The following is a 121,896-nucleotide window of genomic DNA, read 5'->3' on the forward strand; positions in this document are numbered from 1 at the left end:
CTTACCTTCCCCTCAAATGAATAATTGTTTCAATATTAAATATTAATACTAATTAATATTAAAACAACACACCATGCCATGCTGGCAAATTTCAAGAAATGCTCATACTTAGCTGAAAAGCTCAGGTTGATTAGCCACGGAAGAAACTTTCACTACCTGACAGATAGCCTAATCCAAGAGTACTTTGCCAAAATAAGATTCTTTATTGCTTTGCAAATCCCACCAGAGCAACATGAAAGCATTCAACAACAGAAGTTGCTGGGAACACTCAGCAGGTCAGGCAGCATCTGTGGAGAAAAGTCAACATCAAGAGTCAATGTTTCGGGTCCACGACCCTTCATCAGAACTGGGGCATGTTAGAGGGAGAGGCTTTTAAGGAAAAACAGAGAGTGGGGAGGCAGGGCAAGGAAGACGAAGGAGAAAATGGGGTAGAGGACAGGGGATGATAGATTATAGATGTGTTAATGATGCAAAACAAAGGGGGAATTGCAATTGTTCCTGATCATGTGATCCAAATATTTAAAAAGAAAACTTTAAAAAGGCAGAATGGAATTAATAGATAGATCTTTCAGAGAGCCAGCAAGGGCTGAAAGTCCTAGTATACCATTTCTATTACTATCTAACATTAAAAAAAAGTAACACGATCCCATCCTGTTTTTGTCCCGGACCTCTGTGTAATGATAAGGCGCTGCTAAACTATGCACAATTACAAGTAGCTAATTTGTGATAATGCACTGTAAGATTTATTGAAATAGATTCAACTTAGCCTTACAAATGCTTAACAGTGGGATAACACAGCTGTGCTTTGGGTTTATAAGTTGCGTTATATTCAAAGGAAGTTAAAGTGAACACATCAGTCATGGAACCACTTCAGTCTTAAGAACAATGTAAAAGCCATTCAACCATTAATATTACATAAAGTATGTATTATACAAAACGGCACCTGAATGCGTGTGACCCAGATATTTCAGAGTTTCCACAAATGATGATTAAACCATACTTCGTACAATTGTCCAGCATTTATTAGTATGCCCTCTAGAAAACAAGAGGGAAAAAAATTCCAATTGAATACTTTAAATACAGCTGATAGACTCTTACCCAAGAGGAAAGCCAAGCTGTGGTTCAGTTTATAAATCCAAATAAAGGAAGAAAGGAGATGAATTCTAGCAATTTTCCCACACGGGGTCAGATCGAGTTCTTCACCTAGACAGTAGCTATTTCATAAAACTATTCCAGGGAGGATTTCTTTAAATGTGTCATAAATCACTTCAGCTCAAAGAAAAATGTAGCCTCTCTGCAAATATTAATGCTTCAGATATAGGTATACACACACATGCACACACACACACAAACATAAGTGTGGAAGGCATTGAAGCTTTCTTGCACACAATGTGAATGAGGCCAATATGCAGAATATCTCATAGACATTCAAGTATGGTAATCAACAACTGGAACAGGTAGTTAGGAAAGGTGGTAGAGGCCAGGACACTGGATTGATTTAAAAAGCAGTTTCATGCTCCGATGGGAAGATGGTAGGGCGGGACAAAGAAGCCTTCTTCATCCAAACCACTCTTGTGATCTTGTGATGTGTTATATGCTCATTTAGAAAGAGGAAATATATGCTCATAGGGTCAAGTCTTCATAAAAAAACAATTTGACAAAGGTTTGGAAACAGACGACTGACTTGCAATGAAATGTGCCATCAGATTTATTTCTATGAGACATCTCTGTGACAAAGGCAACTCTGGGCTTTTCTCCCACCCAGGCAAAATAAAAGGTTTAATACTTTTTTCATAAGATGGTGTACAATAATGTTGCAGTAGCAAACAAAGACAAACTCAAAAGCAGATTATATTTTGTGGCGCATATCCTACAGATCTGAACTCCTGCTGAAATCAAATATGACGCACAGAAAAATATTCTCAAGAGCTTTAAAACCACAAGCACCCACAAAGATCATCGATGACTAATATACTTAAGTGCTGTCCGTTAGCACTTAATGGTGTGCAACTCGCCCAATGACCTAATTCTACCATTGGTGTCATGGCTCCTGCGATAGGGATGAAGCTATCAGAAGGGATCTCATTGCTACATGTTGTCCAGTAACTCCTAATTAAGAGTCTATGTGTGTCAATATGTTGGTCGAGGGCACATAAAATTAGACCCAAAGGAGGAGATGCAGAGTCTTGTGAGCTGACAGAGGAAGCAAAAATGGGTTGAGGAAATTGGAAAAGGATCACAAGTACAGTACAAGTCAAAGAAATGAATGATATGACAGCGATTTGGAAGTAGCAGCATTCAGAGACAGGGAAGGGTGTTGTGTTTCTGGATGTTCTTATGTTGACAAGGCTTTTGATACTGGAAAACTCACTGAAGGAAGTAAAAACAAATCAAGGGGGTTCTTTATATGTGACGGAGAACTGATTTCCTTCATTTCCCCACTAGTCGTGGCTAGATGAACTCACCGACTGAATCGATTGGATTGACCATTGGCAAAAATGGCCATACCATAATCGAATCCTCTAGATATAGATTTAGAAAGAAGGTAGAAAGCATGGATCTTGAAAGAATCCCAAGCAATGTTTGCACATGGACAGCCAGAGTATTTCATGAAATTCCCCAAGGAAGTACTGCAGTGGGTTGAGGAAAACAAATGACAGAGTGTTTCACACCCTGAGGCCTATGCTGCTGCTCAAGAGACACCTGTGATATCAGACAGTCACAGAGAGAAGATGGTGATTGGAAGTTTCCTTCCTGAGGCTGTCAAACAGGAGCAAATAACATGGGTACTCCAAACCAAATGGCCTCCATCTCTGATGAATATTCTATGCAGTGGCTCAAGACTTAGTGGTGGCAATGAAGGCAGGAGATACGAAAGAACATGGGAGGATTCCAGCAAATTCAACAAAAGAATAGAGAGCTTGAGTGGTACAATTTCCATCGTAACAAGTTATACGATTAAACATTTTCTGTGCTGAGAATATTCCATCCATAGTTCAAAGACAAAGTATGTCACAGAAGGAAAAAAATATAGTTTGAGGAGTTTCAGATTTCAGTTTGTTGCATTCAAAGATCTGAGATTTGGAAATCAAAGCCAAAATCTTCATGTTAAAGCTGTACTTTGAAAGTCAAAATGATAGTACTTATTATCAGCCGTGCTCCTCAATACAGGTAACATTGTTCTGTAAAGTTATGCAAAGCATTTTGATTTATATTAAGGAACATGGCTAATGGCCAACCACTGTTCTGAACTCTAACCCTACAAAGTGCCCAACCTTGATGTAGTTACCCCACAAGACTGCTGCTGATCCAGTTTCTGCAATCACTGGGTTCAGCCACTTCCTTCCCTCAGTTTTCATTAGATTGCTGGGAGCAGGTTGGACCACTCAACACTAGACATAAGAGTTGTCTTAAATAGTAACATGTTCCCATTGACAAATGCAATTTGCAATATTTTACAACATTTTTTGCAAATATTTTGGAATTTTTTTAAACAAACAAAAAATACAAGCCTCACGTGTTACAGTAATTTCTATATTCATAAAATTGCAATTGCAATACTCACTTTTTCCAAGGCAGCCTCTAAGCTTTTTACACCTATTTAAAGATTTGAGCTCCATTTGTCTTGTGCATAATTCCAGATTGCTTTCATTTGCTTGGCCTTTCTTTAATAGCTTGTATTATAGTTAGGAGGAATCATTTGTTTCCCTTGATAACTACTTGTGTAACTGTATCAAGGCTCCAGGTGGGAGATATTAGCCAAATTACCTGTTAGCAAAGCAATTTTGTCCCATTATCTTATAAAGTGAGACATATTTGGGCTGCTTAGTGCGTGTCCTAATATCTTCCACCTGGAACCAATTTATTGATACACAAAAACAATTAAGAGGAAGGGTTTTGTCTACATCATTAATCTCTCCATTAAGAGAAAAGGGAAGTAGAACAAAAACTGAACAGAGCATTTAAGATCAGTTACAAACACACAAGAGGGAGCAAAGGTTCAATTTTGATGTGGAAAAGATGAGTAAGCACTATTTACTGATAGGTAAACAGAGGCATTTGGCATAAGGAAACTTGACTAATGCCTGGGAATCAAGCCGGGGTCCTCTAGTTTGCAATAGTAAGTCTAAAGCGAAACAAAACATTCCAGTAGTTAATACATTTCACGAAAAGGTCAATATCAATTCCTTGCTCAAGTCAAGGAAAAAAAATACACAGTCGTGGAGGATCACAGGATTGTGAGCACAGGGGATGTGCTGAATTGATGGAGATACCTTCAGATGAGACATTAAACCCATATGCCAGTTCAGCTGAAGGTTAAATATCCATGGCATTATTCGAAAAGAGAAGGGAGTTTCTCCCAATGTTCTGGTCAACAAATCCCCCAATAAAATTGGTCATGCACCTCATTGACTGTTTGTGGGACATTGCTGTGCACAAATTAGCTGCCATGTTTGCTTATGAAATTACAGTCACTCTACTTTACAGTATATCCTGTGAAGCACTTTGAGACATCCTCCTGACTTGAAAGGCTCTGTATCAAATGCAAGAATTATTATTATTAGTTGGCAATTTACTCAGCAAAATATTGACGACTGTGTGGTGCAGGACTGTTTCCTTAAACCTGCTTGGAGTGGGTGTGAGGGCGGTAACTCAATTAAAAATATATAAATATTTCAGGTAGCCCCTTTATCATCCTTGAATTTTTATTAGGATAAAATTCTCCGTGTTATTGCTGTTTCATCTATTTGCTACATCATTCCAGCCCTGGAGTGCACATTATTCTGACAATCTGCAAAACAACCCACAGAAATAATAATCCTAAAATTTGCATAGCTATATGTATGTCAGATGTATAGTTCCTAATGCCCACAAATCGTATTCAAATAATATGGCACAGTTGTCAATATTTCAGTTCATGCAAATTCCTGATAAAAAAAAACATTTAACCACTGCTGGTACCCTATTTAAAAAAAANTAGGCTACGTTTTAGCCACAGCCTTGCTCAGAATTCATACATTCTAAACAGCGGCAGCACTTGCTGCGTTTTTTTTACACCACATTTTTCTGCTCCTTTCTTGTGAGCTTTAGCTCTTGCTAGAAAAAGCTTCCACCTCGCCTCTGAGTTCAAAAGTTGTGGGTTCAAGTCTCACATTGGGACTTGAGCTCATTGTCTTGACTGACATTTCAGTGCAGTCCTGAGGCAATGTTGTATTTTTGGAGGGCGACATCTTCCGATGACACATCAAGCTGAGGCCCTGCCTGGCTGTTAAAGATTAGAGATCCCATGAAACTATTCGAAAAAGAGATTCTGCCTGTGTCTCAGTCAACACTCCTCCTGATTAGTTGGTTGTTTTCCTCATGGCACTTTGCTATGTACAAAAGCCTGCTGCATTTGACTTACTATACTTGAGTGTAATAGCCTGTGAAACGCTATGAGGTTGTTTCGATGCGATAAGATGCTATAAAAATAGACATTCATTCTCTCATCTGAAGACCTCCCAGACTAGTAATAATAATAATCCTTGCATTTGGCAGAGTGCTTTCAACGTCTTCAAGACATCTCAAAACACTTCACAGAATTTACTGTAAAGTGAATTGACCGCATATTTGTGGGTGAAACGTGGCAGCCAATTGTGCACAGCAGTGTCCCACAAACAGACATGGATTGAAGTGACCAATTGTATTATTGCTTTTTTTCCTTGAGGGATTATTATCAGGTGTGTGGAGTAAGGAAACTTGCCCAACGTTTCACCCTGCCGGGAATCAAACCCCGGTCTCTCGCTTGCGAGGCAAGTGCTCTAACCACTGAGCTACAGAACTCCTTGGCTAGTTAACACCTTGTTCTAGCCAGCAGTGGTGGTCAGATACGATAGAAGCAGGAATCCTGACTGATTTCTCTTAATCTAGGCAAAGCGAATGAAACCAATTTCAGGGGCTGCATTGTTCTGTAAAGGGAGTTGGTGCTTTGGGATGACAATTGGCTCTCAAAGCTTTTCCAGTGTCTTTGCAATGATACACAGAGATTATTGTGGGAATCTCCCCACAAAGGAGAGCAGAGCTGGCACTCCCAAGGCGTATGTCGAAAATAAAAAATAAGTAAAAACATTTCATACCCCAATAATTCCATCACCAATACTGTGTTCATGTTTTGCTCTTGTACGACTGATACTTGATTGATGTTTCTTTCTGTGAGTACCTTGAGGAGAGTCTGGATGGTCCAATGCTCACTTATATTGGACATCAGAGTTACCAATATCAGTCAGCTTAAAGTTGAACAATCTGCTTAGGAGCACCTATTTCTGTGCAGAGTCTGCTTCCCTTCTCCCTCCCCACCACAGACGCTTTCATAACATAAAATGACACGGGTATCATGGAGGTGTGGTTTGTACATGACTTGAGGTCTGCTATGATCAAACATGTCCATAATTCAACACATTATAAAATGTCTTATGGCAGCCATGAAGTTCCAAATCTGTGACAGCTGAACTGCTCGAGCATAGGGATAGGTAATAGGTTAAGAACATTCATAGCAATTAAATGGAGAAAAGAGTAAGTAATGTAATGGAAGCAATAACGTCAGCAATGGGGTTCCGTTTCCCCCATTAAAAAGGGCAGAACAAGCACTACACTTTCTCTATCTGCCTGTTGTTCTGGAAACTGTCAGCTTCCAAGGCTGATGTCCCTCCTTTAGTCTCCCCAATGTGCTGAACAGCAATGCCTAACAAGGCTTTCATGTCATGTAGAACTTGACATATTTCATCCAGCTCGCCATTTAAAGTTCCTCAGATGCTCTCGAACACATCTCTCCATTGTGCTCAGTTGGTTATGTCTTGTTTCTCAATTCCATCAGGTGGAGGATTCTTGTAATCTGGAGCTTGCCAGACATTGCGCGCATATATTCTTTCACCTTTTAATTCTCTCAATGATTCCCTTTCCTGAAAGCAGCAACTCATGCTTGGGTGTGGTTCTGCAGTGGAACATCTGTCTGTAAAAAGGATGCTACACAATATAGAGGTATTGCCTAATGAAGGCACGTGGTCAACACTTCACTTCGGGGCTGCTTGCTGTGCGCAAACTGGCTGCACACACAATACAGTAAGACATGTGAAGCCCTTTATATAATACAAAACTACATTTGTGAGGCACAATATCAAATACAAATATTACCACTATGATTACTACTAATAATTGTCATAAGCAGAATAAACGTACCTTGTTTGTGCTTGAACTTTTAGCTGAGTCTATTATCTGAACCAAACTCGGTTCTGAGATTGCACCTTAACAAGGATCCACAGCCAGCAGCATATGCAACAGGGTCCAATTTGGGGATTGAGTCAACAACCCATGTGCAAAAGTTGCGGGTTGGATTATTTATGTGCAAACAAATACAGGTTCTCTTAAATATAACAACCAATGTAAAGGGTCCCATAATTACCAAGCGTTCTTTTTATCAGTTGTTGGTGACGGCACCTTTACACGTGGTTAATCCAAACCGAAAATTAGACCCTGGCACCTTATCAAGTGGCACCTCTTTACGTGTGTGCCCAGAAAGTGATTGGGCAACGAATGCAGATGAATTATTTAACCATCTGGGTTAATGCAGCAAAGCCTGTTTCAGGTCACTGGCACCCACGTAGTTCACTGGAGAGTAATGAGGAGCAGGATCACAGTTATCAGAATCCAACCTGCTTGTTTAGCCTCATCGTAGAACAAAGTTTGTGCTTTGTATGTACACCCAGACTAATTTATATACACAGACATAACTTCACATGTTCTTTGCCAGTGAATGGCCTTATTATTAAGAAGAGGTACATTTAGGTTCAGTGTCCACCATTTTATAATTATGTTTCTTGCACTCTTAAAATTAGTCTTCCAGAGTGTTTCAATAATATTCCTTTTTAGAATATAATTTTATACTATAGCATTTACAATCTATCTAGGTCATCACTGAGTTCCAATGTGCCGAATGTATTCCATTCAATCCGACTGTACAAACTGCACGATTCCAAACAAAAAAATTCCTATCATCTGGTTAGCTAATGCTCTGCATATTATATGTGTCACCACCTTTTCCCTGAGAAGCCAGAACATTTTAAAAATGGAATAAGTGCCTGTGAAAACTATAATTTCTTTTCATTACAGCTTCTCTGCTGTGCAGAGTAACTTTCTGAATCAATGATTAAATGGGCTGTGATGCAAAGACTTGTAAATTTGGATGTTTCTAATTTGGAATTTGAATGAAATCTTCCCCCAACATAATCCTGATCCAAGCATGTAATGCATTCGAAGACTGGCATTGTGTTGATCAGGACTTAGCTGTGTTATCACAGTGGGTAAGGATTGGGATAAGAGAGCTAACCAGAATGATTGTTCCTCCTTCTACGTGACTGTTCCTTACTCATTTTTACAGGATTATAATGTGATTAACACAGAGGTTTGTTCTCGGGGGAACTGGGGAGTTACAATGCAGGAGGCACATAAGGAGTTGGCCTCCTGGCTGTTAACAGGAATGTTGTCAGAACAAAATCGGGAAAGAGACAAAATAAGTGCTGGCTGCATTATGCCGTGTTCTTAAGCTTGTTTGGGAATAACACACTGAATTCAGTCTAGCAGCAGCCTTCTACCAGTAGCTTCCTTGCCTCAGTGAATCTTGGAGCCAGGTTGGTGGATCAATTGGATACAAACCATACATTATTTTTAAAAATCCTTCATCTTCTTGCAGATAATATTACGGTATTTTTATCAGCATTGATTTTTTTCTTTAAAAAAGGGTTATGTTGCAGCACATTGTCTGGAACGCAGTATTCTGGAAGGCCTTACAGCGTCAGTGCTTAAAATATAATGTTTCATATCCCCAATCCAGTCATGAAACCAGCAGCTACCATGCAAGGTTATACTTCTGCTAATAATCTAAATCTAGTGCATTGTTCTCACTTAATTGAATGAGATAAACATGCACATTTCCCCCCACAGAAATAGTAGCCTTACCAGTGACACCAAAGCAGGCTTTGTGCATTAGAAATCCTCTAATTTGGCAAGAAGTTCACAGAGGGGATATAATAGCAGAAACCACTGTCGATGCAGACAAGCACCTGAATAGTTTTAGGTACTTTTTTTATATAAAAAAAGGCTACACGGACCATCAAAAGAAAAACTGTCTCTTTAACAGCAGGGTTTCAGGTATGAATTTTTCACAAAAAAACTTTAATATCGTTTCAGGGCATGTTTCTGAAGTAGCTTCGCCACTAAAATGTCATACTTAGGTAGCGTATTAGTAGTGATTGACCCACATCTTCCTTGTCAAATCTGTCGCTGAGGCTCTGTCACACAGCAGAATTTTAACTTGTGTCTTATTCCTTATGCATGCTCATGAAATCCCTTGGGTCTTTTAGATTTACTCAGCAGCAGCCTGCACATCTTCCCGTTTCCTCTGTCGAAGGCATACCTGTCCGTGTTGTGCTACTGCTTGGAGTATGCATGACTGATGGTCCCTATGATTCTGTCCCACATGGCTTCATCCAGCTGTGCAATTACCTCTAAGTCTTGACTGCATAAAATTCAGTTACAAGACTCCAGTAAATATCTTTATTGAAAGCGACAGTGTCCCTTCCTGTCGGCTGCAATGAAACTTAAAAAAAGACCACCCCTTCGGAAGCCCTGCCAGCAGTCATTTGGGCATTACATTAGTGGTCCATTAATTCATTCCAAGAGCCTAAGGTTCATGCAGTCATCTTTAGCATCACACGGTTTCAACACTTATTCCAAAAATAATTTTTGCCTCTTGTATGGTTTGAGAATAATAAACTTGGAATGTGTTACATTAGGGGCATGGATATGCCAGTCATTCTTTTGGAATAAACTGAAACCAATTTCTACAAGACTTGCTGTTTGGATATAACTCCAGACCTATGCAGCCCTTTCCATTTGGTCATTGCCATTTTACTCTTTGTTGGAGGTAAGGTACCTGTTTCCCACTGTGCTTTAAACATGAAAGACGCTATACAAATGTAATCTTGTGGTTGTTGTTGAAGAGTTGGTCTGACTGCAACCATCATAACCACCTGTAGCACAAATGGCTGAGTGGAACCATTCTGCCTGTAGCTGGAGCTTTTATTTGACTGAGCCAGTACACTACCAACATCAGTGCATGGCTTGAAACAAGGAATCTGCTTAGGTCTCAACTGGAGCACATTTCAGCTTTCAATATGCAATGTCAATGCTATTCACTCTACATTATCTTCCAACACAGCAGCATTATTCCATAGAAATGTAAGCACTGAATACAGCCATGTAGCCCATTGTTTCTGTGCTGGCTCTTTTAAAAGAGGAATCCCTTCAATCCCTTTCAATTGCCTTTTCCCCCTACTAACCTTTATAGTTTACTCCTTTATTCCTGATCCACAACCAGCAATATCCACCAGACATCCATTTCACATGTTACTGAGTCCTCAGAAATGCTGGTCAGCACAACTCTTCCTGCAGACTCTTGATTGACCCATATCTTACTTGACCGCTGGCATCTGTGAGGGCGATTTCACACTTGCTGGTCTCATCATACACCTAAATATTTGGCAGATGCACCATGGAGATTTATTCTTCAAAGTATCTGATCAATACCTAACAGAAGCTTGGGTCATCTAATTTCCGAGTCTACTACAGCAGCATCAGCCAAGCGCAGTTGAATCATTATCTCTTCTTAACAGAAGAGACCTTTTGGGTATCTCCAACACCAAGTATAGTCAGAAAGCGTTTCCTCGCACAGTGACTTGTGAGGCTGCACTGAGCCAAAACATAGAGATGCAGATTCAATCCGGATGTTTAAAAGGGAGATAATAATAATAATCATAATAATAATAATCCTCGCATTTGATATAGTGCATCATCATATCATTAAGACGTCTCAAAGCTCTTCACAGAATATATTGTGAAGACATATCTGTTCTGGCATCCCTTTCCCCATTACAGATTTTAGGTTGCTTTGAATTACTTTGATTCAGATAGAATTGTGCTTATTTGCCATAAAATCATTGCGTAGATCTGGGGTTACAGTGATTTTTTTAATTCTGAGTCAGTTAATTCTTTAAATGTCTTTTTCAATATAGCTGTGGTTATTAAAAGACTGAACTTGTAAAATAATCCCATAGGGTTAGTTCTTTCATTTTATAACACTGTTTGATTTTGCTTAAGGACTATAGCTTCTTTAACTGTAGAGATAATTAAATTAATGCAAAGGTCTTATCTTTCAGACTACGTACGTTACACACACTCACTGGCAAGATCTGACACACTTTCTGCCACAGGAGCCTTTGTGTAAATGACAACTGAGGTTTCTGGTTTCTAGAATAGCCTGGGGCCATTCTATTAGGATAGCAGTGATGACTATTTTAATATAAATGCATCTCCACAATTACCTAAATTACGGTTGAGTATTCATCAGAATTAATGTATTTTAACTAGACTCTTAAAACTTCTCTAAGTGGCTAACCTTCTAAAGGCCAAGATTGCACACACTGACTCATCCAATCCAATGACCTCTTTGTGCTTATCGTCTCCATAAAGTTACATTTCTAATTGTAATTTCCTCAACTCTGGTGATAATAAAACCGGAAAGTGTGGGAGAACAGCCAGATTACTCTGTGTTCAGAAAATAATCCAGGCATTTGGGTTCGGAGCAAGTAACTTGGCTTTTTGAAAGCTATTCTGGTTTGATGAGGTTTCTAACTTACACATTATATCATAACAGTTATTTGGATACGGGTCAGTTAATGCAGGAGCAAAATGATTATCATCTCCGTGCAATAATTTCCAGCAACCAAAGTAGTATGTCCCACCAGTGATCTTAATAATAATAATAATCCTTGCGTTTGATGTAGCACCTTATCACGTCGTTGAGACGTCTCAAAGCACTACACAGAATAAACCGTACAGTAGATTGACTGTTTATTTTCTTGGAGCGTCTTAGAGGTCCAAGCCTGCTTCTGGTTCCCATTTCCCAGAAGATATTGGCATGAAGCAGATAAACGTAGCTAACCTAATGTTCAGGCTGCTGCATGCCTTCATGATAGCTGAGAGGCGAGTGGTAGAGGATGCTAGAGGATGATTACACAATTGGAATGAAGAACACTTAAAAAAAGGCTGCTTTTTAAGATAAACACCTAAATAAATTTTAATGTCAGATTTGCATTCATAACATTGGCCTTTTCTCTCCTCCTCTGCTAAAGGTGTCATTTCACATTGGGCATGTATAGTTCTATATCTTCCTCAGGTGACAATTCTTCAGCCTGACAGGGAAGATCCATTTGCTATACAACCAGTAGGGTGTTGAGTTGGAGCATGCACCCAGTGGGAGAAATTCCACAGGATGTTGAACTCAGTCTTAACTTTGACATCTGTTTTGCGTGACACCAAAGAGAGCTTTGAGAAAAAAAAACCTAAAAATTAATGTTGGCTTGAAGAATTTGTCAAATTCTGGACACTCTGAAATGCTTTATGAATAGAGTGAATTTAGAGCCGGTTAAAAAAAAAATCCGCTCATGCCCATGTACATACACTTCCCAGCAAGGGTTCAGTATATAATCATCAGGAAGTGGGAATCCTGACTATTTCTCTCTCAAGCCAATGGGGCAATTTCGAGTCCAAATTCTTAATCGTCCAGCGCCTTGGGACATCCTCCCACTGTGAAAGACACTATACAAATGTGCATTACCATAAATGTGCATTACCATTACAATACCCTCGCTACCAGTACAGAAGGACAAACGTTTTCAATACTAATGAGTATTATGTTAATTATCAGAATTACATAATTTTCAAAGGGTTAATATTTGGAATATAGATCAGCAACTTTAGGGTCTAAAGTGTTTTGCTCCCTGTCATTGAAGGATTTTTTGCTAAGCAGGTATGAAGTGTATATGAGCATTGTCCTCATATTAACAGCCCGATTAATGATATCCAGTGGGATAATTTGCACAGAAAGATTGGATCAATGTCATTTAGATTCAAGATGTTGAGAATCAAGTTTTAACAGTGAATCCATTAACTGCCAGCATTTAAACAGCACACTATTTGGTTAGAGATTTGTTTTCAATTAAATAAAACAATGTAAAGTTTGATAATATTGTAAGATGATTCCAGGTCAATACTGTTTAAGTCTGAATATTGTAAGTTCCAATTCAAATGTCAGCCAAGAAATACTCATTCAGATCTTGGGTTTCCGATAAATTATAACTTATGCATGCTGAAGGTACAGCCAGTAGCCGAATTAACGACTTTGTTAAAGCCTAGACTTTGTTAAGGTGTGGCCAGAAAAGACCATCTTATTCTGTTTAGCTGAAATTTTAGATTAGGAACCCGTGAACAGAGGAACCAAAGTCACTTGTACTTTATGCTCATATGCAGTAGGCAAACGTCTCTTGCTTCTTGTTTCTCTCATCTCTGGAATGCTGATAATAGTGGGTGTTGAATCTCTTGCAGTTGTGTTGCAGCTGTAATCTTGTATCGTAGCAGTCTGTTCTTCTCTTTTGTTTTGTTCCGATGTTGCTAGAATTGCTGGAACCTGGAACAGTTCGAGGCCAAGTGGTTTGAGTCACAGAACCTCGGGTAGAAGTTCTGCCTTGCTGAGAAGAGCAGAAAACATAGCCTCTCTCTCTCACTGACTCAAACCAACCACTTGGGAAGACCAATTTGGACTGAACAAAGTATAGTTTAGCTCTACCTCTTTTACCATTGTCCTTTTTTTTAAACAACAAGATGTCAATGCAAATCTGCAGGTTCTCACCCTTCTCGGTGTTTAAACAGGCTGGGACCGTCCTTGAGTACACATGGGTTTATTCTGATTGGAACAATGCAGGACCATTACATCAATAATCAACAAGAGAGCTGCAGCTGTGATAAACACACTTCCTTCTGCTGAACCAATTTAACTCTTCAAGGCACATCATACTGACTTGTTCCCATAACATTTTCTCTCGAGTTATACCAACTATCCTGTAATATGCATCACGCTTGGAAATAAATTGTACAATCCAGCTCAATTTAAATAGGCTTATAGTTCTACAAGTCATTATGATTCTATTCAACAAGCATAAGCATTCCTAACTGAACTAAACCAATATTTCAAACAATAATCTTTTTCTGATCACAGCAGCGCCAGTGATTTTTAATGTTTAAAAGAGAACCCCAGGCAACAGCAACAGCAGATTTCAATCATATTGATTAAAAAGTTGTCTTGGAGCTGATGTGCCAGGAAGTTTACTTGCCGCCCCAGGATCTATGAGGGAATCTGTGAAATTCATGAGATTCCCCAGACGTTCTAGCAAATGGGAGATGTCTGAGTAAATGATCCAACATGCAAAAGTAAGAGACTGCAACACTTCTGTGCACGCTTCCGTGCAGCCTGTAGGGAAACTAAAAAATATAGGTCACTAATAAGTTGCCTTAAAGGTCAGCTGGTAAGGATGAGGCTTGTTTTATGCATAAGTGTGAGCACGAGGACAAATGCAGGATAACATTTTTTTTCTCTTGCTAATTTTTCTCCTTCCATTTCCTCTCCGCTTGCCATTTAGCATCTATTTTACTTGTGCTGGGGAGTGGTTCCTATGTGCAAATCATTTTATAGCCCTCGACAGGGAGAAGGGCTGAAGGACCCAATGGCATCCAGTTGAAGTTAGGGCTGCCAGTACTCATTCTTCCACTTCAGGTGTAGAGTGGGTAAGGCTCCCTCTACTACCCAACAAGTGTGCCTTAAATGCAGTCTCAAAAGCCCACCGCCATCTGAAACGCTTCCCTTTCCCATCAACTACCCTGAGCCCTCTATGAGTAAAAATGCTCATGTTAGCTCAATTACCCTTACATTATTGGGTAGTGCATTCACCCTGTCAGTGAACTGCGTGTACAACACCTGATTTCGTTTAACACTGTATTTTTAACGCTGTAATTACAACATGAATTCAAACTAAGTTTCCAATGTGAAAGGATTGTGCCTAACTCCCATGATACCCAGGCCCACGTATTAAATGTGATTGGCTTCTGCTATAGTTGCTTTGTATTATACTGTGTTAGTGAGCCAAAACAATCACCCAAAGGAACAAGCAGGCTGGGGATAATTCTTTGCCACCTACCAGTATTTTATGTATCTTTAATCCTATTTTATGCATGATAAAAAATGTACAAATAATGCTATCATCCGTAAAGTCCTTTCCTGACAAAATAAAATCACATTGGGCCATTGCAAATTGTGGAGTATAATGATTTATAAGAGATGAGAGAAATAAAAAATCTACGAAATATTATGGTGGAAGTACTTTGTATTGTTCCAATGCAACCATGCAAAGAAAAAAAAGCACTTAACAGACATGTTACGGTTCATTCTGTAACCGCCCAACATCAGGCTGCTGTTTCATGTAATTTTTAATGCTCGTGGGATTGACAGCAATCCACCCATTCTCTCAGCTTCATCCACCTTGTGTAAAGAGGGAACCACAGGAAGAATTAATGTTTGCAAATCCACAAGAAATCCTGGGGTAAATATTTCTCAACTTCATAGAAGTCCTGTAAATTATGTACCGGAATTCAACAACAGCTGCTTGAATTTATATTGCACCCTTCACACACAGTAATGTCTCAGAGCACTTCACAGAAACAGGGATGGATTTTGAGCAGCAAAAATGCGCAAGAATTAGGTAAATGTAGTCATAATCAAAGTTGTAAGTTTTTTAATAGCTTTTTAAAACATATAGGAGGGCAAAGTTGTAGAGTTTTATTCTATTTGCCTTGGGGTAAGGAACATACATTCAGATTGTTTCCCAAGATATTCAGTTGAGACCGTGATATGATCTGTTGCACATGTCCTTGATGGGCCAAATGGTTGTCACTCTTTCCATTGTCATCTTAATTTGCCATCTAACCTGTCTAACTAAACCAAGGGAAACAACATACAGTAAACTACTGATATCAACAACAACGACAAATTGTATAGTGCCTTTCACATCGGGAGGACATCCCAAGGCGTTAGACAGTCAATGTTTCGGACCCGAGCTGGGGGTCAGGATTAGGGAAGGTGGAGAGTAAGGAGAGCAGGAAGGTGATCAAAAGCATAGTTGAAGGGGAGGATCTTGAGATGGGTCTTGAAGGAGGCAAGGGAGGTCAAGGTGGAGGGACTGTGGGATCGAGTTCCAGAGGGTGGGGGCAAAGTGGCTGAAGGTCCGCCCGCCAATGGTGGGGCGGGCGAGATGGGGGACGTGAAGCAGGCAGGAGCCCACTGAGCAGAGGGAGCGGGCAGGTTGGTAGGGAGTTAGGAGGTCGCAGAGATAGGGGGGAGCGAGGCTATGGAGGGCTTTGAAGGTGAGGACCAGGATCTTGAACCGTATCCTCTGTATGATGGGAAGCCAGTGGGCAAGAATGGGGGTGATAGGGTCACAGAGCCTGGTGCGGGAGAGGACACAGGCTGCAGAGTTCTGGATGATCTGCAGCCTATGGAGGGAGGAGTTGGGGAGGCCGACAAGCAAGGAAAATGGGTGCAATGATGAGTTATCCAGAGTGGCGAGTTAGGCATATGTATAAATACATAGATAAATGGGGCTGGGATATTGACAGCATGATGACCTAAGTGGTAGCGACAAGTTATCACAGGGTTGAGTTACGAGGAATTTACTGTAATGGCAATAGGACCCTATTGGTCCAATTGACATTATAGCTTTCAGTGACGCTGGTTTGCTACTTGATAAGAATCTATCAATTTGTTGAGTGTTCAACAATGGACGAGTGAATTGCCATGCAGACAAGCAGAGCAAAAAACAAAATAAAGAAGTTCAAATCGATTCCTCCCAGAAACGGTGACATTTCATTAACATTTGCATTACTTAACATCTGTGTGTTAGAGTCCAATTTTCTCTCTGATTTCTCTCCCTTACCTGAAGGTAGTGACTCAAGCCTTCAGTAAGGATTAAGCTTCTGTCATCTATTTAATTTCCTAATGAAAAGGGCAAGAGGCTGACATACTCCCAGGGTTTTGCAAATCCCACTTTTGAATCAGTCGGCTGAAAGATGTACAAGAGCTCAGGGGGGAGGGGAGGATTGACACATACCTTGCATCTTATTCAACGCAGGTCAATTAATTTACCTAGAAGACTCGCCCCCTTTAAGACAGTGAATTGGCTCATGCTTGCTTTACTGATCACATTACATGTATTCGGGATGCACAAGGGTCTTTTTGACTGAATGCGGGGATTCATTCTTTATTGCTTGTGAAAACTGACAGGAGGAACACACGATAAGAGTAATGTCTGAACACAAGAAATCAGTCTCCGTTAACAGCAGTCTGACTAGAAGCAGGGTGAAGAAACCTTATTTAAGTATCCTGAAGGGTTAAAAGAAGGAAAACGCAGGATTGTGAGCTCCAGTAGGCGCTGATAATAAAAGTATACTTAAACTGAACAGCACACACCATCACAGAAAGCCGAAATTTCCCAAGTGGCAGGGGAAAGCAAGACAAAATCAAGACTTGTCTCGCTTTCATTCCCACCTTCTCCCAGGAGAAAGTCAGCAATATGGAAAACTTGTTAAGTTCCCAGTTTGGGTGATGCTATACATTTTTTTTTAATTCTCACTTGCTTCCATAAGAATATTTTTCGGAAATGCACGGACCCTGCATTCTTGATGCTGCACAATTTAATGTCTTGCCAATGATGTGTTCTTACATCAAAATGTATAACTTAGAGATGACAATCCACCTGAAGTGCACAGCACTGCAGATGCTAAAAGGCAGTTGCTAACACAATTGTGGGATTCTGTTGGTGTTAGAGACTTCGAGAGCAAACCGCAGACGGCAGGCAGTTTACGTAAATCATCAGAATCCTGAGATTATGTTTGCTGCCCATAACTCACTCCTGACCAACTGTTATTTCGAATAATATTTGGTACCTCTATTATTTTGTCAGTTACAGTTGCAGGCAATTACCATGCTGTGAATTCCATTGAGGATGTAAGACAGTTGGAGTCATGTGACAGATGAGAGGGTAGAGCAGCAGTTGTGATTAATATCCTCAGGTATGTCACATCACAGAAAGAGCTAGCGATATGGGAATGTTTTTGCTACTCTGTTCCTGAAAGATAACACAGGCTCTGTCTGCGTATTATGTAGTGAATAACCTCAGGGTCTTAAGCAAATGGGGACGTGTGGTGCAGGGGTTAGAACACTGTCCTTCCACCTTTGGGACCCTGGGTTTTCAAACTGTTGCACTAAATCTCCTCTCTCTCTGCTGGCAGCAAGGGTCGTGGGGGAAATCAGTTCGGACAGCTTCAACCTAGTTGTTAGTGGCATGAATCCACAGTGCAGAAATGCCCATAATTCAGTACACACTTGAATTAAACTGGCAGTCTCTCTCAGTCCACAAGGATGACTTGTATGAAACAGAGATGCTATTGGTTTGGGCCGGGGGGTGGGGGTAGGGCGCGAGGCAACTTATGAGTTTAGGAATGAGCCACACTCAGTATTTAAGGTAGCTTCTCTCTGCACATTGTGTGTGCTTTATGTTTCAGAACAAGAAAGAAACCAGCGCACAGCCCTTTTCAACTCAAAGGGTAAGAGAAATGTAGCATAAAGCCACTCGAGCAAACAATAAAAAATGGGATCAGGAGATAACCGGATGCATTTCAGGAAAGAGAGAGAGGGATCGAGAGGGAGAAAGAGGGATTCAGTGAGCGAGGGATTGAGAAAAATGGACAGGAGGCAGGTTGATGGGTTGAGATCAAAATCATTCCAAAAAAAAATGTACATTCAAAAATTGACCTGGGAGTGCTTGACATTGTCACTCAGTGCATAAAGTGAAACACTATCCTGCTTCCCAGCATTGACACCCTGCTTTTTGATTAATGCAGTTATAACAACAGGTTTTCACAAGAATGAAATGAGGAGGGTGAGTTGCTTTCTCACAGTCCCTGGAGCAGATTTATCATTGACAGAAACATGAAAGAGTCCAATCTACCATCCTCTTGGCCAGGAAATAATAAAGTTGCACGCGAAGGGGGCAAACAATAAGGAAGCCAATCTAAAATGGGTAGATGGGTGGCTGGAGGGGGCAACTGTTTTGTTGGCCTCCATTGCTTGAATTTTAAAACCCCTTCAAGTGGGCTTTAAATGCCCCAGAATTGCCCAAGGTACGATTGTACGATTGCCATTTGTGCTGAGAAATCTGATCTCATCCAGAATAGCAGTGGAGGTATTGCAAATGTCTTCAGTGTGTGGCCCTGTGCCAGGGAGGGAAGTAATGAGCCAGGATTCCTGATCTTTATAAAGTATTTATTTAGTGACGACAATGATAACAACAGTTTGCATTTATATAGCGCCCTTCACGCGAGATAGCATCCCACAGGACTTCACAGTGGCAGAGTCTGACGCCGAACCAGGGGGAGAGGGAGTGGGGAGGTGACTGTAAGCACGATCAAAAAGGAAAGTCTTTAAGTGGAATTTGAAGGGGGGGGAGTAACAGCAGCAATAACAAAATGACATTTGTAAAGCGCCTTTCACGTCGGGAGGCCGTCCCAAGGCGCTGGACAGACAGAGTTACGGACCCGAGCTGGGGGTTGGGGTCGGGGAGAGTGGAGAGTAAGCGGCCAAGGGGGAGACTTGATTGCAGAGAAAGGGAATAATAATAAAAACAAATAAATAATAATAATAACTTGCGTTTATATAGAACCCTTCACGCAGGGTTAGTCCTGGAGCACTTGATTAGCACAAATAATAGCAACGTACCACTGCATTGCATTGCAGCAAAATCATTGTGATTTTAATTATCCTGTGATTTCGCAGTGAGATGGAAATCATTACTTTTAACGCTAATTAGGCTAGGAAATTAGAGCAGTAAACTTTTATCAGGAAGAAGTGGTGAATTTAAAAAAAAAAGCCTGTACCATTACTCTTCCACATCCCAATTTCTGGCACCGATTTATTGGGTTCCTGGGCCAGCTACCCAATTAAAATGAATCGTTCGGACTACTTGCTGTCAGTCTCCAGCCTGCTCTGCCCTCTCTTATTCTCACTGCTCTCGTGCTCCATCGTCATTCTCATCATTTCACTTTTTCTCTCGCTCAGCTCCTGATGTGAAGATGCGGAAGGTCCTGCTCACTGCACTTTGAATGAAGCAGCGACAGTAGAGAGTGTCAAACAATTTACAGGAGCCACCTTGGCCCTGTTAAACCCAGGGTAATTATAAACACCAACCGGAGGATAAATCAAAAGGAAGCAAATGCCTGTAGAATGTACGGATTTTTTAAAAATCTTGGACATGGAGATGAAGCAGAATACTGATTACGATACTGTTGAGTTGTGGAATGTAAAGCATTAATGATAAGGCCAGTGTACGTCACTCGCACCTGTGGTGCTTGTGAGCTGCTCAGCCCACACAATCTGATGCTTTACTTTCCACCGCTCACTGCTTCCTGACATGTGCCTTCTATATTGTGATATTTATTTTAAAACCTTTATCCTATATCCTTTTAGGGACTCGCTTCCAGCTACCCACACTGTGACCCATCAGTAGTCATCAAGGCATCTTTCAGTCACCCACAGATTTTCAGGAGGATGGTTTTTAAGGAGTTTATGATAGAAGAGGATTTCTTTTTACCTTTTCTGACCTTTTTGTTTTATCACAGTCTGTGAACTGTAGATCTAACAATGCTTTGGTGATTGAAGGCTTTGTTTATCTAACATGGCTTCAGTGCTCATCTGTGTCAGCTTCAAGTCTTTGCCAGTGGCCTTGCTTTCCTGGTCCCCTGGTCCCAGCCATCCATCCCAGTTCTCTTCTGACTATGAATAAACAACCTTCTAAGCCCCTGACGTGTGGGTGCAGGATACATCCAAAGCTTTGAAGGCGAAAATCGAATGTATTATGATTTATCTTTGAACCCTATTACCTTCCTATTATTCTGTTATTGGTTTCTTCTTGATAGATTTTTTTTATGACCATCTACAATTTCATTACGAGTGTGTAAGCCTCAGAATCCATTCTCCTAGGTCGAAAATGTAACCGTGTAAGATCCTCCAAGTGTTTAAGCCTACACAAGACACATTTTACGCGCACCAACTGCATGTCAAAAAGTAGTCTTGATAGTAAATAGTATAAAGCACTTCTGAGATATGTCAACACAACAGGCGGTTAAAAAAAAAGCAAGTTCTTTTTTTATGTTCATGTTGCAGTTAAGAAATTATCTAATATTTTGCACTTAGTCCCTATAAAACAAGACACTTGGATTTTTATGGCGATTTAAGCAGAAATAAAATGAATGCTGGCTGGCAATTATGTTAAGTAAATGGACCAAAGATTAAAAACATTATGTGTTCAGGGTTATTCTGTCTGTAGTGGATTTCCGGGAATAACCTGCATCATAAAAGTCTCTTACAAAGGTGACTTCAACACTGTTCTCTGCTCACTACAATGAAAACACTCTCTTGGATATTTTCATTGCAGTTAGTGTGTTATGTCTACAAATAGCCACTCACAGAAACTTTCTGAAGGACTTTGAGATGTTCTTTAATATTAATATATTAAAATGCAACGATTATTATTATGGAAAGGCATTCTATAGTTGAGAACAATAAGGATGCAAAGTTTCATCCGAGTTGCTCATTTGTTCTGACTCAACAAGATGTGCACTTTTCAGTGTAAGAATCACCAAGATGATAGATATCGGCATCGAGATCTGCCTTTTCATCGAATGATTTAAACAAATTACAACAATTATAAGTGAAACAATGGAAACTCTGTCCCATTATAAAGGCAATAAATCATCAGGGATGTGCCTTTTGGGACTCAAGTGATTATTTAACAGTTTTAGTAAAATATTAATAAACACTCAAGGGTATATTTGAAACCAATGAAAAAAGCACTGCAGAAGCCCTTAGGTGCAGGATACAAGTTTGGAAAGCAAGTAGCCCAATAACCACTAACGGACATGTCCAGAGAAAACAGAACAGGCTGTTATTATGAATCCTGTATACAAACCCAACCTCACTATTAAATTCTGGCTCTGTTTGAGAAAAAAAATGAACAAATTGAAGAGAGCTCCAGAGACGGAAGTCACTGAAACTCAAACCATTCCTCATCTTGAATGAGGAACGTCCACACTCCCCATGGGGCGTTGCCTACAATGCTCTGTGAGCAGACTTCTTTGCTGGAGAGAGGAAAAAAAAGTCAGCAGACATTAAATTGCAGGTGACCACAAGTGGCCATCCTTATGCTAACTCCTTAAATAGGAAATTCAGTACCCAATCCAGACAAAAGACCAATTGAGTTTGTGTTATGAAATGTGCTAGAGTTATTGAATTCAGGTCAGTCTCTGATGCCCAGCAGCAGGTTAGTCCAACAATAACTTTAGAAATACTCTCATTTGCACTTTTAAACCCTCAACACCAACAAATAGTCTCACCTTGTGAAAATTCACTCGCTCACAGCCTCGGTCTTGGTTTCTCAGCGCGTACTTTTCAGTTTCATTGGATTCAACTCTTAAGCCATCAGGTGTGAAGGGGCTTGCTTTGGTTAAACCTTGTGCATTAACCTTGTGCATTGTTATATATGTAAAACTTTTTTTTAAAACAAACATGGAAAGTACAGAACAGATGTCAATGTCAATGTGAAATGTAGACTTACCTGATGCAAAGCTGAGGCACAGACATGCCCTAATTTCCCTGTGGCTTGTCATTAGGACTCATTCTTTCCTTTCTTTCGTAAGTATTTGTGTGTGTGTCTTGCTTGCCTTAGGCATCATTTTTACTGTTTGAAAGAAAAGTAATTTTGGATGAGTTATTTATTTTTATATTACACACAGGAGGGGGGGTGAAATTTACATATTTCTTGATATGTTCCTTGTGATATCACAAAGAGAATGTTATCAAACATAAGAACTATCATCCACACATAGACTAAATATTTAGACATCTGGATTATTTTTNGTTCATTTCTATTGCTAACAAATGATTCAAGTTCCGAAATTGCACTATACATCAAACAACACATAACACCTGCATAAAAGATCCAGCTCATTCACAACTCTGCCGTCCGCACACTTACCCGGACCAAACTCCATACCCACATCTCACCAGTTGGCTCCCCATCACCGAACGGATCGACTTCAAGATCCTCACACTTGTGTTCAAATCTTGTCCCTCGCGCCCTCCGCTCCACCATTGGAGGTCGTGCTTTCAGCCACTATGCCATGAAACTCTGAAACATTCTCCCTCAATCCCTCCACTTTGCCCCCCCGTCCCTTTTTTCAAGTCCTGCCCGAAAACCTTCCTCTTCGACTGTGCTTACGGAAACCACCCCACCCCCCCATCCAGTTCGGAGTCAGGCTCCACCACTCTTAAGCGCTCTGAGACGCTACCCTGCGTGGAGGGCGCTATAGAAGTGCAAGTTGTTGGTGCTGTATTTCAGTGGTGACAATATTTTAAGCAACTTCCTCTCATGCCAAATTCTTAAACAAGTTTCAATTATTCAATCGTTGAGACAATATCAGTTTCTTAAAGGTTACTGTTATATTAATAAAAATAAATCTGAATTTTTTTATTGCTATTGTTTGGTAATATAGTCACCAGTCAGCTTGATTCCACAGTGAACCCATCAAGAACAATATTGCCATAGAAAGATTCAGCTGCTCTGTACCATAGGCCACAAAGCTGTACTCCTGCCATGTTAAGGCCTCACAGAATAAAGAAAGCACACTGGGGAACATCATTCGCTGATGTCTAACAATAGCAATATTTTTCACTATGAGCCTTGCCATAACTTGCCGAATCATTTGACACTTAGCATAAAGATACACAATGAAATTAATTCCATTTAGGTTTTTAAAGGTGCTGTTGGATGAGTTAGATAATGCCTTGCTGACATTGTGAGGCATATTTTACAGAACTGTCTGGCAACTAGACACAACTGTGCATGAGCCAACTAGTGAATATGCTGTCATTTCAAAGCTGTCCCTGTCTATGATCACAAGAAAATGGTATCGGCACCTACCGGTGGCTTGCACAGAAAAGAATTACCTTCCCACCCTTGTGGCAGGCCGGACTAGTTTTCTCAAGGTGAAAGTGGCATCAGTGAGTTACGGTAAAATACAAACACGAATACGATGAATGTGCATTATTCACTTCTCTGTCCCATAAAATATCCTGTGCTCCATAACATAACCTTTATGTAAATGTCAGTGTAACTCCCTTATGGTGCAACAACATTAACACGCTCGTAATCCTGCCTTGTACAATGCTGATCAATGCTGTCTTGTAGACACCGTGGTGTCATAACATTGTCCCTTTCAACCCGTTGCCTTACTAAAGAAGCACAGAAGAAATGAGACTCTTTCGAGTTTTCTCATTGTGGCGCTACTAGTTTTTATGTCGTTTTACTTCTAGGTAAAGCGACATAAAATATCCATCGCCACTTTAAGGATGTGCCCCAACATCCCTGTTTTAGTCATTTGATTTATTTGCAACAGTGTCATTCGAAGACCAGCACATATTTTCACAGACTCCATGGTCATGATTTTGCAGCAGAGCACAGTTTTATAATTCTAATCCCTGCGTTTTGTCCAGCCAGCAGTTTGTAATGCTTCCTGATGACCAGCATCTTAATCACCTTTGATGCCATGGACTAAACACCCAAAGCAGAACTTCAGCATTTCCATTGCTAGCCGATGCCTTCAGGTGTTTCCATGTGGCTGTCGATTTGGGAAGCCAGGTTTTTGACTGTGACCTGCATGATGCTCTTACAACACTCGCCTTGCAAGCGAGACACCTGGGTTCAATTCCAGGCAGGGCGAAACCTTGGGCAAGTTTCCTTACTCCACACACCTAATAATAATCCCTCCAAAACAAAAACAATAATAAATTGGTCATTTTCAATCCACGACTGTTTGTGGGACGCTGCTGTGCGCAATTAGCTGCCACGTTTCACCCACAAATATACGGTCAATTCACTTTACAGTCTATTCTGTGAAGCGCTTTGAGACGTCGAGAAGACGTAAAAAGCGCTATATCAAATGCAAGGATTATTATTATTATTACAACGAATGATGGGGGGATAAGAAAGTGTATCACGCCCCAAACTTCATAATGCAGAAAGTGTCAAGTATGCAGACTGTAAGATGAAAGCATTTGACCCACAAAATATACGGTCTATTCACTGTATAATATATTGCGTGAAGCACTTTGGGACATGTTCACAATGTGATAAGGCGCTATATCAAATGCAAGGATTATTATTATGCAATGAACATTTACACTTCCAGGTCGACACATCATTGTGAGTTTTTGGTAAATCAAGCATCTTGGAAGCTGATGTTAAAAACAAAGGCAACATTGTGTGAATTGTAATGACATGTACATTAGACAAAGGCACTTCAGGAGTTGTCCTTGTCTCAAAACCAGTGATTTGCCGAAAGCTGTCTGTGTGGGGAAGCTTTGCTGACCTGTACTTGGACATTTGTTTCTTTGCAGATTGCGAAAGAGCGGATGGAAAGCACACTATGAAGAAACGGTATCAGTTTGGCTCAGTTTGTTGTGACCTCGCCTCTGAGTCAAACTGCTGCATGTTCAAGTCCCATATTGAGGCTTTGATCCCCCCAGTCTGGACTGATGCTCCACCTCAGTAAGTGGTCGGGGGACCTGCATTGTTGTAGGTGTTGTCCTTCAGATGAAACACAAAACTGAGGTTGCATCTACCGCTCTGGGGGATGTTAAAGATCCCATTGACAGTATTTCAAAATAGAAGGGACTTTCTCGAAGTGTCCTTTACTTCATCGCTGTTTGTAGGACCTTGCTATGTGCAAATTGGAAGCTGATGTTAAAAACAAAGGCAACATTGTGTGAATTGTAATGACATGTACATTAGACAAAGGCACTTCAGGAGTTGTCCTTGTCTCAAAACCAGTGATTTGCCGAAAGCTGTCTGTGTGGGGAAGCTTTGCTGACCTGTACTTGGACATTTGTTTCTTTGCAGATTGCGAAAGAGCGGATGGAAAGCACACTATGAAGAAACGGTATCAGTTTGGCTCAGTTTGTTGTGTTTGTTGTGAAAGTTTGCTTACCTTTCCCAGACACTTCACTTGACAGCAGTTACCTATGAAGCGCATTGAGATACGTGATATGACAAGAACTACATCAAATGTACGGGGTTTTTTTTTGTTCTAAGAGGGCATTGGTAGCATGGGAGAGGATGTAAGGTTGGTGGAACACAGAATTTCACTGGTTGCTAGAAGTGGTCTGAGCCTTGAGTTTGCCGTACTTCCGTATAAATATCAAGGTAAAATTCAACCCCCCGAGGAGCATCTTGTCTGCTCCAGTTTGAGAGCATAAACTGTGCTTTGGAGGTCAACTATCAGACAATTGGGGCCTGACATGTGTAGTATCACAATGCATAACACAATGCAGATAGTTGAGGCTTTTCTTAACAATTCAATTACTTTATGTGTGAAAAGGTAACATGAAGCCCACGGCAACTATGTGATGTGGACCCTGGCCTCGATCGGACTCGGTGCATCAGGTCTGTTTAAACCTTTTTCTATGTTGCTGAATCGATGTCAAATTCAAACACCCTGAAAGCATTTCCAGTCAAACCCTTGAAACTTGGGATTCCTGACCATTTTGGGTTGGTTCCTGTGTAAAAGACGAAACCTGCATCACAACCAAGAAAAAAACAGTCACTGCACTTGATGTGGATTACTCTAAAGCATTTTGAGAATTTTCAAGGTTGATGCGAGCTATAAAAGCGCAAGTTCTTTCTTTTTCTTTCATTCAGTGGGCTCCCCAGCACACTTGCAAACACAGCCATGCCCTGGGCAGGTGGATGCAATGTTGGTAACTGGATTTGACTCTGTGCAGCCAGGTGAAACAGACCATACACACTGGATGCTCTGAACACCACCGTGCATGAGCAGGCAATGGCAACTACCTGTACATGCACAGAGGCTCGCCTGTGGAACTAGAACCACAGACCAACAAAGCTTGACAATACCAAAGACAGCTGCACTTTTTAATACTACCTCATTTGCGTTGCACCAGGATCCAACATAGTGGGATTAAATAACCTTGCATGTCTCCTTTGCATGAGTGGATATCTTTACCTGGAAGCCAGCATCGAAAACACAGTAAACAACATTTAAGACAATAGCAAGCATAGCAATGTGGATTTTGCAAGGAATGACTCAAAGCATTTTACAGTAATTACAGTAAACACAACATAAAAAAAGCTGGCACCCACAACACAATTAAAGCAAATGCATAAACCATTGCTAAAAGTAAAGGGGCAGATTAACAATGAAAGTGCTGAACTTCTCTGCTAAACTGTAGTCACTCATGCATGAAATACTACTGCTAATTATAAAAAATAAATAATTTGATACATTCATCGAATAATAGTGTGAGAAGTAATTTATTTAATTTGGAGCAAAACTACTGCAGTTTGCTCCACGCTGCAATAGTTAATTTGTGAGTCGGCATCCAGGATTCATTTTTAACACTCCCAAGAGAAATATTACATGTTCATTGAATGCCCATCAGTATACGTTAGTCTCGGGTGCATTTTCATAAGACTGTGTAAAAAAAACAAGACAAACATTAATGTTTTCTGAATGCTGTTATCACATACCAAGCTAAAAATGTCAAATAACTGCCTGCAGCATTGCAAAAAAAATTCAAGACAGGTTTTTTTTGTGTGTAGTGGGTTTTAAAGGATTTCAAAATTCCTCTGTGAGGGATACTGCAGCCTTCATGTGTCAGTGTAATCTGTTGGGAAGTCAAAATTTTACCGAAAGCAAGTCTTCTCTACCTCTGCCTGATCTTACACCAGTATTACTCTGGAATCGTTACCATTTCAAACCCTCCAGAGGCTCACTAGGATTTTGTTTTTCTTTAAAAAAAACGTTGTTGCAAAAACTGTCTAAAAATAAAAACGGTAAGGTAAGAATCAAAGACTGAACTCCTCTGTACCCCGAGCATGTTAACATCTTACATAGTGACTACAAAGCATCTTGTTGTGCTGGATTTTTATTTAACCAAAAGAATTAACACACAAATCTGCCTTTTCTTGACAACTTAATATCAACTGCAGACCCTGTAGGATATACTTACAGGCTAATGAAACGAGGTGACAGGTATATGATTTCATGTTCTAATGCAGCACAATTGTTTTGGGGGGAAGGGGGAAAAAAATCCATTTTGCAACAAATTCTAATCTTAATCAACCAGCATATTTGATTAAAAAGCAGCTCAGCAGATGAGACAGTTCAATTCCCCAATCTGTGCTGAGATAGCTGATCTCAAACAAGAGATACAATTGTTCAAGGGATACAATTGTCATCAGACACCCCCCTAGGCTAGGAAGGGAAGGAAGCAGGTGATCACAATTAAGTGATACTTAATAAAGAAAATGTATGCATGAGGATAAGAACAGGCGAAGGCTTGGCTGTGATGCCCTTTATAATAATAATAATCCTTGCATTTGATATAGCGCTTTTCACGTCGGGAGGACGTCCCAAAGCGCTTCACAGAACACACTGTAAAGTAAATTGACTGTATATTTGGGGCGAACGCGGCAGCCAATTGCGCACAGCAATGTCCCACAAACAGTCGTAGATTGAAAATGACCAATTTATTATTGTTTTGTTTTGGAGGGATTATTATTAGGCTCTGTGTGGAGTAAGGAAACTTGCCCAAGGTTTCTCCCTCTGCCTGGAATTGAACTCAGGTCTCTCGCTTGCAAAGTGAGTGCTCTAACCACTGAGCTACAGCTTGTTGATGTTCACTTAGTTGACATGCACTTGACTAAAGGCCACTTGAAGAGCTACCAATGACCCTTCCCCGCCCCCTCATAGTGGTAACCATGTGCAAGGTGCTGCAAAGAGCCACAAAGTGAATGACCAATTTATCTGGAGGATAAGTGGTCAAGACATTGGAAGACACTCCCTTTTCTTTTTAAAAAAAACCTTGTGTTTGATTTAACATGTCTGGAAAATGTCCCAAAGCGCTTCACAAGAGTTACTGGAATGTGTAGTGACTGAGTATTTTTATAGGCAAGCAGCGCCATGATCGTTTAACATCCACCTGAAAAGGAAGACAAGTCCTTGCTTTTAACATCTTTGTCCAAAAAAATGGCACCTTCACCAATGCAGTGCTCCCCCAATGTTGTGCTGGAATGTCAGCCTGCACTGTGAGCTCCAGACATTGGGCATGGACCCACAACCATCTGATCCAGAGGCAAGACTGCTACTAATTAATAATAATCCTTGCAATTGATATAGTGCCTTATCACATCTTCAAGACAACAACAACCACAAAATTACATTTGTATAGAGCCTTTCACGTCAGGAGGACGTCCCAAGATGCTGGACAGACAGAGTTATGGACCTGAGCTGGGGGTCGGGGTGGAGGGGGAAGCAGGGAGATCGAAAGCACAGTCGAAGAGGAGGGTCTTGAGGTGGGTCTTGAAGGTGGCGAGGGAGGGGGCGAGATGGAGGGACTGCGGAATGGAGTTCCAGAGGGTGGGTGCAGAGTGACGGAAGGCCCGCCCGCCAATAGTGTAAAGTGAATTGACTGTACTTTGTGGGTGAAACGTGGCAGGCGGCTGCGCACAGCAGCGGCCCACAAACAGTCGTGGACTGAGTAACGGGATTATTATTTCGTTTGAAGGGTTCATTAGCCCGGGAAAAGTGATCCGCCAATTGACTAACAGCCAGATTCCTACTTACTGCTGGGTAAACAGAGGCGTGTGGAATAAGGGAAACCTGCCTAAGATCTTGCCCCACCTGGGAATTAAACCTGGGTCCTCTCTCTTGCGAGGGGAGCACTCTGACCAATATGCTACAAGACTCCAGACTGTATGACACCAACTCAGCCTTGGAACCATTCCCCAGCAAAATTTAAACCCCTTCGGGAGAGGATGCGAATAACACAGTTGAGTACAAGGAGCACAAAATAGGAGGAGAGAGAGAAAAAAAATAATTCATGTATATTGCATTTCAATTTGAGATCATTCCTCTCCGTTCACTGCCTTACGTTAAAATCATACCAATTGTTGCAACCCGTTATCAAGCAAGATAATTACAAGTCAAAACAGTGATTAAATTTAAATACGAAGTGTACTATTATTATCCCCAACACACGCTGTGAATTGATCTGGTTGCGAGCCTGAAACAATCCAGGAACACCTGAAAACCGCATGAAATCCCCCAAATATTGAAGTGAGAAGAGTGTAAATATGCATATATATACATATACACATACGTATTAAAAATAAAGCATTGCAAATAGTTCAGTGACCAAACCAACACCAACAAACAACAGCAGAGAGCTGATGATACCCTGATATAAAGCCAAGCAGCAAATGATACTAACTTGTGCAGTGTGTGTGTGTGTGTGTGTTGGTGATTTGAGTCCCAACTAAAGTCTTCTCATTTGCCCACTGTGTGGCGCCAATGAAGTTGATTTCTCCCCCAACTCTCTAAACCATGTAAGAGGGTAAGTCCGATCCATAACACCACGTCGGTCCCATCAGCTGAAGAAGCCAAACGCGACGTCTGTGATTAATGTTGTTGGGGCGGATTCCCTTGTTATCAGCAGCCAAACTGGGTGGTGGGGAGAGGGGGGGGAGTTGTGTTAGGACATCTGCATCTGCAAGGAGTCGACTGCTCAGAGCAACCAGTTTGCAACGAGTTAACCACTTTTTTTCCTTTAATGTCCTTTTTGGTGTTTTAACGCTGGGAAAAACGCTCCCCCACCCCACACCCCCCCACCCCCCACCCCCACACACACACACACACAGCTCCCAAGAGGAGCAGTTTCGAGTTCACTTTCCGACAGTGAGCAGCAACCCCCAGTCCCCCCCCACACAAAAAAAACTCCAAACACGACCCTGCCCATGTCACTGTGCAACCAAAGCACATTACCCACAGAGAGAGAGAGAGAGACAGAGACGCGCAACACACGCACTGAACTGTTTGCATTGCAAACCGCAGAGAATGTTCCCTTCATTCAGAAAAGCGGAGCCCCTGTGCCATTGCGCACGGTTTCACTCGCACTGCCCGGCGACTGCTCCGCACTTGTCCTGCGAGCGAATCAAACTGCTAATGGCAGCCCCGCAAACCCCCCCCCCCCCTACTCCCCCCCCCCTACTCCCCCCCCCTACTCGTTAACCCACTCGCAATCGGATCGTCCGAGGTGAAGGTCTCAGTTTGCATTTGTTTTTTTTAAATTTTTTCCGTTTGACTGGCGATGTACTTTGCATTGCAATTCCGGGATACACATTCATTCCCACCCCCACCCCACCACCCCCCACCCACACACACACCCCTCCATCGCAAGGTGCTGTGCGATGGGTACCAGCCCCCGGGGGGCTGTGTGCTGTCTGCTGTCTGGGCAGCAAAAATAACACATCAATTGCCTCTCCTCTCTTTGCTTTGGGGGAAGCTTGGGCAGACGTTCAAGACGTAATTTTTTTTTTGGGGGGTGGTGGTGGGGGGGGGGGGGTACTTGGCTTTTCGACCAACGCGAAGGGAATTTGTGTTCCTTTTTAATATTCTCTGCGTCGAAGCTTCTCTCTCTCTCTCACACACACACTCGCTCTCTGTGTCTGTGTGTGTCTGTCTTTCTTTCTCTGTGTGTGTGTGTCTCTCATTCTGTCTCTCTCTGTGTGTCTCTCTATGTGTGTCTTTCTCTGTGTGTGTGTGTGTCTCTGTGTGTGTGTGTCTCTGTCTCTGTGTGTGTGTCTCTTTCTTTCTCTCTCTGTGTGTGTCTCTCTGTCTATGTGTGTGTCTCTGTGTGTGTGTGTCTCTTTCTCTGTGTGTGTGTGTGTCTCTTTCTCTCTCTGTCTGTCTCTGTGTGTGTGTGTGTGTCTTTCTCTCTCTCTCTCTCCGATGGCAATTAGAGAAGCAATGAAATCCTAACGTAACTTTGGACCGGGTTCTCCTATTATTTCGCTGCAAAATTTAAAAAAAAACACCAGACGAGCTATTTTAGTTTTGCTTTTAATCTCTCCCCCACCCCCCCCCCCTTCCCAAGGTAACACGGTTCAACTGATGCACTGCTTGTCTTGTCTGTGGCTGGAATGATTTAATATGAGGCCATTTACAACGTTGATCATTTTACCTGAGCAATTTCCCCCCCCCCCCCCCCCCCCTCTGAAATCCATTTCACTTTACCTGGAGGATTCTTTTTTTAATGGCAGGGCATTACTCAATCACATATTACAGGCGCCACTTCAGTTTTATTGATCACCCCAGTTCCGACAGACACCACCGCAAAAGACCCTTTGCATGCATATATTAACCATTCAAATAATAATCATAAATAATAATAATAATAATAATAATCTCACCGAGATTGATGCAGATCGAAAAAAAAATATTGCTGAATCATTTCGACTCTGACTCGGGGATGCAAGTCGACCATTGGTCGGGATGCGATTAAACATGGAATATTACATTTTGTATCCACGGACCATAAATAAATCAATTCAAAGTGACTTTTAATGCAAAACGGTGGAGACGCTTTCACCCACAATAGAGCGGCAGCACTTTCCTTCCAAAGGGTAGGTACCAAAAAAAAAAGGCTCCAAAACTTATTGCGGGCTTTACTGATTAAAAACTTTAATTATATTAGATTAATCTGCCTTTTAATTAATTTGCCATTACAAAACCTGAATTCGCAAACTGCTGTTCCCTCTCGTTTGTGCCTGGGTTCGTTACGAATGCAAAGTCACTACACCTTGCATGGGGGGTGGGGGGGGAGTTGAGGGCACTGACACAAGTTCCCTTAAAAAAAACCATCCAAAAGGTCAATTGCAGAAATTACGTGTGACATTAAAGGCGTCGAGAAGTTCTCCACGACTCGCTCTTATCAAATGTAAGGGATTATTATTCATAATACATCTGTGCACTGCTAATATTTGTCAAATAAAATTAATTCCGTGGCGTGCCAGCTGATGAAAGAAGGCATTTCCATTCGGTTTGCCTACAAATAACTTGGTGTGAGAAATCTCATTCTCATCTTAAGTTTCCTTGATTAACCCCAGATTCTTACTTCTTAGCTATATATATATATATATATATATTTAAACAAACACTGTATATATATATATATATATATTTAGAAAGACTCCGGGTCCTGGTTCCACTTCAGCAGTGGATCTGTGTTCATGTGAAACTTTAATTCGAAAAGAAAACGTAACATTTTGTAAAACAACCATCTCTTTGTCGAGGTAAACGTGAAAGCGATGCAAATTAAGACGAGTCTCCGGTTTGTAAGGCGGCTTAGTTCTCTTTTTAAGGCCGTCTGCAATGAGTCCTTTTATATATATATATATATATATATATATCTATACCTATATATATACATATTAAAAAAAAGGCTCGACATAACCAGTGTGTTCTGAGTTTGGGCTGAGGTTCATCTTTTTGCTAATGTTTACCGAGGGGGTGTTTTTTGTTTGTTTGTTTGTTTGTTTGTGGTGGATGTTGTTTGCAATTCTTCCTATTGATGCATCTGCCTTTACCCTTGTTTGAAAATACGAAACAACACACATACACACACATCCTACTTACATGCAAAACACAACACACACACACATGCATGTTTACCCACACTCACACACACACACACACACACACACACGCGCGCGCACAGGCACATATATCATCTTTTTTTTAAAAAAAAATATAATAAAAAAAAGAAAAAGGCTCCACCTCCTTTGTTGGGGAGCCACAAGGAATGTGGGGCTCACATCCTCCGCCGCAGTTCGCCGAAGGGCTTTGGAATAGAAATTCGTGTCCGTTTCCATGTGTCAATCAGGTGCGGCGCCTTCGCTGCCATTGGCCGAGGAGCCGCGAGTCCCGGGACTCAGTCGCGCTGAACGGAGCCGACGCTGATCAGTGGCACTTTGCGATCGCATCGTGTGTGTGAGTGTGTGTGTGTGTGAGAGCCTCGTACCGTCTGCAGCCAAGAGTTTCTCTCTCTCTCTGTCTGTCTCTCTCTCTCTCTCTCTTCTCTCCTCTTTCTCTCTCGCTGTGTCTCTGAGTCTCTCTTCTTCTTCTTCTTCTTCTTCTTCTCTCTCTCTCTCCATCTCTGGCCCTATTTCTCTCAAATAAAAACTTCCATCGGGAAGAGAACTGGAATTTGCATCCCCCCCCCCAAAAAAAAAAAAAATCCTGCCTCTCTGCCTCTCTGCCCGCAGCTCCCTGTACACCTTCTCTTTTTTTTTTGGTGGTGGGTGGGTGCTTGGTGGGGAGAGAGGGGGGTTTTCGGGGGGGGTGGGAAACCCTTTCTCCCCTGGATGTGTAGAGATTTGGACCACGGTTAGTGGGTGTTGGAAGTGACTGCTGCTGCAGATACAAGATCCAAGGTTAAGCTGCACATCAGTTTCTGAGCTTTTTTTTTTGCAGCGTGAAAGCTCGAGGTTTGGTTTTCTTTTTGCACCTTATTCCCCATCACCTCCCCTCCCCTCCCAACCCCAACCCCAACCAACCCAACCGTACGGACCTTTGCAAGGTGAGCAGAAACATTTTTTTTACACACACACACACACACACACACACGTATTTTATCTTAATTGGGGAATGGGGCAGTGAACGTCTTAAAGCATTGGAGGGTTTTCTCTCTCTCTCTCTCTCTTTCTCTTTCTTTCTCTGTCTCTTTCTCTCCCTCTCCCTCTCTCTCTCTCTCTGTGTGTGTGTGTGTGTGTGTGTGTGTATATGCATATGTGCTTCATCACCTCAGCCACAATGAGCTGTTTGCAATGAATCCGAAACTCAACAGGTACCGATCGGGGATGGATTTGATACTGCTGCTGCTGTCCTTGCTCCTTTGGGCTCGGGGCGCCGCCGTTATTAACCTGAAATACTCCATCGTGGAAGAGGAGAGAGCCGGGACCCTCATCGGGAATATAGCGAAGGACGCCGGGTTCGCAACTTCGGAGCAGAAGGTGCCCATTTTCCGCGTTCTGTCCAATTCCGCCCCTCACTTGATAGACATCAACCCATCGACCGGTTTGCTGGTGACCAAGCAGAAGATCGACCGGGACCTGCTCTGCAGACAGGGTTCCAAATGCCTGATCTCGCTGGAGGTGATGGTCAACTCCATGGAGATATGTGTGGTCAAGGTGGAGATCCTGGACGTCAACGACAACGCGCCGAGTTTCCCCACGGAGCAGATCGACCTGGAGATCTCGGAGACGGCCAGTCCCGGGACCAGGGTGCCCTTGGAGAGCGCTTACGACCCAGACGCGGGCCAATTCGGGGTCCAGAGTTACCAGATCACCCCCAACGACCTGTTCGGTTTGGAGATCAAGACCAGGGGCGACGGATCTCGCTTCGCAGAGCTGGTGGTGGAGAAGGAGCTCGACCGAGAGACCCAATCGCACTACAGCTACATGATCACCGCCCTGGATGGAGGAGACCCTCCCAACTTCGGGACCACCGAACTGAACATCAAAGTCATCGACTCCAACGATAACTACCCGGTGTTCGACGAGCCGTCGTACGCGGTGAACGTGTTGGAAAACGCGCCCACCAACTCGCTGGTCATCGACCTGAACGCTTCGGATCCGGACGAAGGGACCAACGGGGAAATCGTTTACTCCTTCAACAGCTACGTGTCCGACAAGACCAGGGAACTCTTCAAACTGGACCCCAGGAGCGGGGCGATCACGGTGAGGGGTCACATCGATTACGAGGAGGGCAGCATCTACGAAATCGACGTCCAAGCCAAGGACCTGGGTCCCAACTCCATCCCCGCTCACTGCAAAGTCACCGTCAACGTGGTGGACGTGAACGACAACGTCCCCGTTATCACCCTCTTCTCGGTCAACAGCGAGACGGTGGAGGTGAGTGAGGCGGCTCCTCCGGGCTACGTGATCGGTCTGGTTCGCGTGTCGGACCGGGACTCCGGGGCGAACGGTCGGGTTCAGTGCAAACTCTTGGGCAACGTCCCGTTCAAGTTGCAGGAGTACGAGAGCTTTTACACCATCCTGGTAGACGGGCGGCTGGACCGGGAGCAGAGGGACCAGTACAACTTGACCATCTTGGCCAAAGACGGGGGCTCTCCTTCGCTGCAGTCCACCAAATCCTTCACCGTCAAGATCACGGACGAGAACGACAACCATCCCCACTTCTCCAAACCTTTCTACCAAGTCATCGTCCAGGAGAACAACACTCCGGGTTCCTATCTGCTCTCGGTCTCCGCCAGGGATGTCGACCTGGGGCTGAACGGGAGCGTCTCCTACCAAATCGTCCCATCCCAAGTCAAGGACATGCCCGTGTTTACCTATGTGTCCATCAACCCCACCTCTGGGGACATCTACGCCCTGAGGTCCTTCAACCACGAGCAAACCAGGTCCTTCGAGTTTAAGGTCATGGCCAAGGATGGGGGGAGTCCTGCCTTGGAAAGCAACGCCACCGTCAGGGTGATAGTTCTGGACGTCAACGACAACGTCCCGGTCATAACGGCCCCACCTCTGGTCAACGGCACCACCGACATCTACATCCCCAGGAACGTGGGGTCGGGGTATCTGGTGACGGTGCTGAAAGCCGACGACTACGACGAAGACGACAACGGGCGCTTGACCTACCAGATCGCCGACGGCGACCGAGGCTTCTTCGAGATCGATAAGGTCAAGGGCGAGATCAAGACCATCAGGAGCTTCGGGGACGGGGCCGAGACGAGTTACGAGTTGATCGTGGTCGCCCAGGATCACGGCAAACCCGCCCTGTCCTCCACAGCCTTGATCATGGTCTACCTCTCCCCGGCCCTGGACGCCCAGGAATCCACCGGCTCCTTGAACCTGTCCCTGATCTTCATCATCGCCTTGGGGTCCATCGCCGCCATCCTCTTCGTGACCATGATCTTCGTGGCCGTCAAGTGCAAGCGGGACAACAAGGAGATCAGGACCTACAACTGCAGGGTGGCCGAGTATTCCTATGGGCAGCAGAAGAAACCCAAGAAGAAGAGCAAGATCAGCAAGAACGACATCCGACTGGTACCCAGGGACATGGAGGAGACCGACAAGATGAACGTGGTCAGCTGCTCGTCGCTCACCTCCTCGCTCAACTACTTCGACTACCACCAGCAGAGCCTGCCCCTGGGCTGCAGGAGATCCGAGGCCACTTTTCTCAACGTGGAGAACCAAAACTCGAGGAACGCCGCCGGGAACAACGTGTACCACACCTTCACCAGCACTCAGGGCTCCCAGCAGCCAGACCTGATCATCAACGGGATTCCCCTGCCGGAGGTGAGTGCTGGGGTGGGGTGGGGGGTGGGGTGGGGTTGGGGGGAAGGGGGGTCCTCTCTCTCTCTCTCTCTCTCCATCAAAGCTCAATCGTGCATTCAACCCAGAAGTCGGGAGAGCAGTGTGTGTGTGTGTGTTGTGTGTGTGACAGCTGCAGCTTTTCTTCTTTCAATGGACCAGTCTGGTCGGTTTCAACGCCTGTAAACCCATTACTGTGCAACACTTGTCAAGGATTCCAGGCTTGGATAGGGATGGGGGTGGGGGGATGGGGGGGGGAGGAACATGGCGGTGGGGGTTATTGCAGTTATCGTAAAATGCGAATTGCTCCACTTTCAAAAGAACTGGAGGGCGCAGACGTGTCAGTGGAATGATATATTACTGTATTGACTGGTCAGTAAACTGCTGAATGTGGTGCGCCTTTAGATTCAGTGCCACGTTTAACCAGAAATAGGATCACACTTTTAATTCACATTAATAACCGATCGGCCGACCCCCTGTGTTTTGTTTCTAGGCATGAAATCTCAGCATGTGTGTGTGTGTGTGTGTGTGTGTGTGGGTGGGTGGGTGGGTGGGGGGGGGGGTGTCAGGTTCACCTATTCTTTGTGAATCAATGGAGTTGAACGCTGCTTAAAGTCTGGTTTGGTGCTTTGAAATTTTGATCCGTTTAATGTGAGACTGAACAGGAGCAACCGGTTGCTTGTCTACTGGTTATGAAGAGTTGGATGATAGGATCCATCCTGTGAGTTGAACAGACCGTCTCCCAAGGAACATTCACTTGCCATGATGTTGGACACTGCCCCTCGTGGCTCAAATCACAGTGAGGGGAGGTGGGGGCAGATGAGAAGTTAGAGTACTTAGAACGTTTTTCACTTGATTAAAACCTAGTGGTGAAATGTGCATTAAACTGTACCAGAACTCAGTAAAAAAGCACTGAATCGCAAATGGAAATGCAAAGGGTTAGTGGGATCTCTCAGAGGAGAGTGGAAAGAGTTTGGGAGAAAAAAAACCAAGTCATGCTAACAAGCAATCTTGAGAGTACAGTGAGAGAATATTGAGTTTTTTTTAAAAAAAAAGCTTTAAAAAAAACAGAAACGACCAAAAGAGGAAAAGAAACAAATGTTGAGTGTTTTCCCAACAATTGGTAAGAATGTTAAGAAAAGTTTTCGGAAACCTGATGATGGATGCAAGAGTTCCTTATCAAGCAAAACAAATTAGGAAACTGCAAAGAAAGTTAGAAATGAGAGACTATATGAAACGAAATAAGTAAAAGAAATGCATTTTTTTAAAAAACGAGTCAATGACTGCGGTTGTCGCAAAATGACTGCAGTTATTGCAATTCATAATTGTTAAATCTATTGAAGGTTGTTATGCATTTGAGAAGTATGACAGATGACCTTATGAAATTGCTTTCAAAGCCATGAGTGGGAGCTTAATGTAATTTAACTAGTGGCAGAAGTGTTTGAATATGTGAGTGCGCTATACACACCAAAAAACACTCACTGTTTCTCCAAAATGGGATATTAGCTCCTGAAATTGTAATTGCTATTGACAATCAAGGGATTCCCAATTCAATCACCAAAGCAAATTCTACTCTTCAGGGAGAACATTTCGCAGGTGTTTTGTGTGGTCTGATCAAAATTGAGCCGCAATTTGTGGTGATTTCAGTGCTCTTTTACCCTGAGAATGCAGGCACCCAAAGTCTGAATATTAGGATACTCAAAACTTTGGCTCAGGAAAGAACAGATATCTAGAACTTTCACCTTCCTTCCTCAACATCAATACAGGTTTGCTTCGGTAATATTGAAAGGGCAGTTGAGAAAGATAATCCTTGCATTCAATATAGTGCCTTTCATGTCAGGAGGACGTCTTAAACCGCTTCGAAGGATATACTGTAAGGTGCAGTGATTATGCAATTTGTAGATAAATAATTGAGCCACCTCCTCTTTCATCAGGCAGAACTAAAGATTAGTTTCATGTAATTAATACAATTAGTGCGGGGCCAAGCTTTAATTCTGACTACCAGCTGCTTTGTAAACTGCTTTCAAAGAAGCCGCTCTACAAAATATTTTTACAGTGCTGACTACTATGAAGTAGAGTGACAGATGTGGAGCTTCATTGGTAGAGATGTCTGAACAAGCAGAAGTCTTCTGGTTTTGACGCAGTGAAGCTGCAGCTCTTCTCAAAGGGTTAAGCGTCACACATGGCACAGAAGATTGGCAAGTGGGCTGCCACAATGCGTTTCTGACATTGATCTCATTCTTTAAGATGGTATTGCTGGAAATCAATAACATGATTAGTGGCAGATCGAATATCCCCACACCTCCCTACAAACATTATTATTCTGCACAGCCACCCCCCTGCCAAAGACAATGTTAGTTTGATTTACCTTGAGGGGCACAAGCTACCCCTTGCATATGACAAAGCAGCAGTGTGTGTAGCCCTGTAGCAGGAAAGTCAACAGAACTCACCAGTGTTCCGCTCAGGCAGCTGCTCTGCTGTGAGCTTTTCAGCCCATTTTCTCTTGATCTGTCCCTATTACAATGATGACAATAGCTCAACAGAAGACAGCATTGATTTTACATCGTACAACATTGTGCGACCCCTATCGCCCGGGTGATGCACTGTTACCAAACCCATCTCTTAACCACTTTGCTAAAGGAAGATATTAACACCTAGTTGAAGGCACTCTTTGCTTTTAGGCATTTGGATTAATTACCGTCTCTTTGAAAGCAAGCTTAGAATGTTTTATTTGCAGCATCATGCAGTGTTCAAACTCATTCAGATTAGTAAATCACAGTGGTTTATTTCAGAAACATGCCATGTTACTGTAGCATTCTATCACACCCTAGCGCCTAACCACACTGTTTTCTTTATAGGTGGAATGCAATTGCTGTAACACAGTGTTTAAGCAACATGAAGTGAAATCAGCATAATGATGATGTGCTTATCAAAAGATGCATTATATAAATGTACGATAACACAGGTTTGATGCTCAGCCTTCCTGAGTTCCTCATGTTGGGGGCTCATGCATGTTGAACACATAGTTTGAGAGGGTTGAGGGTATCAAATACTGAATACAAGTTAGTAATATGCTTCTGAGATATTGGAAAATTGAGTGGAACATCTCTACTGTACTTCACTGCGACATGAGAGCGTATTGTATAATATTGCCCGGGAAAGATGAGAAGACCAGTGAAATCCAGAGAAAAAGGAGGTACACATACCAGTATCGAATTTCTGAACCATATAGGGATATAAAGGTGCTGTGTGATTATGAGGGGTAATCTGATTTTTGACTGACATTGTCAAAGATGATGCATGGAATGCTCAATGGAATTTGTACCTAAGAACATTAATTCTTCAGCACATTCCATAGTATTCACACATCATTTTATTCAGAAACACTGCAAATAAAGATCGAATCTTGGTCCCACCTGGAGAACCTATTGGCACTATGAATGAAATGAACTGCAAAAAGGTCTTTCTGTTGAGCTTTGATGTTCTCAGTCTCAAAATCCCACTGTCTCAGTTGGTGTTTAATATTGATGTAAACACAATTTGTAACATCAGGCAGGGAAAGGCGTCAATAATTAGTCAAACATCCAAGAAACATGTTTAAATCAGAGAGTGTAGAATAACCTTTGCTGTTTTTTCCTGTGAGTTTCTGCTGCTGTTTGTATTGCAAAACATGATGCAAGTGAACAACCATTACTTGAGCTGGTTTTACGCATCTTTAGCTGTCTGGATTTTGTAATCTGAACCACTCAATCTGTAGATTTACTGCTTGGATTACATTTTTATTGTTTTGTTCAAGGAAGGTGCTGTAGGCATGTTACAATTATCATTCATCAAGATAAGAAACAGGCAAAACTCCCACAGGGATGGATTACAATATAGGTTGTTGACCCGTTAAAGGCAGCAAGACGATGTTGTGTGGAGTGAGTGAGTACAACGCACATTCTGCGAGCATTAGAAGGGTGAAAAAAGATCCATGCTGTTCAGTGATGTGTGGCACACCCATGGGCAGAATGTATGGCATGCAGGTCTGTAGTAAAGGCCCATTGTTATCCAAATGACATGTTTGCATAATCTGTGTAACAGCTTGAAATAGGGCAATCTACCCATAGCAATAAACCCCTTCAATGCTTGTAGTTGACTAAAAAACTGTGTTTAAGGAATCGGGTGAGACCCTTTGCAATGAATGTAGGTGCCATTGGTAAAAGGGGAGGAAATATGGTCCAGGGTTTAACAAAGTGGCCTCAATAACAATAATAATAAATCCTTCCATTTGATATGGCACCTTTCTACGTTGTTGTGAAGTATCAGAACACTTCACAGAATATGAAGCGTTTTGCAAATATTGTAAAGTGAATTGACTGTATTTTGTGTGTGAATAGGAACAATAGTCACACTGCTCAGAATGCCAGATAACTGAGTTATTATGGCTGATGTATAATCGAAAGGTAACACCACGGAATGTGTACAAAAAGATCTGGGGTATAGTTTTGTCCCCAATACTTACAGCAGGCCACTCATGGGAGCAAATTGCTGTTACTTATCACTAGTTCACTTGGTAAGCATTTCTTGCTTTAAAACGTAATTAAATAGCTACAAGCTCATAAAAATAAAGCTCCTTGTGCACTTAAGAGTAATAATGAAGATGAAGGACGAAGCACTTTTCGTGACATCGCTGTATTTCATTTCTCTGTTTGGTGCAGCGGAATATCCCGAGTGTTAATCTGAGGTTAGGATTTCACTGGCAACTCTCACGCTGTAATAACCTAAATTCAATTCCACTGAACTTTGAAAACTAACATGAATTGTTTGAGCTTTGATACTCTATTCTATGCATGTCTGTGACTTGTTTCTTCTGTGGTGGATTCCCAGGATAGACTCTATTGGTGGGTGGGGGTCATTGAGGAGGCTGCAGGAACTTCTATGGGGTGAAAAATAAGCAGGATTGTTAAATCCGAGGATTGGTTCCGATCCTAAACCCCAAACCCGGCACATAGCTCTACTGAGAATTTCTAGTGCTCAAGCCTCTCTCCCACCATCCAGCAATTGGTAGCTGAGCTTTCACCTACTGGTGCAAACATTCTGCCTATTGTACATCTGCTATATTTTAGAATACTATTTAAATATGTAAAGCTGCTACTTATCACTAGTACACTTGGTAAGCATTTCTTGTTTTAAAACATAATTAAATGGCGACAAGCTCATCAAAATAAAGCTCTTTGTGGACTTAAAGTAATAATGAAGATGAAAGACAATTGAGTCTTCAACCACTGTTGTCCTGCTTTCTGCTCTCTCAAACTTCTTACACCATGCTTCTTTCTTCCTGTCCTCAAAATATTCTGGTAAACCTATTTCTATGACCAAGCCTTCAGTCAGTGGCCTTAAATTATCTTGTGTCTCAACAACAACAACAAGATTCCATTTATAAAGCGCCTTTTACGTCAGGAGGACGTCCCAAGGCGCTGCACAGTTGGGTCATGACCCGAGCAGGGGGGAAATGGTCAGGGTGAGGGGAGGGAAGGGAGGGAGCGAGGAGGGGGGAAATGGTCAGGGTGAGGGGAGGGAAGGGAGGGAGCAAGGAGGGGGGAAATGGTCAGGGTGAGGGGAGGGAAGGGAGGGAGCGAGGAGGGGGAAGAGAGTCGAGAGGGGAGCTGAAGACACGGTCAAAGAGAAAGGTTTTGAGACCGGCCTTGAAGGAGGAAAGGGAGGAAGCAAGGCGAAGGCACTGGGGGATAGAGTTCCAGAGCCTGGGGGCTGAGAGGCTGAAGGCCCGACCACCGATGGTAGGGCGGTTGGGGCGGGGGACGTGGAGCAGACCAGAGCCAGAGGAACGGAGGGTACGGGCAGGTAGGTAGGGGATAGTAGGTTGGAGAGGTAGGAGGGAGCAAGGCCGTGAATGGCCTTGTAGGTGAGGATGAGGATCTTGAAGTCAATCCTCTGGGGGATGGGGAGCCAGTGGAGGCGAGCGAGGGTGGGAGTGATATGGTCCCGAAGCCTGGTGCGGGACAGTACACAAGCTGCAGAGTTCTGAATGACCTGCAGCTTGTGGAGGGAGGTGGCGGGAAGGCCGGCGAGGAGAGAGTTCCCATAGTCCAGCCTTGAGGTGACAAAGGCGTGGACCAGGGTTTCAGCAGCGTGAGGGGTGAGGTAATGCCGTAGTCTGGCGATGTTCCGGAGGTGATGGAAGGCGGTGCCAGTTGTGGTGCGGATGTGAGGGAGAAAGGACAGCTCAGGGTCGAACAAAACGCCGAGGTTCCTGACTCCTCCATGCTCAATGCTCCTTATCAATTTCCTGCAACAAGTTGGATTTATGTAGCGCCCCTTATGTGGGGTCGTGTCTGGAGAGTTTATCATCTCAGAGAAGCACTTTGAGACGTTCATCCTATGTGAAAGACACTATATAAGTGCAAGTTGTTGTTCCAAGTGATTTGCACAAAAGCTCCATTCATAGAAGCCTGGGAACAGGTGACCCAAACTCTCTCTCATTTACAATTGGGGATTATGATTTAGAGAAACTATTGAAGGGGGAGAACCCAGTGGGGAGGGGGGAGAAAACACAAACTCTGAAGAAGTGAATTTTTCCCACTGTTTTACATATTTAAATGGTATTCTAAAACATAGCAGATGTACAATGGACAGATCGTTTGCACCAGTCACTGCGTAAGACTGGGTTTGTTCCATGACTGGGGAAGACCTCACAGTTAATGCCACATTTAATTAAACGCACCACTTTTGACTGAGCTTCGCTGAATAGACTTCCTGAAGACTACACAGGAAGAAAGCAGATCTGATTTAAAAACAATTGCAAATGAGAGCAATTGGGATATCTGAACATTGAAATAGAAGAGGCAACACAAAAGAAAGAGTTGAGGGAGTTGAAACCTCTATTGTTTACAGGCCTAAAGAAATGCAAATGATCTGCGGGTCACATGCAAATAAATGTACCTGCCCTGGGGATCCCTTCATAGAACAGAAAAAGAAGACTATAATTAGCCAGAATAAGTTTATTTGAAGTTCTTGGTTCAATCATGGGGGAGATGTGGGAATGTAGTTGTGAATATTACTGCAGATCAAGCCATTATGTATTTATTAGGGAAGCATGTGGCCCAAGCAGACACTGCCAAATATCCACAGATCTGGACCACACAGACCAATTAAAAAGTATCCATTCACCTTAACATTTTAAACAACATGAAGCTTCAAAGTGGGTCGAGTGATTGAGATGCAGTTTACAGTAGGTGCACAATTCAGTGACTGGAAAAAACAGGCTATAAAGAAGTTATTTAGGGTATAAAGACTCCTTTGATCTCCCTCTCCGGGCTGTGTTACTATGTGCAGACTGATCTCAGGACCTCTGCCTTTGTTTCATAGAACCAGGTGCTGTACAAGAGCTAGCAGCAAATCACTTTCCTTTGATTTATAGAAAGCTTCTGACCTCTGCTGGGAACTCAAGAACTCAGTGCCATGGGGGATATCACGCCACTCCCTCGCTCCTACTTTGGTACTCATTTGCTGCCCTCCATTCTAGCCATTGGAACGTCATCTTAACACCCACCTGCTGTAAATCATTATTACTTACTTATTACCCGTCATAAGTAAGCAATCATTATTACTTACTTATGCCTGATAATAATCCTTCAAGGAAATAAATAAAATAACAATCTGGTCACTGAACCCACACTGTTTGTGGGATACTGCTGTGCGCAATTGGCTGCTGCGTTTCGCCCACCAATATACAGTCAATTCATTTTGCAATATATTCTGTGAAGCGCTTTAAGACGTCTAGAAGATGTGAAAAGCGCTATATCAAATGCAAGGATTATTATTGTTATTACAGTAACTCTCACATAAGTAGTATAGGCTGAGATCAAACATTTAATATAACTTATGCAAAGTATGAGTTATGTTAAACGTGCATAGAATATAAACTCTTGAACGAGTAAATTTGCGACTTAGATGATTATACGATTTATACAGATTAGATTTATGCAAGTTTTACTGCACAGTGTTTCACCTTACTCCACGCCTCTGTTCGCCTAGCAATAAGCAGGAACCCAGTCGTTAAGTCTATTGGCGGATTGCTTTATCGGGGATAATAATCCCTTCAAAACAAAATAATATATTTTAAAGTTGGTCACTCAATCCACGACTGTTTGTGGGACGCTGCTGTGCACAACTGGCTGCCGCATTTTGCCCACAAAATATACAGCCAATTCACTTTCGAGTATATTCTGTGAAGCGCTTTGAGACGCATCGAAAGATTATTATCATTGATAAACGTCAAGTCAGGCTTGTGCTGCTCTTTGTACCGCTGCGTTTGGCGGGCAGTTGCGTGAGTTTCGTTGTGGTCGATGGATTGCAGTGTGAGCGCGCTTGGGTTCCAGCTACAACAACAACAACAACTTGGATTTATATAGCTTAGATGTGCATGAGCAGGTGATGTGATGCAATTGTGCAGCGCATGCACCAATGTCATCCCACAACTCAAATGCACGTTACCAATCTGGCATGCATTTAGCCCGGGGGCGGTGTATAGCAGGTGGTTTTCAGACACATCTCTGTGAGAGCCTCGGGCTGTCAATCTCGGAGTCAGTCAAGCAAACAAAACTGCCGGCCGGCATGCAGAGCAGCCAAAGTGCTGCCACTGGCCTGCACATTCACCGGAGAAGGAGAGGCACAAAGACAGGAACAGTATTTCTCAAGCAGCAGCTATAAAACAGAGAAGTCTTGAATTTTAAAGCTATTCCGGACACTAGAGGTGGATTAGAAAACAAACTGCAATCAGTAATAATAAATAATTCTCGCATTTGACACAGCGCCTTTCACATCAGGAAGCTGTGTCAAAGCCCTTCACTGGATAAAGCGTAGAGTGTAGCAACTGTATTTTGTGGGCAATAGACAAGGTGGTACCTGATTGAAAAGTAGGGTTGGAAATACTCTTCCAATTTAAACATGGCATTTGCTGATTTTAAAAAGTGCCAGTGTTCACATGCGTCTGATACAGGGAAACACTCACACTGCCTGATCTGTGAAGTTATTGAGCTTCTTGGGGGAACATGCAATGAATGACTTGTATTGTTAGTAATTTTATTGAACAAAGCATTAAAAAAAGCACAAGATTCAACATGATTGCAGTAATTGGCATGAGTGGAAATTGCAGCCTCAGAAACAGACAGGAACTCACAGATCATGTTTTAGCACCCCCTGTTCTGCATCACTGGTGTGTCTTATTATGTACATGCAAATTCTACACCCAAGGTGTATTTTATCAGGTTTTCGTCTAATGTTAATGAGGAAGTGTGCAGCCGCATTCAGAATAAACCCATTCTGAGAATGTGTTGTCTGTAATAAAAGCACAGCAGGAACTCTTAAGGCACCAATGGATTGCTATTGTTTTTCATTGGTGCACTAAAGTGGTGGATTGACAATGCTGGCAAATTGAATGGTTTGTCACTTTGCATATTATTGAAAGCAGGAAAGGAATTTCTCAATGACAGCAAGGTCAAATCCCATTGTACCTGTTTGAAAAGCAGCGTTGGAAACATTCTTCCAATTGAAACTTGGCATTCGCTGATGAATGACTATTGTTGGAAAATGCGCTGAAAATTGCTACTTTTACAAGTCTTCTTTCTTATGGCTCAAATTCTGCACCCCTATTCAGACTTTTGGAGCATTCAATCCGTGGTCAGATTGGATCCAATTTGGGGGCTTTGGCTAACTTTTAACCAAGCAGTACTAAACTGGGCCACACAGTAGGATATCTTGTTGGGGCCTGCATGAATGCAACAGTAGACAGCTTAAGGACACCATGTGAAAATTGAGCTTATTAGAGGGGTTACCTCAGTCTTTATCATCGAGACATAAACCAGACTAAGCTCATCCTTCAAAGTGGCATAGAATAGCCATAGGCAAACAATTGTCCAAATTCCTGCTCTGAACAGGGATGATAAAACCTCTTAACTCCATTATTCCGCAAGTCATCAAAGGTGAAGCGTCTTGTTTTTTTCCAATAAATGCAGATGCTGTTTTCTTAAGGATTACATTACTTATTCTCGATTGTTCTTTTGCTCTTATTTGTCTTCTGAACAATGTCTCTTGAAATGTGAACAGTGTTGTCTCATTGTATTGTACAAAATGCAATAAGAATGAACCCTGAATATGGCAAAAAGCTATAATAATAGGATGCAAACAGCAAGCAGTTCTATTTTATGTAAGTCTTTGAATTTGACGTCGTGTTTTATCATGTCATCAAGCTTCATAGGATTTTACTGTAAAGTGTAGTGAATATTTTATCTGCAAATGTGGCAGAGCCAATTTGCACACAGCGATGTCCCACAAACAGCCATGAAGTGAAAGATCACTTTTAAGTGGGAGTTTGTAGACAGCACACTGGGAGAAAAAGCAAGAGATTAAAATTGTGGATTTTTATTTTCTTGTGTGAGACATTATTATAGGATCACACGTGAAATTATAACTTGCCCCCAATTTGTTTAAGGTAAAATCTTAATTTTTGTTTTGTACTGGATGTATCCAGAGCAAATCTATTAGTGTGACAATACTGACTCATTTAATATAAACTGTAACAACAGTTTGTGCTCAACATGTCTCTAAGCACTTCACAGTCAGACTTGGAGCCCTGTTTTGTGTTTTTTTTAATGGGGGAGAGGGGGGAGGTTGATGAAGGTGCAGTCGAACAAGTAACTTTTTTAAGACAGGTTTTGAAAGCAGAGGGAAGAGATTTTAGAAGAGAAACCTCTTTTAGGTGCCAACCTTGCAATTCTAATCCATAATCCTTGCATTTCAAGTAGCAGCTTGTCACATCGAGACATCCCAAAGCACAAAGCACTTCATGGACTATTACTGGGACTGCTGCGGTAACAACATTTTTTAAAAAAGCCTTGGTGGGATTTGTTTTATAGCTGGACATTGAAATGATTCAACCAGATTTTTGGAGTGGTTGCATTAATGGAAATAAACCTGAGAAAATGTTGCTTTTTCTGAGATGTTAGCATTTGAACCTAAAGATGGAACCGATGGGTTGATTATCACTGAACCATTTCATGAGGAATGTTGCTGGTAGTTACCTATATTATTATTATTACTATTATTATTTACAGCTGGATTTATTTCACAAAAGTAGGAAGGAAGAATTCCATAGATCACTAGCGCCAGAGATGTGCAGTGTAATGTCAACTTGTCGTCCCTTTGTAATGTACTGTATGGGGGTGATATTTTATTTATAACACACCGAGATCTGATATGTAAAATATTTAAAGTTTTAAAGAGGCAGGTGAGGAGCATCAGTCAGTGCGGAGTACATGAAGGTCGTTCAATCCACCTCATCAAACAGACTGTGCTTGATTTGCACTGTCAAGGATTTGTGCTGGCTTAAAGGCTTTTAATACCTCCATTTACTTTGCCACTGTCAGCAGCCCCTGATTGAAGGCAGAGTAGATGAGGTCTCATTATTGCCTTTGGGGTACTGCATGCTACCAAAAGAGGTGGTATTCTTTCTCTTGGGTTTGTGTTGAAATCAGTGTTTCGGCAAGATAAACACTTAGTCAGTCCAACAGAGGCCGAAGTGGCTCCCATCAATGTTCAGTATGAAGAGACGTCATGTTTCAGCCCATGGAACAACCAGGGCAATAGGTCAGCGTAAAAGTTAGGGAAAAGACCAGTAAGTACAAAATATGCAGTCAATCCACTTTACAGTATATCCTGTGAAGCACTTTCAGATGTCTCCACGACGTGATAACTCGCTATATCAAATGTAAGGATTATTATTATGTGAAAGGAAGGCATAGAGAAAGAGAGGGAATTAGGATTAGAGTGAGTAGCTCCAGTGGGGGATTTCGCAACAGTATAGGCCCATTGGGCCAAATGGTCTCCTCCAATGGTGTTATGATTGTTTTTTTTACACACAACAAGCTAAGGGATACAAACAGTCATACACTAAAGTGGTTTCACTCCCACTTGTCTACAGAGGTTGTGGAGAAATGAAGGTTGTCTTGCTGGCACATTTAATGATGACAGTGTACCCAGACCGTCTCTGTGTGCAGTATGAGCAGCGAATGATATTTTCACAGACGAGCAAGATTTTAATTTTCAAGGCTATAAAGTACAATGTTGGAGCTGCCGTCTTTCGGATGAGAAGTTACATCAAGGCCCAGCCTGCCTGTTCAGGTGGATGTTAACAATCTTGTTTGACTACTCGAAAAGAGAAGGGAATTTCTCCGAACGACAGTTTCCCCAGATAAAATTGGTCATTTACTTCATGGCTGTCTGTGATACACTGCTATGTGTAAATTGACTGCTAAATTTACCTAATAAATACAGTCACTACATGTTACAGTAAATCATGTGAAGTGCTTTGGCACATTTTGATAACATGATAAGGCACTGTATCAGTTGCAAGGATTATTTTTTATTATTGTTAAAGATCCCCCGGCACTAGTTAAAAGTCTCGGCCAATATTCCTTCTTTATCTAAATTCACCAATAAAACATAATTAGTCATTCGTTGCTATTTGTAGGACAGTCCCTCTCAGATCACGGTAGTTGCTGCATTTGCCTACATAACTGCACTTCAAAGTAACTCATTATGTAGAGTGCTTTGAGATGTTTCAATATAAGGCACTGCATGCATTATTATTTTATTTATTGAAATCTTCAGTAGAAATTATTCACCAGACAGCTAAAACCCATAGTTAGGCAGAGAGATTCTTTTATCAAGTGGTTCAGCACATTTGAGACAATTCAGTAAGTACTATGCAATGTTGGGAACATGCCACAACAAAGATATGGTAAATGTAGCTCTCTGTAGGCATTCTTTTGCAAGCAACAGGAATATAATTCAGCCCTTAGTGTGTTTGTGTCATGGTGAGTAACATGATTGTATATTAAGATTGTGAGTGGAGCAATCCCAGTGTTTGCAATGAGATTATAAACATGTTTATACCAACATGGCCTCATTACCAGTTTCACACCCAGATAAGTTGGCAGGGTAAAGGGCTGTACACATTTTTGAGGGAAGGAGGGTAACTCCAGAGACATAGTCTTGGCCTGTAAGATTATTTTGTCTTAAAATTTGCCATTGTGCAGAGTTGTAGAAAAATTCTCAAAATTCTCTTATTTCAAAGCCGATTTTTCACAGCTCCTAAAAAGAACATGATTTCAAATTAAGATGGAAATTTTCACAATTCTGTACAATCTTACATTTTTAACACAAAACACTCTCACGTGCTCAGGAGATGGAATTTCAGAAGCACACTTGCTTGTGCAATGTTATTAAATAATAAGTCCGGACACTGATGTACCAAATACTAAGTACTCGTGTACTGAGGACCCCAGGGAGAAGTGAATGGAGAGTATGGGGGTGGGGGGGGCGGGGTGGGGGNTAATAAATAGGAGGGCATGAGGCTGATGTGAAGTAACACCAGCATGGAATAGTTGGACTGCATGGCTTATTTTTGTGCTGTAATGTTCTGTGTGTAATTGTGTGTTGTGGGGGTGGGTGTCAAACTAAGGAGAAATGCGACACGTTCACACATCCTTGACTCTTGTGCGTCACACCCATACTTCTTGCTTGCTTCATGTCTTTTCAATAGGTGTTGTGTGCCTGTTTGGCCTATGGTTTATTTCTGTTCTGTATATCTCTATTAGAATGGAACAAGTAATGTTTTGAAAGGGTTAGGGTTGTCCACTAACTTGTGAGGGAAGAAGCATTCAACCGACCAGTGAATGAAGTTACTTTGAAGCTCGAAGGACGATTGAAGACAAATTTCTGAAGAGTGCATTCTGTAGCACTCTGTTCCACACAAGCTCAAAATTCATCCTAGTGTGACAAACACCCCTTTAATTAAAGGGGTATATTTGTCTCGGAACATTTATTTTGCAAAGGAAACCACCTAACAATTCCATAATTTGCCTTTTGTTTTTAAAAAAAACTTGTTTGCCAGATGTGGATAGGAGTCAATTAAAAAAAAGTTAAATGAAATGGCAGACGAGGATTGAGTCACACACCAAGGGATAGAGGTGTTCTTAATCGGTTCTGGGAAGCTGAGACAGGGAATACTATTCCATTTGGTTGTACGGAATTGAAAAGCGATTGTAAAATTGTAAAACTAACAAAAAGGACAAAAGAAAGCGGTTGGTGACCTTGTAGGTTAGAGACTATTCCTCGCGCAGGTGCCTATTTGTTGCAGAGCAGAATTCGTGTGAGCTTTCTGCTTTGCTCTTTCAGATAAAAATAAATGTTTAAAAGTGGGTGAAAAAAAAACAGCTTTACGTCATTTTCAGCAGCTGCTGTAGCTTGAAGTCAAACATAGCCAAGTGGCGTTCGCAGCAGGACGAGATCAGCTGAACTTGGCGGAAGATGTGGCAGCACATAGGAAGGGGAAAAAGCAACATAAGACTGACGGAATTAACATGTCAATGGTTAGAAAGCAAATTGCCTGCACTGAGATGGTCTGAGACTCCAAGCTACCTGCCGGGCTATGTTTCCATGCCATCAAGTCACCTGACTTCAATGCCCGCAGGCCAGTACACTTTGATTGGCATCAGGTTGTAATTCCATTAAGGACTCTGGGATGGTTGCAGTCCCTTTGGTCTGTGCATTTAGTGATCTCAACTACTTCAGTCAGAAAAGGTTATAGTGACTTTTAGGTTGTTAGACTTAGTGTACAGGATGTTGCCACGGTATTTAGTTCCGTGCACTAATTTGTTGTTTTTTATCGTCTTATCTGTGTGGTGAGACTGGTTTAAAACTAATCGTTTTCGAAATTAACTGATGGTCACTGCTCTACATCAGGCGAGTATCACACAATGGTGACATATACCAAGCTCAAGTGGACTATTCCGGGGGTGGGAGCTGGGTGGAGAGAAGGAGGAGTCTCCCACCAAGTTATGGGGCGGACATTATTAAACAACAACAATACGATTACATTTGTATGGCGCCTTTCAAGTCGGGAGGACGTCCCAAGGCGCTGGACAGAGTACAGCATTTCAGACCCGAGCTGGGGTTGAGGGGGGTGGGGGGAAGGGAAGCAGGGTGGCCGATGGCATGGTCAAAGGGAAGGGTCTTGAGGCGGGACTTGAAGGAGGCTAAGGAGGGGGCGAGGCGGAGTGACTTGGGGGATGGAATTCCAGAGGTTGGGGGCAGAACGGCTGAAGAATACATTCTGCTTCATTCACCAGATTTTTATTTACAAAAGTGAATGTTTTGCGCTGATAATATTATTCCTCTCATTTGATACAGCGCTTTATCCCTTCATCAAATGTCTCAAAGCGCTTCGCAGAATTTTATTGTGAAATGTATTGACTGTGTATTTTTAGGCAGGCAGTTCTAATTTCTTGTAAAGGGAAGCTAATAAGCAAGTGATATCATAGTCGCCCAATTTGTGTTATTCGCAAACTGCATTTGTTGCATTCATTGCAAATCCCACATTTAATACAACAATACAATTACATTTATATAGTGCCTTTCAAGTCAGGAGGACATATTCTGTTTAAAAGGCAATAACATCTCTAGATTGATCACTCGTTGCTTCTGCCTGACTGGAAAACGATTTTAGGTGAAAACGTACTTTAGGGGAAAAGCTAAACATGAAATGAACCACAGCAGTCAGATATTGGAAGAACAGTCTGCATGTCACATATAACACCCAGCTTCCCTGCTCGCCCGTGATCCATGTGTCATGACCTTTCTGTGGTATTGTCAAACACACAGCTTTTGCAGAAATTAGAAGAGGTGTCCTGACATTGCTCTCACTATGTCAGTGATTGGATGCTGACTGATGGTATGCACGGCCACCATTTAAAGTTATGGATTTCTTAATGTTTTTGAACAAGCTCATATCCACTGCATCACTGGTTAATTTCTAATAATTGTAAAGACGTGAATGTCCCAATTACCTCTTCTCATTACCGATGAACATCACTATCAGTCCAAGGCAATCACCAGCAAACAGCCCGTGTTTGGGTAGGAAGCTCTAAGCTCTGCCTTCACTCACTCAACATTACAACGAATGGCCAGAATAACCACAAGTGTCCCTTGCATCACTGCTACACTGCCAGGTGGTGCAGTAGAGAAAAGGCATCAGATGTTTGGAGCCTGTGTGTTTGCCTTTTATTTGAGTGCACAAAGGGGCCAGTAAAGGTTGCTTCCATAGGAACAGTAATGCAACAGGACAAAAACAGCCACTGCAGTTCCATCTGGCCAGTCGCAAAGTAAGAAACATAGCGTTAACATCTGCAGTACTTTCTTAACACTGTGGAAACCAACACAAGAACTGGGTGAAGAGCTGTGATACCTCGGTGTTGAACCCGGCTTTTTTGTCAGAACTTGACCATTGTCCAGGCAGTAGAAACATTTGGGCCTGTTTTGTGCCAGATCTCTCAGTGTAATTCTATGTAAATAGCTTTGTGCTTTTCGCTCACCAAGCAAGCCTCCTGCTCAAACAGTTTAATGGAAGGAGCATTGGCACTCACACAGAGTGCTGCGTGAAGTGCCCTGTTTTCACTATAATGAAAACTATCCTAAATTATACCCAACATCCTACACTAATCGACCTCAAATCCCTCACAGTATCGAAATGAAGTCCATCTCAAACTTCAAGTACAAACAATTTCCATGAAACAGACTCAAATTCAGCAGCTATTTTCTTATTTGGAGAGGCACTCGCTGCCTTCCACCAAATGTGTTCCTTAAGCTTGCTCACATAGTGCCATGACTTGAGTCATGCCAAAGCGGATCATCGCATTATGTGTGGGCGAAGTTGCCCTGGAAAACTGACAAGTGGCCTTTCTGCCCTAACATCTTCTGAACGCACATTCATGAATACAATGTCCTATTAAATCTACGTTCCCAAATTTAATCACAAAAGCACAGAAATCTAGAGCCCTCTCGTCCCTAATTTTAGCAACATTGCATGCAGACGTGTGTCAAGAAATCATGCTAACAGGACAGCTTGTGTGCTATGCTGCACTCAGAAACTAGCGTTTAAATTGTTAACAGAAAGAGAGGAAAACAGAATTTCACTCTGTCATTCTCATCTACACTTGCAGATGAGAAGACAGATTAAAACTGGTTTCAACCTGTAGTTAGTGAGTTAAATAACTATCAAGCTACAATGACTAGAGGAACCACACCTATTTTCATTGTCTCCTCTGATAGTTCTTTAAAATTATGCAGGGTTTTAATGCAGTAGATAGGGAGAAATTACTTCCACTGGTCGGTGAGTCAATGACTAGAGGGCATCATTTTAAGATAATTAGCAAGAGAACAAAGGGGGTGATTAGGAAGATCCTTTTAAACACCGAGTGTTGTTAGGATCTGGAACACTCTGCTGGGTGTTGGTGGTTGTGGCAGAATATATGTTAGCTTTCAAGTGGAAGATTGGCATGTATCAAAAAATAAGTAGTTTGCAGAGATAAGGGGAAATAACAACTAAATTGTTCTGAAACAGACACAAAGGGCTGAATGGACATCTTCTATGCTGTAAATTTTGATGGTAACCAACATCATGGCTGTCAAAACATGGCAGCACATTGAAAGAATTGAACAGAACAGAGGAGAGCAGAGCTGTTGCCTGAGGGTAGGGTGAATCCTTTGGAGGAGAGAGACAATGGGTGCACCATTCTAGACAAAGGGAAATCTCCATGTGGAACCCCTCCCTTAAAATTGAATAGGTGGAATGCTTGAGATACCCTTGAGCACGCGATGCGGTTTCTGCATGTGTCAGACACTTGGCCGACCAAAAGAAACCGGAGGAAGTGGCAACCCAGGAAAGAGTTGTATTGGAACCCAGGAACATTTCATCCTGGAATTTGCCGAAACCCTCATACATGCATTCATTACATCGAGGCTCGACTATGCAAACTCCTTACTTGTCAGGCTCCTCAACTCCTCCCTCCATAAGCTGCAGATCATGCAGAACGCTGCAACCCGTTTCCTCTCCTGCACCAGGCTCTATGACTCTTATCATCCCCATCGTCAACCAACTCCACTGGCTTCCCATCACCAGAGGATACAGTTCAAGATCCTGGTCCTCACCTTCAAAACCCTCCATGGTTTTGCTCCCCCCTACCTCTGCGAACTCCTAAACCCCTACCATACTGCCCGCTCCCTCTATTCTGTGGGCTCTGGCCTGCTTCATGGCTCCCGCTTCATCGCCCTTCTGCCACTCTGCCCCCACCCTCTGGAACTCCATCCCGCAGTCCCTCCGACTCACCCTTCCCTTGTCTTCTTCAAGACGCATCTCAAGACCCTCCTCTTCGACCGGGCTTTCGATCACCAACCCCCTCCCCGATCCCAACCCCCAGCTCGGGTCTGAAACTCTGACTGTCCAGGGTCTTGGGACGTCCTCCTGGCATGAAAAGCGCTATACAAATGTAATTTTGTTATTGTTGTTGAATTTAATGCCATTATTTAATGCCACAGAGTCCTGTAGCTCAGTGGTTAGAGCACTCGCTTTACAAGCGAGAGACCTGAGTTCAATTCCAGGTCAGGGTGAAACCTTGGGCAAGTTTCCTTACTCCACACGCCTAATAATAATCCCTCCAAAAACCAAAAACAATAATAAATTGGTCATTTTCAATCCATATGACTGTTTGTGGGACACTGCTGTGCGCAATTGGCTGCCGCGTTCACCCACAAATATACAGTCAATTCACTTTACAGTGTGTTCTGTGAAGCGCTTTGGGACGTCCTCCCGACGTGAAAAACGCTATATCAAATGCAAGGATTATTATTATTATTATTAGTTGTGCAAGCACTCTCTGCAGTTAGGAACAACTGTTTTCAAACTAATACATTTCGAATTACGGAACTGCTCCTTGAAATTGCTGTTTAGTTTTCGCGAAGACATGGGCATATTTAGTTGGCTCTTACAGAATATCCCTTTATTTTCGGAGCAAGTTAAGTGCCGATACTGGGTGATATGTCTTTAAGTGAAAAATCAGTCTGCATCGGTAAAGTACATGCGTTGTCATGTGGTGCACTCACATTTGTGAGTCACAAATTTCTCAGTAGCCTTGGGCATATTCTACGAGATCAGTGGTGGCCAAAACCTTTTAGGTTGGCCAGCAAAAAAAAAAAATTGTAGAAATAACAAAATAGCACACAGATTTATTTATCAAGAAACATTTATTATGTTGGAGGTTGGCCACCACTGTACTGGATAGTCGCCTAGTTAAAGCAGCAGTCACTGCTGGACGCTGCAAAGCCACCTGCGACCATGCGAGGTTTACACAGAATGCACTGCATCTGCCACTAACCCTGCCAGGCCTGCAGCAGCACGAGGAGTCCCTGGTGCAGCGGTGGGCGCCTGCTGTTACTTGTGTATGGGGTACGTTCTGGCACATAACTGATGCTGGAATGAGTGCCAACTGGCAGCACCTCCATTGCTCCTCACACTGCATCTGTGAGGTTCCATAATCCTTCCATCAAAGTTGCACGTAAACCATTCTCCAAGAGAGTTGAAGCCAACGCTGCCTGCAAATTGAGAGTTTTGACCCGAACTTTTTCGAAGCAGGATATACGAGAGGTGTTCCAACTGGTGTCAGCCTGTCTCAGTTGGTAGCACTCTCCCTTCTGAATCAAAAGGTTGTGGGCTCAAGCCTCATATCAGCAACTTTGTTTAAACTGACACTCTAGGGCAGTGGCTGAGGGTGCCTGCATTGTCAGAGGTACCATTCTTTGGATGACACGTTAAAACCAAGATCCTATTTGCCTGTTAAGGTGGTACTATTTGAAAAGGAGAAGGGAGTTTCTCCCAGCGACCTGGGCCAACAATCCTCCAGATAAGATTGATCATTCACTTAATTTGCTGTTTGTGAGACATTGCTGTGCACATATTGGCTGCCACATTTGCCCATAACATGTACAGTCACTACACTTAACAATAAAATTCTGTGAAGTGTTTTGAGATCTATCAACGATGAGGTATTTCAAATGCGAGGAAAGTTATTGCTGTGCTCTGAGTCTGATTAACTGAAGTCTCCATTGCAGATGCCACTGATGGCAGATAAAACTGTCACCTAATAGATAGGAAGGATTAAAACCTGCCCATGAGCAAACAGACCTTTATACCATCACAGGGAATCTCTTTCACAGAAAGCTTAAAAGTTGGGTCATTCTCTTAACCATTTTCCATACCAGCAAAATGAAAAATCCTCTGCCAAAATTCAACCTTACTTTAGAATCTGTTCCAAAGAAAACAAAGATAATCATAGGATTCGCTTATTGACAGACTTTTCAATAAGTGTACTTCTGAATTGGTTTGATGTGCTACTTTACAAGTGCAAATCGCACATTATTGCAGAGGTGCCCACATCAATTGCTAATTATATAGTTCTCGTAGTCATGTCTCAGGAGTTCCCAGACCCGAGTGTGACCCTTACCTAATGTTTTACATTGAAAGAGGAGGATGAAGGAAGCAGGCAATTGCTTGATGGAAGCAAACCTTGTGTGGTTTTAGCCTCCACGAGCTCGCTTTGCTAGGTTTTGCTGCAGCAGGTCAAATTAAGAAAAACAGTTTCCAAGATTCTCTTGGGGCTGCCCAATGTGCGAACAAACTGTGACGTCTTATAAAAGAATAGCCACAAGCTCAAAACAGCACAAGACTTCAATGGCGAAATCCACTATATCAATTGAAAATATAAAGACAGGAAAGATTAAAATTTGCCCACAAGGAGAGACAGCATTTCCCAACACAGAAAAATATTTTCTTTCACAAAAGGTTCAGGTGAGTTAACACATTAATTCTTTTTATATGTACACACACACGCATAACTCTTTTTGCTTAGCAACAGGCAGATCAGAAATCTAAAATGTCATGACAAACACGTATTTATAGTTCTTCTGTCCCGTAAGATTTCTGGCTTCAAAACCTGAAATATTATAGGATTTGATGTGCAACAATGAATCTTAATAATAATAATCCTTGCATTTGATATAGCGCTTTTCACATCTTCTAGACGTCTCAGTCGTCTGTAAAGTGAATTGACTGTATACTTGTGGACGAAACGCAGCAGCCAATGAGACACAGCAGTGTTCCACAAACAGTCGTGGATTGAAGTGATCAATTTATTATTTTTTTTCTTGAATGATTATTATCAGGCGTGTGGAGTAAGGAAACTTGCCCAAGGTTTCGCCCTGCCGGGAATCGAACCCAGGTCTCTTGCTTGAGAGGTGAGTGCTCTAACCACTGAGCTACAGGACTCCACTTTGTGGTTTTCAAATGGAGTTCTATTGAGCCCTTCAGAAATTCTGTTTGATTTTTTTCTGCTTCTCATCAGAATGTGCTGTAGGCGTTCTCACTCATTTCCCCAACCTCACATAAAATCTTTAATAATTACCAAATTCACACTGCACTGGTGTAGGCGCACATGTTCTTTTTGGATCAGATATTTCCAGACACACCTCCTTAGATATATTCCATCATCAGCAAAGCTGACTCGCATAATATTCTTGCAAAGCCAGTTTCATTGGTGTGGTCATGAGCGGTTATGGAATAGAGTTAATTTAGTGGGGATCTATCTTATGCTGATTGCTACATCTAGCAATTTTTTTTGTTACGTCTTTGTAAAGGGGGAAATCCTGCTATAAAGACACAGAGAGAAGATCACTATTTTTAACAATCAGGGTAATATGTGGACCGCAGTGATTGGTGCTTTTCATCACAACCTTCAATGTTAATCCTCACCCATGTGCAGAGGCAAATATATATGCACACTCTTCCTAATTGAATAACCAGAACATTTCTATAGGAAAATCTACATTTGGGCCCCATTCGCTAAGCATAGCAAATCTCTGGCTGTGTTCTTATAATAGGAAATCCCATTATAAGTGCACAATGAAAAATTTGCTATACTCCGAGAGGGATAGAGAACAAGCTATTCATACTTGTACTTAATGGAACAGCTTTGATTTTCATTGAGAAACCCAGGTGAAGGGCCAGGGTTCCCAGTGCAGAACATCACGAGGTTGAATAGAGTAATTGGAGATGGGCTAGATAAGTAGTGATTAGGGGACGCCACGGTTGGGGTTTTCCTACAGCACAGATTATCAGAGGCAGGATAGACGAGGCATTGAGGTCCTGGTGAAAAAAAAGAGAGTAGGATATTCTTAAATAGTAAACAACATAACGATAATAATACAAAAACTATTAATGGTAACTATTAGTGACCACTTTATGTAAATATTGCCCTCAGAAACCAAAAGTGAAATATGGTGCATTCTGTTGCGCTGTTGTATCTTCTGTGCTGGTTCATTTTTATCTGTCTGTCTCTTGGTGAGAGAATCCCCAGAAGTATTGGGAACTAATGTCACCCGTGCAGTAAATTGGCCATTTAGAATTTCTTTGCAATGTCTGACATGACTAATGGTCAGTCCCACTGAGCATAGGTGGCCTCATTGTAGTACATACTTCAGAGACCTGCTCAATGGAGTTCGAGGCTTGTGGCCGAGTTAAGGCTAGCATTTGCTGGCTGTCTGCCTGCCAATGATCGGAACTCAACAAGAGCGGTGAAATACCAGGCAGTAGGTGAGGTTTTCTGCTACCCAGTCTGCTCATTAATCAGCCTGTTTTCTTCCCAAAGTCCTGAAGGTTGACTGTTTATTGCCATTACTTTCCAGTTGAAAAGTTAAGTTGTCATTAATAGTAACTCTGATACCCTTGTAATACCATTTGTTGTCGTCGTAATTGCACTTATTACAACAACAACAACAAATCACATTTGTATAATACCTTTCAAATCAGGAAGGACGTCCCAATGCACTGAACAGTCAGGGATTTGGACTCCAGCAGGGGGTTGGGATCTGGGGGAGTGGAGGGCAGGGAGGGTAGGAGTACACTCTGGGCCAGCTTCGCTTTCATCAGCTTGTGCCTAAAAACTCTCCGGAATTAGATAAACAGAGTGCATCCCTCTAGGGAGCGAATGCACATTCCATTTCAGACAGGGTGATTCCCATGCATAGTTGACATACATATATGGAATTCAGTCTAGTTGAATATTCCTAAGCAGGGCACTGGGCTTCTGCATGTACAGTATCAGATACCTGACTGGCCAAAAGAAAACAGGCAAAGCAGCAGGTTATACTGGCGGCCTGGGTCACTGTTGAGTGGGTGTAAGGCACTTTTGTACATGAATGTTTGCATGGAGCACTGATAGGAATCTTTCACTGGCTGTGACATTTCTAAAGATTGGAGAAAGCCAATGAGATAGATAACCAGCTCTTTTCAGCCCATAGAAGTGAATAGTAGACGGTGGCAAACCTGAGGATTTTTTTAATGTGCGAAGTTTGAGAAGTAGAGAAGCTGCCATTGTGCAGTATTATAGCCTCCAGGCGCTTCAATCCAGTTAGTGCTGCCAAAATGTGCACTTCTGCAGAGGTGCTGTTGCTACACTGCATGTATAGAGTTACTGAGGTGCAATACATACACCAAATGAACCTGGGCATTGGGAACGTACAGGTTGAAAGCTGTAGAGTGTTGAGAATTAAAGCAACCAGGGAAATAATGGAAATTATAGATTTCTTGGGTGGTTGTGAAAAAAATTCGAAGCCGCACTAGAAAATCAAACCAGAAGCCAGCGGTGAATGAAATTCCGTATCTCTGGTAAAGGTATTATTGGCAAATTAAGAGGTTTCACACGTAATATCAGCCCAGTGCAGCGGTTGGTTGGAAGCATATGTTGCAGTACAAGAATTTCTTAACATTTCACATGATTATCCAGTGCAATACTGGGGGAGTGCCACATTGTTTCACCCATAAAATATACAGTCAATTCACTTTACAGTATATTGTGTGAAGCGCTTTGAGACGTCTCGAAGACGTGATAGGGCGCTATATCAAACGCAAGGATTATTATTATTATCGTTGGAAGTACCACCCTTAATAATAATCCTTAAACCAGAGTCCTGTCTTCATGCTGAGGTGGACATTGTACTACTCGAAAGGAGAATAGAGTTTCTTTCAGTGTCCTGGCCAACAATCCCCCAGGTACAATTGGTCATGTTATTTGTGGCTATTGTGGACATTAACTTGCACAGATTGGCTGCCACTTTTGCCCTCAAAGTACACAGTCACTACACTTTACATTGTATCCTGTGAAGTGTTTTGAGCAGCCTGTTATTATTATATTGTACTCCAATCTAGTCATGTGCGGAACTGGTTATTGTAACATAGTTGGAGGTATGCAACTGCAAATAGGTGAACATACTCTATAATGCTTTAAGAAGGACTTGAGTAGGATGAATGGGATGGGTTAACAAGCATCACAATGCGAAATCAGAGCCTATGTATAATGTGAGTGTGAGGTGTGAGAGATGATGTATCGGAAGTGGGGCACTGATTGCCGGCAAACTACAGTATCCCATTTCTGAGTGCGAAGGGTTAAGCTCCCGTTATGAACTGCGGAGACTTATATTATCCTAACAGCATTGGCACAATACACTAAAATGTAACAATCTCGCATGTTATCAGCTGAGCATTACCTGTTACCTCAAAATGCTGGAAATGTCACCTTGTGCAGTGGGGAATACTCCTGTGGGATTGGGGTCAGGGTTCACTGCAGTGTTAGGGCAGCGCTGATAGCTGCTGATGTGCACAGTAGCTGATCAAAGTGGCTTTGTACTGATACGAGACAGAAAGTATTATAATACCTCAAATCACTGTCACTTTGGTCACCGAAATGATGAATAAAAAAATGATTGTAATATCTGCCTACTCAAATGTTGTTGCTTAATTTTATCATGTCAAAGTCAATTTCCGATAGCTTGGCTCATGGAAGCTTCCATTGCAGCTTATGCTGCAGGTTTCATTATTGCAAGTCTTCCTCTTTGTAGTGTGTGTTTAACTCCCTTTTCCATCTGTGTTTCAATCCATTGTTTCAATCTCAGATTTTAATTTCTGCAATTCAATGCCTTTGCCAGTAATTTAATTTAATATCACATTCCTGGATTTCGTTTTGGATTTATGAGTTTTTAGACTGGTATTTTCTATGTGTGGGGGAAAAAAAGGTGACTACATAAAGCGGCGGAAACAGATCTCTCGACATTAACCCTTTGGGTAATGAACTGCCGTGCCTGTTCAAAAATAACCTGCAAGATCACAGCGCTGATGGGAAGTGACATTCTCAACACGCAGTAGCCATGCGACGGCCTTCAAGAGCCGCTGTTTATTTAAATCAAATTCAAAATATATTTTGCTTTTCAGGGAAGCTGAGCGGCACAGAATAATTGGAAGTATCTGTCCTGCAGGCAGTTTTTCTTTTTTTTAAAAATTACTGAATCCCACCTGGAAATATTCTCTTGAACTTCAGGGTTGAATTAAGTGGTAGATTTTGTAATGCACTTCCTTTTTTTAAATGGAACGCTTTGTAGAGCAAAACTGTCACCTGACCCCAGACAAATGCACAGAGAATTTATGAATGTGATCACGAGCGAGAATCATACAGGGGTGAAAAATGCCACCTTTTACTTTCAGATATGCCAAGGCAGCAAGTTCAGGGTTGTGAAGGGCAGATAGCAGGAAGTACAACATTTAATCTGTTTGCAGAACTGACAAAATAGTTTGATGGTGCAATGAGAATATGGTAGCGAGGGCAATCTGGAAAAATTAGATAGATGAAAAGGGCCAAAGGCTCGTCTTCATCCAATTCTCTCTTGTGCGATTTATTATTTGCTGTCGTGCTAATTATCACCGCATTTATTATCACATCACATAGTTCATCCTGTGGTTATGTTTCAGCATTTTAACCAACATGCTTTTGCTGAGAGGCCCCAAAGCAAAAGCCACTTTGTTGAAAAGTACAACAAACAATGATGGTCAGCCTAGCTCAGTCGGTAGCGCTCATCCTCTGAGTCAAAGTTATGGGTTTAAGCCCAATATCAGGACTAATCATTGCCAAGGCTGACTCCACATTAATGTTAGGATTAGCATTGTCAAGCGGTTCTGTCCTTTAAATGACCCTTAAACTAAGGTTCCTTCTGTCTGTTGAGGTGGATGCTAATGATCCCATGGCACTGTTTGAAAAGAGAAGGGAATTTCTCCCAGTGTCCAGACTATCAATCCTCCAGATAAAATTGTTAAACATTACAGTTGTCATGTGAATTTCACTTCATGGCTGTGAGACATTGCTATGCACAAATTGACTGCCACGCTCACCTCCCCATATACAGTCGCCACAATCAGCAGTAAACCCTGTAAAGCACTTTGAGGCATTTCAACAATGTGATAAGGTGCCTTATCAATTGCAAGGATTATTAATAGTTTTATACATGTAAGTTTTCCTGATTATCTCATTTTGAATTCTAGATGTTACCCAGGAAGTTGAAAGTGTGTTTGAATTTTAGACCCAGTAATCACAATTTCTTTCCGCTCAGCATAGAAGTCAAGCTTCTGGAGAATTACAGATATCAAATTTGTTTGTAGATCTTGTAAGCCAAGAACTGCCACTTGTTGGCATGTCTAATTGCTGAACATTACTGTTGTCATTCTTCTTTCACTAGGAATTGAGCTGTAACTAGATGTTGCAATAACATTGTAGTTTGTACTGTTGTCACCCCATTAAATTGAGAGTGCTGAAATTGAGTTTTAGATGTATTCTCGTCAGTTTCATTAGTGGCTCATCTGGTGCCACTCTCATTTCTGGATGGATTGGATTGGGGTTTAACCCCCCTCTACACTCCTAATCCATGGTGGTGCAGACCTTAATTGGTGCACATTGTTTGATGGCATCATTCTTTGGATGGGTCGTTGAAACAAAGTCTTGTGCACCTGTTCTGGTAGTTCAGGTGGACACTAAAGTCCACTTAGCAAGTCCACTTAGCAGCATTTTGAAGAATAGCGGGGAGTTCTGTGTGAGTCCTGTCCAATATTTATGCCTCATCTAAATCTGGCACAACAACAAGTTGCATTTATAAAGTGCCTTTCACGTCGGGAGGACATCCCAAAACACAGGTCATTAACCATCTCTTTGTTGTCCATGGGACATCGCTGTTGGAGATTTACTCCCAGTTTTACACATTAACGTCAGTGCTCCAAGGCGGTTTACTGCATTAGGAACATTCTTGTTGTTGTTGTCGATGCCACCCAACCTGGGACAAGATTTTATTTCTTTGTAAAAATCATACATTTTTAATTAATGGTGCTGCACTCTGAATGCATTACTAAAACAAAGATCCTATAAAAGCAATTGTAACAGGTGCAAAATGAACAGGTACAATAGCAACCGAGGCAAACTGTATTCCATGTTGTCCTACTATTAATCATCCCACCCTTCGAAGCAGCCAAATGCATTTTCCTAGTGGAGGAAAAAACTGAAGAAAAGCTGTTGCATCGCTGTGCAGCGGAAGTGCAATTTAATGGTATCACTAAAAATAAAACAGAGAACAGAGCACAGGGAAATATTTTAAACTGTTTCAGACTAGTCCACATATCAAGCTGACACCCCACTGCCCCACCCCAAAAATAGCAGCAGCAAAGAATACCTTTTGCCAGCAAACACAAAGTCTCTCTCTTTCCTGGGGAAAAATGGATTACAGTATCTCAAAGCAAAATTGCACCAATTCACACATTTTATTTCCTTATCAATTATTACTGAGAAAAGTCATGTTAAACAGTAAATTAATCTGATTCATATGTGGCAGGGGGAATGGAAATTAGCTGTTGCATGAAGCAGAATTATACACCATAGAGTTTAGAGCATTCAAGTTCAACCACAGTCAGAGTCTGCTTAGCTATTGTTAATATGCAATCCTTTGAGACTAATCCTGTAATTTGTGTCCTATTTTTTTCATATTGTGACTGAGAATGCAGGCAACCAGTCGTTCAGCACATGAAACAAACCACAGTTGCACCGGCAACAAATAATTCACTGTGATAACAATCCTGTGTTTGAGGATAAAGAAAATCGGGAGGAGTAAAGGGTCTTCCCATGGTCTAATGTTGCACTTTGCACAAGTCGAAATGCAGAAATCATCCCCAGAGTCTTTTCAATGTTTGGGTGTATTTCACGTCAATTTTCAGACAATAACTCAAAGCCTACAGCTGCACTTCCTCTGCTCTGAAAGCAGCCGAATTATAAACTGTGCTCCCTGATCATATAATGCTGCAGTGCAGTAAAACCTCCTCTGGCTTTTCACTGTTATTAACAAAACAAATACATTTAAAACAAAAGCATTTTCAAAATCCATGCGGACCGTCAGGCTGTGGTGACTGTAGGAAAGGCAATCAGACAATCTGGCTTGGTTAGTTTTTAAAGTGCAGCACTGGTTTCTGTAGTACAAGCTGCGTTGGATTCGTTTGAATTTTTTTTTACATATTCTCAGGTTTTTAAAGTTCACACTTCATGCGTTTTGCCAGCAACAATGACAACAACAAATGACATTTATATAGCGCCTTTCACGTCGGGAGGACATCCCAGGGATTTGGACCCAAGCAGGGGGTTGGGGTCAGTGGGGGTTGGAGGGCAGGGAGGGGAGAGGTGTCTGAATGCGCAGTCAAAGAGGAGGGTCTTGAACTGTGCCTTGAAGGAGGCAAGGGAGGGAGCAAGACGAAGGGACTGGGTGGTGGAGTTCCAAAGGATTGGGGCAGAGAAGCTGAAGGCTCGACCACTGAAGGTGCTGAGCCTGCTGAGCAGAGGGAATGGACCGGTTGATATGGGGTTAGCAGGTCACAGAGCAAACATCTTCCCCAGTCTAACGTGGCTGGGATAGACTCTGTTCCCGGCCAGCCCTGGCTAACAGCATTCATAACCGGTTGCTATGTGAAGCGCGAGACTGGCACTGTCTGATTTATCCCCTTCCTTAAGGGAAGATCGTGCCTTCACTTGACACCATCTGAAATTGTGAATTCGCCACACAGAGGACGCATGCCCCAAGCTCTGTGTGACTCAGTGCATCAATGGTAACAAACACACTATGGCAGCAAACTTTTATTTCAAGTTTAAAGGCTTTCATTGTGGCCTTCAAGGGTGAGATGATGCAGTGGTGCAAAAGGCAACAATTCTGGGTCAAGAATTGTAATGATTCGATGCAATGGGACATTACCAGTGCACCTTAAAACCCTCACAGTAAAGCGCCCTGTCCTGAAAGTGAGTGACTTTTCCACGTCCTTTTTCCGACTTGGAAGGGTGATCAAGTGAAAATCTGTGCAGAGCCATTTGTAACTGTGGTCTTGCACCCACTGGGGAGTGGGTAATGACACATATATTCCACATATTCCACTTAGGACTCTTGTAGCCCACAGAGAGAGGCAACCTTGAACCCCCTTGATCTCTGGGGATGGATTGAAAACCAGCCCAAAGGTCAAAAGATATCGTTCCACACCACTGAGGCACAGTTGCTCTCCGTTATTTATTATTGCTTATTTAGGGAGCATTGGAAATTAAAAGTTATTCTTTCTGGTTACTCATTTGTCTTATTCTGTTCTGCAATTTATGGATTTAGTTCAGCATTTATTCAGCATTACTAAGCTGAAGACAAGTTAGTTTGCTGTATTTTTTAAATAAAATCAACAACCTCAATGTGCAGCAGAAATCAAGTGGCCTGATAAAAATGTGGCTTATCAAATTAACTTGACATTTCCCAACAAATTAGTGTACAAGAATTATTATTCATCAACAGGCTAGTGTGACCTTACCGTACAACTGTGTTAATTGCTTTCAAAGAAAACATGTGCGTTAAAATAAAATCAGACTTTAAATTTACCAAGGATGTATTTAACTGGACAATTATCCTGTGCCAAAGCTCTGTCCCATTTCTTACAACAGTATGAAACTGTCGAGCAGAATTAGGATAATTAATGTAATCAATGCTTGCGTTTTGCCCTTTTCACAAGGTGGTTCACAGCCACTTCCATCTTGTCTTAATGGTACAAGAAATTTTGCACAAGATAAAGCGCTCTGAGACGCTGTCCGGCATGGAGGGCACTATATAAATCCAAGTTGTTGTTGTTGTAAATGGACAAAAGCCATAATACTGCATGAGGCTGCACGATGCGCTCATGTCCTGACCAACAATCCCCCAGATAAAACTGGCCATTCCCCTCACAGCTGTTTGTGAGACATTGCTGTGCACAACTTGGCAGCTGCAATTGCTGATAAAACAGTCACTACACTTTAAGTAAATCTTGTGAAACACTTTGAGATGTCTTGCTGACCTGACAGAGCGCTATATCAAATGCAAAGATGATATGGTGCAGGTCTTCCTCTTCAATGAGCAATCAGGGCTGAATACCATTTTAAAAATTCTACATCAATGTATTGCTTAAGGACATTACTTCTACCCTATGTGGTCAGAGTTTTTGTTTTAATTAACGTGGATATCATGACTTGCGGGTTAGCTCCTTTTGTTATTTTCGCCGGCAACTCGCTTGGCTTTATAATAATATGTTTTTGAAAGGATCCAATTTTCCCCAATTCTCAGCGACCGTTCCAGTTTTTTTTTCTCGAGTTCAGCATACGTTTAGAGCTCTGTGGGAAGATGTGTAAATAAACCCACGAGTCAGCGGGAGTGGCGCGGATCAGCGCTGACAAGCCAGGGTCAGATAGGTGCCCCGCAAAGATTTTGCTTTTATTAGGTTTATGTCCAGGAGAATTTGAGAGTAATATTACATTGCCTGTGGAGGCAAAGTACACATGTTAAAATTGTGTTCCAGTGCTAGCAGTAGGACCTGGGTTTGTGCTTATGATCTATCACAAGCAGAGTTCCAGTCGCTGCCGGGTCACTCCAGGTGTGTACCAGAAAATTCCAAATCCCGCTGGGAGCCAGGAAAAACAATCAGAGAGAAAGAGAAACACCAGAATGAATGTCTCACAGAAAGCCATCTGATTTTGGAACGCACTGCTCCGTAAAACCGTAAGTTAGAAATCGATTGATGCATTCAAGAAAGAGGTGAACACCCACGCGGGAAGTGGTTACATTAAAGGTTATGGTGAAAAGGTGGTGAAGTGGGAAGTGAGATTGAGAGAGTTGTGTGGTTTCATGGAGGTCCTGGACTTGATCTGCTCAGCAGGCTCCGTCCTGCTCCAGATCCTCCACCCAGCCCGGCTCAACTTGCTGCCTCCCTTGCCTTCTTCAAGGCATGACTCAAGACCCTCCTCTTCGACCTCGCATTTGGCCACCCTCCTACCCCCGCCCTCCACCCTTCCTGATCCCTAACCCCTGCTCGGGTCGAAATCCCTGACCGTCCAGTTGTTGTTGTTGATGGCCTTCTCCATTCCTACATCCCCACATACCAGTGCACCTCCAAGCTAATGACGGCAGCTTGCTATTGTTAAAGGCTCGGGTGCTTCCCTGACAGCTTTGGGATGGTTGACACATGGAATGGGGCGACTGTGTAAGAAACAAAGAAAATATAAAATACTAACAAAACACTTAAATTGTGCCTTGCTCTCTCAGCTAAATACATGTCCAGAATGCAATTTGGAAGAGACAATGTTCTGAACACTTCAAACCATTATTATATGATGGCAAATTCAAATGCCTGTACTTTGGCAGTATTTACTGGTACCAAAGGTTGTGTGGAGCACAGTGTGTATTTTTTTTGTTCGCTCTTCATTTCTTTTAGAAAACTAGGAGGTAAATAGCAGTGGCACAGTATTTGTTTGTTCATTTCCTCCCCCTCCATTTCTCCTCTGCCGTGACCTCCTCTGTTTCACGGGACATGGTTTGTTGCAAGCTCATCTCTTGTTGGTTTGCGCTCTTTTAAACGTTTCCTTCTTTCCTCCTCTTGCCTTCTGGCACTAATCTCAGGGAGTTTGAGTACATTCAAGGGAGAGACTGCTGAGGATTTGGCTTGGCGCGGCCCCAACCAGGAATGACTCATATCCCCACAACGAGTTATCCTAATTGCCTTTGTGACGAAACTCCAAAACAAATGGTATGAATGAAGCAAAGTTTTGGAAGTCCATTGTCGAGAAATAGCAGTTGAAGTACCTCAATTTACAGCACAGAGAAACAATTGAGAATGCACTGAGCATTCCATACAAACTCTTGTGTACATATATGACTGAGTAAAAACTGCAAGCGCTTAAACAATTAAGGTTAGCATTACATCTCGCTCTACTCCAGCGAGAGATGTAATGGTACACTTTGCTATTTCTACAAGATCCATTTGTGGACCAAGGATCAGGTTTATGCATGTTGTTGGATAACAGAATCTTATTAGTTAGGCCAGTTCTTATAGACTGGAATAAACTGTACACTGTAATTGTTCTGGGTCATCCACCACCAAGGCTGACATCTGAATCAATTCCTGAGACTATTGATTTGGCAGCTTCAATGACACTGGGGGAACATTTTTAGTCAAGAAGACTCGTGGTGCAGCATGTTGGCTATTTGAAGCAGAGTAGGTCCTTCCAGCAATATTGTAGATTGAAGGTATTTACTAGGTTCTGTCACTCAGCCCAAACCTACATTTTTTTTTCTCATATTATTCGAAACGCACTTAAGTTTATTCTCAGCATTAGAAATTGGCTTCTTGTTGACCGCAGACTCTGTCGTCAATAAGAGTAGTGTCACCCGACTGTGTCTATGGAGTTCTGGCATGTGTGAGCAAGGACAAGCACAACCCCACCCCAGGGGAAGGCACAGAGGGTGGGAGGGAGCAATTTGGGAGGAAGGAGAAAGTGTGCGGGTGGATGCAGCATTCCTCCCCCATGCACATACTTTGCTTCATTACTCTATTTTTCTCTGAATACAGGCTAGAATAACCAGATGAAAATCTCTCTGGATTCTAAGATTTTACCCAATTTCTAATCACAGCACAAAACTGCTCAGAATTCAGTACAAATTGAAATGGTAATTGATTTCAGCCTGAAAGTATGTCTTTGTACGTCAAATATAATTTTTTTCTTTAACCTGTAGAACGCATTGGTGAGTTCTTTTTACTCGTATCATACATTAAACTTCTTTTTTATTCATAAACCTCAGCAGAGGACCAAGAGAGATAAGAATTTTCAATAGAAAATAAGATAAATCAAAAAGAGTGGACGAAAGGTATCTTTATACATCATGTGCTACGATTCTTCAATATGTCCAGAAGTCTTGTTCTTTTGGTATCAAAGGCACATTTGACAGTGTGAACTTGGCACAGTCCATGGTCGTATTTATTCCCTAATGCTTTTATTTGACTTTTCCAAACACATCGAAGGAGAGTTTCTCCTGGTACCCTGGCCAACAAGCCCCTAGATAATAATTGGTCTTTCACTTCACGGCTGTTTGCGAGACATTGCCCTGTGCAAATTGGCTGGCGTGTTGTCTGCAAATACACAGTCGCTACACTTTACAGTAAAATCATGTGAAGTACATCAAGACCTTCTCCAGACGTGCAGTATAAACAACGTCACAGATTAGTTGGGGTAACTGGCCTGTTCCCGTGCTGTAAAGTTCAGTGTAATTCTATGTTACAAAGCTACATACAGTATTTTTTCTGTTTTAACTAGCTGTGTTATGTGAGAGATCAAAACTGGTCGTATTGCCTATCAAGGGGATAAAGATAGTAGAGTCTAGTAGTCTTGCTTTACGTCTAAAGAAAAAAATATAATGTAAAGAAGGTACCAAGGTTGCACAGCACTGGCAGATTTTGAGCAAGTTTTCCAATTCAAATGAACTGATAGGTTCTATTTATCTAGGGATTGGAATTAGAGGGGCTATTATTTAAAACAAACTGCACGTCAGCACCTACATAAATCAAAGCTCAGCTAGCATGGCAGGTGACGTTATTGTCATTATGGATTGGGTATTTGAAATCAATGAAGGAAAAGAAACATGTTATATAGTGTTTAAACTGCCTGGTCCAGGTGCTACCCTTCTCAACAATGCTGAAGCAGTTACTCTGGGGCTGTGGAGGGACTTAGCCCATTGCAGCGTTTAGTTTAGTGTAGATCAGAAGTGATGGGGAATTGTTTGAGCAATAGGACAAACGGTGGGTGGAACAAAGAAACTGCAAAAGATTTCAAAAAGGAACTAGGTATTTTTCCGTCAACGTAAAGATATCAGGTATATTAGATTCAGGGATAGTTATATCAAAGGAATCTTTTGAGAAATCGGATGGATTGACTAAATGAACCGAAAGTCTACTCCTGCCTGAAATTGTTAGGATGCATACACAGGCTGACAGATTACTTGTGGCAAGTATTTTCAACCTGTGTTCCATATATTCCGTAAAATGCCCTGAATCTACTTTGGAAGATCCCCCGATCTGACATACTTTAGATATTGATATGTGAGAACTTGATCTCCTACAAAATCCTTGCATTTAATGTACCTGGCAAATCATCATGGCCTTTCCCAGCCAGACTCTGGGCAGACGAAACTTGAGCTGGAGTTGGAGAAGGGGAGTTAGATTTGATTAGCTTAAAGCAACGCATTAGTTCAGGTAACAGTGACTTCTCGTCCAATTTGCATTCTCATCATCATTTTTTAGATAGCTCAAGGGCAACCTCTCTCCTGCTTTTAAAATCTTTTTGATACAAGGCTGAAGCACAGTTTACATTACATATGAGCTGTATTTGATTGACAGTCTGGGCAGCACTATTCTCAAAACACATGCCCCACCTGCAGAGGTTCATAAAAGACAGACCGTGGAAAAATAGTGCGGTGACTTGGAGAGCTGCCAGCCTGGTCTTTATCCTTCAAAACCAAGGTTACCAATTACCATACCTCTGTGATCCTTCACTGTATATGGGACCATCCCTTTCTCTCTGTACTAAAGAAATTACAGTGCGTCTGATTCATTGCACCACCTCTTCTGTTCTTCTCAAAATCTAACCTTAGGTTTTATGGGCACGTCCTCTGGACTTCTTCCAAAAAAATGGTATCAATGAGCACGGATAGAAAACAATACTGGCGAATTTAATAGCAGTGGCACATTGCTGGCCTCTGAAGATCAACCAGCCCTCTTTCTAACCAAACCTAGAGTTTTGGACAGATACAATGCACACTATGATTACAACGAGGCCGATTTTATGAGTTACGACTTCGCTTTTTGATGGACTTTGACAAGTAGGTTAGATTTGGGGAAGGAAAGGTAGCAACCAAACAATGAGAGTGAAAACGTGACATTTGATAACACAACCTATAAATCTGTCATGACATGTTGCATTTCACTCCCATTCCCCAGTGTAATTCAAATGGAAAGTTAAAAGAAGCTGGCCTGATGGTGAAGTGACGGGGGAGGGGGAACACGAGACATATCCTGCAGGTTCATGGTTATAATGAAGAGTTATGATCCCTGTCCTATGAGGGCTACCCTACCAATAAGAGTTGGTGGGGCTGAGCACATTGTCTGCACCTCCAATTCTCATTGACATGTTAGGCAGGCCAATCAACACTGCCTTGGGTTACTGTAATCCTTCCTGCTGTGTCAAATGTGCCTCTTCGACATAATCAGTCCCAAAGAGATCCCACTTATTGTTTCTCCTCCTTTCCAGGAAGATTTAGTTTTTTGGCATGGTACTCATTCTGTTGACCTTAAAACAATGAAGATTTGAAGAGACCTACCGAGATTTAAACTTTGAGCCTTCCGGTTCTAAATTAACCAACTGAGACAGCCAGGATATTTGTAGTGCCTCGTAAATAACTATAGTTGAAATATTAAACATGGGTCTGCCCTTACATGATTCTCTTGTCCTACTACAAGTCAGGAAAACACTAAATATTTCAACCCTGAACTAAAGCCTTGTAACATTAAAAGATGGAAACTGCATTTGATTTCTTAGAATAGCATTGAATAACTTGCATTAACTCGACAGATCAGCAGCTCATCAAGTGTCCTTAGATATTGGATTAAGAAATGAAACTGCGTACCAAACCTGGCTGCAGATGTTATAATCAAGTTTGATACCGTTCTAACGAATGCAATATGCCATTCTCCTAACCTTAATATTCCTGTCCTGCAATAAAAGATTTTCCTTTCAAATAATTGTGCCAGAAACAATAAAATTAAATACATTTCAAACTGCGATCCATAATATTAGGGGCAAAGTTACCTGACAGGTTCAACAATTCCGAATAAATGCTTTATAATGATTTTTTTTGCACAATTATTAATTGTTCAGGGAATCTTTAATCTTCCAGTTAAACAAAGACACTAAAACAGTTAACCCATCCCATCCTTTCACCCCCATTTCAATTGTGAAATAAGAAATCACTTTCAGAGCAGTGAAATATGCTTAAAGTGAAACTCTTTGCCAGAAGGCTATCTCCTCAATGTGTCATTCTATTGTATTTTGAATACTCAACAATATTTTTACGATTGAGTGGGGATCTGAAAGAGGTGTTTAAAATTATGAAAGTATTCATAATTTGAAGCTTTGTATAATTTTAAACACTTCAATAATAGATGGACATCAATAGGCAGCTTCCGCATTGAGTTCAAAACATGGGAGTGTAAATATATGATTGTCAGTAGCAGAACTAGAAGGGAGTTTAGCAGAATCTTTTTATGCAGAGAGCGGTGAAAATGTGCAACACACTGCCTGAAGCTGTGGTTGAAGTAGAAAGAATCAACCTATTTAAGAGGAATGTTAATGCATACATGAGGGAATAGAGGAGAAGGGAATAGGAGGGATGGAGGCTAGTGTGCAATATAACCACCAGCACCAGTTAGCCCGAATGGTCTGGTTCTGGATAAAGAACCATTCAATGTAATTCTATGTCTGCTACCTTGCCTTGTAGAGTATTCCAAACATTTAGCATCCCTTTCAGTAGGCAAGATATCCTGAGATTTATTCTAAATTGATGTCCTCTGGTCCTACTTACTTTAAGGGATTATCAGACTGGGTTCACATTATCTGTGCCATTAAATATTTTATACACTTTTATTAACCCCCTCTAACCATTTTCTTAACAGATGATAACATTTAAGATTTTATAATCTTTCTTTATCGCTCATCCGCCTTGACATTTGGAATCAGTCTTGATGATCTTTTCTGTACCATTTCTAATGCAAGTGTAATTTTTTTTGATGTGGTAATCAAAAAGTCGACACAACTGTGGTCTGAACAGCCTTTGCATCATCTCTGTCCATTCCGCTGTTCTAACTAGAGACGCTAGCAATTTATTACCTTTAATGTACGCTGGAAGGTACTCACACTCGAGGGTTAAAAATATATACTGTACTTTAAAAAAAATCGATACTTTTACCACACACACTCAAAATTCATGTTGATTTCCATCTTGCTTATTTATATTAGCTCTTCCTTAAGCTGTTATCAGTAGTTTTCCAGATCCGACAAAAAATAATCCTTACTCTGCCGAGAGCAGGTGTATCTGAACTATAGCAATTCTTACATTTGGTAGAGAGCCTTAACACATCAGAAAGATGTCTCAAAGCGCTTCACAGGAAATACTGTGGAGCGACTGTGTATTTGTAGGCAAATGCGGCAGCACAATTGCACACAGCAATGTCCCACAAACAGCTATGAAATGAATGACCAATTCTATTTGGGGATTGTTGACCAAGACACTCGGAGAGAGAAACACCCTTCTTATTTTGAATAGTGCTTTAATCTGTTCATTGAACACATTTAGTCACAATTTGATGAGTCACTTTCGGGATTGTTTTTCCCAGTGAGCTGTGGCTCCTGCTTGTGAATTTTTTCCTTTATAACAGGTTTGATAGGTTCTTGCCACTTCAGGATAGGACAACTCTGTTCACTGGCAAGTGCACTCAATGTTCTTAAATGAAACGTTCCGCATGTAATGAGGTTAGTGAAGGGATGGGATTAAGGCATGTTCAATGTCATTGGGAACATGGACAGTTGTGAAGAGCAACATGACCTCTCTGAATTTCACACATCACCAAATGTTATGGCACAATGTGTCGAACTATTTTTAAAATTGCATGCCTTCTGAATACTGTTATTGTGCACCGATGTTGTGATATTGCATTCGAAAGATGATGCAAAATGAAGGCAAAATGAAACTGAGAGTGCTGGCCGCACAGCGAGACGAGCTTGTATCACATGATTTACATCGTTGCCATGCGATATGGTGGGATGCAGAGCCGTAACGCGGGACTAATGCCAGAAAATCAGCTCTGCTCACGAACGAGACTGGCACGAAGCATGTGAGTGTATATTCCTGGAGCTTCCTGAAGAAAGCCAAAGCTTTCGAATTAAAGATTGAATTAAAGAGCGGTGGCTTGCAATGGACATTCATTCGGTTGCCAATGGGGGGGAAACCTGCCGGTGGACTGCCAGTCCAGCATGACTGAAGTGCGGAAATCCTCCCGAGGTTTCCATGATGGCACGGCAGGATCAACAATCGAGCTAACCATCCTGAGTTGGTTTTACTCTCCAGTTGAACCAGATAGCAAATGGTCACCGTTCTAACCCCAATGCGGTTAAAAAAAGGCAGCATTTGATGAGTCACAATTATCATATCATCAATAAGTCCAATCGAAACCTATCTTAACTATTGACAGCATAGATTCTCCTGTAACCCAACCCCCTCCCTCACTCCAGCCCCGCCACACCCCCACCCCACCTATTGGATGCCAGCATCATCACAGTTTAGTTCAAAGGCAGCCAGTCACCAAGTGCCACCATATTCGTTTCTGACAAACACAATCAGGGTCTTTCAGCCACACTGGACAGAATACTGTTCTCTTTGGTTATACCTTGCCCTATCTTGTAGGTTGGTGGCTTAGGTTAAGGCACCTGGCCAGCACACAACTACAGGGTGACCAAAAGGTCGTGATACCATTACAATGTCTCAGCAGTCTTGAAGAAATTATGATATTTTGGGGTGGTTTTTTTAAAGAATAATACGGTAAATATCATGACTTTATGGTCGCCCTGTATAATGATTAAATGCCCTAAACACACAGGAATTGACATACTTGAATCCAATGAGTGGGTTCTACGATTATAGAACTCATCGGAAAACAGGGAAAACAGTTCACTATCCATAGGCCATTGAGGCAGGAAGCCTTGCTTCTGCAAGCAGGAGATGGACCTCATTGGCGAGAATATCATGGTTGGGGAGTGGATGTGATTCAGAGGTTGCCTTAGTTGCTCTGAAGCCTGTGAACGAGAAGGGAGAGACAGAACTGGCTGCCTACTTACTGAATACCGTCTCAACGCATAAAATAGGCCGCAAGGTCAGGAACATTTTTAACAGATGTGAAGAAACGACTCGAGGAAAAAAATCATATTCAATTGCCAAACAAGGGGGAGCAGAAGGGGGTGCCCAGCAGCTGAGGAAACTGACAGATGCTCACAAGATTGTGACTTAGAAGCTTAGTTTGCAAAGTGTGAAAGGGATGGCACTGGCCGATGTTAGCAACTCATCTCCCGACTCCTGTAAATGTATTCGCTCTTTTGCTTGGAGATCATCTTACTTAGAGGATTTGCGACTTATTAATAGAGCAGGACAATGGTACTAATACTGCAGTGTCGTACAGTAAATAGTTGTCAATAATAGGGCATGTCTATTACTGCTGACGTTGACCACATGTAGGTCAGGAACTCTGCACAACACAATGCACCAAAATGAATAAATAATAAATTAGCAAATAATAAGGATGACTATTCTAGGCACCAGCACAGACCCAGTGACGTCCAATAACTCACAATAGTATGTCACCAACACACAGGGCAGCATAGAGAATAAAGTTTCCACTGGTCAATGACAACAACAACTTGCATTTATATACAGCAGGAAAACTTTGAAGAGATGTGAAGAAACGACTCGAAATTTTTTATTCAATTGACACGTAAGGGGAACAGCTGAAGTTCCCCAGCAGCTGAGGAAACTGACAGATGTTTACAAGACTGTGACATCGAAGCTTTGTTTGCAAAGTGTAGAGGGGATGATAGGGCACAGTGTCATCTACCCTACCCTTTGCGCAGGACAGCATCTCGGAGTACTTAACAGTGGTGGAGCTTCACACTGAGCTTAGATTTCTGACAAAGGCAAATTGGAGAGGCCAACGTAAGGTTAAAGGTATCACAGAAAAAAGGTACCCACAGTAGAAAAACTGTGACACGTCTAGAAATACTGTGACGCTGTGACATCCCTAAGACACTTCTGTCTCCCAAGTGGCAAAAGTCCTGGTTCATCCTGATTTCAATGGAAGAAGAGACTATTTCACTGTTTCATCCTGGAGTTAGAATGCTGCAGTATATCTAGTTTTTCGGTAGAGAATGGCAAACATTTTAATTGTACTCATTTGCTGAATAGATTATTGTTGGGTCCCACAGGGTTAAGCCTGCTTGTGAGGTATTGTTGTGCAAGACCCACATGTCAAAACAATGTTCCATGAGTGTATATTGAGCACAATGGAATGCTCTGTCTCGCAACAAAAAGTTAATTTGCAAGATTTCAGACCATGGAAACACAATGCGCAGATCAGTTGTAACCGTGAAATTAAACCGACTCCACTGAAACCTGCAGAGGTTCACAAAAGGTCATTAGTTGTCCAACCACATTGGACCCATTTTGCATCCCTGTGTTAGTTATGTAACCTGACCTCATGTGTTAGGATAATGGAGTGAGTGCTTCAATAACTGCACTGCCAACCTGGAAGAATCTCATCCTAGCCTGATTTAGTGCAAAAGAGTGAGAATGCATCTTTCTGTTTCCTCACCAGCAACTGTTAACAAAGCACTTTCTGCAAGGTAGCACATTGGGTGCAGTTTATTTACTGTACCCAATAACAGTGGAGTACAAGTTTCTTGCTGACATACACATCCAAAATCAATACCACCTTTATTAGCCTTTCACATATAACATGTTCAGAGTGCCATTGGGACAAATTACAAAATAAACACTTTGTAGTTAAAACTAAGTATACTGTATATAGCATTGGTGGGAGGAGGAAATGACAGAGATGGCAGTGAGTTTATCGCAATGTTCAATTCCATCTCAGCATTTTTTACATCAGTTAATAAATCGTTCAGACTGTGCTTTTAAGGTTTAGGATGTTACCAGAACCGCTCGATTGAATTACTGTCCAAAGGTATTGTGAGGCATCCATTATGCTCTTTTCACATGCAATAAATAGGGATGTTTACTTCTAGGACTGAAAGTCCAATGATTACTCATGTTACGTTACTGACTTGTTCCCTATCCCCCATGACGCTGAAAAGGTTAATTTTACTAACCAGTGAAACTTCCTTCCCTCTACCTATCTCATCCACCCCATACAAACACCCACACACACACGCCCAATGATTCAAACTTTCAGCTGGTTTTGGTACACAGTGATATGCCTCAAACAGCCATGAAGGGTATGGCCAATGTTACCTCTGGACTTATTGGCTAGGACATAGGTAATGGGGAGCTGTGAGATCAGGAATAACCACAGGTTTCTAAAGACTTCATCAGTCATGAAGTAAATTGCACATCACGCTCTACCTGCTGTGTGCCCTCTCTCGCACTGAATCCTGATAGGCAAAGCACACAAGGTTTGTGTCCCATCACCACGATCAATAATTGAGATAATGACACCAGATAGTTCTGCACAACAAGGTTCTTTGACTTGCACAGAGATAATAAACATTGCAAGAAAGTGGCAGGTCTAATGAAACTCGACAATCCTCGTCACTTTGGTTTACTGTAAGAGGATAGTGGCTCAGCAGGTGTGGAATACCCGGACGTAAATGATAACATGTCACAGGGCTCTTTCAGGAGTGGAAAGAGCCTGTGCACTGTGAGCTCCTGTCTAGGGTATAGTACATTCTGTCTCTCATTGTGGATGAGAATGTCAGTAGCATCTTTTGGGTGCTCAGTGACACTCATCACCACGAGGGATCGCTTTATCATCGCTGGCACTTAGGTTGCTTTTGAGCTCACAGCTTGGAATCAGCGGAGGGGTTTCTCCCCATTGGCTTAAACAATATTTTGTCTGTGTGTCATCTCTCGCAACACTGGCGAGTTCCTCCTTGTGCCGCTGACGATCCAAAATTGCCTCTGGCGGGTGTGTCGAGGGAGATGCCGTGCTTACAGCTGGTGCTTGGCGATGGCAAGGGGAGCACACGGGCTATGCAATTTATTTTTAAGATTCCGCAGACTCATAGGAAAGCAGATACGGTCAGTTTGCTCCCTTACAAAATACACAGCCTATGGAATGCACAAACACATTAAAAAAAACGTTGCTTTACCCAAAAAATTCCTGTGAAACAGTTTGAGAAATTTGGTCCTCAATCCACGACTTTTGCGGGACACTGCTGTGTACAAATTGGCTCCTGTGTCTCGCCCACAAAATACACAGTCAATCCCACTTCACCATATATTCTGTCAAGCCCTTTGAGACGTGTAAGTGATGTGATAAAAATACTAAATCAAATGCAAGAATTATTATTATTATTATTACGAAAATGATCACTTTGTGTAATCCACTGACCTGAGGTGATGAGCACAAGGCATCTTCTGCTCTGAGCCCCGAACACTGCATGAAATGGATATTTTTTCCTCCCGAGTTTAAAACATACACCCTATAAAAACACTGTTACAGATATTACAGCGCTGGTTCATAACGCACAACATGGAGTGGAAGAAAAAATCCCTCAATGTAATATTGTAACATTATATTTGCTTCAAAGCGATGCTTGTGTGCACAATAGATTTTCCGAGAGGCAACTGGCAGGTGAATAAAAGGCATTCTTCCTGTTAAGAATGCCTGACACGTCAATCTTCCATACCGCCTGAAATAATCAACCACATTCTGATGCTCTGCGTCTTATCTTTCAGTTATAGTGTGCTGCTTTAAGACTGTCTGTGTGGGTAAACCGCAAGCCTTAAAAGCTTGTGCAAGGGATACAATTTTAGTTTTGTAGGGCAGAGGGAGCGAGGCCAGTATCTGGGGCTCGGTTCTGTGTGATACACTACATTGCTCGACCTGTAGAACAGCCAAACCCCTATCTTAACGTTTTGAAAACTGCAGACTCGAATACATAGCCAGATGTACAGGAGATCTCCTTTCAATTCTAATAGCTAGTTTACGTCACAAAATTGCTTATAATTCTGGACATATTCACAATAAGTCAGCAGTCCAACGCATAGAGCCACAAAGATTACTGGAGTGGGAAATAGAAACATCTTATGGGTCCAGTGGGTGGGAGGATGTGGGAAGCTTTACTGATGATAAAATAAACTATACAATACATGATATTCCAAAGCAACTGACATCCCACACCTTAGTGGGCACCAAAAAATGTAATTGATTCATTTGTTCATACGAATTAATTTGGGGCAGGGGTGGGTGGTGGGGGGGGGAGGAGTATCTCTCTTACACAGATGGAAAATGTATTACATAGTGAGGAAATCGGGCACAATTTAATAACCAGCTTGCGAGCTCTCAGTATTCAGGGGGTTAAGTTTGAGCTCAGCGTGCCTTTTTTTCTCAGACATTGTGTAGTGTGAATGCTTGAGGAAGATGATGTATTGGGTGAACAACCAGAGAGAAAGAGAGAGAGAAATCAATGTTAGTGCACTGGGTTATATAAAAAAAGGTATTCTGTCAATATCAGTCAGAGTTTTTTTTGTGTATGTTTGAACATGGCACCCCTGAGGGGAACCAATTGACCTGAAAGTAAAAGTAACGTTGGAATGGAACTTTTTGTTTTTTCTCTTCGTTTCTCTATTCAGCAGCATCAGACACTCTCAGCCATGTTATGCCGTGAACCTCAAGGCTCTGCTTTTCCTGACAGTGCATTTTACACTCAAATCCTCCATGCCACACTTATCCATATGTACAAACCCCCAATGCTCGAGAGTGAGAAACATGCTGTAATTTGGAAGAACAACTTGCATTTATACAGCGTGGGGGCAGCATCTCAGAGCCTGACAATGGGCCGGGGGGAGGGAGAAGGTGACCGTAAGCACAGATGAAGAACAAGGTCTTCAGTCGGGATCTAAAAGAGGAGAAGGAGGGAGGAGGGCAAGGTGGAGGGATTGGGGGAGAAAGTTCCAAAGCTTCGGGGCGTAGTGGTTGAAAGCCACAGTGCCCCGAAGACCAAGCTACGCTGCCTGCCTGTAAAAGAAAAACACTGCTTTTATTTAAAGCAAAGAAAAGAAAATCAAAATGCAATTGATTCGGAGAAAGGAAGGAGAAAAAATAGCCGATTGACATTGAGTGTTAGGGCAAATTAATCCCAAAGTAACAAAAAGGTGTTGATATTAATTCAATAGCAAACATTTCACCTTTGTTATATTGATCCAGAAGTGGGCAGATTATGAGGCAGGAACTTTTGGTTGGGTTTCCTTCATGCCGAACAGCTTGGGAGCGTGAGAAAGAGAAGGAGAGAGTGTGAAAGAGGAGAGAGAAAGAGATTGGGGGAGGAGATGGAGATAGAGAAAGAGGAGAGAGAGCAAGAGAGAGAAGGATTTTTTTTCACTCAGGTCAGTGATGACAACTCACAAAATGGCCACTCCAGACATGGAACTAATAATGGTTGTTAGTAACATTGCTGGCATCTTCCTGAGCCAGAGCCAGCTGAGCAAATCGGGCGGGTGGAGGAATGGGGTGTGAGCAGGTTGGAGAGATAGGGAAGTGCCAGGGCACGAAGTGATTTGTACGTGAGCGTGAGGATCTTGAAATCAATCCGATCTGCAACAGAGAGCCAGTGGAGTCTGTCAAGGACTGGGGAGATGGGGGTGCGGAGTTCAGTTGGGGTGTGAAAATGAAAGAAAGCCGCACAAACTGCAGGGTCGGGAAACACAAAGCACAAGAGGAGCCGTTATAACCAGGAAGGGAAACTGCCAATTTGCTATTTCTCCTATGCTCAAATAATTGCATTCGCTGTTACATAGAAATCTTCAGCACAGAAAGGGGTCATTCGGCCCATTATAACTGTGCCCTGACTCATTATCTGGCCAGACAGAATAAAAATGGAAAGCAGGCAAAGTTTAAGATTTTATTTATGATTCTAAGTATCCTGCCGCCCAGTCTTATCTCAGTCCATCACCTCCATTTCGAGTTTCAAACAGAGATGCCTGCCACACCATAAACCTCTGGCCTGCCTCTGCTCTGCAATGGGCTATGGAGCAGTGTTCTAAACTGGTCTCAAACGGAGTGGAGTTCAGAGCAGTTGTGCTCCGTGGAAATCAATCCATTTCAAACTGGATTTATTGTCCCAGAACTCTTCCGTTTAACGCCCTTCTCAGCATCAAAGATAGCAGGCCTTTTGGAGACCGGATTCAAGCCTGCACCTCAGAGGAATAAACATGAATGCTTCAGTAATGCACTGTGCCATCCCATCTGTAATATGCACGCAAGACCATGCTAAAATATCAATTAGGCGAGGGACTGAATAAGTGATCACAAGATACCCATGAGAAACAAAATACGAGAATCAAGGACCAAGTTAAGAAAGAGGCCCTTTATTTAGAAAGAGCTTCACCATTTCATCCTGAGCTCTGTTTAGAGAGGCACTTCTGCGTTCTGTGCTGCTTTGCACCAGTCAAATAGTCTTAAAACAAAATTCCTTTTGATGGATGGCAACAGAGTTAAAGTGTCAGATTCTCACTGCAGGACTCCTTCAGCATTTTATTTGAAGTATTGTCAATAAGATTTCTCAGATTTTTTTGATACATAAAAAAAATTATATATATCCTTGCTGGTCTCTGCAAGACATTTCGAGCCCCTGCGGGACAAAATGTGCTCGAAATATATTATGTCTGGGAATTAATAAGCTCTGGTGAACAGTATATGCAAATAATACTGACTTTTAGCAATCAAAAATAACTTTTTTTAAGAAATATCTTGCCTTTTTTAAAGACTTTTTTGTTCTTACAAGAAATTTTAATTAAATGGCACATATTTTTGTTCAAAGAATGAATTATTATCATCGGCAGGTGGTGGGGTAGGACGTGGAGAGGGAATATCAGATATTGAATTGAATCCAGTGATGTCAAGATGAATTTGCACCTGCAGGCACAACTAACAAGTTTGAAGGTTACTAAATAGTGACATTGGGGTGTAAAACGCAGGCATTACAACCTGGACCCCAAAGGATTTACAAATATTGAATCCTGCCGGTAACCGGTCGTGGGTCACGCCATCCGGCGAGATTTCCACTCCCAAATGTCGAGATAGGCGATCGCGTCAGCTCAGAGCTCCCACCAGACATCCGGACGCATCCATTGGAAGGACTCGACTCCCGCAAACGCAGGAGAAGACTCTCGCGATTCTAGCTCTCTTAAATCCACTCCTACGGATGGTCAAACTTGCCTGAACCCAGTCCCTTTGTCACAACGTGCGTTTTGCAGACAATTCTTTCCGATTCTTTTGAGTTTTGTACAAGAAAAATCAAAAGAATTGGAAAGAATGATACAGTAAAACTCACATAAGTTGTATCAGTTGGGACCATTCATTTGATACGACTTATGCAAAGTATGAGTTATGTCAAACATGCATAGAATATAAACTGTTGAACGGGACTTGGGCAGATGTACAACTATACAATTTATACAGATATTGTGAGTTTTACTGTCTATAAAATATATATATATTTATAAAGTTTTATAATACATAAAGGAGACATCTGTGAGGATGGTTCTGAGTCAGAATGCAGGCAATTGTCACAGGGTTAGATGTACAGAGCTGCCTCGCAGAAATGTTTCAATTTCATGGCTAAGTTGATGATTTTACTCAATTAAATATAAACCACATGTTTTCCAGCCCTCTCGACACTGATTCGATCTGAAAGAATTCTAATACATGTTTGCAGGTGTTCTGCAGTGCGGAGATAGGTTGTGAAACCTTTCGACAGGATTTTCGGTCTTCTTGAAAAAAAATCAGGTGGCACTGTTATAATTTAGATAATTTGGAAATGCACAGGCTGGCAGAAAGGGACACTGTAACTCAGAGACGTTGCAAGACAAGACAGTTTGGAACAGACACTTAGTTATGAATTATCTCAACCATGTCATGGGGCCCAGGGAATTTTAAATACTGTTAAGTGGTCAGTAGGTCCAAGTAGGTCCATGGCCTCCCGCAGCAGGAAATGGCAGATTGATTAATGTAAAACACAAGAAAAAATGGTGTTTAAGAGCTGAATTGCTTAAACATATTGCGCTGGAGACGTGAGCAGTTATAGTGGTCAATAAACGTACTATTGCGAACATAAATCACCTGAGTGGATCTATTTTCCCAAACTAAAGAATTAATATTGCAACACTTTAAGCTGTGACCTTGGTCGGAAAGCATCAGATGGCTTTAAATCCCAGGCCTGGCTGGTCCACGGGCTACCTGGGAATTGTGACTAAGGCAGATTCTGGAAGCTATCGACAGCAATAGGTTTCAGGCAGACTGAGCGCTTCAAGACTCTACCCCATATGAAGGGCACCATATAAATAAATGCAAGTTGTTGCTGTGGCTGTTGTAAGAGATGGGGGCAGTGAGTGATACTTAAAATATTAACTGCATATAGTGTGGTAGGTTTATAACTTGTCCCATTGGGTATTGACGGATCGCTTTCTGGGGTAATAATCCCTTCAAAATAAAATAATAAAATAATTTGGTCACTCAATCCATGACTGTTTGTGGGACACAGCTGTGCACAATTGGCTGCCATGTTTCGCCCACAAAATGTAGTCAATTCACTTTACAGTATATTCCGTGAAGCACTGTGAGATGTCTCGAAGATGTGATAAGAGGTTATATCAAATGTCAGGATTTTTATTATTATTATTATTGGGTCTAGTCATGTGTGAGCCGAGGCAGTGATCACCAACGAGGGGCATCACAATGAGATCTTGTTCTCATCTTTCTGCATTGGTCACTGGTGAGAAATGCAAAAACCTGGCTGGTTTTCACGACCCTGGTCTAGGGGAGCCGAGGCCAATTGTAGCATCTCAACATGTGCCTTGGGCAGAGGCTAGCTAAGTCAGTTAAGCAACTGGAGACGCCCTGGTCATGTTTTACAGAGGATATAGTGGTGGACCTCGCCTGAAGCCGCACTTAAGACAAGCGAACCCAAACAACTGGAGGAACGGAGTTACAAACGTGATATTGGGTTCACAAGTTGATTAAATGTGGCAGACTAGCAGGGTTCCCTGTGGTGTTCTGTTTAATACAATTCAAAAGTAATTTTACAGTGTCTATAATTTAAAAGCTCCTTGTTTAAATAAAGTATTGAAGAAGTGGAGAGCCTTCTGCACATTGAGGAGGCGTACACTATAGCTGCAGCACGCCAACTACGGCTATCTGTGGGTTTGTGAATTATGAGTAAATATTAAAAATCCTCGCATTTGATATAGGGCCTATATTGTCAATAACATCTCAAGGTGCATCACAGAGTTTCTATGAAGCGCAGTGACTCGTGTATTTGACTGATTTGCACAGAGCAGTACCCAAAAACATCCAAGTGAATGACACAGGGAGAGACTCCTCTCTCTTTTCGAGTTGAACCACGGGATCTTTAACATCCACCTCAACAGGCAGAAGGGACCTCGGTTTAACGTCTCATCAGGAGGGCGGCACCTCTAAATATCCGACTCCCCTCAGCATTGCATTCGAGTATCAGTCTAGACTAGGAGCTGAAAATCCCAACGTGGGACTTGAACCAACAACCTTTTGTCTTAGAGGCACGAGTACAATCAACTTAGCCAAGCTGACACAAGAGTATGAGGGAATGCAGTTTGATGAGGGGATTAGATTTCTTTTATACATTCACTGTCATCATTGATACATTTTTGAGATGTTTGAGCATTACCTTTAGGGTTTGTGGTTGTTTGAGTGAGAGGTCACGTTTCCTCAGATGTTAACGCAGAGGAGAAATTGCAGCTGTGAGAGATTCCTGGCCACATGGGGAGCTCTCGACAGTTTGAAACAGTCTGGTGGAAAAAAAGGCATCACACAAGTGTGATCACAGTGTGCCTTAAGCACACACTTATTCTAAAAAGAATGTACGTAATCATTCTTGTATTAAAAATACACTCGCACCTCTCGAGTTAAGATTCAGTGTGAATGTGGCCTTTCTCTATGCCCTCTGTTTTGATCCTTTGCCAATTTGTACACTCTGATAGTACCACAACTGTGACAAGATGGAAACAGACGTTTGTTGCACAGAAGGTGGCCATTTGGCCATCGAGTCTGCGTCATTGCTACCTGTATCATTTAATTCCTTTTTTTTAAAAAAAATTAAGAATAGAGTTTCTCCTGGTCTCCCAGCCACCAGCCCTCCAGATAACATTGGTCATTCACTTCATGGCTTTTTTGGGAACATTGCTGTGCATGAATTGGCTACTGCATTCACCTACAAAATACGGAATCAGTCAAATACACTTTACAGTAAAATCCTGTAAAGTGCTTTGAGACGTCCCCCTGACCCGAAAAGCGCAATATCAAATGCGGGGATTATTATTATTTATATTAATCCAGTTCCTTTTGAATGATTCTATTGATCCAGCCTTAAATCTGGGGCATTCAAAGGTAGAAAGGGAATTGCTGTGAGTTAAGTAGTTTTACATTTCGTTCATTCATTCTATAATATTAAGCTTAGCAAATTACAGAAAGTGAGATTCGTAGCTACCTTAACTGCCCACATGTGGCATCTTTTGATGTAATAGCTGTCGTGCACCTTTTAAAGATCATGAGCATCTCTTGTTTCCCTTACAGGGACGATACACATATTTCATCCCAGATATGTCTTCCACATACAGCCTCCCAAAATAGAACATAATCTCAAAGTCTGAAATAATGTTTGGCAACAATAAATGTATCCAGTAAATCTAATCCTTGTACGTGCTCACAACCCTCTGAATTGCGTACTATTGCATTGCATTAATATTGCATTAAAGCAGCCTTAAAATGTAATTGGACATTAAAGACTCGTCCCAACACATCTCTCTCAATCTCAGTAAAGCTTCTGTAGATTTGCTGGGTCTCTCCTAATTGTTAAGGCCTGGCTTTGCTGCTGCTGGGAAGCTTGCTGTTCCCAACAATGGAGTCCACCTGGGAAGTTATTTCTGGATACAAACTGACCTGTAGAACCGGCTGCTCACAAGACAAAAGGAAGTCACTTGCTCCCTGCCCTGTGTTTTTAAATAATTTATTCAGGTTTGGAACCTACCATATGTTATGTGTTAGGGAGTGTGACAAGTACCATTTCCAAATATTAATAACCTCTCTTGTGCATTCTGATTGTTAACTTATTACCGACAACGACAACAAAAATGGCTGAAACCTGCAGACTTGCTCACTGGTTGGGGAGCACATTTCCCTAGAGAAACAACCACTTTCAACTGCAACTGCAATGCTGGGACACGTACAAATGAATACTCATGCACACACCTGAGACGCTGGTGTATAAAAGACAGAGTTTCTACACTGTTACATATAACTGCAGCCCATTCAGCCTAACTAATCGGTGACAGTGAGCTGACACTACGATGCAATGGTGGGGAGAGGGGTTGCATTGTCAGAGGTGCCATCCTTCAGATAAGACGTTAAACTGTCTGTGTATGTGTGTGTGTGCTCTGCCTGCTCAGGTGGACGTTGAAGATCCCATGGCGCTATTTAAAAAGAGAAGGAAGTTTCTACCCGTTTCCTGGCCATCAAATCTCCCAAATAAAAAATTGGTCACTCTCCATGGCTATTTGTGGGGCATCGCCATGCGCAAACTGTCTGCCCATAAAATATACATTCAGTCCACTTTACAGTGTATCCTCTGAGGCGCTTTGAGACGTCTTGACAATGTGATAAGATGCTAAATCAAATGCAAGGTTTTCTTATGAAGGAATTCCAGTTAGAAATCCCACTGAACCCAAGGGGAACTCCGCTCTGAGAGTAGGCAGCAGTGGGCTGGAGATCCCCAGTTCAACATATGTATTCCTAGTTACCAGAAGCAGTTTCCCCGACACCATTCATGGTGCTTAGAAATGTCACCATTCCGATTTCAAAATGCACATTTATGAGTTGGAGCACCTGCCATTGCACACAAATTCAGAGTACGATTAGAGACCAATTGCAAAAGCGCCGCTCAGCTGGACTTTATTTAAACATCAGTATTGCAGTCACCACTATAAACCTGCAGAGAAGAGCTCCCAGAATTACTCAAACATCTCTCTCCTTCTCCTCCCCAACCCCTTTTCCATTTGTCCTTGCGTGTGACTTGTCACGTTATTCTTTTTAAAATCCTAATTGTATTTAAAATACACGGTCTTTAATCCGTGCCATTTCAAAACTGTATTCTGTTCTGCGTGTAGTTTCACAGGCTAAATGCTCCAGTTCACAATGTTGGATTATAAAGTGAGGAACTGCAGAGACCCGCAGTGAATCTCAAGTGCGGTTTCACGACAGTAATTACTATGGGAAGGCAATAGCTGAGCTGTTCACAGCGCAGTCTCCCTTGGCTATGACAGAGTAACACACTGCACCTTGTGAGGCTGATATTGTGCTAAATGTGACATTATTTCTGTAAAGATCACTTGTAATCAGCACTGTTAAAGCATTATTTTCTGAGTACATTAGACAGGCCTGCATAGATTTGACTCCCTCAATGGTTCACATTTCATTACTTTTACGATATCAATGCAGATGCTTTGCTCTTATTTATCCTTCTGCCCTCCCTCCCTAACCTACTCTATCCAGACTGCCCCACAATCTCCCACACACAAACACACCCATATCTGCTATTACGATGCTTGGAGGGGACAGGCTTGAAGAGGATTGAAGGGCTACTTGTTCATTGCTGTCTTGCTTAGCATAAATAGGGCTGTTTAGTCTTTATGTTGTGCTCATAGTTATGACAGTTTCATATTGTTCTATCACTACTAAATTATTAGTCAATTGAGGTACAATTTAAGAGACAGCTGTGTAGGAAATGTAATATACTGTGGTTGGGTTGTGAAAGCAACCTTTTGTGTGCAATATTTTCCTTCAGCTCATTTTAACCAGCACTGGTCAGCCCTAATCCTTTAAGGCAACATCTGTAGCACCATTGGTGCGTACAGCAATAATTTCTCCATTGTAGACCACAGTTAGAATTTACCGCAGAAATCATGATGTGATTGCTTTGTTCGGAATTGTAAGGCACTTCATTGAGGTGCTTCGTTTTTGAAGATCTTATTTCATGGAAGGAAACCAGAAGTTGGTTCTCACTAGTATTACACGTGAGGTTATAGCACAGGTTGCTTCAGGGTCAATTTTCTGAAAGGAGAGAGTTCAGAGGTGGGATTTTTGGTTGCAAGGTTACCTTTGGACGGAACTTGCAGAACATAAAGAAAGCAAAGAGATTCAGAGTAAAGCACAGGATAATTATAGAGGGGAGGAAAGACTAGTGTACAAATGGGACAATGTGTGAAATAGGATGAATACTGAGATACTTAAGGAGTTAAAGGAGTGGAGGGAGCTGATATCACAGACATAGGAAGCAAGAGTTGGCAGACTGGAGCAGTAATGAAGGGGAGAAAAGGTTAGATTTTCTGAGCTGTAAGACGAGTGTTAGAGAAGGAGGGCCAAGTGACAGATAGGATTGTCTATTAAGAGGCAGTGTAATCATTTATTGCAGGAAGTAAGTGGTGTTGAAGATCATAACTTTCTGCTCCAAATCAGTATCCAGTGACCTCTACTGGAACATGCATGGATGCAGACATCTTTGAAACCTATTTTTTCTTGTGGGTATTGCCTTAAAATTGAAGATTGTGCCTTAGTTAGTCTACAACAACAACAACAACAACAACTTGGATTTATATAGCGCCTTCCACGCCGGACGCGTTTCAGAGCACTTATTGTCTACACAATGCACAGCCACCACACATTTCAGTATATCCTGTGACGGCATTCGGGTGTCTTGCCAGCATTAAAGGCTCTATATCAAATCCAAGGATTATTATTGTTAATAAGCAATTCTAAAACTGTGGTCTTAATCTTAAGAAAATGGGAAATGGCAGGTGAGCTGGATGGGGCTGTGGTTAAATGGTTTTCAAATACTCACTGAAAAAAAAATTGAATTTCTGTAGCACCTTTTACATCAAAATGTCTCAAAAGCACTTTACAGTAATTGGAAAATAATAATAATCCTTGCATTTGAAGTGCCATCTTTCACATCAGGATGATCTATCAAGTGTACTGACTGTACGTTTTGTAGGCGAACCGGTCAGCCAATTTGCGCCCCGCAATGTCTCATAAACGGCCACAAAGTGAATGATCAGTTTTATCTGGGACATTGTTGGCCGGGGACCTGGGGAGAAACAACCTTCTCGAGTTCAGTTAATTCACTACAGAACAGGAAACCCACTGAGCCAGCAGATGTCAAGGTGTCCACAGTCCTGGGTTGCTCACAGAAACTGTCTCAAAACACCTACCAATTTATCTGTGGAGATGAATTGTCACTGTTTCTCCACTGTATCACTTTCGCCTGTTGTCACAGATGTTTCGTTAACATCCTGTTAAAATAAATATTGAAGAGAAACAGTTTGGATCTCAAAATGGGGAGCACTGCACCTCATTCGCAAAGCTTGTTAATCTGCTGTGGAAGTTTTTGTCAGTGAAAGACAGGAACGAGTAATTTTTGCAGATGTTAGCAGGCAACCTTAGGCACAAAGCTTATCTGGAAAAAGGTGATAATTCAATGGCATTTGACTGAAGATGAGCTGATTAGTTCAAGAAGGCTTTTATCTATCAAGTCTGCAACAGCAGACAAAAAATAGACTGTTTTGTAGATGCTGAAGGAATCCATGTTCTACTGCAGAATAGAGTCTTGCTGTGTGATTGCAAGATGCTGTGATCTTTATTTTAAACATCCGTGTTTTTTATCTTTTCTCTTTAGTCGGAGAATTACTCCATCGAGTCAAGCTATGTGAACAGCAGACAGCACCTTATTAAAAGGTAAGTCATGATGGTTTTTACATTAAACAGTGTGAATGCATTCAGATAATGAATGCCGTCTGCTTTGGTGCCCTTTTCTCATTATTGTTAGAAACCTGTTGTAATCCATTTACCTGACATCGTATAATTTGATCGCAAAATTCTCTTGGATCAGGCTCTTTTTTTAAAAAAAAACAATATTCTGCTGGGAAACATTGCACGAGACTGTTTGGAGTAGAGCAATCTCATCTCAAGTCACAGTTTAAACCACCGAGAAGCGTACATTACGGAGGCTTTGGGAAGAAGAGACTCGGATCTGCTCAGCCTGTCAATCCCAGTGACGGCCACCAACAGAACACTGTCTCAGGAAAGGCATTTTAAATACAACAGTAATGAGCAGCAGGAAAGTGAGGTTGTACAACTGGAAGGATACAAATTAGAAAAGCTCCCAATATCTCTTGCCAAACTTCAGCGGCTACAACTTGCAGTTACATGGCATTTCTGTCATGCAGAATTCAAGCACTTAACAATCAACACCTGGACGAGAGAGTTAAGGGTGTTGATCAAAAGGCCCAATTAAAAAAATAAACTTTTTATAAGGAGTCTTTGGAAGGCAGGGAAAGAGGAAGCTTAAAGAGAATAGATTTAGGAAGAGAGTTGCAGAAGACAAAGAGGCGATGTAGTTAAAAGCTCAGCCGAAGTGGTGGGATATTTAGAATGAGCAATGGCGACTGAACATGAGAGAATGCAATCAGTGGATAAATTTGTGGCTTGAAAAGATTCTCTAGACGTAGACATGCATAAATGGGAGCTCCACTGCGTGAAATGTCTGCTCTCTGCATTCCTCTGTGCCCCTCAGACACCGGAGCTCAAATGATAGAATAGAAAGGGAGAAGAAAAGGCTTGTTGTAGTTTGCTAGGAATTTAAGAAGATTGGCATTTCCACTGGTCGGTAAAGTTACTAGCCTTGGGCCATGTGCATTTCGCTATTATCAGAATTGAACGGCAAGATCAGTAACTTTACCTGAACAGCGGAATGTCATTCCTCACCCCACACTCACCATAATAAAAGGCGGTATTAAAGAGAAAATGTGCAGCTGAGAAGAGGCATGAAAAAATGAATGCTTAACTCCAGGTCAAGACCTGGTATTAATGGGCTTCACAAAGGGAAGAATTTGAAGTCTCACCACAGCTTTGATAGAAGTGAACACAATAGCTCAGAGCAGATTTCTTTCCGAGAGCTCATGAGAGGTGGAGCAGGGGGGAGAGGGGAGGGGAACGACATTTCAATGGAGGAGCGAGGGGGGGGGGGGGGGGGGGGTAAAATAAACCTACCCACTGGCATGAAAATACAAAGAAAACTGCCTTCCCCACCAAGTCAGAACTAGAGCAAACTCACACCTACAGAACACCATAGTCTTCCATTTAGACACATTTGTCAAAGAACAATTGAGGGACAGAGCAACCTTCAACTGGTTTCTGGGGTATCGGCTCACATGAACACACACACAGCCCATCCACCCTACTGGACCATAAGAATCTTCTTCATTTTTATCAATAATTAAAAAGGTAGAGAGATAAACAACCTGTAGAGGTTATGTTTTCACTCTTTCTTCGTGTTTATGTACCCTACATAGAAAAAGCCATAAATAATAAATACCTGTATTCTGCAGAGATGGGGAGAGCTAGGCCACGATTCTAAGGAGCTGCAGATTTTAAATGTTTTTATATATGTGTGTGTATATATATACACACACACATGCACAAAACTGCTCTGCTACCTCGAACAGAATGGCATTTCACAGAAATAAACTAGACGGCTTCACCCCATGTCCTTCATCCTTTGGGGAAATGGTTTGCAGAGTAGTTTCATTACAAAATGCAAATTTGTCAAGGACCAGTTGCAGAGATCTGTATTAGTTACCTAGGAAAAAACATTTTTATATTCAACAATTGGAGAGGATTCTTTGATCTCTCAAAGGCCTTTTTTTCCCCTCCCAGCCCCCCCCCCCCTCCCCCCAACCATCACCTTTCCATCTACACTCAGCACTCTGATTTTGTCACCTTTTCCACTCATTGAGATGGCAGTGACTCATTTAATAGTAGGGTTTTACAGGAGGCAGCAACACTGCAGTACCTTAAGCGCTGGTCATAACTGCATATCTACAGGATATGGAGCCACAACATGCCAGGAAGAATCCCCCCCCCCACTCACCCAACACTCACACTCAACAATGCTTCCCACAGAGGATCAGTGGAGACCAATTCCAGTTAGCAGCATTTTCCAAGTTTCCCACTCTGGGATGTTAATGACGATAGTAACATTCTCATCACCTTCCAGCTCATATCATCTAACTCAACAACAAGGACATTTGCATTTACACAGGGGACCTTTACATACAATGCAAAGCGCTCAACAAACACAGCGGCGGACACTGAGCAGGGAAATGAGATTTAAAGAGTTGCGGTCAAAGAGATATACTTTTCAGAGGTTTTTCCAAGGCAGGAAGTGAGTTACAAAAGCAAAGTCGTTTCGGGAACAGTAATCCAGAGGAGAAAGCTCAGCGGAGTGGAAAGGCATGAGGAATGAGCATTAAACCAGAGTTGGAAGAGCGAAAACAAAAGGTTGAGTAACATTGCACAACTAGAACCTGGTTCAGAACCCCACATAATGCATTAACTTATTTAAAACATTCGGCCTGGTGGAGTGGGGTGGGAGAGGGGCAAAAATACTTTGGCTTTGCGAAAGGTTTTTCTGTAAAATATCATGGAACATAATGAAATCCATATTTCTACGTCCAGTCATAAATTGGAATATGTTTTGGTTTAGGTAAACAAAAGTTGCACTATTTCAACGTTTTATAGCTGTTGGATGTTTTTTGTTGCCTGAATTTTGAGCAACCAGTGGGCTATTGAATGTCAATTACAGCTTAAACTCTGTACCGTTTCTCTGCAGAATTGCCACGTAAATTTTTAATGTGAAGCGCTGTAAAGCTGAAGAGAAATGCACTGCGCCTGGAATATTACTGAATTCACAATGTTCTCTAAATGAACTAAAAAAAATCTGTAATGAGCTATATTATTTATTTCAGTGTCAAAATCCTCCCTGAACACTGAGAGCAGGATGGCAACACTAGTCAGCTGGGGAGTCTCTCTCAATTTCGTGCCAGATATAATTAACCTTCTCGTTTCTCAGGCAGATGTAATTTGAGGGAAAGAAATGGGTTGGTTAGGTAGGGCTGGGAAAACCTGGGGCTATCTCTTCCCAATGCTGAGCTACATTTCGTCACTTACACACACAGTCACAATCACTCACTCACTCACTCACATACACAGATCCTGAAAGATCCCATTGCTGCAGCAGCAAATCTCATCTCTACATCTTGAATTACATGGAATAGAAAATGGAATAAGGTTGTCGAGTCGGTGGGTTTATCAGGAAGTCAATGAATGTGGCCCCTTGCAGACGAGGACACATCGTCATGCCTCAATCAGCATTGAGCTGTGGCATGGGATGGACCACAGAGTTTTAAATATATAATTATACATATATATGTAGGTCACAGGGCCTGAAACTAATGGTGCAGGTTTCACTGTGCCTTGTGCATGTGATGATGTGGTCACATTCCCACTGAGAAGCTGACAGTGCTGGTGAAGGAAGGAAAAAACATTACACAGTCACATATTTCGAGGCATCTCGAAGGTATTTAAAAATTCCACACAGATTGAGAGATATCATTAATTTAGATGGGGCTGATACCATCTTTTTCTGGGTTTGCACACATGTCAGAGATGTACATTTTCTCTTTCTCTCTCCTCTGCTTATTTTCAAGATCATCTTGAAAACACGAAATAAACACCTTTTTTATTTCATTATAGAATACATAGTTCTGTGTTACGAAAACTGCCCAAACTTGTTGTCCTTTCTTTGCTTTTAAAGTACATAGAACATTTTTAAAAAAAAATAGATATCTAATTAAATCTGATGATACAAGAAAATAGTCTCCCTTTTAATGTGATTCACTATATCGCAATCGTTTTTTTTGTGGCTTTTTAAATTCCATGGCAACAATCTGGCCACAATGATTTCACCATCAAATCAGTTCAGTGACACACAAAAGATCACCACCTCAGTCAATCCTGAGAACATGAAATTGACCTGAAATTGACTAGGAGTCCCCGGGAAAAAAAATATAGGGCAGCTTTAACACAAGCCATTTACCAGAGCAAGAGAAGAAGGGAATAGAAACAGAACTAAATTTGCTTTGTCTTACTTAGGAACAGAAATCCTCTTAGAGAAAAAAATGACCCCTTGACTTTGATACATTTTGACACAGGTTGTAATGTATGGCAATATATTTTTGATATACTTCAATATGAAGCAATATGTATTGCAATACATTTCTTTTCCATAAGGGGTACATTATCTGATACTGCTTGGCATGACAATAAATCAGTCTTGCTTCACACTTCAGTAGTTCCACATTCAAGGATCTGGAAAGAAACAGTCTCAAGGACAGCGGACACGAAGAAAGTGACCAAACTGACAGCGAACATGATGTGCACCGAGGCCTGTACTGTGACACAGCCATCAATGAAGTACTGAATACAACTCTTAATTCCACTGGCTCGCAGGTACCTGAGCAAGGTAAGGCGATGAAAGAACTTGGGGGTGAAATGTACAGCCTTTAATAGTGGGTTCTTTGGACAAGGATTACGAACTCGACAAATGACACCTCTTTGAGAGAAAAATTCTTCTCTTCTTTTGTACTTATTTGAAGACAATTTCACCTTTGAGAAATAATCATATAGTATGTTTTGTGAGCGAACGGGGCAGCCGATTGCGGACAGCAGTGTCCGACAAGCAGTCATAGATCGAGTGCTCCAAATTATTATTATTTATTTTTGAAATGAATACTATGCATAATTAGGATATAATACTCCTATATACATTTGGCAACTAGACTAATAATAATAATCCTTGCATTTGATATAGTCCCTTATCACGTCATTGAGACATCTCAACTCGCTTCACAGGATACACTGCAAAATGGATCGACTGTATTTTGAGGGCAAATAGCCAATTGCGCACAGCAGAGTAACTCGCATCCAATTCTATAAATAATGAAATTAAATATCCTATGGAAAATCCTTTTCAAATCACATTTATTTTTGTAGGACAGATTGTAAATTAATTGAAGTTTTCACTACTTTACGGAATATAATATCTTATAGGGTGGTTTTCTGATACTGCAAGATTTTTTTTAACAATAATATTCCTTGTATTTGAAATTGCGCCCTTCGTGACAGGAAGGATGATTCAGGGTTATGCAGGATTTACTGGAAAGTTTGGTGACTGTGTAACTTGTAATGTTGTTGTTGTTGGTTTGTTCAATGAGGTAGCATCTATTTGGGTAGGTCGAGCCACAAGAAATGCATTCATTCTAGACATAGTAATTTCACAGGAAAATGGTTTCACAGTACATTTCAATGCTGTTAAGGCATTGAGCCTTGTGCTTTAACAGGAAAAAGTTTGACAAGCATTTTTTCACATAGATGGTGCTTTTCAGCTTGGGAGATCCTAGCTATAAACGAGATACCAGAGATGGAAGAGGCACATTGCCGCAACATTTACCTGAATTTTTTTTAAAAAAACACTGGAGGGGGAGTAAGGGGGAGTCAGTGAATTGGGAGCATATATTCACAAATCTCTGTTTTTGTGCATCAAATTCCAACCTTGATCAGGCACTATTAATTCCTGCCCTCAGGATGTTAGTGCTACATTCCCATTCATTGCATTGGATGAACACTGTTTTGTCACACTGGATAAATACAGTTAAAATTTGGAATGATCTGCCCGAAAGGGCAGTGAAGTCCGATTCGATAACAGCTTTTAAGAGAGAACTGGATAGGTATCTGGAGAAGACAGGTTTGCAGGGTTATGGGGAGAAAGCTGGTGAGTGGGGTTAATAAAAGTCAATTGCTCTGTCAAAGAGCCGGCACAGACTCAATGGGCTGAATGGCCTCCTTCTGTGCCGTAACATTCTATGATTCTATGATAAATAAAAAAGGCAATGAACTTAGATCAAGGCCATCTCGTTGGGGGAAAAAACAGCAACGGCCACTTTGACTGAAATCTGCTGCAAACATGGAGGTAATGTAATGTCTGCGCCAGCATCCTGGCATGTTCGAAACTCCCGATTTCCAATTCATTTTAATGGGAGCACCAAGCTGGTTCAGCTTTGCCGCCAACACATCTGTGGCTGTTCGGCATTTACTTGTACAAAAATAAAGGAGAGCTGCTGTGTAGCCTTGACTCAGTGAGCATGCAGAGCCCCGCTTCTTTCCTATTTAAACGAATATCAATCTGAGTTCTATTAATGTTCAGCCTCCTGGTGGCAGACTGATATCAGATGTAAATATATCACTTCAGACACTGTGGGTGATAGTTGCTTCAGTTGTGGATTCCCTGTGTGGACTGTGTTCGTGCAAGCTCTACAGATCCCCATGGATACGACAGTCACTGAAAGCTGCCTTATCTGACATCAGGTAATTCTTCCTGTGGATCTAGTTCTCGAGCGCACCATAAATTCCTGGCAGCTCGCACAAAATTGGCAACGTACTATACATTCAATCACATCAGCGATCAAACAACAACGGAAGAAAAATCTCTTAAAGTATATATATATATATATATATATATAGCACCTCCCCAAATGGTGCAAAATTCCTATTTATTTTGCTTTTTTTGGGGGTAGTTCGTTTCCCCTGCCCCTTTTATTAGTTTCAGACCCCAAACGAAATGCAAATGATTTAGCATCAGTTTTCCCACGAGCCTGCGTTGCCTCAGATTGAGAGAGGTGGTACTTCTGGCTGTAATGGCACCTCAGCACGAGCCGCACTTCACACCGGTTCAGAATCAGCTGTTGGCTGATAAATCCCAGCGAGGCCTTGCAGCTCGAACCAACTAACATGCGAAGCAGCACTTCCCATTCCCCGACAGAGAGAGAGAGGGAGGGATAAGTCAACTGCTCCCAACCTTAACCCACTGCCTTCCTGGAGTCTAAAGAGGTGTGCGGGAATGTAGTCCACATAGAAGCACCATTCGTTACCTTGCTCCACTCACTGAAGAATTTGACATCCAAGTGACACATCTGAGATTATTAAACACCCGCGAAATATATAGTCACTACACTTTACAGCATATTCTGTGAAGCGCTTTGGGAAATCTTGAGGATGTGATAAGGTGCTGTTCAAATGCAAGGATTATTATTATATTAAACACTTGGCAAAGATTTGAGAACAAATCCTTTCTCAATGCTTTGTTACCCCCCCCTCACCTTAGCTTTTACTCCCAATTCTTTTAAACCCAGTTGGCATTGGTGCATTGGTAGTATCATTTGCTCTGACTCCCCACACTTCTGAAGTGGTTGGTAACGTTCACACAGGGGCCAGTTTTATTTTAAAATCAATACTTGTTGCAATTTACAGTCGCCATTGGAGATTATGGAGCGAACAATGGTTAGTTGGTTGGGGATATTATACTTAATCTAATCAAGTGCTCCAAATACCATCTGTGGCAGCAAGCAAAGCTTGACCCATTTGTGACTGGGATCCTGAGATTAGATTCCATCTGTTCTTATGTCCAATACATATTGTTTAACTTGTGGGTTAGGCGTTTCTCACTGACATCTTCTGTTAATGAGCTATAGTTCTTGATGACTTTCACTCAAGCGGATCAACGCATGTAGCGTCATTCCTGCAGTTTTCCTGCAAGATAATCAGGTAGATTAGCAGGAATTTCTATGTGTGCTTCTTATTATGAAGGATTAATAGGAAAAACAAGCAACAGGAAAGTGATTTTTTTAGCATGAAGTACCTTTCTACCATCTAGATAATACAAAAGTAATTTAAAATGTGTTCCTACCATCTCCCACACTGCCTTAGTGCCACAGCTAGTCAATAATAGATTATACCGACCAGGAGGCTGCAGGTTCGAATCTTGCAAAGTGCTGAGGTACCTGCAATTATTCTCAGGAAAGGGACCACTATCCAGTGTCCCATGATAAGGACAGGATTGGTTTTAGCTGTGAAGCTCCAATAGCCTCACAGCCTGTTGACACTCAGATCCGAACCTCACGGATGAAGAATGAGTCTTGTAGCTCAGTGGTTAGAACACTCGCTTTGCAAGTGAGAGACCTGAGTTCAATTCCAGGCAGGGCGAAACCTTGGGCAAGTTTCCTTACTCCACACGCCTAATAATAATCCCTCCAAAACAAAAAACAATAATAAATTGGTCATTTTCAATCTACGACTGTTTGTGGGACATTGCTGTGCGCAATTGGCTGCCGCGTTCGCCCACAAATATACAGTCAATTCACTTTACAGTATATTCTGTGAAGCGCTTTGGGACGTGAAAAGCGCTATATCAAATGCAAGGATTATTATTATAATGATCACTTGAGCAGGGTAGCGGGAAGCTACCAGCACCTGTGTGACCAAACGGGAGAAAGAAAAACACACAATCCTGCCCTGCCCTCATTTACACACACACACCCTGTTCTCATCTGATTTACAGACACACACACAATCCTCATTACAGATGTTACAATGATAAAGTGACCATCATTCAGCCGCTGTCTACTACTCCATAGCTGTTCTCTCAGCAACAAGCACAGTGGTTTGCTTGTTGGATAAATATTTTATCCAACAGGTGTCCGACATGCATTTTCTATTCCTGGCACAGTGTGGAGAGATAGCAGTGGAAATCAAATTCATCTTTACAGAGGTTTCAGCTAATGTTTTTGAGCTACAAAGAACAGTAGAGTGAAACGTACAAGTGTGATAAAGCAAAAGATGTTATAGCAAAGTGAGAAATATCCAAATATCTCCACAAGTGAATCTAGCAGGGGCGGGCTGTGGTCAGGTAGACTGCTAGCCAGAATACACCCTGTGTAACCAGTGAAGGAACACTGGTCCGGGTCACAAACTGAAGCGTGCCAAGTCTCTTGACAAGTCTGTGCAAACAACAAAACTGGCGTCATTTTAAGCTTGTATTTCTAATGGTGAAGATTTCCATTTCACAATGGGCTTCACCCATAAAAACCTAGAGCGGAGGAGCACAGAGCCTGGGGCGAGGTTTTCTCTTGCAATGTTAACTCTCGAGACTGATTTTGTGCATCGTGTCTGGTTTGAGTTTGAATGACCTGGGATCAGTTCTTGATTCAGTCTAAAACTGCACTGGGTGTTGCTTGTTCCTGATTAGCGCTGTAATAACTCAGAAGGAAATAGAGTTATAAACTGGACACAACAAAAAACACTAACATTTTAGAGGTTGCCCAGCTTTCTACGCATTGCCAGTCACAACTAATAGGAAAGTATGTACAGCCGGTGGCAGTGGTTTACCTGTCAACACATAACCAAGACTACAAATAATGACTGAAAAGCTGCAACTGCATCAAGCTTTAAATGTGCCAGATTTCTGATATTGACCTAACGTGCTGCATATCCGACCATGTAGCTTGCTATTAAAAGTATTTTACTTCCCATTTAAATCAAATAGTCACTGACCTATTAGTTGATACAAAAATGTGGTTACCCTACAATTAAATATCAGTGGACTACAGTAATTATACAATTATTCAGCGATTATCATATCTAAATCTGTCTAAATCAAGGAGTGAAAAACACATTTGATGTCGCAGTTAGCACTGATGATAATCATCTCACCATCCTGGAGATCACGGATTGGGCATTCGCCCATAAAATATCTAGTCAATTAATTTTACAATATATTCTGTAAAGCGCTTTGAGACATCTCGAAGACATGATAAGGATTATCATTCTTATTCTCCCGACATTAAAGGTCCTATACCAAATGGAAGGATTATTACTAATGAATAACATGGGAGAGGGGTAATCTTTCCCCTTCCCAAATTGTTGTCCAAATGATTACACTCAAAGCCACTTGTGGAAAACATTGAGTGGCTTTGCTGAACCTCCTTCCCAATGTTTGGAAGTGCATTTCCCCAAATTTCAGCTAAATTGAAATGTTATTGCATTACTTTCTGTAAGTAATTCTTGAGGAATTTGGGGTTATAGAATTAGGCAAATTTACAGAGGAATGAAACTTAACTTATACGATTCTCAAAGCACATTTTAGTTCCTATTGTAGATGAGCCTCTGTAGTGTTTCTGAGCTACAAAGAACAGTAGAGTGTGAAACGTACATTACAATATTGGTAAAGTCAATTATGGCAGAATTTACTTGCCATAAACTCTCAGTTTGCAGCCCTCTTTATTTACCCAGTGTAGTCGTTTGTTGCTGACTCACACGCTACCTCACGGCACACCCTTTTGCTTAAATAAAATGCCGGCTAGGTGAATGATCCTTTCCAAAATTAATCTTTCCATCAAGAAGACACTATTCACCAGTCATCAGACTTTTCCAGGACTTTTGAATCCATTCAGTGGGCTGAAAAACACCAAACCTGCAGCTAACCCAGATTGACAATACATTTTTAAAATCCCATGGAACTACTCAAAAAGAAAATGCAGTTTCTGCCTTTCAGTGTCCAGGCCAACGATCCTCCAGATAAAATTGATCATTCACTTCATGACAGTTTGTGTGATATTGCTATGCACAAATTGGCTGCCACATTTCTCTGCAAATGCACAGTCACTGCACTTTACAGTAAATCCCGAGAAGTGCTTAGAAATATCTTTCCAACAACATGATAAGGCATTACATCAAATGCAAGAGTTATTAGTCATTTAGAGAATAACTGCACAGCCTGAGATATGCGAACAACTATTTTGATCCCTAATTTGTTCCCAATATTATTTACTTTATAAATTTGGAGATTACGCAGTGCTAGAATATTGGTGTTTCCCTTTGGCAATGGTGATGTGTAAGTTGACAGGTCTTGAAGAGGCAAGACCTTTTGAAAAAAGGAACAAAGTCTTATTTTGCCATAATATTTTAGGATCAAAAAGAGGCGCTTTTCATTAGGGGTACTCCCTCTCCATCATGATACTTAAAATTAGTAAACAGTGGCACACATGGCAAGTGGCAGATCACAGCTGGTTTAGTTAGGGGTGGGTTCTGAGCAGAGAGGCAGATGCTGAGTGGGGGGACAGATGCCAAGAGTTGACGAGGGAAATCAGGCAGCAACTGGACCTGAGGCTCCGAGCCACACGCCTGAACAAACTAGTAACCGAGTGGCATTTACAGGAGCGTCACAGAATTGCATAGAGTAATGTACAAGATGGAAACAGGCCATTTGGCCCAACTAACCCAACATAGCCTCCACCCTTGCAGTCCCCACTCCTGTATCCACCCCTCTATTCTCTTTTCCCTCGTGTATATTGATGCCTCCTGCTTCGACCACAGCAAGTTCCGTGCTCTCACTACCCTCTGCGCGGAGAAGTTCCTTTAAGACAAGGAATGAGTTCCTCATCTCAGACAAGGAAGGGTGCATGTGGCGGGGGGGGGGGGGGGGGGGGGGGGGGTGAATTAGTGGGAATACTGATTGCATCGGAGAAAATAACCAGGTTTAGCCTGCGACTCGACTCATTCAAGTATCTTGTGCATCAGTGAAAGGGGAGTTGTTTTAATGGGAACTGTAGCCTTCTGTCAGCTCAGAGAGTCTGTGCTTCGCAGTGTCCATGCAATCAATCAGAATACTTAATGAGCAGGAAAACCAGTGCAAACTGCAGACAGCCAAAGGGGAATCTGGGTAAGGAGCCGCCTCATTGCTTTCTCTGAGACTGAAAAAGAAATCTGCATCTTAGCGTGACAAGGGATAACAGGGCCTGGAATTGACATTTTACCCCTATTGCTAACCCCTTGTAAGAGCAAATTACTGTTCAATCAATTAAGGCACAAGTTGCTGATATTGCTGGGCGGAACAGGACTATTTTTTGATTACATTGGAAAAGCCGCTGAATTTAAATTTAACCTATATATCCAGGGCTCAAACTCTGTGGGGACTAACCATACAAATGCCTCTGCAAGTACTTTAATTCTTAAGCATTCCGCACTATCGACCACTGTTCAAAAACACTTCTGTTTTCTGTGGCTTTTATCTAATAACTTCAGTCTCTAGTCTTTAGCATTGTTTTGATCAGTTTGCCATTGAGAAACAAGAGGGTCTAATTTGGGGCATTTCCTAATAGGATTTCTTTATAAGTGAATCCGAGTCGTACACACAGAGACTGCTTGGAGTAAATGGAAGGGTTTCTTGTAAAGGAATTTTGTTGGGAAATGCCGCATATCAGACTTAAAAAGGTAATATTTTAGACATTTAAAAACGCAACGAGAAACAATATTGTGGAAAAACAGAATGGTTAGGACCAGTATCTGATGTTTTAGCCCTGTTTGCCTCTGTCAGAGTGCAGTGTTAACTGAGCTGTTTGAGATGAGGAGGAGTCTCAACTATTATGCACGTTAATAAAAGGAAATGTATAGTAATTGTCATAAAGTCATTGTTGTGATAAGTAAAAAAAACTTATTCATTAAAACTTAAAAACTAGTTTTGTCCCAAATCCAAACCAAGCACCTTGTGATAGCCTTAGTTTCTTTTCCTCTCAGTTTTCTTCTCCCCCTCTCTCTCCTACCCGCGCCCATCCAACAAATGCATCTTAGTTGACAGTGGGAACATTTGCAGCATTGACCAGGATTTGGCCGCCTGTTAGGTCATGCTTAATGCACTCACTTCGCACCATTGTGATCACTCTTTCAAATTCCCAGTGCTGGTTGACAGCCCAACCTGCTTATAAGAGTATGTGTGATGAGTTTCCTCCACTTCTGACTGAGCTGATCGGTGGAGCATCCAGCCGTTACTGAAAGCAAAGGCTCGCAGCACATTTGCACCACAGCTGCCAATTTGGGTCTTGTGTTTTCTGCGACAGAAAGAGTTTTCAAGAAGGGACCTTTGTGGTGGGGGGGGGGGAGGGGGGATAAACCCTCACTCTACAATGAAAGGGTTGTGCCCTTTATGATCTGGCTCTTAACTGTTCAGATGTCACAGTAGCTCAAAGGTGACATGCCTTGAGCATTGAGCAGACCCAACACACTTCAAAAGTAGCCTTCAGCTTTCTATAGCCAAATGTAACTTGCTAAGAAATAAATTTGCTTCCCCTGGTTTGTGATTCTTGACTTGCAGAACAAAATAGCCAGTTCTTTGAACCATGTGTCATTCAGTCATTAACTTGGCGGAAGAAAATTCTCACAAAATATAATATATAATAAAAAAGTTGAAGCACAAGCTCAAGATTAATTATAGAAGTGCGAAGGGTAGTGGTGAGTTTCACACAAAGTGTTATTAAGCCATTGCTACCCCAAATATCAATCAAACTTGTCAATTATATCATTTGAAAGAGACATCGATAAGCAATGGAGAAAGAGCATGGTTCAAGCAAGGTGGACTGTCTTAATTGCCTTCCCTCTGTGATTTCCAGCACCTTGGGACGTCCTCCCAACATGAAAGGCGCTATACAAATGTAATCTCGTTATTGTTGTTGATGAAATCTCTATAAATCCAACAAATTATGTGATTACATTTCTAAAATGCGTTACTGTTTCTGTGTGAAATTTGACAGCTCAGTGTTTATTCTGGGCATTTCAAAAATCTGTTCAAATCATTTTGGACTTGAATGTCTGAATATAATAATCCTTCAATTTGAAATATCGCCTTATCACGTCTCCTTGACGTCTCAAAGCGTTTCACAGAATATACTGTAAAGTGAATTGACTGTAGGTGAAATGCGGTAGCCAATTGCGCACAGCAATATTGCAGTGGAATTAAGATTGCTGTATCATGCAGTGACCAGTGCATTGAGTGGTATAGCAGAGGTCTAAAACACTTCAGGGACCTGTCTTTAAATCTGACCCAGACTAATGGAGTGAAAGTCTCCTCACTCAGTCAACCTTAAGGGTCCTATAGGAAATAGGGGAGTCTCGATTCTCAATTTCTAATAAGAATAAATAAACAGCTCCAAAAGACTCCTCATAAACCATTACAGAATTCACAACTACTCTCAGACAGAGGGATAGTTGGTGTGTGGAAACTGAAAAAGGATTCAGAGGCAGAGCAAGGCGTGCTTTACAGAAGGTGGGGCTTAGGAAATATTGAGACCCAAAATACGACATAATAATAATACTTGCGTTTGATATAGAGCCTTATCACAGTCAAGGATTGAGTGACCAAATTATTTTGGGGGGAATGTTTTTTAAGGAAATATTACCCCTGGGTAAAGTGATCCCCCAATCAACTAACAACCGGGTTCCTACTTAATGCTAAGTAAACAGAGGTGTAGGGAGTAAGGAAACGTTTCGCCCTGCCGGGAATCAAACCCAGGTCCTCTCGCTTGCGAGGCGAGTGCTCTAACCACTGAGCTACAGGATTCAACTTGCAAGATTTCTTAATAAGGAACCCAGTTAAATTTTCCATCGAGCACGGAAACTTTGTCTAGAAAGTTGACTATGTCGACTGACCATTGGTTGGAGTGATGTACTTCTGGTTATTGGAAGCAGAGTCCAGTTTGTGAGACTCAGAGACACCCTGTTAAGGAATCCCATTAAGAAATACTGCCAATTGGACACCGTTCATGTTGGGAGAGATTGCAGATAGCTTCTTTCTGTATCTGTCTTGAGTTGACTCCTTGATGCTAATACTTGGTGGCAAAACTAGAGCAACGTTCCATTTGACAGAATAGACATCCCTAATCCTGCATAAGTACGCATAGAGAAACTATCCAGAATATATTCCTCTTCAGTCAATTGATTTACATTTAAGCAAATTTATACGCCGTTTTACTCCCGATTTCCAGCAGACCTGAAGAAATTCCTGTCTTTGATGCCAAAGTGCATATTTTCAGCTATTATCAATAATTATCGGAAATCCGTAGCGATGCATTATTACATTGAACTTCAGGAACTAAAATATTAAATATTAAAGTAAGAAAAAAGGCGGAAAAAAATCACATTGCACTCCTCTTGTCATTTCTTTCACATTATACTCTCTCCCTGTCCTTTTTTTAAAGTTTCATTCCATGTTAAATTTGCATTAATCCGCCCCATCCCTACCCTTTTGTTCCAGCAAAAAAAATAAGTTTTAAGCTGTCAACAAAAATAACTTATTATTTTATAACTTATAAATAACATTTATATAGCACCCTGCTTGCAGGATAGTGTCACGGAGCACGTTAAGGTGGAATAGGATGCCAAGCAAGGGGGAAGGGGAGATGATTGTAGGCCCAATCAAAAAGGCAGGTTTTGAAGTGTAATTTAAAGAGAGAGAAATTTATAGAGAGAGAGAGAGCGTGAGGCAGAGGGATGGAAACAGGGAGCTCCAGAGGTTAGGTCGATGGGAAATTTAACAGGAATCCTTATTAAGGTCTGTTGTCTTGTTTCTTAGTATCCGATATAATTTTGACAAGGAAACAAGTTTATTTGGGATTTTGATTGACTCGAACTGTTGAAACCTGGAATGATCACCTCGTGGGCTGGAAGGATTAATTGAAAAGCATTCATTTGCAGTTATCGCCGTAAGTATTGGCAATGCTGGTCAGATTTAGCATGGTTAGCTGAAGGGTAAAAGCTCCCTCTACTCGTCCTCAACAATATGCTTTAATCCTTGTAACATCACCGCCATGGACACACGTGTCATTTTGTTTCCCACAACAGCCATGCTGTGGCATTTCTGAGTGAGGATGCTAATTGGTTTACAAATTGGTGCCAAACTGTGTAGAGACTGTGTACTTGCCCTCAATGAGAAATAGACTAATTAAATTCATTTCACTTAGGACTTTTAAAGGCATTAGAGAGAAGAGATAGTCTCTTCAGCCTGCGTTAGATTCAAACACAGTCTCAGAAGTGAAAGGACAATTGTAAATCACATTACCACCCTCTCCTCACACGTCAGCACCTGTGGTCTAAGCAGCACATAGACACAGTAGATTAGCCATTTTATTAACAGTTACGAGGTGACCTTTGTAAAGAATGCATACTTTATAAAGTCGTCCTTAACATGTAGAATAAAGCACTCGGCTTTCCCGTTTGCGACTCCCCTGTGAATTTGCCGCCGTTCTGAATTGAAATGTTTTCTGTAAATCCAGCAAATGTGCTCTCGCCTTTGTCACTGCAATGTTTTTTTTAAAAAATGCCCGGACTCCCACTGCCACTTTTAAAATGGTTGTGACTGAAAACGATGCAGAAACAGCAACTCTGATTTCCCACTGGTTTTTCTGCCCCTCTGTGGAGCACAACACATACGTCAGCTTGTAGTTCAATATTACTCAACCAATGCACTGCTTCAGGCAGATGATGCCTTGGCAATGCTGGGAAAGATCAAATTCACTTCAGATCAATAGATCCAAACTGAATTTGATCTGCCATGTAAATTAAGCATCTGTCTGCCTCATTCACTATCGATACAAGTAGGGTGAACAACAGAGAGCAATGACGATGGGAAAAGTTTGCCATCTCTTGCCATTCAAATATTTCTGGAACCCAGAAATGGTACCGACATTGACAGCTACCATCGCAATTCAGTATTACATTCGGAGTGCTGACCTGATGTTCAGGATCATGAAACTGTCTGGCTGGAAGAGAGTGCATCTATAATTCAAATCTCTGTTTGGAAAGGTTATTAGTATTCAGAGTAAAATGCATTTCGTTGTTATTTTTGCCACATCTGTAGCTTGAATGTACTTTAGCATTTTTTCACGTTCCACCTCTGCAGACATTGATAGTTTTTTTTAAATATAGCTTTAATGCGACCACCAGCACAAAACTTCAAAGGAGGTTTAGATTTTCCAAGGTGTAAAAGTTGGAAGGAGAATATTTTTTCTCTTCTCCTATTGATCATACCTTCCTCACGTTATATGAACACTTTCAACTACCAGGAAACTGGTGCCAAGTGTATGTGCCAGACTCTGCCACTTTGAAGCACTCCGGGACACTACCCCACGTGAAGAGCGCTATATAAATGCAAGCTGCTATTGGTATTGTTGTTTATGTAAAGTCCAGTTCAAACGTTACATAAAAGGTGCAGGTCAAGTGTTGGTTACAATAGCCAGTAGTTGGTCTGCAATATTCCGCTTTTTGAGAGAAAACATCACACTTCTTTCTGATACAGTAAGGCAGCAGGGACGAAGATTGTGAAAGTAAAATTTGTCGTGCAGGGAGGTTGAAGGTTTCGCACGACTGGTTATGATTTATTTGTGCACAAAAAGTCAGGCACCCAGCAGGCAGCAAGGACTGTTCTTCCTTTTAAATCGCCCAGATAAAATTGATCATTCACTTCACGGCTGTTTGTGGTACATTGCTGTGCACAAATTGGTCGCCGCATTTCACTCCGAACACAGGTAATCCTACGGGGCGCTTTGGGACGTCTCGCAGACGTGAAAGGCGCTATATCAAATGCAAGGACTATTATTATATTAAAATGGGATTCAATAGTTTGATTAATATTCCCTCCTGTAGAGTCTGTAACTAAATGTATCCAGCCTGAGTGAAGTGCTCTTCCATTTGTTGTAATAGGATGTTCCCGTGATTATTATTATTAAATCAATTATTCTGTTAATTGAGCTGCAACTACTGTATTTCATATGCACATTAATCTAAAGCGCAGCTTCAATGGTGCTTCTCCATGCCTTAGTAACATAACTTAAAGCATTATTGCCTCATAAAACAAATGTTAATTCATGGTTCTACACTTATCTGTTATTTACTGATTTTAACATCACAGCTCAGATAGCACAAGCTGCCGATTAGCTTCAGGTTATTTTTCTTCTTCTGCAACCGTTTAAATAGTGGATAGGTGTTTTATTAGTTGCCTCAAATTATTAGCTTTGAATTCATCATGCATCTAAATACATCGCCTGCAAGTACACAGTCACTGCACTTTACAGTACATCCTGTGAGGCACTTTGAGGTGTCCTCTCGACATGAAAGGCGCCCCAAGAATTAATATTTTTTGTATCACCTGCCCATATCGACACAAAGACCAGAGTAAGGTTTTAGTCCAGTTAAATTTGCTTCACTCGGTATTTAACATGAAGTAGATATCATTGTACTGTCTGACCACAACCTAACTGTATTTTGTCCATTGGTGAAGTCGCAAAGGCGAAACATAAATAGTCCCAGCATGCTTACTCAAAACATTCACGCTGAATTGATACTGCTGGAGTGATTCATTATTGCTTCCAGCAGAGCAGACTTGGAGTGGAATACAGAATATATGCCGCCTGGCCTGAAATTTGACTGAGGAGTGTTCTGCATAAACACACACACACACAAAACCAAACGTGTGCTCAGAGCTTCAATGTTACTAAAAGAACATTGAATGCAACCCACTTTAAATAAACATTTGAAAATATCTGATAACATTTCTTTCACGTTTAAAAGTTCTTTTGGAAATTGCCTGAGGTTACATACCCAATTTATATTGCAACTATTCAAGCACTGACACCATCTCTTAAGCTGCGTCTGAGGGAGGGACTCAGGATTGAATTACTGTCTAAAATCATGCGAAACTTTCAGCACTGTTTCAACATGAAAGTGGCATCAGGTAGCAGTGCGATATAAGCAGGTCATCAAGCGTGCAATCTGAGTAGCTGAAGCAGAAACAGGATGTTGAAAGCATGTCCAGCTAAAATGCTAGCCTCTGAGAAATGAAGAGATCTCTCATTATGGTGTTGTATATATTTAACAATAATGCTGCTACCCACCGTGTTTATATTAAAATACAAATCCATTTCGTACCATTGACACAAGTTTCTTCCACTCCATCCCATCATAATAATCCCTCCAAAAACCAAAAACAATAATTAAATTGGTCATTTTCGATCTACGACTGTTTGTGGGTCATTGCTGTGCGCAATTGGCTGCCGCGTTCGCCCACAAATATAGTCAATTCACTTTACAATGTGTTCTGTGAAGCACTTTGGGACGTCCTCCCGACGTGAAAAGCGCTATATCAAATGCAAGGATTATTATTATTATTATCATTTCTTAAGATCAGTTTTTGAAATTTTGGCTAAAGCTGACCACAGAGTCAATAAAATTGCATTAATTTCATGTTTTGTTTTTCTCGAATTTTGTATCATTTTCCTTTTCCAATTCCTGATAGCTCTCTTGTATGATGTGCAATATTCAAGCAATTCGGGCCTGAGGCAAATGTTACTGGCAATTTATCAAATTTTGGACAGTTTTGAGATGTTGACAAAATATTTTGAAGTTGTCAAAATGGAAACACAAAATGACTAGATTTCGCTGCTCTCTTATTTGTTTGCAATCCCACTTGTATTTCTGCCAATTACTGCATTCTCCCACAAAAATTCTCTACACGTGCAGTATGTCATGTGTAGCACTTCAGAAAGTCCTCTCAACCTGAAAGGTGCTATATCAAATGCAAGGATTGTTATTTATTTATAATTACTCAAAAGATTTATATGTCATTCTGTCACTTGTCCAGCTCCAATGACTGCAATGTATAAAGAATCCAAACACTTTTACCTTTTTTGAGGGCTACATTTGCACCTAATTGATATTTTTAGCACATTCCATGGCTTTTTTTAATGTAACATTTGAGGACTCCAAAAAGGAATATTGCTTTCTATTTTGTTAAAAAAAATCAATTAACGGCAACCAAATTACGTTAATGATGAAATATTCAATAGATTTCCTTTCTTCAATCCCTTTGTGAATGCAGAGTAACAATTCTTTGGTCTAACTTGCTACCTGGGTTTGAATGGCAATGCTGACGACTGTTTATGCCACAACAGTTTACAATGAATTGGCACCCTTGCCCTCTCAATTATGTTGCAACTTTTCAGCACTTTCTCAACAACCTTATGTTTCCTGTGATAATGCATGCCTGTAATAACTAAAATGTCTTGCCTGTTCCATCATTTACTCAATTTTAGTCAACATTTTATCTGCAAAATTGAATAAACTAGGCTGCATGAATAGAAGGAAAATAATTAATTCATAAAAAAATCAGAATTCTCGTTTCCCATTATTTCATCACTTTAATGAATTACCTGTTTAGCATCTGCACTCTGTAGTAGAAATCACACTTCATATGATCCACATTAACTTCTCCGATCTAGCAACAGTTTTCTTAGGACTACATGAAGCCACTTTCATGTAGTTTAAGTTTAAGTTTTATTTATTTATTTTATTTATTTTAAGGGAGGGGGCGAGTTGGAGGGACTGCGGGATGGATTTCCAGGGGGTGGGAGCAGAGTGGCTGAAGGCGCACCCACCATTGGTGGTGCGGTACTGTTAGAATATGATATATGTAATGAAACACTTTAAGGCAGGGCTTAAGTTTACAATTAAGTTTACAACTTAAACTGTTAATTTGTTTATATGGAGTGCTGTAGCTCAGTGGTTAGAGCACTCGCTTTGCAAGTGAGAGACCTGAGTTCAATTCCAGGCGAAACCTTGAGCAAGTTTCCTTACTCCACACGCCTAATAATAATCCCTCCAAAAACAAAACCAATAAATTGGTCATTTTCAATCCATGACTGTTTGTGGGACACTGCTGTGCGCAATTGGCTGCCGCGTTCGCCCACAAATATACAGTCAATTCACTTTACAGTATATTCTGTGAAGCGCTTTGGGACGTCTAGAAGACGTGAAAAGCGCTATATCAAATGCAAGGATTATTATTATTATTTTTTTTTTAGCCACTCAAAGTTAATGTTTAGGGCAAGATGTTTTTTCTCTTTACATGGTGTAAACAGGGAGCACAACAGGGAAAAATCAATTAATGGCTCAATGAATGTGGAAGGACCTTTCCATCTCTCTTGTGAATCTCCCTTACTCCTGAAACAAAGTGGCTACAATAGTCTTCCATAGAAATTCATGGCACAGAAAGAAGGCCATTTGGGCCATCATGTCTGTGCTGGCGCTTTGAAAGAGCAATGCACCATCGTGGATACTGAGACACTAACTAGCTGCATGATATTTTCTGGTTATACAACAAACAACAAGAGTGGACTAACAACCCATTTCAGGGCAGCCTTTGTCCCGTGTAGTTAACAATTCCATTCTGAGCACGGGGAAAAGACAAGCAGCACAATATCAATGAGCTTTAAAGCATTCCTCTGCGCTCACTTCTTTATTGATGTTTCCACTGTGTGCCTATATGCGTGTGTGTATATAAATCTTGTTGAAATCATTGAATTATCGTGACTATCAGGAATGTACTCTAACAGTATTACTGGTCTTTATCTACATACTTACATTGGGACAAAATGTATTAATAAATCAGTGGGTTGTCTTAACGTAAAATATGTGCATACTGGGTTAATGCTTTGATGGGTTCAATGCTTGTTCGTTTCTAACTGAGCTCTCCAAGACTCTCGAAGGTAAGTGTATACCCCAGTGCGTTACTGAGATATATAAACCATGAAGGTTCTAGGTTTGAACCAGGGACTGTACTGAATTTGCCACTTGGTCAGATAATTGGTCTGCTGTACAATTGGCCTCAAGAGTCTCCAGGATAAGGAGGGGATGAACTCAGCCAGGGTCATTTCCTCATGATCGAAATCACTCACCCTTTATTGCCACTAATGTGGATGGATGATGGATAAAGTCAGGCTCGGCCTAACCTAGGCTGGGCTCCTATGATTGATCAACTCATCAACACTGCAAGAATGTACCTGGACCGAGAATGCAGTGCAATGAGTTGCAAGGTTTATTGCCACTCGCAACCTAACGCTTTCATTACTAACCCAGCTCCTTGACAAAGCGTCCATACTTTCCTTTCAAAGTAACGTCTTGTTTCATTGACTGTCTTTACCCCCTTCACAGATCAGAACGAAGGATTCACCTGCATGGAAGAATGTCGGATTCTTGGCCACTCGGACAGATGTTGGATGCCGCGGGTCCCTCTGCCAAGTCGTGCCAAATCCCCTGACCGTGGCAGGAATGTTATTGCGCTGTCTATAGAAGCCACCAGCGTGGACTCTGAGCCCTACGAGGATGGGAGCGCCAAGAGAACTTTTGCAACTTTTGGCAAAGACCCAAGGGAACGCACTGCTGAGAACGAAAAAACAGATGTAAAGGGGAAAAGGACATTTGACCTGCCCATGTGTAGCCCAAAAGTGAATGGTTCAGTCTCCAGTAGCCAGGAAACAAGCAACGGTATTGACATTTCGAGTCCCGCCAGCACGCCTGTACATTTGAGCAGTCCCACGTCCAACAGGCCTCCAGTCACATTCTCCATGATGCACTGTCCAGCCACACGAGACCTCGACCGAGCCGTCAATCACGTCTCCTCGCGTCTGTCGGAGCCAGCATCCAGGGAGGTCGACTCAGAGCAGGTCGCTCGAGAGATCAACCACCTTCTGCACGACTGCAGGGAAAAGGACTCGCCGGGTATCAAACGAATACAGGACATTGTACTGTGATGGCCATCCCACACACAACCAACGATGCAGATGACTATTAGCACCGTGACAGTTTGTAGTCGCTTCTCTTCTTTTTTGATGTACAGCTCGCTGTATTTAAATGCTTTTTTCTTACATTTAAAATTTTCCGATATCAAAGATTATTTTTTATTTCATAGGTGATAGAAATATCAAGGTGGGGGGGTGGGGTAGCAATCTAAGAGATGAGCTCTTGAAAAGAAAGTCTCGTGCTCAATTGTTCCAGATTTGGATTGGTCTCGATCTATTTACATTCACGTTCAAATTCACTCATTTCGGATAGATGGGTGAACAGTAACTAGTTTGCTGGCCCTTTCAAGGACTTTGAGGCCAACAGACAAGTCTCAAAAAATTCAGGTGTGAGCTGTATCAAAAGCAGCATCCAAGTCACAGTGGGAATTTGGAGAACTGAAAGCGTCCAATTCAGAATCTCTCAATTTTACGCTTCTCTCTAATGCTTACTCCCCCTTCCAGATCTACGTAACCCTGGGCCCAAGCCTCATGACAGTACCAGGCTGTGATAGTTTGCTTTGTACTCGTAGCGTTTCCTTCATAGAGTGGGTTCTCCCCTATAATCTTTCTGTATAAAATGGGCGAGAGCAACAAGTGTACCTCGTAAAAGCACAGTGAACCTGGGTCAGAGACACCTCCCCTTGCACATAACCCAAAAGGTCTGAGGCAAGCTGTTCTGTAACAGAACAATATCTCTTGTAAATAGAGGGGTATCCTCTAACTAACAATGTATCTATACAATGAGTGGAGCCAACTGTACACCCAGTGAGTGTGTCCTATTGAGTCAGCTTCACAGTTTGTGTAAGTATCACCTTATCCCATTAACCATGGGATGTGTTACTTATATCATTAAAATGCTGAGTCGTGTCAGTATTTTCAAGTTATAAAATAAGCTTTTATATCATGATATTAATTAGTAAAATGTAAGTTGTAGTAATAGGTAGTCTAAGTAATGCAGAGGTAGAGCTGTACCAAATAGTGAAGTCAAGTGGTGCAGTGTGAGACGTGCTATTCCTATGGCACGACAGTTAGTGAACCTAAATAAAGTTTTATAAAACAGGAGGGAGAGAAAATTAGTGCATTTGAACACTCAAAAACAAAGCAATTTGCGAATGAAACGGCAGTTGAAATAAACCACTGTTTAAAACAAATTATAAACCTCAAACCAATTAACGGTTCAGAAATTAATTAAACCTCTTTGAGTCATAATAACAGAAATCCCGATGCTGTTATTTCTTGCTAAGGCATTCGGTGACTGAGGCCTTTGTTTTTAGTTTCTGGAGCTGTCGGTCTCGACAGCCAGAAATCACTGGGTGGTTGGCTTTGCAGGTGCCCACATCATATCCAGTGAGAGTTTGTTACAAGTGAATTTCTCTCTGGACCAGCCATTTCCAGTGCCAGTAAATTAGGTCTCCAATCTGAAGCCACAAGCTTGTATTATGTTAGTATCGATTAAGCTGCCATGGTACGAAACAAATGACCATAATAATTTCAGTAGAAAAAAAACACAATCATTGATGTATTTTCAATATGTGCCCAGTCCCCAGCTATTGCACATCCCAGCACGCAGCAGAAGCGTTGAATTTGTTATGTGTTGACAACCTAAGACTTCATAGAGGGAGCTTCTCGCTGTATTGATCTTTGGTGGCTGGGACGTTGATGTGTAGAATTGGCAGGAGTTTTGATCGCAGCAGCTACGGGAAAGTTGTGCCTTCACATCGTACATTTTACATTTTGATAATAGTTAGTTGATCATCTATTAATATAAGTAGTCATGTCGGGGGGGCGGGGCAGGAGAGGAGAGAAGGAATAAAGAGGTTTAGACGGAAAGTTGTAAATATAGTATGTGGAAATTCCTCCCCCCCCTACCTTACCCCAATGTGTGCCTATTGTATCAAGTCTCATTACAAACCTCGATCATGGTTTAACCTTCAGAACTGGACCAAGTTTGAGGGGTTTGTACCTCTGATCCTGTTCACTACAGAACCCTGATTAGCTGTCATAGTGTTAATATTTGTAAATCTAGGTGCATTTTAACGGTGGCCATATATTGTTCGTGAATTTAAGGTTGTTCTGCAAGAGCGGTTCCTGGGTGTGTGAATTTTACATGTACCAGAGTTCAAAAACTCAAAATGAAAAGTTTTAAAGCGAAACAAAAAGGCACAGGAAAGACGAGCTCAGTAACAAGATATGGGCTATCACCTGGCTGTGTCTAGGATGGTCATAGCAGAGGCCAACACCTCAGTGTACTCCCCAGTAAATGAGTTCCAAGTCAGGCTATTGGGGCTCCTGTTAACTTGAGCAATTTGAATGAAAGTGTTGTGGAAAACTTAGCTCCTGCCTTAGTGGAAATGAGCCATACCAGCTTCGAGTTGACTGCAGTGGGAACAGTGTTGTTCACTTGATTGTTTTTTTTTAAAAATCACTCCTTGTTCAGGTGATGTGGAGAACAAAGTTGTGTGTGGAGGATCTCCACATTCATGCAGAGAAGTGGAGTCTGTCTCACCGCTAATCACAAGAGCAACACTTGCCAGGGAGAGAGGGTGAGGAGGAGTGTGTGGCAGGTCTGTGTCCTGGTAGCTTCAGAAATGGCACATCCAACAGACCAGTTATAAAATGATAATCGAATTATTGGGGCTGAGGGAAAAGGAAGGGAACAAGAAGGAAACATTAACATAGGCTCGCAAAACTCCTTGATTCATTGTTTTGGCATTTATTTTTTTAACAAAAGGAATAAATATTCTTTGTAGGTTCAGCTAGCTTTCTTTTCGAACTTAAAGTGCAATATCCAGCTGGCCCAGTGTCTGTCAGTCTCATATGTCTCTGTGATTTCTTGTACAGTTAGTAGTTGCAGTCATTTGCAGTCCATGGCAGACACTGACTCATTTACAAAATCTAATACTTGCCTTTTTTGCCTTTATTTACTTCAAAGTAAAAGTTTGTATGCACAACCGTGGTGCAGTTTGTATTTTGAGTTGAGAAGGATTTGTGTGTCACTTTGGAATAGGGACAGCATCCCACTTTGGGAATATTCCTTTTTTAACATTGAAAGATTTCAGCAGGCAAATGGGAGCTGAAAATGAGGTGGGGGGAGAGAAGGGTGTTGGAGTCACTGAAAGATACGAGCAGTCGTAGTGATCAACCCTTTGAGGATTACAGCAGCTTTATCTTGCATCAGAGAAGGGGGAAAAAAAAATCCAAAAAAAATAGTGTTAGGTGATTTCACTTTTCCGGAGAATATTGTTAATTGAGAAACGTTCTTGTGTTCGTGAAAATATTGTAACTCACATGTATGATAAAAGATACTTTCTTCCAAATTAAAGTTCAATGTTAGAACTGTAGGACAGACAGCTCATTTATGTTCTACAATGAGTGTCAAAGAAGCCCGGTGCTCAGAGGATTAATTCTTGTATCATTTCTCCAACCCCCTCCTCCCCACCACTCCAATTTTTTTTGTGGCACTGCATTAGTTAACACCTCCTGGAGTGCCCTGTGGGTAACCTGATTTCTTTACGACTGGCAAAATAAATGGTTTCTGAAGAGAAGGCATTGTCGGAGATTTATATGTCAAAATTGCTCTTGCAAAAAGTCTAATTAAAGATGGAATCACATTCATCTGTCATCGGAAACAAATAAATGTGCTGCTACAGCTGGAGCATAAGCAAAAGATAACAATCTCTCATCTCAGTTCACAGAGTCATAGTTAAGAAGTATCTGATAACACCACACACCGGTCATTTGCCAAAAAAAAAGCTGGGTGTTTACAGCACAGACTGTTTTACCCAATTATCTGTCAAAGATTGTGTGAAATGGTTTTAAAAAAAACATGCTGTATATGCATATATGTTATGTACATTTTCACAGTGATTGGTTCATTGTAAAATAAGAACCACATTTCTGTATATTTTATGAAATATAAAGCAGCTTTATTAAATTATTATAATGTTTCAAATGATAGGTTGCAGATATTTTTTCTGTCTTTTCAATGCTGGTTTGTGAAATTTTAACCCTTTCTTGCCTGAAGATAGCCTGAAACCATTCTTTAATGTTAACATCAATAGGTCGGTAATATTTCTGCTCTTAAGATTGTAACAGGTTAGTTTGGCTATAACTAAGAGTTTCCCAGCCAAGGAATTAGTATCTGATTGTAATACTCAGGCTTATATAGAACCAGTCTTTATAGTCAGATAATTGTTCTGTTCTGAGAAAGGCTTCTCTCAAGAACGGATCACATATGCCACTGCCAGAACTAGCCTGGATTGGTAGGAGATGAGAGACTATTCCCCCCACAACCACCCCCCCTCACTTGCTTTGCATAGCAGACACTAGTTGCTTGCTCTGTGGCCCCCTTCGTCTTTGTCTCTCTCCTGAAATGCCTTTGTCTCCTTCAGGCCTGACCCCACTCTTGTCTCCATGCCCCGTCTGTGGTGTCCCGATTCTTCTCCATCCTCGCTTGCTTTCCAGCCTGCTTTCTTTGTGTAACCCCCTGCTGGTAAACAGTGGGGCACATGAACGTACGGCGACCCCACAACAAACACAGACCACAAAATGCTAACCTCAGCAAAGAGCAACACGCAGATCCAAACAACAAAGCACTGTATCAAATACTCCATTGAGCACCATGGTTTCAGCCTGTTCTGATCAGAGAACTGTGTGTGGAATGCAGTAGGTCAGGGTTGACTATATCAGATTGCACTACTGGAGGTCTGTTTTTATTGGCTTCGGGTCAGAAAGGAACTTTAACATATTCTCATCCTGATACGGTTACATTGTGGTTACTCGTGTCCCTCGGGATATTAAAATCAGGAAGGATCGTTGCAAATTGCAGGGTTTTTTTGTAAGCAGGTAATAAAATATCAAACGTAAACCAAAAGCAAGATACATGAATCAAAGCAGACACAAATTAGGACAGCAAATATGCACCTAACCTAACAAAACACCTGTGTGAGAGCCAACACAACTGACTCATGCCCGATACTCAATTTCTCTTTGTAACCAGCTTTGCAAAATACATGATACATGCACCTGCCACTTGTCCATCAGTCTATGAAGACAATTCTGTTCATAATTAAACTTTCTTTCTTAAACAGGACTCCCTAATCATTAGTGTCATGTTAGTCCCGGACACTTGCAACAGTTCAGTTGAGTCACCTCCTTGGCTTGTGGTGATGTCCCCGGCATCTCACCCCATGCCCGTCAGTCAACACGTAATGACAGGGAGCTGTGATTGATTGTGCAAATAACCAGTTCAGTGTTGCAGCGAGACCTCAATCAAATTCTTGGCTCCAGTCATTGCAATGGATAGGACAGACCACCCATCAAACAGAAACATTAGAGTTAAACAGTAAATGAAATTGATTCCAAAGGAGCTACATAGTTAATTCTGGAGCCAAAGGCAGTTCACTCGACACGTTTCAGATCCATATTGACCCAACAGTTGCTGTGCCTTACTGCAGTATTCTTGTAAAAGTTCTGCAATAATGTTCTTCAAATGCTGCTTAGGTATCTGAATCCCTTCCAACTACACACTTTCCAGCTATGCTACGAAGACAAATTAGAATCACTTCTAAATACTACATAAATGTGCAATGACTACAAGATATATTTAAGATAAAATAAGATTTTCTAGATCTGCGATCTCAGAGTTCCACATTTGTATTTATCTGCTTCTGAAGTGGAGTGTTCACCTCTCCCTGGAGGGACACTTCCTGCTTACCTAATTCCAGAGAGTATGAGATGTATTTTTGTTTTCAAAAATTAAGACAAAAAGGTGGAATTTGTGATCCGAGCCTGTGTGACCTTCCAATCAGTGCTCAGGATTGGCAGCAATGAATGGGTTGGGAGAGAAATAACTGCATAAAAATCACTAACAAAAGCCGTATTACTCTCTGATCATTAAGACAGAATGGGCTGTACAACGTGGCACAATGCTATACAGACCAGAAGCTCACAGGTTCATCCCCGGATCTGTGCTGAGTTTGCTGATCTCACCCAGGCCAGCAGTCCTGGCACTGCAATTGACTTTAACACCTCGGGGGGATTGGGGAAGGGAACTGTATACTGGATACCGCAGAAAATCAACCAATCTCCTCATGGACACTACATGAGTCAGCTTTTACACATTGCAGGCTCAAACATGCCTAGCCTTAAAGTTCACTTAGCCTTAAAATTTAAAATAGCTAAATTGCGGAAAATTCTTCAATTCAACCTTGAAATAAAATAGAATAATTCTTACATTTGATATAGCATCTTATAACAACATCAGTGAGATGTCTCAAAGCGTTTTCTCAGAATATACTGTAAAGTAGTTTAACTGTGTGTATTGTGTGGACCATATACATTTATATTGTACCTTTCAGGTCAGGAGGATGTCTCTCAAGGCACAGCTGGTTGAGTGATACTTGGGGGTGGGGGGTGGGAGGGGAGTGGGGTTAGGGGAGCTGGAGGAGAAGAAGAGAAAATATTTTTAATTTGGATACTAGTCTTTCAAATTCAAACTGTATTTAAGAATTATCCACAATGCTGCACAATCTTAGATTGTCAGAGAAATGGTCAAGCTAATAATTATTTGGGGAGAAAAAGTTTGCAGGGCTACGGGGAGAGAGCAGGGAGTGGGATTGAATTGGATAGATCTTTTCAAAGAGCCGGCACATACACAATGGGCTGAATGGCCTCCTTCTGTGCTGTATTATTCTATGATTCTAGGATGAAATGGAGCGTTGAGCTGATAAAGGTATAAACTTCTACAAAATATTGAACATAAATACATAAAGATACTATCAAAGATATTTAAGCCATTTTATCTTCTGTTCAACTGGTATTAATTTTATTTTGTGACAACCTTAATAAAAATTATTGTGTGCTCCTCTGAGTAAATACAGAATAGGAAAAATAATATGTGGGCAATAATTAACTGGAAGCCAATAATTCTTTGTAATGTCAATGTGAAATACAGCATATTACAGAGAACGCCTGATCTGTATAAGGCACTATATCAAATGCAAAGATTAACATCAAAAAGCAAAGGAAAAAAAATTCTCCACCAGGTAAGACCTTAAATATAAAATTCATTAAAATGCCTTCCATGCTTGTCTGGGCAGCAGAGAACTCGGAATAGATAAAATGATTTGTGCATATCGTGAGCACATTCAAAAGAGGCAATTGGCTTATGTGAATGTTGACTGACAAACATTGACAGGCTCAGTATGTTGTACATTGTTTGTTCCCCGAGTCTTATGCTCTTAACTGTCACTTGTTAAAGTTGAAGCCTATCAGCAGGTCAGTCATTCCCTCACTAATAGACTAGGTCTCTTTCTGTATTGAGTTTCCAAATTGGTGTGAGTGCAGATCTTCATCTAAGCTGCACATTATTGAAGCAAGACTCTGTGGTAGCATGTTTTCATTAGGCTCTCCCAAGCTGGGGATGTTCTTAGTCATGAAGTGAAAAAGCATAAATGACAAACATTTCTAATATTCACAGGACAACACCAGACTGAATATTAAAACATTTATGCAGCAAAGGCTGTGCATATGTGTGTGTGTGTAGGGAGGAGTTGAAATAAAAATCAGAAATTTGCGTTCAGTCAAACCTCAAAGACAAGAGCAAATTGAGGGGGGAAATAAGTCCAATTATTCAATGTACTATTTTGGTTTTGTTTATGAAGCAATTTGATTTTTATTTCATATTTTCAACACATCTCAAACAGCAGTGTGTGACATGCATATTTAGAGGTTTCTTCACGAATGACGGAACTGATGTGAAATCAAGCTTCAGGTTACGGTTCCATTCACCAAAGAAGAAAATAACTTCAGTGCCGTTTGAGAATGAACCCAATCATTCTTCACTCTAAGTTTTATTTGATTTACAAAAAGCAACCAAAAATTCTCTTTTACAGCCATTTTCACGGTTCGGCTTTAAACCCATGTCCTGAGAGTTAAAATGCTGAGTTAAATATCTGCAGATGGCTCTGCAATTAAGCTAAGTCCCTCTCGGACCATAAAAATTCAAGACATTATACACTTTAAGTGGTCTGATAAGTTGCATGACCGCATTCTAGCCATCGTGGAACTGGAGACCTACAAACAGAAAGCCTTCCCCGAAAGATGACCACTCCAGATTGACCTTCAACCTCCACAGCCTTGAAATCCATCACAACAAGGAGCAAAAAATCATTAAGGATGGAGAATAATCTTAGATTACATTGCCCGGCATTAGTTATATCTCCTGTTAGCTGGATGCAGATTAACTTTGGCACAGGATATTATAAAGGCGACTGGTGGCACAGTAAGACAGTTTACTCCACAACATACTGTGCCAATGTTGATCTCCATTCAACTAACTCAAGGAAGGTTTACTGCAGGGCAGTGTAGACTGTTGCAATTTTCCGTCGCTCAAGGA

General features: G+C 41.6%; 1 protein-coding gene across 1 annotated transcript; it reads left to right on the forward strand.

Moving 5' to 3' along the window:
• The first annotated feature begins 34,703 nt into the window (after positions 1-34,703).
• Positions 34,704-113,534, forward strand: pcdh19 (protocadherin 19). Its single transcript, XM_007891855.2, has 4 exons — positions 34,704-37,262; positions 91,004-91,062; positions 95,517-95,689; positions 112,870-113,534. Exons 1-4 carry the CDS (start codon positions 34,773-34,775, stop codon positions 113,466-113,468), a joined length of 3,321 nt encoding a protein of 1,106 aa, XP_007890046.1. The 5' UTR covers positions 34,704-34,772; the 3' UTR covers positions 113,469-113,534.
• The last annotated feature ends 8,362 nt before the right edge of the window (positions 113,535-121,896 follow it).

The sequence above is a fragment of the Callorhinchus milii genome, unplaced genomic scaffold, assembly GCF_018977255.1.
Source record: "Callorhinchus milii isolate IMCB2004 unplaced genomic scaffold, IMCB_Cmil_1.0 Scaffold15, whole genome shotgun sequence".
In the NCBI taxonomy this organism is placed as follows: domain Eukaryota; kingdom Metazoa; phylum Chordata; class Chondrichthyes; order Chimaeriformes; family Callorhinchidae; genus Callorhinchus; species Callorhinchus milii.

Coding starts and splice junctions, on each gene's coding strand:
- pcdh19 (XM_007891855.2), top strand. CDS start 34,773: ATGAATCCGAAACTCAACAGGTACCGATCGGGGATGGATTTGATACTG. Junction 37,263..91,003: donor ACGGGATTCCCCTGCCGGAG/GTGAGTGCTGGG, acceptor TTTTCTCTTTAG/TCGGAGAATTACTCCATCGA. Junction 95,690..112,869: donor CTCGCAGGTACCTGAGCAAG/GTAAGGCGATGA, acceptor CCCCCTTCACAG/ATCAGAACGAAGGATTCACC.